The 144,179-nt window shown below is 38.6% G+C and overlaps 3 protein-coding genes across 9 annotated transcripts in view; 2 read left to right on the top strand and 1 right to left on the bottom strand.

Moving 5' to 3' along the window:
* SPRED1 (sprouty related EVH1 domain containing 1) overlaps window positions 1–56,250 on the top strand; it is a 67,523-nt gene extending 11,273 nt beyond the window's left edge. The window contains exons 2-6 of one of the 2 annotated variants that reach the window (XM_030452104.1): window positions 26,069–26,243; window positions 36,064–36,232; window positions 38,201–38,250; window positions 45,998–46,156; window positions 51,027–56,250. In XM_030452104.1, coding sequence (XP_030307964.1) covers window positions 26,069–26,243; window positions 36,064–36,232; window positions 38,201–38,250; window positions 45,998–46,156; window positions 51,027–51,686 — 1,213 coding nt within the window. In that variant the 3' untranslated portion in view covers window positions 51,687–56,250. The remainder of the gene's footprint in view (window positions 1–26,068; window positions 26,244–36,063; window positions 36,233–38,200; window positions 38,251–45,997; window positions 46,157–51,026) is intronic. The other variant, XM_030452105.1, reaches the window with a different exon arrangement.
* A 23,887-nt stretch (window positions 56,251–80,137) lies between these two features.
* Window positions 80,138–100,128, top strand: FAM98B (family with sequence similarity 98 member B). The gene is given in 11 exon segments (XM_030451609.1): window positions 80,138–80,208; window positions 81,052–81,200; window positions 84,278–84,285; window positions 84,358–84,390; window positions 84,392–84,476; window positions 85,153–85,331; window positions 91,860–91,940; window positions 92,597–92,713; window positions 95,006–95,173; window positions 96,629–96,893; window positions 97,140–100,128. Coding segments are annotated over 11 exon segments (1,299 nt in total). The 5' UTR covers window positions 80,138–80,170; the 3' UTR covers window positions 97,316–100,128.
* An 859-nt stretch (window positions 100,129–100,987) lies between these two features.
* Window positions 100,988–143,818, bottom strand: RASGRP1 (RAS guanyl releasing protein 1). 6 transcript variants are annotated; one of them, XM_030451606.1, is made up of 17 exons: window positions 143,739–143,818; window positions 140,489–140,655; window positions 124,909–125,014; window positions 123,522–123,584; window positions 122,303–122,434; window positions 121,114–121,267; window positions 116,786–116,959; window positions 115,962–116,078; window positions 113,921–114,196; window positions 112,889–112,969; window positions 112,108–112,212; window positions 110,464–110,573; window positions 109,682–109,826; window positions 108,915–108,951; window positions 107,763–107,909; window positions 105,674–106,050; window positions 100,988–104,054 (listed from the first exon to the last, which is right to left on the bottom strand). In XM_030451606.1, exons 2-17 carry the CDS (start codon window positions 140,559–140,561, stop codon window positions 103,920–103,922), a joined length of 2,232 nt encoding a protein of 743 aa, XP_030307466.1. In that variant the 5' UTR covers window positions 140,562–140,655; window positions 143,739–143,818; the 3' UTR covers window positions 100,988–103,919. The 6 variants fall into 6 exon arrangements, with proteins under 6 accessions (XP_030307466.1, XP_030307462.1, XP_030307463.1 ...); XM_030451602.1 differs by lacking the exon at window positions 143,739–143,818 and adding an exon at window positions 143,083–143,725; XM_030451607.1 differs by having other exon boundaries at window positions 103,920–104,054; window positions 140,489–140,651.
* Window positions 143,819–144,179: the final 361 nt, after the last annotated feature.

Here is a 144,179-nt window from a genome sequence, read left to right as displayed (position 1 = left end):
AATGGAGGTTTTGCAGAAATGAGTTAAGCATTTGCCTGGGGCAATGAAAATTGAGTCTGTGACCAGACCTCCACCCCTGCCTCTTGGCTACAGCCCTCTTGTTAAGGGATTAGAAGCTTCTTAGACTCTTCTCTGTTTTCAGGTTCTTTGGGGGGTGAAGAGGACTTTTTGGAAATGTTTTCAGAAGTTAAAATAGCATTGCCTTATCATATTCTTTTGAACATCTTAAGACATGTACTTAGGGTGCTCTGCACAGTGTAAAGGAGATGCTTGTGCAAGCATGTTGTATGTTTGTCACTGATATAAAGCAAGTTTAGATTTTGTTTGAACTCCCTAGGTTGACAGTGCAGCACTACCTTTCATTTCTCTGTTCTGCCTTCCTGCAAAGGGGTATGTCCACAGTCATTCCCCTGAAGCAAGGTAGAGAACATGAGCTTTTCTTCATCCATTAGTTGAATTCTCAATGAAGAGCAGGCAAGGAAGCTATTCAAGAACCAGAAAGGGATTTAGAGTGCTATAGTTTAACACAGTGTAATTTCCTGTGGGGGGCTTTTATTTTTCTTCTTCTGGAGTAGTTAACTGTAGTTAAGGAAAACTGATAAGCTTAGTTGGATAACTAAAGGAGCTTTTCAGATTCTCCCCTGACTTTGGTTTTCTGCTGTACATTTTTAAAACCATTTTCTTGTGTTCATTATTTTGTTACATTTTTTAAATTTATTTTTCTTTTTTTACTGCTAAAACTGGCATACTGTTGTGTGTTTTGAAGGGGTTTAGAGAGACCTATCCTTGTACATTTTGGTTGGGTTTTTTTAGGATTTCAGGAAGCATTTTTCTGAGCATTTCCTCTGTACTAGTGTTCTTGTACAGCTTATCCTGAAAAGATTCTCTTGAAAACAGACACTGCTCTATGTCTCTTTGAGACATTTTGACTGGCCCACTGAGCACCCTTACAGGTCTTAATACCAGGGTTTACCCTTGAGCAGTGCTAGCAAGAAACCTTGTTTTTGCCACACTGGGACAACGAAAACATAACTCAAATAAAAACATGTGTTTCGTTTTCTTTAGAAAGACAGAATGCTTCCCACAGGCTAGGAGTTCATCCTCCTTTCAGCAGTGAAAGAAAAAGACATTACAGAAGTATTGAAAATCAATGTTGAGTGACTTCTCTGTTATGGAAAATTCAACTTTTTTGATATTTGTGACAAACTTCCTGAAGTAGAACTACAATTACAGAGAGTATCTTTTTTTGATCAAAATAAAAATTTATGAATTAGACTTGTGGAATAAATGGAAATAACGTCACCAAATCTGTTACTTCAGCTGGGGTTTTCAGACCATTTTCAGACCATTTTTCAGGTACTGGGAAGGTATAGGAATGTTTTTTCTCTCTATTGGCAAATGGGTGCTGCATGAGCTTGATCCGCACAACTGAAGCTCAATGGATGAGGTAAAAGCTTTCAGTTTGCTTTAAGGTCCTTGTGCTCCTTCCAGGAGGAAGGTGCAAATGGTGATCTTTGATCAATAGATAATCACAAATCAGGAATGATGATCCCAATCTCTGCCATGTGCTTTGGGAAAAGATCATCTCGGTTCATAAGGTGCTAGAGATACCCAAATTAACTTCCACCTGTCAAAGGAAGATACAAGTGTTTCTTCTCAAGGACAAGAGTAATTTTGGCTAGCTTTTCTCAGGTTTGTTTCACAGTTTGTTGCCAAAGCAGCTGCAACAGATAGTGCATAAATCAGTGTATCCTACAGTAGAAAGGATCTGCTTTCTACATTTTTCTCCATTTTTTGGTTAGGTATTTTACAGTGGAGAAAGTATAATTGTCATTTCCCAGTTACAGCATTAATATCTGTGATCCAGGGTATATTTGGTGAGAGGGGATTGTTTGCAGTCTTGGTATACCTTGTCTGAGGCAAAGTTTTCTTTATTTTGTCTATATAATTAAATAGCATATTTGATTCCTGAGAAATGCCTTCTTAACAGCTAAGTTGAAAGATGCTATTCAAGCTTTTATCATTAACCAAGAAAATCAGTTTGACTGTATTGTCTTTTTGGTAGGATGTAAAACTTGTTGTCTTTACACTGAAAATGGTGTTCCCCAAAGGACTGTTTTTGCTTTCCTCCTCAATGAGTTCTTATTATAACTCGGCAAATAATTTTGTCACGAAGTGCTTGAGTTTGACTTTGGGATATGTCCTTTGGCAATAGCAATGCTGGTAAAAACCAGGAAGTTCTTTTGGTCTACTCGTTTCTTTGTGTATTATTCCAGTAAATCAAAAGAACCTCAGATCGATGCTTCTCAAGGTTTAAATATCTGGGTAGTATTTTTATGCTTTTAACTGTCATAGAGCACATGATCAGAAATTGCTCTAATATCTGCCACCAGAAGTTGGGAGGATTACGTATTGCTTCTGTGTATCATTTTTAAGGTTTGTTTTTTCCTAATACTAAAACTTGTGTTCATTCATAGAATTTTCATTCATCTCTTGAGCTCCATTATGTACCATTTCCTTCACAAAGGAAAATGTTCTCTGTGTGGTTTATTCATTTCAGTATGTAGCCTTGCAGCAGCAGTTGTCCAATCTGCTGGTTGAGGCTGCTACCAGGAGAGGTTCCAAGATCCACAGGAATTAAGCTGAATTTAGCGTTAATGATACTATTTGGGATTTCGTGACATTATTTGTCTGTAGCTGTGAAGGTCTGGATATTGATGCTCTTCTCTAAAACTATAGAGAAAAGGGTAATCACAAGCAAATCTTCATAATTCTGTGGGTGTTTTTATGAGATGTAAATCTGAATGTTTTTTTAGAAGCTCCTTCCTGCAAATGGTATGAAGTTTTATAGTGGTATAAATGATATATGCTATAGGTGGCTATGTTCTAATGTTTCTTGATAGCTTATTTACGTAATTTGAAATATTTAACTCTTCTGAAGGGGAGCTTGGGTGGGTTTTTTGTTTTGATTGTTATTCATTTTTGTTTTCAAACTCCTCCTGTCAACTGGTGAAGGATTTCAGAATAATCTAAAGTTGTATAAATGCACAAGTCATTTAATATAGAAATAAAAAGAATTCCATTAACACCCTGCGTTTTACTAACACTGAAAAATCCAGTTTCACTAAATAAATAGCACTGGTGCTGTCATTTTGATACATAAAATAACTTTTCCTTTGTGCAGTTAATAGCCACCTCTTAAAGCATCTAAAGCAAATTTACAGTTGAGATCAGTTAATGAAGGTGAGTGGGAGTAGATTGATTTAAAAGCCACTGAACTTAACTACTCACTTGGTTGCTCTTCAATGGTAAAACAGGTCTGTGGGTTTAGGAAGTTTTTGTGACAAGGTGAGTGATGGGTTCAGAATTACTTGAAAACAGCAAAGGGGTCGGCTACAGTTTCTGCTTTGTGGAAGATTGAGATCTCCCTTTCAGAAATGTTGAAGAAACTTGTTCACTGAGATATTGAAGATCTTCAGAGGTGCAATTAATATCTAAACAAAATGTTCCAAGGTCATCACAAATTAATAATGATTTGTGCTTTATTTTATCATCTTGAGATATTACCTTGAGATATTAATGCTTTATGTAAAAACAAGAATTGCCATAAAGGATCTGGCAGAATTTTTTGTTGATATCCCTTCTGACTTTTCTGCTTGCTGTACTTTGCTAAATTTCATAAGCATCTATTTCCTCAGCAGGAAGTTAGAGCTGAAATATGTTATTTGTTTCGTGGTTCATCAGTGGGAAGCTTTACTTTATGGTTGTTTGGTAGGATTTCCTCTTGCATTAGCTGCATTTTAGTTTTGGATAGCTTATCTTTTTTAAATATAATTGCTGTTTTCTTGGGCATCCAGAGTTTGAAGCAAACTGAAATTCTTATGTCATATTATCAAATTTATTATTTTGATATAGTTTGCTGTTCGTGTTTGCATGTTAGAACTTCAAATTAGTTTCAGTATCTAAATGGCCTATTTTGGAGCATTGTGTACTGCATGGATATTTCTTTCCTTGAAATGGTTTGTCTCAAAGAACCACACGAGTAAGGTGATGAAATTAATTGGTAAGCATGATGTTCTAGGTAAAAACGTAGAAATTCAGTTGTATTAGGAAATGCATTGAATTCATGGTCATGTCAGTGTCAGCTGCTTGCTTTCTGGTGCTAAAGCAGTGTTTTTAGGGGGAGAAAAGGGATTGGGAGTGCTGGTGCTCTTGGGCTTTGGTCTTGAACAAGAACCTGGCGAAATGAGGAGGGGATCATCTGTGTCACCTTCTTTCACTCTCCAGTCAGGACTGGCCTGTTAGTACTTGAAAACAGGTTCGGTTTGTTTTTTTAAAAGACACTTCTTTATGCTAGATACATCTGAAGTCCAAACAAAGGATTTCTGGGTTACAAGTGGGGTAAATGTTTCAAAGTTTGTCTGTGTTCCATTTATGTATAGGTCTGTCTGTCACCTTTGTATACAAAACAATGTGCTCCATACAGATCAGTCGAATGCAGTGAATTCTAAGTGGTTATTTGGGCCAAGGCAAATACAAACTGTGAATGTAGTATCATGGATTTGAGAGAGCTTCTGAGCATTTTAAGTTGCATTTTTCCCTTTGTTGCTGTTAGTGTTGTTGGACTTACCACAGGCAATTTCTTAGTAGTAAACGACACCGGAGCTGTTCTTGTTGCATGCAATGCTGTCTCAGCTGTAAAAATCTGGGAAACTTGGTTTTTTTTTTGTGGTATTAGAGAGGTGAGGGTATCAAATGGAAATAAGGGGGAGGGGCAATAAGTAGAATGGCAAAAGTAAACCTGATGTAAGAGCTACCTATGTCTACAAAGTATATTAATTCATTTCCCCTTATTAGAGCTGGGCCTTCTGCCAAGATAGATCTGCTGGTCCAGCTGGGGCTTGCAGAAGCAGTAGGGAGTGCAGGAGGTTATATGTACCATTCTTTTAATTCTCAATGGCATTGGCAGTCACCAAAGTTCCCTTTTTTCGTTCAAGTTTGTCCTTGCTAGAAGCTGAAATGAAAGGCAACAGTGAGAGTGGGCCAATGCTAAAAAGATAGACTGACCAGGAGAGAAATGGAAGGCCCAGGTTTAGGTATGCATGTAAAAGTCAATTAGGCAAGCTACTGCCATTAAGATTCTAAAAGTATTTCAGGTGCCTGGCTTGCTATTTGAAAGCTCTTTTTGTAGCAGATTTTAAAGCTTTTCTATTGAATTATAGTACAGTAAACATTAGAGTTCGTTGTTAAGACTGCTTCTCATAATGAGTTAGTGCCCTGTCACCCAGTGCATTGCATTCTGGAAAAATACCCAGTAAACTCCATAGTTTAATTGATATACTGGTTGGAAGTGTAGGAAGCTATAGGTAATTTGTTTAAGAATTGCTTCCAATCCTACCAGTGGTATACATGGCATGTGGAAAGCATTTGTAGGCAATTTTTATTGACTTCACTTGTTAGCTTTCTTGCTGTTTCTATAGAATGCCCAAACACTTTTCTGAATCTTTAAAGAAAACACAAAGAGCAGTTTAAATGTCTTGCAGGCTCTGCAGTTGCCACTCTTTATATGAAGAATGACAGGCTTCACCAGAATGCCTGGTTCTTAAGACAGGATACCATGATGCTGAAAAACATTAGAGGAATCTTATTTATATTCTGCCAAAAGCAATCATCCTGCAAGACTTATAAATATGTGTTAGCTTTTATGTGCGTGCTAAACTCCATAGACTTTCACAGAGATCTGTAGGTCTACTCAGTGATATATTTAAATTTTTGCAGGACTGAAGCCCAAGTGATTGCATAAAAAGATGCTTCTAGTTGCAGGCATATGCTGATTACTCAGTAGTGTGGCAGAAGTGTGTCTTTGGGATTGGTCTATTACCATTAGGGTTGTTGTTATGCCAAGGTAAAGAGCTTTTACATTTAATGGTATTTTATGAGAGTTGTGTTAAGAAACCTGTTTTGATCCACTGGTATTTCTTTCCAAAAACTTGCAAGCTCCCGAAGGCTCCTATCTGTCCAAGAACCCTACTTTTACCTTCTGTGAACCCTTCATTTTTCCTCCCCATGAAGATTTATTATGCTTTAAAAGTATCTTCAGTTAGCTACTTTAAGCCCTAAAAGTGGCCTTGTTCATTGCTGTCTTTTCGTCACCCGGTGACAGAAAATGAGCTCCACTGTTTGAGGGGAAAGGTCCTACTTTGGATCTTGGCTACCAAATAGAGCAGCTTTTCTGTTCACCCCACAGCTGCTGTTAATGTTTCATTCTGCAACTGCTAGAGGATGGGCAAGTAACCATCCTCATACGAGACAAAAATATAACTCCATTAGTCAGCTGGCGTGGGCTGTTGAAGCAGAAATGCAGGCAGTATTTTCTCCTGGTGGAGAAAAATCCATCACATCTTATTAAAGTTGCCATTAGCTGACTATGGGGGAATGTACATTTCCTGAATCCACGATTGCCTGGTCTCCTTACTTTGATGGCTGTCTACTTTAAAACTTGTAATTTAGTCATAACTATTATAAGATCATGTTACATCTCTGGGGTTAAATCTGTTTGACATAGAATCTGTCTGAGAAAAGCCTTTAAGAAATAATGGTGCTTGACACTAACTGAACCTTAAATTATTATGGTGTGAATTAAAGAACCATGTTCCAAAAGATTCTGTGAGCTTTCTGAAATCTGTATCATCCTGTAGGACTTGTAAGATTTAGTATTTTAACTTTAAGTCTATTTTGTATTTTTATCTCATTGCTGTTCAACATAGATTTTGAAGTTTGTGTTTTTGGGGGGTTTTTTGGGTGGTGTTTGGGGTTTTTGCTTTTTTTTAGGTTTTTTTGTTGTTTATTTTTACAGCTGTTGTTTGGAGGCTGAAAATGTGATAGGCTAGTGGTGTCTTTTGACAACCACTTGTCAATGTTCATTGTAAGGTTTAAGTGGGAAGGGAGATGTAACCTTTCAACTTTTTCATACTAACATTTGAATGCTTAAGTTTTTTGATGTTTAATGTTCATGACATGTAATTATGACATAAAGGAGAACCAAGAAAATATGAAGGTGCCATCTTTTCGTAGCTGCTTATCAATGAGAACTGGTTTTATTTGTTATTCTGGAAGGGGCAATTTGAAGCCATGTCTAGAGCAGTATTAGTAAAATACGATGTTTTGTCTCTAAGGCAAAAGCAGATGTGGTCAAGTTTCTGGCTAGTTTAGTATTTAGTTTAAGACTTCAAGATTTTGTTTAAAATCCCTTGGCCACCTCATTCCTTCTTTAATTGCATATGTGTCTTTTTTATTTTTTTATTTAATGAAGTGAGGACAGAGAGAAATGTTAAAATCTCTTAAACTGCGAAGAGGGATGGGTATTAAACCTTAACATGAGAAGTGAATGGTTCTTTAAAATAATCCTGCTAGTATCAGTGTATCAAATGTTGCTTATCTGCATGTTGCACCTTGCTGGGGCCTTAACACCCATACATCAAAGGCATGGTGTTATTCAGTCTTATGCTGTATTGCCCATCCCATGTCTGTCTCTGCATTGTGTACATTATTAGAGCTGAAGAAATGATGCAGTGTGCAAGTGTTGTTTGGTTTTGATTTTATTATAATATTGTAGGCAGATACTGGATACATCTCCAGCTATTTTCTGTTAAGTCATTTCCTTGCACATTCACATAAATTGTGTTCCCTAAAAGTTAGCATGGAATTGTATACAAAATTTTGTATTATTTTATATGAGAACTTGCGGCTGGCATAAAGCTGTTGTGAAGTGCAATGATTATTCTGTAAGATTGAAAATAAAGTCTGTAAAAATCTCTTTAAGTTTCCAGAGAAGGAAATTAACAGGATCTTATTCCACTGGATTGGATCAGACAGTCCTGGTTGTACTGATGAGCTATGCACAACTTCAAGTGTACAGAGATTTGGCCCTTATGAGAAACTTCACTGCTTTTTGCTGAGAGTGAGTTGTGGAATTTCTCCTAGAGGTGCTGTGTCTGGGTTTTTTTCCTATTGGATTTTTGCATTTTGGTGTTCAATAAAACTTTAATGTTTTTCTCTTATGAAAGGAAAATCCATCCCTACTCTATTCCTACTTGTCCTGCCACTGTCTGGCATATTCCAAGAAGCTATGGAGGTTTCTTCTCACCTTTCAGCCTTTCTCCAGTTTCACTGTTCTGCAAGCAGGCTCATCCTCTGCATGTGTTGCTCATTAAACAAGCACTGTTTTTCCTTCAATACAGTGCTTTTTCTTTATGTCAAAACCTTCCTGCATGCTGAATAATGCATCTGGGGTTTTTTTGTTTTTTCACTGGACTGCTCAGAGTTGCTTATAGGCAGCTGGCTAGTTCTGTGTATGGAGGAGAGAGAAGCTGTAGCACACTGGAAATGCTCGTGTGAGTCTGGGCAGGTCTGCTCCCACCCTTGAAGCAACATTTTCACAGAATCACACTTGTCACTGTTGGAAAAGACCTCTAAGATCACCAAGTCCAATTGTCAACCCAGAAAAAAGCACCATGCCCACTAGAGCATGGCCTAAAGTGCCACCTGCATGTTTTGTGAATACCTCTGGGTGTGGTGACTCCAACACCTCCCTGGACAACCCCTAGAACTGTTTTCTTGGTTTCTATTCATCAATCTCTATTTCTATTCACCAATTTCTATTCACCATGAACAAGGACACGTGAGCACTGTGTCTGTGAGGCTTTGCCTTATATCTGGATCTCTTTGAATTGGTTTGGTAGGGAGCTTGTTTTGCCTCTTACTGTTAAAGGAATTGAAAGAGATTGCCATATGGTCTGGTGTAGTTCACGTACACAACTGTGATCCAGTAGAGGAAAGGCAAACTCCCAACCCCCCTACTGCTGTTTCAGAAAGGAACAGACAGGAGGAAGTAGGAGTGAGAACAGATTTCTGGATAGATCGGTAGGCAGTGGGGTGAATTCTTAGCACTTCCCACCAGAAGTTTATTCTAATAGGCATCGGGTTTTAACCATCTAACTGCTGCTCAGGAAGCTGGAACATAAGGATGAAGAGCACATGCATAAATAGACTTATAGGGCTAATTTCAAATTTAAATTATTTCGTAATCTGAAACAAGGCTGTGGTGCTCTCAACCTGTAGTTTTGTTAATCTTGGCTTGATTTTTGTTTGTTTGTTTCTTGTTAATTTCTGTTTTTTTCATACTTTATATACAACTGAATGTAAGCACTACTGGCTATATCTGGAGAAGAACACTATGGCAGCAGTATTCTGACTGACTGAGATTTTAGTAACATTGACAGCTGGTAATGGAAATGTGTGTATAATAGATTTAAAGTGAATGCAATGCATCAAATGCAACAAAGACCTTCTCTTAGTTTCTGGGTCTCTTTAAAGGAGAGGGGTGATTTTGTCTTTTTGTTCCAATGCAGTATAATAGGAGCAAATGCATTTCTGTGTTGCACTGATGGCTGTGTTACTGGTCATCAGTTTCAGACTGATTTAAAACTAAGTTAAAGCAGTAAATGAAGTAAACACACCAAACCTCAAACTGTTTAGAATTAAAATTGGTGTTTGGACTAGAAAAGAACTTTATGGCTTTCCTCCGGATTGCATGTGAATTTATACAGCTGTCATCTTCACCCCACAAATTGAACAGTTCAGGTAAATTTTTAAATAATTGTGTAAATCTGCATTTGTAATGAACTCCAGCTTTGGGCTGCCACTGGAAGGGATGGTTTGCATTCACCTACACAGCCTTGGCCTTAGGTCTGAGGGGCACATGACTGCAGGTGATTTCTGGCACTGATGGTCAGAACCATCATTTTGGTGTGACTGGATTCTCTGTTTCTGTAGCACAACCAACTCACTTCAGAGTGAAGGAGGGAAGTAGCACAATTGTCCCCTGAGTCTGAAGGAAGAGAAAGGGATAGGGATTCAGGCTGGGTTTAGGTGAGTAGGTTTAGTTCCCATTATCCTGACAAGATCAAGTTCTTTTTGCTGCAGACCTACAGATGCTGAAACAGTGGTAGAACCCAACATGACTGTTTTGACATCTACGAATAAAATCTTGCAATTAATAAGGAGCTCACAAAATGAGAAATCTATGTGGTATTTCTGTGCTATGGACACTGTACTCCTATCATATCCATAGCTCAATGGACTATTGCATTTTGATTTGTCTCATGGAGATACATCATCTGACTGTGTCAAAATACTTGCATTAGTGTAATCTGGAAGCTGTTTTTCTTTTAAGTGCCAATGCACTGAGATGCAGTGTTTAAAACATGAAATTTATGGATTTTGTATTTCCTTGCATTCTCAACAAATTCTGAATAACCTTCTGTAAATAATGAACCTTATTAAACGATGAATAGCTGCAAAACTTAAAGGGTTTTAATGTATTTTTTTCATCTCCTTCTTCCTCTTTTGAAGAGGGGAGATTTGCATTTCCTCTCCCTTATGTGCTTGGCATAATAATGCAGGAGCACAAGCTAAAAAAAAAAACACCAACCAAAAACAAACAAACAAAAAACCCCAAGAAAACAAGTGGTAACAAGCAACAGTGTTCCATGATGCCAGTACTGCTGCAGTTTGGAAAATGTGCTGTACCAGGAAATTGTCTAGTCTCAATTAAAATTTAAAGACTCTACATTACAAGGAGGTAGTTAACTATGTAGTCACCTCATTGATTTTTTAATTTTATTTTTAAATTCCTTAAAATGAATATGTTTAGTAGCAGAAAGCATTCAGTGATAAATTTTTTTAGTTGTTCTTTAAGGCTACATTTCTGTTTTATAATCTTTTCTTGGGTGATATTTCCTTGAACACTAGTGACTGCATCAATGAAGATGAGCTGCTGAATCACTTCAGATAAATCAGGTTTGGAAGGTATATGTTAAACTACTTCCAAATAGAGGCTGCTGTAACTCCTTTCCATTAAAAAGATCTAGGCTGAATAGTCTTAACCCTTGCTGAATCTTATTACAATTTTTGTTCAGATGTCTGAATTCAGGCACTTGGACCCCAATCTTTAGTGTTACTTTATTGTAAAATTTTTTGCAAGTGCTCTTATCAGTGTTTTAATCTGCAGCATGATAGTGCAAATTTTGTATCTCTGTATTGAAAATACTAAGTTTTACATGAATTAATGATACCAAAATTCGAAGCTACATGTAAGTTACATGTCTTATAATTGATTCTTATATTATGATGTATTTTTGGTTGTACTTCATGAAAATTGTGGCTTCTCTGCACTTAGTTCTCACAACTTTTTACAGTGCTCAGAATCTCTATTTTCTGTTCTACCAGTGTCAATTCCCTTGCACCTTCTGAAATCAAGAGGGATTTCCCTTTGTGTGTTCAGTCATTACATAAAGGAAATTTGGTTTATTAGCATGTGAGCTGGGCTTCACTGAATACAAAGAGGACAAAAACTTCTCGCAGTAAGAATTTAGAGAAAGAAAATGTACATTTCTTGGGAGGTAGAAGACTATTCTTATCTTTGCTACATGTTTGGTGCTCATCCTTCCATGTACATGAAGCCAAAAAAAAAAAAAAAAAGGAAAAATATAGTCCTAGGTTGTTGGTACTGCAGAAGGAGGATAAGTGTGCCCAACTTTGTGTCTTAACTCTTAGGTGCTTTTATTGCTATCTGTGGCCTAATCTCAACATTTAAAATAATGTAGAGAAGAAGTCAAGCTCCAACTGAGCTGTGGTGTGGCTGACCAAAATCTATCATTTACTGATTTAGGTTAAATAATTGTGGATTGAAGTTTAACCTTTCTTCTGGATTATTCTTGATTTACAGCAGCTTCCCAGTGTTGATCACTGCAGATTTGCAGAAGTGGTGGAGAAAGTGTGTGGCAGGAATAAATGATCAGGGCAAGAGAAGGCTGGAGTGTGCTTCTGGCAACACTGCAAATCCCATTACTTAGGTTCTTACAACAATAATGGAAGTGCAGGTGTGAAAGTTGCCTTGGACTTTTTAGTCAAAGATGGTGTAGAACTGTCAGAAGTTTTGTATTCTCTTACCAATCTTCATTAAAGGACCTTCTGAAATTAGGCTGCAGAAAGTTGGTACAGGAAAGATAAAGAGAAGTGTGATCATTTGCATTTTCATGTCTCTGTTTACTCCCTGTGAAAAGTTTCTTAGAACCTTTCTTTCTGCTCCTTCATGATCCCTATCTGTAATTTTCACCTGTGTTACTTAGAACTATTAAAATTATATAGATGGTAATACAATAGCTTGTATTTGCTGGAAATTACTTAATCCATAAACAGCTAAAAATGAAAAATTTCAATGTTTTACTTTGGGATTTTTTATTGGAGTCAACATAACCAATTTTTTTACTAGTTTAGATTTAGCTACAAGACTTTGTACTTCACTTTTAATGCAGAAAAAAATAGACAGTGCTATATAATGAATGCCACAGCATAGGAATTGCATGCTGAACAGTGATACGTTTTGTGAATAAGTTTTTCTTATACAGTAAGAACCAAATCATTCATATCTGTTCTGTGCACATTGAAGAAGGGCATCCAGTTTTTCCTCTTGTGTCTGCTTCTTGTTTGGGAAAAGATGCTGGTTTTTCTCTTTCTTCTATTCTCCTCCCCCCCCTTTTTTTTTTTTATGTTGTTTATTTGGTAAAGAAGAATTTGTGCAAACCATATTCTTCTCCTCCCAATCTTTTCATGTCACTGACTTTTGAAACATCTATTACTTCATTTTTGTTGCTGGAGTCCTGGCATTTTTAGCTCCCCTTTCTTCCCCTTAAATAACTCTTAGGCAATCTTTTTCTTTTTTGTGCTTCCTAAAGAAACAACTGTGTCAGCTGTTTTTCTTTAAACATCAGCTTTTTATGTGGAATAGTCAATATCCTTTTTTTACTCAGTCTTTTGTGAAAGCGCCTCAAATAGATGGTTGTGTTGAGTAGCAGTCAACATATGGGTGAAGAAAACAGGGATTAGGGACTTCAGTCATTGGGTGGTTGCAGACTGACAGTTCTAGAATCCTTTGACTCAGTCAGTTCTCTCCTGATTTTTCTTTCAGTAAGTTTTCAAGAATAATAATAAGCATGTCCTTAATAACACTGGAAGGAATGGATAAAAACTATAGTCAAGTGAGTTCTGTCTAGGAATTACTGCATGACTAGAAAATATTCTCTTTAAACACAATGACATTTGATGTTTGAGTGACCAAATTCAAGAAGCAGAGCCCTCAAGAACTATTGTGCATCCTGTATGTAAAATTCCTATGTGATCAATGCATTCCCAGTGTTGGGTAGTGAACAAAGTCTAGAGAATTCTGTTAGAATAACTTTTATGATACAAATCAGTACTTTAGGCTTAAATTTGTAAATAGTGAAAATCCAAGGTTATTTGTTAGCATCACTAAAGAAGAGACTTATATTGTGTTGTATAATAAGATGTTGATTGTTTTTCTTCAGCTAGTGAAGCAATTAATTATTTCTTTATTGGGTTATTTGGGCAGTCTCACTGAAAATAAAAGTACTCAAAAATCAAGGTTATTTATAATAAGGGAAAACAATTTGTAATTCTTACTGTTTTAATATTCGTCCCTATTTGTCCATTCCACACACCAGACTAATTTCTCCATATATTTATTGAATATATAATGTCTTCTTCTGTCTCTTAGCAGAGATATTTAATTTTTGGTTTTTATTTCTTCAATGATGCAGTCAGAATTCATTTTTAGTGCTGTTAAATATAAGAACACATTTCTGGAAGGGTTAGTGTGTATCTCATTGGCTTGGTAAGACTTGAATTTTGTACTCTATACTAAATTCTATAAACTATTGTATTATAACGTATTTGTGTCATAAAGTGGCAAATAGCCACTTAAAACATTGTTACAGTGGATCGCAATCTGTTTTGTCTAGTAAAAGCATGCAATGGAGTTGTCAGAGCAGCCCCCCATCCCTCCCACTTCCCCCCCCCCCCAAAAAAAAAAAAATCTGGCTTTTTGTTCCTATTTGACATTTTGGTATTACAGATTGACTGGAGCAGAAAAAACTTTAACTCTTTTCTTGGATTCTGCTGTCAAAAAACTGTTTTGAGCTTGCATTGTGTCATGTTGCACTTGTATTCTTGCTGCTCTAGTACTACATTTATGTAGTTTGACTTGGCTGTCTCCAGCAACCTTTTCAGAACTTCCTCCTTATGATAAAGTCCCAGCCCAGATCCCCGTCTTCTAATGGTATTAATGGCTTTGAAAAGTCCAAAGAGGAAGCAGCAAGCATCGTAGCACTAAACATCTCATGATCTCAGTGTTGTAACCCTTTGTTTCGGGCTTGGTTGTTTCCAAAACAAAGGAAATGTAGCTGATGGATCCCTTTCCAGTAACTGAGTAGGCTGAGAGATTCAGTGGTTATTACAGGAATTCTCATGACTAACTGTTCATTTATGAAGTATGAATGTATACTTAGTTTTGTTACATATTTGGGGGGGGGGGAGGGGGCATGAATGAATATATGCTTGTTATGCTTGCTTTCTGTGCAGTTGGTTACAGCTTTTCATACTTTTCTTCTGGAGCAGCAGCAAATAGTGCAGCTTAAAGTTCCTTATGAACTGAGATGCCTTTCAGGGTGCTGTTTTGCTTTTTATGTTCATGCACGACCCATGTATTCATCACATACAGCTTTTTGTAGAAAGTTTTGAAAAGCATTGCTTTAGCAGTAGTTGAAGCAGGGAATGTAGTTACACAAGGCTTAGTTATGCTTTTTTGATCCACTGTTAACATTCATATGTTCTCTGACCTTAAGGCTTGTAAATCACTTATTTCTGTGCTTGAGACTGCTGAGTAGGATGCTAATTATTACTGAGATTAAACCTAGATCATACAGTTACATATTGGCTATGTAAGGCACATTGTTCATGCTGACGTATTGCAAATATGAAGGGCATACCATTAAACATTTTTTATGAGCTTGTTAATCTTTTGTTTCTTCTCCTTTGATAGATTATTGTAATAGAAGTCTTTGCATTTGTCTTTCACTTATCTCTCTCTGTTTATGTCTTCTATCCCAAGTACTCATGGTTAGTTAAAACTACAACAAAACTGATTAAACCCACAAAGTGTGGTGCTGCCTAGCAAGAGAATGGTAGTTTCCTTTTGGTCACTGAGCACAGACCTTTAAGATAGCTTTGCAGGTTCACAAGTTAACCTTCTTTGAGGCTCATTCAGATTTCATTTTTGATTTTGGTGCTGTTTGTTAAACATTTCATAGTTTGGCTTGTAGTTTTTTTGTTTTGTTAGTGTGAACATCTATGATTTGTCCATTTATGTGCATTTGAAACATCCTTTTGGATGTTTGTTGTTTCCTCTTTATGTAAAATAGAGCGATTCAGCGTTCAGGATTTTCCTGTAATGTAATTTACTTTATGAGCTTGCTTTCATATGGGCAGGTTAAAGTCCTTGTGAAGTCATGGCAGTGTAAATTTTGAGACAAGCTATAAAATTAACAGTGTCAACAAATAATACTAGTTTTAATTCATAAAGTTTTAATAAAATACTTTTTTATGCCACGTCCATTATCAGTCTCACAACTCAGCAAGACAGTTAAAGGAAGATGATTTTTGTAAGTGTGGATCTGCTTTATTTGGTTTAAGGTTCTGTTACTTTTTGTGCAAGCAGAGTTGGGAAAGCATGCCAGGAGTGATCTGGATCTTTTATAAATTTGTTTTTAATGTGACAGGATTAAAATTTAAATTTTGTGGTTGCCTGTTAAGTTAAAGCAAGTAAAGAAATTTGGCAGAATATAAACCCCCTTGCAATACAGTTGACCCTCAGATATTAGAGGAGCTGGGGGCAGCTGGGCTTAATTCTGTGTGGTGGCCAATTCACCTTTAGTAGGTCAGAAAACAAGGGTCTGGATGCACTACTAACACCACACTGGTGAAGAAATTACAGAAGGCATGTGCTGGATGAGGTTTCTTACCCCCAGATTAATGAACAGTGTGGTTTAGTAAAGCAATAGTAGCAAGTTCTTTTGGATTGCCAATGATAAGTTACTGTCTGCAAAAGAAGCATGTGCAAAATTCCTAGGCTATGGGTACTCCAGAGAGATTTCCTGGGGGGGCCAACCTGGCCAAAAATGATGGGTGTACAAATTTATACTATCAAAGGGACTACAGAATTAAGAAGAGAAAGGGAGGGGGCACTTGAGTGTTAGAATCTTACCCAAAGGCATCCCAGTGGGGGGAAAGAGAAGCTCAGCCCATCAACTGGTGCCAGGGGTCAGAGGTGTCCCTGCAATGGTGTTTCTTCGCTGTGATGGTATCTTTTCTCACATCCTTTCCCCAGTTGGCTATTTTTATACTATTTTACCTGACAGGTGGACCTTGACTCACTCTTGTCAATCAAATCTGTGTTATAATTGATGCAAAGCTCTCCTGTTCGGCATTTAAAGGCATAGGCTGCAGAAAATTCAGTGTGCAGCCTCAGTGAGGGGTGGTCACCCTTTGGAGGTGGGTAACTTTAGGGTTGGAGGTGTGTTTTTTATATTAAAATGAGATTATAATGCACACTTAAAGAACAGCATTTGTCAAAGGGTGGCAGGTTGTTGGCCCAGGGTATCAAAAGTGCAATCAGTTGGTATTGTTGCTCACAGAGCATGACCGCGGCACCTCCACTCTGCTCCACCCTCCATGCAATTTCTCTTGGAGTTGGCACACTGAGTAGCCCAGATAATGCCAACATGTGGGGTAGTCATGGTGCACAAGCCACCTTCCACATGCTCCAAATGCTGTACCTTTTCTTAAAAAGTACAAATGCAGTCTGGGTCATTTCTAGCAATTATTGCAATCATTCCACATTGCTTGAGGTGAAGCATTGCTTGAGGTGAAGGGGAACTGATGCTTTTTTTCTTCCATAAATGTTTTGGTAGAAGCTTGAGTATGTAGCAGCTCACCAGGAAAGATAGGTTCGTTGTATACCAACATGCACTCTTGTTTTTATTGAATTACAATCATTACTGTTGATGACCATTAGAGGATGGTCCCTGTCCCAAAGTGTGTATAGTCCAGAACAAGCAGAAAGAAATTCAGACATACTAACCATAAAATCTGAGACTGTTTTCTGGTTTGTTGGAGAAAGTTTAGCAGGGTCTACTTGGCTTGTCCTTTTTATTTTTTTGCTAAATAATTTCTTAGGTGTTGTAGGACAATAATAGCTTTTTGGACATTTGTGGGGTACTATTCTTAAGGGCAAGGAGGAGTGGAATAAAAACTACACTGGTGCTTGTTTTATAGTGTTATACTTGGTACAGCCTGTCACACCATCTTAGAGTAACTAAAACTGTTCATAAGCAATCTTACTGTGGTCTTCTTTCAGCATATTAGGTACCTTGTCTTGTTTTGGTGGTCAAGAATTGTATTATGAAATGACTTGTTGATTAATGCATTCACATCTCATGTCAAGAAGCTCTCCAGAGTCCTGGCATCCTTACTCTTGATGACTAGATGACTAATAACTTAGATTGTGAGGGTGATCTAATTGTACTTGCATACTTGAATGAAGCTCAGGGAGTTCATGAGGGAAAACAGCCCTGGGAAAACAGAGAATTCTGATCTGTTCAGATATTATTACCTGAAAAACTTCCCTTAAATTATGTATCCTGAACTGTAGTAATCATTGCTATTCCAAGGAAAATATGAGGCACAACTGAGTCTGTAAGCTTCAGTTAAAAATATAAATAAATTTCTCCTTGACTGGATGGATGTTGTCTGGCGACATTTACTGGAAGTATCAATTTGTCTTAGCTGCAGTGGAATCTGCCTTGAGCTACAAACTTGTGCTTCTCCTAAGTTTGCTGAAACACCAGAGAAAATTAAAAGCTTATTTTTCATCCTTTCTGTAGCTGCTCCTCTGGTTTTGCAAGGTTGGAAAGAAATGGTAATTTTTCTTATCCAAAATTTTAACTCTTTTCTCTTGTTTTATTTGTGGGATTTTACATCTCTACCTACATGCTTCCATGGTAAGCAAGTCACAATTAATACATGGCATCAGTACCCAATAGCTTGACTACTACTTGGTAAGAAACAAGTAGTGATTTCAGAACATTAGAGGAGGTACAGGCAATTCTGTGCTATAAATGGAGTGAAGAGATTCTTTTGCATCTTCTGAAATTCTGGGGAAAGAAGGAAGAAAATACTATGAGAATACATATATACAGGGAGGAGATGCCAGGCTGGTATGTAGAGTGGGTATTTCTGGAGTTCCTGTCTGTCTGCTTTTAAAAATGAGGCAAATTTGGTTTTCTGGAGGAAGCCCACTAAACTTGGCCTCTGAGTATTGGGATCTGACCACTCACCTTCTGTTATCCCATCTGCCTATAACTGGATGGAATTTATTCCAAGAGTTCCTGGTACCAGCAGCCTGATGTTCAGCAGGCGGTTGTGGAAGTCATTTAAAAGCATCTTCCATGTCGAGCTCATCTCACCAACCCTTAGAAAAGGGAACTACATTCTATATACTGTTATTTTAGTTCTGCTGAATGTGTCCAAACCTGTGGGCTCATCTTTAAATGTTGCTTTCGTTCTTTTTAACCTCTGTGGGGAAGGGTAGAAAGAAAGAAAGAAAGCAGTGTGCCTAGGTGGCCTGGAAGGCCAATGGCATCCTGGCCTGTATCAGGAATGGTGTGGCCAGCAGGAATAGAATAGGGATGTACTTCTCCCCCTGTACTCAGCACTGATGAGGCCTCACCCTCGAGTACTGTGTCCAGTTCTGGGCCCCTCACTTCAAGAGGAAATTAAGGTGCTGGAGCAGGTCCAAGGGGAGAGCAATGGCTGTGAAGTTGGAAAGTCATTAGGAGAGGCTGAGGGAGCTGGGGTTGTTCAACTACCCGAAGGGAGGCTGGAGTCAGGTAGGGGTTTGATGAGGGAGGAGAGGGCATGGCCTGAAGCTGTGCCAGGGGAGGTTTAGGTTGGATATCAGGAAGCTCTTCCTCACAGAGAGGGGTGATCAGGCATTGGAATGGACTGCCCAGGGAAGAGGGGGAGTCACCATCCCTGGAGGTGTTTAAGGAAAGGCTGATGTGGCTCTTAGTGCCATGGTCTACCTGGTGTGGTGGTGTTAGGTCAGAGGCTGGACTTGATCTCAGAGGTCTTTTCCAGCCACAATAACTCTGTGATTCTGTGTAAACAGCATCTGATATCAAATAAAAAAACCCCTTACATTTCTAAGTAGTATGTCTTTATCAGACAATGTTACGGAATCCATACTATTATGAAAACCTAGGCAGTTCATTTAAAAGATGCGGAAGCTGAGTATATGTCATGATCTCCTTGAATCTGCTAAAATACTACCACATTTAACAAATCTGCCTGGGTGACGTACAGAAGTAATAGAATCTATCTACAATTATTAAACAAGAGGAGGTGCTGGGGAGTAGGGCTAAAATGTTCTTCACAGAAATGTCAAATATCTACTTTGTGTGTAATTTTCATGGATTCGGAGCTTTTTAACAGCGTCTCCATTTTTCATGTGCTCTTGTGCTTCACAAATCTCTTGCAGTAGTAGACATTCTTCCTTAAAGCACTGGTGGCTTTATGTGGTCATCAATCTTAAACTGTCTGTATTGAAATAAGAATGTCATTCTAGTGCTGCTATTTTTTTACTGTTTTCCTGATGAAGTGTCCAAGAGGATACTTATAAGAGCAGGGTACTGCTCTGACAGTTTGCCATTGTGGACACTTGCTCATTTTTGTCTTGTTTTTCCTTATGAATTGTAGGTACATTGTCAAGCACCTTTTATTTTTAAAAGCCTCTCCTGCTAAATAATGATTGTGCAATCAATTTTTGGCTCTTTCAAGATGCCAGTTATCCCCTCCTTGGGTAATACAGTTTCCCACATAGCTTTTTCCTTCTGCCATTTTGGGTACAAGCGATTTTGCTTGTTAGTTCAGATTTATGTAAATAGATTTTGTTTGTTTGTTTTGTTTTTATTCCAGTGGGAATGTCCCATTCTTCTCTTTTTTTCTTCGGTCAAGTCCAAAGCTCATTCAATAAATCTGTGAGGGTACCAATATACTAAATGTAACAGCATTTTCTATAGTTCCACCTTTTGCCTTTGCCTTAAAGTGGAAAATCTGCAAAATTTTACCTTCTACCAGCAAAATAGTTGGGTGTATATTCCAGTTGACTGGCATTATTTTGAGAGAAGGGTAATAGTCATGCCATGCAAAGCCTCATACAGTAGTTGTTACTATAGCAAAAAATATATGCAGCAGTTTCCTTTTCATAAAAATTAATAGTCTATGCTGTCATGTTTTCTTCATGTAAAATGTCTCCTATAGTACTCATGCTATGCATCTGTTTTTGTTGTAGAGAAGTCATTAATGTTTGGTGCCAGTGGCAGTCATTCTCTAAACCTTTATTAACAAAGGGCTTTATATCAGCAGTGTACCAATAAATTCATGTGATACGGGTGAAATTATTTTTTTTCTAAATTGAGTCAGTACTCAACAAATATTACCTGCAGGTAAAATAGACTTTAACTCAGTGCTCTGGTATTACCTTTTGGTACTTGGAGTATGCACATACTCATGAGCACTTCTCTAGCTGCAAATTGTAAAATCTTCCACTAAGCTGCTTGGATAATCAGAATCATAGCAAAGCAAATGTGGTTCATGTATCCACTTTGGGTGAGGCTACAACACCAAAGTATATTGCACCGGAAGTTGGAGGGGTTAAAGTACCTGTGTAAAGTGTCAATTAGAGGCAAAGAGCCTTGATCCATGACCAGGTCAGATTCAGAGATCAGCCTGGAGCTGATACTTCTGTGCCAGCAGAGATAGTGTAATTTCATGGCAGAGTATGTCACAGTTTTTCAGAATGCCTTTTTTTTTTTTCTTTGCCTTTTCAGAAGTGTTTAAGCAGCAGTTGTGTGCTGTGACAACTCTTACTTCAAAGTATCATGAATTCTCCATATTAGTTATATTTATAAAATTGTATTTATAAAGGTGTATTTAATTGAAATCATTGTGCTTTGAAATATGGTATTAAAACAAAGAAAGAATCAATGAATAATTGAGGTTGGAAGGGAATCTGGAGGTTATCTTGTGCACGCCCCGTACTTAAGCAGGGCCACCTAAAGCAGATTTTCCAGGACTATGTCCAGGAGGCCTTTGAACGTCTCCAAGGATGTAGACTGCATAACTTCTTTGAGCACTGTACCAGTGCTCAGGCACCCACACTGTGAAAAAGTGATTCCTGATGTTCAAACTGTGGCTGTTGCCTCTGGTCCTGTCACTGGAAGAGCCTGGCTTCATCATCTTTGCACCCTCCCTTCAGGTGTTTATATACATTTATAAGATACCCCTGAATCATCTCCAGATTAAAGAGCCCCAACTTTCTCAGCCTTTCCTCACATGAGACATGGTCCTGTTACCATCTTGGTGGCCTTTGCTGGACTTCCTCCAATATCTCCATCTCTTCCTTGCACTGCTCTGCCCACCACTGGACCCAGCATCCCAGGTGTGCCATCACCAGTGCTGTGCAGAAGGATAAGGTCACCTCCCTCCACCTGCTGGCAATGCTTCTATTGCAGCCTGGGACATCCTTGGCCTTCCTTGTTTCAAGGGCACATTGCTGGCTTATGTTCAACTTGACCACCTGAAACCTGAGGTTCTTTTGTGCAAAAACCCACTTTCTTTTGTGCAAAAACCCACTTTCTAGCTTTGTAAGAAACCACAATGCAAAGTATTTTTTACAAAAGTTAACAGAGTTAGTGACTTGTATGGTTCAGTTTGTATTTCCACTTGAAGATGCAGGTATTTTGATGGTGATGGTAGCTTTATAGTACTGACAATTTGCAATTGCAGTTCAATTGTCTTAACAGACATTACTGAAATCACTGTTACTATTTTTAAGTCTTATATTAAAATAGAAATGTGCAAAATGGGATATGAATAAAAAAAATGGTAAGACTTAATATGAATCTAGAAGAGGGAAGATTTGCATACTATTGAAGCAGGTTTAAAATAAATGTAATACAGCAAGATAACTGCTTTTTTTTCCTCATTCAACAACTCTTCTTTTTCTCTGGGAAAAATATTTTGGCAGAAATTCTTAACTTTTCATTATTTTTTGTATTAATGGAGGAAAGGACAAATGTAATAATGTTTGGTATCTGTAATTGGCCTCATATTACACATGAGAAATATCCCAAATTATTAAAATAGCTCATTTAAATAAATAAAGTCTTAGTGATTAAAAAGGCAGGTAGTGGCAGAGGTGAAGGTGTCAGCTGAAGGACCCAGTCAAGGTCAGTGGATTGCTTCCTGGGCTTGAACAATAGTTCAGTCAACCAGGACATGTCACTTTGGGCCCAAGAGCATTACAGTGGCATAAACACACAGTTTTTGGGGGGAGGAGAGAGCCTGTAAAACCTGTGGTCAGCTCAAGGCTCTTAAGGTTGATGCTAGGCAAGGCCCATAATATTTTATTTTACTTCTCTAGCACTTTGATTTTTGGCTCCTAATGCTTTCTCAGGCTTCTCTAGTTTGCCCCCCTCCAGCTTTTGATTTGTTAGAAAAATAGGCTTCATTTGGTAGCATGGTTAGAATGAAATCTTACACAATATCCTAGGCTGTTTTAAAATTACTTCATTTCAAGTTTAATGTGTTTGCCATTCAGACACATACTGGATTCTTCTGTAGCCCTTAACCACTAGGGGAAAACAACACACTACATAACTTTTTAATTTTTTTTTCCTCAGGTTCATAATAATTTATCACTCTAATTACATAAGCATACTATACTCTCATCTCCTTACCTGAGGAACTCGGCCGTTAGAACATCTGGTTCTGGAGTTGTTAGGAACTCATCTTGGATTCTGGTGTGGTTGTCCTTGGATTCTGAATCTGACTGATTCAGTCTCAACTGGTGCTTAGCACTGACTCTTGGGACTCAGCATGCTCCAATGGACAGAATCCCATTTGACTTTTTCTGTAAACCTTGCTCTGCCCCTCCAGAGTTTCCTGTGGCCACAACCACCAGTCAGGGCGTCTGAGGAAAGATGGGATGTGATACAGTGGGTTTGGCCTGGCCATTGAAATGCTGCTCTTCATGCTACATTTCTCATGTTTGTGGTAGCTCTAGTGAAGAGTTTAGTGAGAGTAATGCTCAACTGATTGCCCTATTTGTTTGGTTATCTTTTGTTTAGTTACTCTTAATAAAGCTGCCAGACGTGCAAGAGTAGGTAAAAATGTTAGGCTGTAGGGATGGTGCCAGAAAACACTGGAGCCTTGTCTGCCCTTTTTTCCTCAGCTAAGCAATACCAGCAGTTTAGCAATTAGTTCCAAAGTTCTCCAAGTGGGTGGGACTACAATGATTAGAGATACAAGACATCGGGATGGTTTTGGTAATACCAGTAGTGTGGCAGGCAGGTACTGGTTTGTTTGTAGAGAATTCTGGAAATTGAAATAACACAAGTCCTGCTGCTGCTTTGTGGCTACTTGCAAACCATCTTGTCTCGTTAATAAAAATAGATACTCTTACTTTAGTCCCTTTGAAATACAAAAGTTTCCAAAAAACAACCAACAGCAACAACAACAACAAAAGCTAAGCAATCTTCATAGCCTTTGTTGTTGTGAGTACAGTAATGAATTTGTCTTGTTAATTTAAATTTTTGTCTGGAAAAACTGTTTTCTTTCCATCTAAGATGTTACACATTAAATATTGCCTGTTGGGGAATTTTATTTTGGCCCTTGCACTGATGTAGTGAATTTGACAGTGGTTTCTAAAATATTTGAAGGATGAATGTTGTTTAAAGCAGTAGAGAAAATAAGGAAGCAGCAGACTAGATTGTTAAATATACCAAGTGAGGTGTCTTAGTATGGTGAGGGGCTAAAAAACCCAACACTGACAGAGAACTTCTGCTAAATAGAAGTTGCTAAGCCATGTTGGATGTGTATCCTCCATCTTTGCTTCTCATGTAATTACTCTCAAGTAATTCTGGAAAAGAAAATGGATGTGGAGTGTAATTATCCATTAAAATAAAAATTGATCTGTTGAAATTTTCTCATGTAGTGTAAGTGAATTTTGGTGATATCCCTAAATGATGCTTAACTGAACTCTTGCTGCTATCTGTTGGTATACAAAAGAAAGCTCTACTATTCAGATTTACAACAAAATATTAATTCTGTTAAACTTTAAAGCTAAACTTCTGGTTCACTTGAATGGAGAACACCAAAGAGTGTGTAGGTTTAACCAGCTGGTGCATCCTATTTCTTAGTGTTTCAGAGGAAAGTCCTGGTGTTCTCAGTGCCTCTCAGAAGAGGCTCTTTTTGCTGAGAGAAATAAGACCAAAAGCTACCTGTGTCTGAGGTGTACAACTGCAATCTGAACTTATCTGTGAATAAAGTACAGTGATAGAGATTAATGAATCATTCAACTTGCAGTAATATTACATTGACTGCATCAAGATACAGCCATTTTTATTACCAGTTATTAGAATTGATAGATGTGTACAGGGAAGGATTGGATTTTTCTTGATTATATTTGTCTGCTGTGTGGGTTAGGGTGCTAAAAGATGTTGGTACAGAAGTGGTGAGAAACATTGACTGAACTGTCATTTTAGCTATGATATTTAGGGGTAGGAGGAGGCTGTTTTCTTGCTTGGAGGGGGCAAACAAAGTATCTATAAAAAATTTACTTGCCTGAAAGCTAAAATTGGATATTCTTATTTTATTTCTCATTTTGCAAACTGTTGTGTATTTATACTTCAGAGGCTTGCAGCAAAATTTATATATTTATATATATATATGAATCATATGTGTGAATCATATGTGTGTGTGAGAACGTAATGTTTTAATTATGCAAAAAAGCCTACCTCTAGTTATTTTGGGGGAAAGAAAGTGATCACTTTAAAATACAGCAGTTTGGTGAATGGTTATATCACAAGTATTTTTGTGCAGAAGGAACAATTTTGTACTTTTCTAATATTTCACATTCAGTCCTTAAATTGGATATCAGTAATGCTAACTGCCATAAGTACTTAAACCTTCAATCTTCTGTTGCAAAAGATATTGTGAAGATTATTTCTTTAAAGTGTTGGAGTGTTCCTTCATGGACTGTTACATTCATGCTGTAAACCACACTTTGAATGCAGGATCTTAAAACATCCTTGGTAAACTGGGCTTTTCCAACTGTTGTAGCAGTAATTTCACAACCAAAACTAATATGTGTCATGTAATTTAAAAGAAGTAAATAAAAGCTGAGAGACAGAGATCACAAAAAGCTCTTTTCCCAGGACGCCATAAAGGGAGTGTGACTTTTGAGTAATGAAGTGATAGCTATTTGTTTATTTTATAAAAATGCTAAATGATGGAAAAAACTGTTAAATTGTAAAATGCAAGTAATTTTCCACACATTGTGAATACAGGAGAGAACCAGCTCGTAGACACTGCAAATATTAGGTTTTAAGTAGCTGTAACTGGCTCTGGTGTCAAACCCCACAGCATGAGTGTCCTGACCTACCCTTGCAAAGAACGGGCTATGTGCGTGGGGAGGAGGAAGGGAGGGAGGGATGAAGGGGAGCAGGGTTTCTGGCTAGAAGCCTGTTCTTGTTTAGATTTCAGTGGCAGAAGGCCTGACCTCTTTCTGCTTTCTTGTTCTCTTTTCTGTGCAATTTCATGGTGGCTGACTGGCTTCATGATTAGTCTAAAATAAATCGGGAGTTGATTCTTGTTCTCTTCCAGCCCCTGGCCCTCAGGCTAGATCACTGACTGTAAAGTTTTTAGAAGAAAATCGGTTTGATTCTGAGCAACTATATTGTCTGATTAAGTTTCTATAAAAGGAATCACATGTAAGCTCCAAGAGGTCTTAATGAAGGCATAAAGTACAGAGAAACATTTTTTAGAGCATCATCCTAGACTGGTTTCTTGTAGGTGACTGTTACAGCCTGTTACCAAACCTCCACAATATAAATCATCATGATCTTGGTTGTGAGTTCATTGTTTTGTTTTGAGTTTTTGTCAGTTTGTTTGGAGTTTCTGTTTTGTTTTAAACCAGACTTAGCTGGTTTGCATTTATGGAAAACTAATTTCTTTTTTGCATCTCTTTCAGTAATAGTTATGCACGAGTGCGAGCTGTGGTGATGACCCGGGATGACTCAAGTGGTGGATGGTTACCACTTGGAGGGGGTGGACTAAGCTGTGTCACAGTCTTCAAAGTCATTCCCCAGGAAGAGAATAGCTGTGCTGATTTTCTTATCCATGGAGAACGACTCAGGGATAAAACGGTAACAATTTACATCCATTTGATTTTCCCAATAAAACTACATAGGACCTAAGAATAGATGTTTGTTTATTATTGCTTGTAGACTGGGAAGCAGATTTATTGTCTCAGTCTAATGCTGGTGCTGAGCTTTTATCCATATCAGTGATTACATACCAAAAGAGCTAATTATTTGTTTTAGGTGTAATACCATGTATTTCTGGAGTCAGGCAAGTTGGTCCTTTAGAAACTTTAAAACATATTTTTGCATTGCAGATTTTTATCCATTTGGGGAAACATTCTACTAATAATTTTTTTTGTCCAGTGAGTGTTAGCTCAATCTTATTGTTTACCTTTTCATACTCCAATGATAGGGTGTTTAATAAGAGTGTTGGAAAATGAGATAATGAGTTGAAAACACAAAATCTGAGGGAATTCCTCTGTAATGATTATATATAGATATGACCAAAAGCAGCCATTTTACATAAAAACAGCTTTTGTGCTGGAAGAAAGCATGAAGCTAACAGGTGTAAGAATCAGTCTGGTTTGATGAACATATAGACAGTGTTCATATATCAGATACATTAAATAATATACCAGTAATAAACTTGTCTTAGCATCATGAAAGGCAGCCTCACAAAAGGAAAACTGGTGTAGGATCTCAGGCATTTATGTCCTATGGAAGACAAAAATTGCTTTCTAGGGCCTACTTGGATACTTATGTGCCAAAAGAGGTTTCTGAAGCAGGGAAACAAGGAAGAGTCGGGAAAGCATAAAACCTCCAGCTTAATGACTTTTATCCAGAACTTACTCTGTTCTCCTCATAATTTATGACTCCTATATAAGCTTAAAGGTAGAATTACATCTTATACCATGCTGCTGATTCTTTCTCGAGCATGCCAGTTTATTCTTTGAGGCAGGACTGCTGAGTTTTTTGCCTTCACTGGGACTGTTGTAGGAAGAGCATATAAATAGAAATTCTGCTGACTCAGTTGTTTCAGCGAGGCATAGTGCTATTAGCAGAGTACCCTGTGTTCCTGCACAGCTATGTGCACCTGCAGTTCCTTCCTCACTATGCAGTAGTTCCCTTTAGAACTTTTTTTAGACTTATTGAGGCTGTTTTTTTAGGAGGCTAATTGCATTTAGTGATACTTGACATTTTCTTCTTTATACTTCCAAATTCACATCTTGCCTTCAGATTCTGAGTGTAATAAAATACTCAGAGCTGAAGCCTGGTTTATTGTTTCTCCCGTATACGTATGAAAATGTTGCAATCATTACTGTCCTGATCTGCTTGTGCTCTCTCTCCTACTTCCCCTGGACAAGCCTTGTTTCATTTCCACTTCTGGTAGAAGGCTTTAAATGTTTGTACTCCAATTCCTGTCTGAAACATTGCTCAGAGCTCATATGAGTATGTTTATGTTCTCCAAAACTTTATCATCCAGAACAAGTTTGGTTTGGACTGTTTTTTTCAGGTTTTTTGTGTGTGTCCCACCCTGTGTCCATCTATATGTTGTCCCCCACTGCCTCTAAATGTTATCTCCTAGTCTGTCAGGGCAGATGTTGGTCTTGCTGCAGTTTTAGGAAGTTGCTGTTGGAATGCAACCATTTGAAAACACAGGACACAAGATGGAAAAAATTAAGCTATGAAGAACATACATCCAGTGTATATTGAATAAAGGTCAGGGAATGAACAAACACAGATTCAGGCTGTGGGGAAGATGCAGGGAGACCAGTGGATATAGTTTACCTTGGCAAGGCTTTTGATACAGTCTCCTACAACATCCTCATGAGCAAGCTCAGGAAATGTGGAATAGAAGAATGAACAGTGAGATGGATTAAGAACTGGCTATACAGTAGAGCCCAAAGTGTGGTGATCAGTGGTGCAGAGTCCAGCTGGAGACCTGTGACTAGTGAAGTCCCCCAGGGATCAGTGCTGGGTACAGTCCTGTTCAACATCTTTATCAATGACCTTGATTATGGGACAGAGTGTCTACTCAGCAAGTTTGCTGATGGCAGTAAACTGGGAGGACTGGCTGACACCCCAGAAAGCTGTGTTGTCATTCAGAGGGACCTGACAGGCTTGGAGAGTTGGATAGGGAGAAATTTAATCAGTTCCAACAAGGGCAAGTGTAAAGTCTTGCATCTGGGAAAGAACAACCCCAGGTACCAGTACAGGTGGGGACTGAGCTGTTGGAGAGCAAAGAAAGGGAAAGGGACCTGGAGGTGCTGGTGAATGGGAGGATGACCATGAGCCATCAATGTGTCCTTGTGGCCAAGGAGGCCAATGGCATCCTGGGGTGCATTAGAAGGGGGGTGGTCAATAGGTTGAGAGAGGTTCTCCTCCCCCTTTACTCTGCCCTGGTGAGGCCACACCTGGAATATTGTGTCCAGTTCTGGGCCTCTCAGTTCAGAAAGGACACAGAACTGCTTGAAAGAGTCCAGTGCAGAGCCTCCAAGATGATGAAGGGAGTGGAACATCTGCCTTGTGAGGAAAGGCTGAGGGAGCTGGGTCTCTCAGCTTGGAGAAGAGGAGTCTGAGAGGTGACCTCAATAATGTTTATAAATATGTAAGGGGTGAGTGCCAGGAGGATGGAGTCAGGCTCTTTTCAGTTATGTCCAATGATAGCCAGTGATGCTTTGGTAACAGAGTAAAGGGAAGCTGTGTATGCATGAATTTCCTCAGACATCAAATAATGCATTTACACAAGCAATAGCTAATGTGCAATAAATTCACAACAGAGTTTCAGCAAGACCCCTGTTGGCATAAAAGAAGCAAGACCCTACACCAAGGTATGTGAGGATGTTGTTAGGTCATGACACTTTTTTTGAAGGATCAAGAGAAATTCTGTTGTACAGGGATCCAGTTACTGATTCGAAAACTGCTCTGATACTTACACTTTCAATATAGTTAATGGAGCCTAGCAATTGGTCTTTTAGTCTGAACAGATTTGACAGGTCACTATTACAGTTCATAATAAAAATAAAAGACCAAGAAAGAGAACACCAAGAAGTTGAAATGTAATTGTTCCAACTGAAAGAATGGAGAAGTATGTGTTCTCAAGAAGGCAACCCTAAAAAGGCTTGTGGAAGTGGCATAAAATGTTAATTACTGAATCTGCTGTTTCTGTGCTCCAGCATCACTCTAATCTCATTTTAGAATGGCCTCAGTAATAATCATAGATTTTTTTTTAGTTGGAAAAGGCATTTAAGATCATCAAGTCCAATCATTAACCTGGCATCACCAAGTCCACCGCTAAACCATGTCCCTGAACACCACATCTACAGGTCTTCTAAATCCCTCCAGGGATGGTGGCTCAACCACTTCCCTGGGCAGCCTCTTCCAGTGCCTGACAACCCTACGCTTACTTTGCTACAGCTTCCATTTAGGTAGTTGTAGAGAGCAACAGTATCTCCCCTCAGTATCTCCTTTTCTGCAGGCTAAACAACCCCAGTTCGCTCAGCTGATCCTCATAAGACTTGTTCTTTAGACCCTTCACCAGCTTTGCCTTCCTTTGGACACACTCCAGCACCTCAGTGCCTTTCTTGTAACCAGGGGCCCTAAACTGAACACAGTATTCAAGGTGCAGCCTCACCAGTCCTGAGTACAGGAGCACAATCTCTTCCCAATCCACACTAGTTCTGATAGAAGCCAGGCTGCTGTTGGTCTCCTTGTTTACCTGGGCACATTGCTGACTCATATTCAGCTGTCTCTTGATCAATGCCCCCAGGTCCTTTTCTTCTGTGCAGTTTCCCAGCCACTCTTCCGTAGGCCTGTAACATTGCTGGATGTTGTTGTGACCCAAGTGCAACAAGACTTGGGCACTTACTCTTGTTAAATCTTATGCAATTGGACTCAGCCCATCAATCCAGCTTGTCCAAATCTCTCTGCAGAGCCTTCCTACCTTCAGGCAGATCCAACACTTCTACCCAGCTTGGTGTTGTCTGCAAACTTACAGAGTGTGCACTACACCCCCTTGTACTGATCTTTGATAAAGATATTTAAGAGAACTGTCCCCAGTACTGAGGCCTGGGGAACACCACTCGTGAGCTGCCAGCTGGATTTCACTCCATTCACCACAACTCTTTGGGCCCTGCCAGCCAGCCAGTTTTTTACCCAGCTAAGTGTGCACTCATCCAAGCCATGAGCAGCCAGTTTCTCCAAGAGAATGCTGTGGGGAACTGTGTCAAAGGGTTGCTAATGTCTAGATCCACAGATGTTATACTACTAAAGACTGAGGTAAAGAAGGCATTAAGTACTTCAGCCTTTTCCTCATCCATTGTTGCAAATGTTTTCCCTCTCAGCCAATACAGGATAGAGATTCTCATTAGCTCTCCTTTTGTTTCTAATGTATTTATAGAAACATTTTTAATTGTCTTTTACAGCAGTATCCAGATTGAGTTCTAGTTGAGCCTTTGCTCATCTAATTTTCTCCCTGTGTAACCTAGTGACATCTTTGTAATGCCCTGGAGTTCCCTGCCCCATCTTCCAAAGGCCGTAAACTCTTTTTTTTCCCAAGTTCCATCCAAAATCCTCTAATCAGCCAGGACAGTCTTCTTCCCTGCCAGCTCCACTTCTGGTACATGGGGACAGCCTGCTTCTCTGCCTTAAGATTTCCTTCTTAAAGAGTGTCCAGCCTTCCTGGACTCCTTTACCCTTCAGAACTGCTTCCCAAGGGACTCAGTAAGGCTGCTAAACTGCCTAAGTGTGCTCTCTGGGTCCAAGGTAGCAGTTCTGCTGATCCTCCTTTTTACTTCTCTGGGAATGAAAAACTATAATTTTATGACTTCTGAGCCCAAGATGGTCTCCAACCACCCACTCCAAAATCACCTTCTCTGTTAGCAAGCAACAGGTTCCAGGGGGTGCCTCCCCTGGTTGGCTCCCTCCCTCCCCAGCTGTGTCAGGAAGTTATCTTCCATACTCTCCAGAAACCTAAACAGTTTCTCCTCTCCTGTGTTGTATTTCTAGCATACATCTGGGAAGTTGAGGTCCCCCATGAGAACAAGGGCTAGCAATCATAAGACTTCTGCCAGCTGCTTATAGAATATTTAATAATATTTGAAGTTAGTCATATACAGTTTAGTTAGTTGCTCCGCAGTTGTATTTTAAGGTAGCAACACAGTTTTAAAAAAAGCTTCCTAAAACATTTTGAACATTTCAGTTATTCAGACTTTGAGTATACATGTTTTCAGGAATGTTTAATGTATTGCAGTATCTAGACATCATTATGACTTGCTTAGGTGGACCACGATTTCCAGTTCACTCATTTTTTTGGAAGGTACATGGAGCCATTTCTGAAAATATTTTTGTGGATTAAAAAATGAAGTAATCTTTCAAATGGAGTCTTTCAAGTCACATTATTATTACATATTTTGATTTCCTCTGCCTAGAAAGTCTTTCTTTTGTGAACTGGCTCAGTTTCCAGAAAAGGTGGAGGAATTCCCTTGTACTGGAACAACTATAGCATGGAACATGGAGCATATTTCTGGGAAACAGGGAAGCATGGGTTTGAAATATGTCAGGTTAGAGAGCAAATGGAAGTCAGATCTATGGCTTTTTCATAAGATATATGGGAATCATAATGCCAGTATTACTGTTCAACCTGTGTGTCAGTAGAAAGGTGGAATTTATTCCAAAGCAACTTGAAATCTATAGGTGAGGCATTTGATGGCGGTATCTTCCAGATGCCTCTTAAATGCTTATACCCAAAAAGAATGAGATCTTCTGTCTCTTCTCCTATTGTTCCTTGTAAATTAGCTTTACTTGCTGCTTCTCAAAGTACTGATTCTAACACTGTATTGCAGTTCCATTCCAATATACCATATTTCTCCATTTATTTTGTAGGATATGCAGGCATTTAATTTGGACTATGAATCTCAGTCTGTAAATTAGCTGTATAAATTAAATGCTTTGGGACTCAGCATCAAAATATTGTAGTTTCTCATTGGGGGGGGTTGTAGTTTCTTTATATACCTGAGAGTTAGGTGGCTCTCAGCCCTTTTACAACAAGATCAGGCTACATGTAGAACTTCCAAAATTTTTGTGCAGTACTGAGCTATTTAAAACATCTCATGGGGTTCACAAAAAGCATCCTATTTTCCTTGAGAATAAAATCAAAGTGGGCACCATTGAATTAATTGTAGGAGAAGGAATCCTCGTGTGTAGTTTGCTCAGGTTGTTTCCCTCTGTGATGGAATGTAAGGGTATTTTGTGAAGACTTTGCCATAATTACACATTTCCTCCTTTATTATACTCACCTTCCTAATCTGGCTCCAGCCAGTCTGCTTGGAACAATTGCACTCCCTCCTAACCTGGTCAGGTCTGCTGCTCTCTTTTACTGTGTTTACAGTAGCTCTCTCCTATCTTAATAGCACTCCTGTTAAGCATACATGAGGCTCAAGCTTGTTCTTAGGCTTTGGTGAATTTTTCATTCTCGGATGAAAAGTCTAAGAGACTTCTCTGTTCTTTTTTTTTGCGCCAGTCCTTTTCCATGCAAGTTTTTACTGAAGGAGGAGAAAAAAAAAAAAAAAGTGACTAGTATCTTTTGGATCATGAGTCAGGAGTGACAAATCAAAGTTTAAAATCTTTCTATTGAAGAACAGGTAATTGTCTAAAGGGAGAGACACAAAGCTCAAATTGAATATAAATCCTGTTCTCTTCTAAAAATATGCTGTTCAAAAAGCTAATTTATCATTTAATTTTTAAAGTTTGAGAAAAGATTGATTCAGATGAGCTGTAGTACAGTCATCATCTTGCTTTTTGAACTCAAAAAAATGAAAAAGAATGCAAATAATAATAATCACGTCAGAAGGCCATGGTGGCACTGGGGCCACATGCTCTGTAGCATGAAGGTCATGCTGCTTGGTCCCAAGACTAGAGAAAAGCCTTTGATTCTGTTTAGAAGAAAAGGCATTCAAAAGTTTCATCAAAAACTATATGCTTCTGGGCTCAGATTTGGGCCGGGCATGGGAAATTGTGAAGCTATTTTTTTTACAAGTAGTCTTTTAAGCTGTTTTAAGTCAGCTAGAAACCAGTAAAATTGTATCTAGAAATGTTCAATTATGAGAGCTGTTATCAAAACAGAAATACATCAAATGCAATAGATTTCTTTCTTTTTTTTTTTTGAAACAAGCCCTAGATAATGATGTCTATGTCTTACTCATTTTTGTTTAATAATACTTCAGTTTAAGTGTTGCAGTTTAAAATATGACTTTAGCAATTAATCTTGTCTACACTAGCCATATAGTTTCTAATATCTTTAAATAATGTAGCTTGTAGAAATGCATCAAGCAAGGATTTTTATGAATAGCTACGAACTCCATAGTAATGTACGTAATGACATCTGGATATTAAAAGGAGCTTCCCATTAAATAGTAGTAAGTAGATGTACAGTCCTATCTATATTCTTGAGAATTTAGAATTCAAGCCTTGATCATGTGGGTCTGAAGCTCTTCTATCTGGACTCTGGTAACTACAAAATTTACCGTTACATGCAGAGGTGACTGCTTCATACTGGCATGGAAGTCCTATGTTAGGTATGCAAATGAAGAAAACCTTTAGAACAGTTTATTAAAAAGTACAGTTTTGTTAAACTATGTAGTCACTTAATTTAAATTTTACAGGGTTTTGTTGTGTTTACCACTGGAGATCTTAAAGAAGGTCAGCCTAAAAAGATCTGGGAAGGCATTTTTTTTGATAACCATGTGGGAGAGTATGGTGTCATCCCTACATATCATGTGGAGAGTTCTGAACCATAGCTAAATATGGTAAAAAACTATTGGTGTTTTGGAGGTTAGAAGACTCAAAAAATTATCTGTATTCCTAAAAGTTTGGTTGCTACATCCGGAATTTGGAGACAGATGTATTCTGATCCTTCCTCCCCAGTCCCAATGATAGCTCGGATGCTTCAGCATAAATAAACCTTTCTCAGCATTACATTTAACATGGGAGAAAAAAGCCTTGTTGCTGCAAAGCACAGAGGTGTTTGGAGAGGAAAAAAAATGCTTTTGAGGATGGTTGTTATGGGTTTTTTGTTGAATTTCTTTTTCTTATACAGTATTCTGAATGCAACAAAAGCTACTGAAGGCTGGATGTTTATAGACTTGTATCCCACTGCTTATTTTGACCAACATTTTTTGAGTTCTTTCTCGAGTGGTACAGCCATAAAGTCTCCCCTGTATGGATTCTCATGTCTAATAACACAATTTTTGATGCAACTTCCTTTTCCCCTTTCGATGTCCTTAGCCACTTGTATCTACTGTGCTAACTGGTCTGTTTTCATACAGCTTTATATATGAAACATCAGTTTTCTGACAAATCCATTGTCTCCTTAAATCAAGCTGAAAACAATTCTGGTGTTGGATAGGATGTTTGTTCGTTATCTTAATGATTAATTGTCTTATAAAACGTTTTGAGTGTTGGAGGTGAGGAGTGTTGCTTTTTGTGTTGAAGGGATTGGTTTGGGGTTTTCTGGGTTTGGTTTCTTTAAAATTAATAATTACTCTTTAAAATTATAACCCATTATTACCACTCCAGGGATGAATTTTCAGTATAATCTGGATTAACTCCTTTGGGAGCAGGTGTTCACTGAGGTGCTACAAAATCAGTCTTGCAGTACTTTGTGTTGGTATTTTGGGTGACATTGCACATATAATATAGTGTGAAAGGTGATTGATATAGAGAGCCCCTAAAAGTGCTCATAGAGCTAGAAAATGCAGTGATGTGAGAAACCTTCATTTTTAACTCCTCTTTTGAGGAGAAAGCAAGTTTAAAATCATCAAAAGGAACAAAGAACGATCCCCTTATACACCTTAGAACTGCAGAATACATTTGTTTTTCCTGCAGCACCTTTTCCTGCACATCTGCAACAAATACATTCCTTCATTCCTTCTTATGTTTTCTTATAAGCAGTTTTTACCTCTGTATTGTTGACCATTTAGGGAATTCAGAGTGGAATTATTTCATGAATAAAGAAGAGCAGGAGATTAGACCCTCTTTGCCTCTGTAACAATTAGAAAAGGAAGGGAGAGGAAGAATGCAAATGATATGTAAGAATAAGTTAAGCCTTTTTTTTTAATTTGGCATTTTTTTCTCTGTTTTATAATTAACTTCACTTTTCTACATGCTAAAAACTTTGTCTTTTTCAAAAAAAGAAATCTGCATATGTAAAAAAATTGAAAATTCTGAGAAGATACTAATCTTGGAGTGATAGAATATAAAAATTCTTTATTCCCTCTTGGTGTCAGTTTTCAGAATGAATTAGTACTACAGAGGTACAGGTTGTCTCACTGTGCATTTCATAAAAGCTGGCCCTACAGAAGCAGATCAGTTCATAATCCTTCCATGCTTGCTTGTTCACCTTGCTTTTTTAAATTGAGAAACATTTAGTGAACAATGTTTTTGCAGTTAAATTAAATATGCAAATATGTTTTAAAATCCAGACAATTTAAAATGGGGAAGTTAATGCAGTGAAGACTGCAGTTTTGCTTCATAGCTGAATTTGCATGTAAACCTGTAAAGGTTTTGTAGCCAAATAATTCTATTGATTGTTCCTAATTACTGTTTTCATTATAGTGGAAGATGAGCCATAAGTATATTTGTGTCTAGGTACAGGAAGTAATAAATTTAAAACTATTTTATTTTTTAATCTTTTGATTTTTAGTTCTGATTCATTTCCGTTTTTCAAACAGTTCTCCTTTATTATTTTCTCTTGTCTAGTAGCCTTTCTGGTGGAAAAATAATATGGCCTGAAAGCAGCATGAGGTAATTTGGAAACACTGCATTTTGTTCTCAAATTTGATACATTAGTCAGTGATATCTTTTCCTCCTGTCTTCTTTCTGGAAGGTGGTCTTGGAATGCACATTAAAGAAGGACCTCGTTTACAACAAAGTTACTCCTACTTTTTACCACTGGAAGATTGATGACAAAAAGTTTGGCCTCACTTTTCAAAGTCCTGCTGATGCAAGAGCATTTGACAGAGGTATTCGGAGAGCAGTAGAGGATATTTCTCAAGGTACATACATCAGGTGAAGGGGTTGGTGAGGGGGTGTGGGTGTTGAGTGTTCAGTGCATGGGATAAGTCAAAGCTTCTGGTGTAACATTAATGCTGACAGTATTTGATGATGTGCATTGATCTATAGTATATTGAGATTTGAACAGTTTTTAAATGATGCTTCTGGGATTTCTAAAGTTTCATTCATCCAGATGTCTTAAATTGTTTCTCAAACACTAATAAAGTGATTCCCTGAAACATCCCTACATGATAAAGCATTGCCTCTTTTTTTGAGAGATGAGGAAATGGAGGAAGCTAGAGTGTTCGTGTCTTAGATCTTCTCAGAAGGTTGTTACAGTTTCTGTGTTCTTATGGAATAAGCTATGAAGTTGTGAATTTGAATGATTTGAGACCCATTGAGCTCTCTTTTTTTTTTTTTTTTTTTTTTTTTTCGTAGAATTGTAGAATCATAAAATTATTTGGGTTGGAAGGGAACCTAATGATCATCTAGTTCCAACCCCCCTGCATGGGCAGGGACACCTCCCACCAGACCAGGTTGCTCAAGGCCCCATCCAGCCTGGCCTTGAACACTTCCAGGGATGGGGGCATCCACCCACAACTTCCCTGGGCAACCTGTGCCAGTGTCCCACCTTCCTCACACTAAAGAATTTCTTCTTAACATCCAACCTAAATCTACCCTCTTCCACTGTAAAGCCATTACCCCTTCTCCTGTCACTACATGCCCTTGTGGAAAGTCCCTCCAGAGTTTTCTTCTAGGCCCCCTTCAAGTACAGGAAGGCTGCTATAAGGTCTCCCTGGAGCCTGCTTTTCTCCAGGCTGAACAACCCCTACACTCTGAGCCTGTCTTTGTAGGAAAGGTCCTCCAGGCCTGTGATCTTTGTGGCTCTCCTGTGGACTCACTCTTGTGTCAGGGGCTCACAAGAGAGGAGTAGAGGGGGAGGGAAAGTCACCTCCCCAGACCTGCTGGCCACACTTCTTTTGATGCAGCCCAGGGTATAGTTGGCTTCTGGGCTGCAAGCACACACTGCTGGCTCATGGTCAGCTTCTCATCAGTCAACACCCCCAAGTCCTTTTCCTCAGGGCTGTGAGGAAATATCTGCACGTAATTTCAGTTAATACTTTTATTTTTTTACTAGCAGCTGACAGATGAGTTCTGAGGACAGGTATATATGGGACTGTATGTACTATTGCTCTAGTAATAATATGGCTAACTGGTTCCAGAGTTTCTGTGAGCATACTGGAGCAGATCATAAAGCCTCTGTTCTGAGGCAAAGGTGATAAATGAGTTGGTGAATGAGGAGAGGGAGGGAAGAAAACAGGTGTTTATTGAATTGAAAGAGTATCTCAGGTTTGAAAAACTCAAAGGGAGAAATTTGTTTAAGTATTCTGTGCTGTGCTGTGCTCTAAATTTAGGGATTTAATGTGTGTTACTGTGTTAGCAAAGGGAGAAACATTTCCAAGGGGGAATGCTTTTTGACATACTAGAATGACTTATTTTGAATTGTGCTGATACTGTCCATATCCCAGCAAGAGAAATAATTAGAGAACATATGACTCCTTTTCTCTCTTAGGGTCTCAGTTCCAATTTCTGCTGATTTATAGCAAAATATAGCACATCATGCATTCATGCAACCAAATATATCTGCCTTTAATTTTCAAAGTGCTACATTAACAAGAATATACTCCCTTGCTTCTGACTTCTGATGACACTTTGCAAATGCTTTTACAAGGAAGGTGTGAGCAAGAGAGAGAAGTGTGTTAGGACTGTTCAGTATATGAAATATAGAATGTAGAAACAAATGGTACTTACTAAAATCAACATGAAATACAGTGATCTACTGGTTAAAAAGTAAACAAGCATGTTTATATCATCACAGCTGGATATTTAAGGATGGTGTAGACTACTGGAAGCAGTAAACTGTAAATAAAAAGAAAACAAGTGCTATTTTGGGTTTATTTTTCCTGTAGGTTATCCACCCTCCCAAAATGATGTTGAAGTGGCAGAAGACTGCTTTCAAGTGAGTATTTTTATTATTAATTGCACAGGGTTTGTTTTTTGTAAATAAATTCATTGAACAATTTTTGTTTTCATTAGGGAGAATAAGCAAAATAAGAACAGTAGCAAAAATTCACTTGAATGAAGTAAGTTTCAGAACAGTTATCTAGAAGACTTACAGTGCTGTGTGTCCTAAACTAAATAGTTAATATTTAATCAACAGGATGATTAACCAACCTGAGTTTAATTTTTAAATTTACAATGTCTGTTTGAGGATATGCATCCTCTTCGAATATGGAACATCTGTGGGAACGTGGAATATTGTTTGGGGAAAAAAAATAAAATAGAGGGGTCAGGAATCCTAGTCCTTTATATGGACATCCTATTTTTTTGTCCTAGATTTCACTCTTCCAGTAATTGACTTCTAACATTGTATGGTTAGAGTTGAGAAAATGCTGAGAGAACAGTTGAAAGAATCCAGTCCAGACAAGGGTGGAAGTTCAGATAAATTTTAAAAACACACTGAAGATAAAGTAGTCACTCGTTGAGATTCAAGTTTGTACTGATCCTCATTTGCACCATTCAGTTTCTATAGGTCATAATGGTATGAGAGCTAAAAAAAACCTACTGTGTTTCAGAATGATAATGCTTTACAAAAATACCATATCAAGCACTGTAACATTGATGTGTAGCACTACCTGATGATATCCAGGCTGATCTCTAAGGTCCCTTCCAACCTAAACCATTCTATGTAATTTGAAAGTCAGTATCAACAAATCTTACAGATACATGTATACAGTAAATAGCTTTAAAATAACTTGAGTAAAACCCTATTGTGTCCGTGTGTTTGTCACCTTTTCTTTCATACTAATTTTTCAGAATGCAGATATTTAAATTTAGACAAAGCTGGTATAGAAACAAGTTGACTCAGGGGTCTTAATGACTGTTCAGAAAACTGATTGTATTCCTCAATGGTTTCTTGTTTCTTGATGGGAAGATTTTTGTCATTTATGCCGTACTAAATTCTTTATCAGGGTAGACAGATGCAGCATAGAACCTCTGCAACACAAAATCAAAAAAATTAGGAGCCTACTTTGAAGACAGGGGTAAGAATCAAATTATGAGAGGAGACTCAGTCAAATATTGAGAAAGGATACTGCAATGCAGTGGCAATGCAGAAGAGTCTCCTGATTTCTTTCCATTTTGTGGTAGAAAAACTGTGTCTCTGTGTAAGCGTGCAACCACCTGTTGTTCTTTATTTGCACTGCTTTATTTTAAGGCACTTTAAAGTCAAAATGCTATAAATATTAGGTGTTTTGGATTTAAAATAGGGATGAGATTTTGACAGGGTGGTGGAAATGTGTGCCAAAGTTAATGCAATCCTTAATCAGCTTTTAAAAGACTTGTTTAAACACACTTTGTTGCAAGGATTAATAATTGAGCAATTTCTACAGGCCTAATGAGATTAGAGGAGACTAATTACTTCTTGATTATACTGCCTAGTTATTCTGCTTCTGTATAAGGATGCCAAAAATGAAGCACATATCTTGGATTCTTCATAAAGTTTGTTACTGGTAAAGTGACAAAAAGTGTATTTACCTTGTCCTCTCTATATATTTAGATACATGAATAGATCATGTAGATTTATTTTCTATATATTAAAAAAAATTAGTCCATACACTAAAAAAAATACTCTCTATGTATTTATAGTAGATGCAAACAATCCTGTTTGGTGTAACCTGTTGGTAGAATTATCTGTTACAATCCAGACAGGAAAACATTTTCATGGCTTTACCACAACACACATTGCATAATTGCAGATTTGTGGTATGGATAGATGGCAAGAGTTACCTGTTTTCTAGAGACAAAAAAGCCAGCCAGTCTCTCTTGCCATGCCTCTGTAAACCAAAGTAAAGTACTAGATACTAAATTCATTTACTGATAACAATAACAGAAAGGAGTGGGGAGTGTAGAGGAAAGGCAAAGAAGGCTGAACCCACCCTGGGTTAGCTATACCGCATGAAAATCAGGTTTATATACCAATAATGAAGCCATAATGTCAGGGTTATGAATGTCAGTGTAGAAGGGCTACAGTGTTTTAATTAAAGGCACTAGGCTGGTCATAAAGAGTATCTTGGAAATAACCAGAAGTGTGCATTCTCCTCCAAATTATTAATTCCTTCCCTCTTTCAAGATTGATACGGCTGTTAAGTGGAACTTGAGACCCCCAGAGTTTTTTTTTTTTTACTTGAAAAACCACTAAGACCATTTTGTTTAAATATTCTATGTTATGAATTTGAAAAGTGATGTTGACTTCTCCCCCCTTCTTCCCATTCCACTATAGTCTATAAGACCTAATGAGTTTTCCCCCATTTATTTTGTAAGCTCTTTTCTCAAATCTCTCATATTAGTTTTTAGTAATTATTGGAATATATATTTGCAAGGGCATTTGAGAGTATGGCTAGAATTTTAAAGAGCAGGTTGACACTTGAATATGAAGGTATATGAGGGATGTTTGTTGCTTCATCAGAAAAACCCTTCCAGAATCATAATTTGTAACCTCTAAGGAATGAAATACAAAAGATCAAGCAGTGGAGATTTTCTGTTTAATTAAAAACATAAAGTCTAAGCAGAATATCAAAAAGGAGAGAAAGATTATTTCACAGTGTACTTTTCATAGCATGTTTGTTGATGCACTTATATTTTTGTCTATATTCTGTAGTAACTATCATGTGTTTTGGTATTCTTTGGTTTCATTTCTTTCTTCATTAGTTAGCAGGGCAGGTAAATTCCCCAGGATGTCATTAAGGTACATTCAATATACTAATTTCCATAGATCTTTGTCAGTTACATCATCTGCTGTCAAGGTGTTATGGCTGTGCTGTTGTGGTCATCTTACACAACAGGGATCCTCTATTTAGTGCATATTTGAAATATGAATATAGCATTTAGTTTGCATAGAAATTTCATTAACAGTGGTTCTTTTAAAAATTATGATGACTAGTGATGAAGGAAGCAAAACATATCTTTTAAGTTATTTTAATATTTTGTTCAGCACTACAGAGAGCAAAAAAAATTATCCAAATAAAATAGAAACACACAATCATCCAATCTAGGCAATGGCACTGCTGTTAAACCTCAGTGTCTACTCATAGTAAGTATTATCACATTTAATAGATGTAGCAAACAGAAATAGGGGTTGTCCAGAACTTCTATGTGCAACTCTTAAATGCAAATCCAAAAATTGAACTCTTGTGCTTCCTAGGCTAGCATTTTGCTTACTGTATTTTATATTGAGTTACTAAATTATCTTTTTTATTACATTCTTTAAATAAAATCTCACAGAGAAAGCATTCTTACTGAAGATCAAATTAATAATTTTGAAGAAGACACAGCTTGATAATAGCTTTTTAAGATACTCTGTTGTTCAAAAGTAGAGTTAAAATATTGGTATTTAAAAAAATACCATCTCTTAATGGTGCTCTGTCTTGCTTGTAAAGTTTGCTTAAGTGACTGCAATTACTGTTAGTTGCTGAATGAACATATATACAAATTACTTACATCATTACATAAGTTTTATCTTACTAGTTTAATTTCAAATAGAAATGCACAAATGAATTAAAAGAGGAAAAGGCCTGTAACACATGCATCTCTAGTACATACACTATTAAGTGACCATTCAATTTATTTTACCTGTAACAAAAGGTTTGTATAAATTTTATTTTACAAAAATAACTTGACATTTTGACTTGTAAGAAAGTGTGAAATAATTTGCCTTTGACACTGCATTGTTTTTATGGAGAAGAAAATAGTGTGTGATAAAATACTAAGGACTAGCAATATTTAGTGCACTTAAATATGATAGCTGTAATTTCTAGAACTCAAAGTAATCCTAATTTATATTTTCCATTTAAAAGAAATCTAATAATATATCGTGCTAAAATTATTTCAGTTTATTAAGCTTTTTTATGGACTAGTATTCAAAAATTGGCAGATTTTTTTTCCTCAGCAGTATCCCTGACAGCCTCTTTACATCTCCCACTCTGTTTTATTTCCTGCTTTAAATTTGAATTGATTAGTTTCATCCTTAGAATGCCTAAAAACCTCTATTATGCTTTAGATATTCCAGTAGAGCAGCCTTGGAAGAAAGAGTCTTGTCAGTTACCTCATTTTTTACTTTAAACCATACAAAACATTCAGAGTAACCCAGGCAGCATTTCAGCCCACGACAGAAAAATATACCTGATTCTAATAGAGTTTCTTTGCCAAATACAAAAATAGTTGCTCCATCAGTCTTAGAAATGGCCAAAGCAGAAGGAAGTTATGCAAATGTTTTTGAAACCTGTATCATCTATTCACAATTTGAAAATTAAGGAAAACCCATTTAAACGTTTCTTGCCTTGGTTAGCATCAAACACCAGATTTTCAGGCCTCATGGGAGGTAAATACAAGAACTGGGATGCAACGGAAATGTGGTCTCTCATCCATCCTTCTGTGTAATCATTAAACTTACTTAGAGCAGAACATTTTTAACAATGTTTGCAGAACAATGTTGAATTCTCTCCCAGACTTAACTCTGGCAAAGTGGGAAAAGTAAGTAGAGAAAATTTGAAGAAGAAGAAGAGAAGCTCAGTCTGGTTTTCATTTTCTCTACAGCTGTCATCTGGCTTTGAATTCTGCTGGAGAGCTACAGCTGGAGTCATTTTATTGCTTTACCCAGCATCCTTTTGCCTGTGCGCACAGAAATGTTTTAGTAGTCTTGGAAAAAAATTCAGAGTATCTCTTAGCAACCATAGGACAGTAATTATTATACCAGCAGCTGGGAGCAAACCAGATTTCCGTTGTGCATTAAAAACTGGCGTAGGTTACTTTACAGATGATACTGAATAACCTATGCCAGTACTGTACTTTGCAGGCTGTGGTTAAAGGATATTGAATGTGGGCGGTGTAATTGCTTTGAACAGTAGAAAAGGGGAATGTCTGCATCTGTGTTTGTGTGTAATATTCTGTGTATTTAATATACCAAGCTTATTTCTTGTGAAAAACTTTACTTGTTTGCTTTTTACTTAAACGCATTTTCAATACAATAGCATTTTTATCTCTAGGACCTCTCCCTCCAGGTTGTCTTCTGTTTCCATTATAAATGTAGGTTTCCAGGTGTTTATGACTTTGAAATAAAGCACCACGTTGGGGAAGGAAGTGTGGTCCAAAGAAAGCTTTTTTGGTGCTAATAAATGTGGTTTGGCTGTATCTGAATTAATCTGTAATTAAAAATGCAGAGCTCAGGATAATAATCTGCCATTTCTGTAGTTCTGCATGGTGAATAGGCTAAATAAGATCAGAAATGACCTGATGGCTTTTTCACAAATACCAGAATTTAGGCTGTGTCTGCTTACCTGTAGTGTCCAGCTTGGCTGGTAGGATGAGCAGTGGGCTTGTCAAGCAGCTCTCTCACCCATTCTTGCCTTACAGAGGTTAGACGCCTTTCTCTGTCTCCTGCCACCCACAAAAATTTGTCCTTGAAGTCAGTTAGCTTGAATTGTTGTGTTTGTGTTGGAATTTTGTAGAAGCATTCCTTTATAATTGCTGCATATAGAGCTCAAAGGCTTGCTTTTAGGTTAAGGTTTGCATTTCGTACATTAGTGTCTGGCACTGCTAGTTAGGGGTGTAATGGATGGTCAGTGCCTGGATCTTTTATTAGATGGAGCCTTCTTGACTGCCAAGGGGAAGGCGTGTGTCTGTCTGAGGATGTGTCCTTTTTGCTCTATAGTGTAGGCAGTTTCTATCTGTAGAAAAGAAGTATGAATCACCAGCAGGGACAGGAAACGATGCAGGCTGTGGCAAATCTCGCCCAGGGATAAAGACTGCCTTGTGGGTAGTACCTGTTTTTATTTTGAGAAGGAAGGAGTACAAGGTTTTGCATCCTCCCTAGTCCAGTCAAATAGCTCAGGGGAAAGGGGGGTAGGAGGGGTAGGTAGTGCTTATCGCTGTGGTTTCTGCAAAATGGCTTCTAGCTGTTGAGAGTGTTCTTAGCTTAAATTGTTTCTGCTTGTAAGCATTTCTAGCGTTGCTCAAACCACAAGCAGTTGTAGGCATGTATTCCTCATTCTGAATGCAGCTCTCATATGGTTTGAACCAGTATTTTGGAAGGTTTCTATGTCACTTTGAAATATATCTGGAGGAGGACCTCCTGTTAAAAAGATGGTTGATATGGCACTAATATTTGATGCTTTTTGCTTTTCAAATAAGTATATGTTCATGAAACTCAACTCTTGCCAGGCATTTCAACATTTTTTGTACTTCTTTTCCAACAGTTTTTAGCCAGAAAAACTAATTTTTATTGCAGTGGGGCTGATTGCTTAGTGGCATTGTCATGCTCAATGATCTGCAAAAAAATTAATTCTTTCTGGAGTTCTGCTTCTTGTCAAAAAGTTTCAGTAGAATGTTAACCAATTTTCTATTGTCTTTCATGAGGTATATGCTCTCTATAAATAATTAAAGTTAGAATTAATAAATTATTAATTTTAATGTTTTCCCACTCATAGTGCTTCTAAACAATATCTAAACTCTTAGTGATGTGGTGATTTGCTTTCTCCTAAAGATCAACTACAAAGCAGCCACTTCCCCTTTAGGTATCTTAAAACTTCATACATTGGGGTTTTATGTATGTGAGATGTTAATGTAATCCCAGAATAATTCCCTATTTTGATAAATGAAAAGTAATGACTCAGTGTCAGTTCTTAACCTGCCCAAACTTCAGGTTTCCCTCTACCTCAGTTTTCTGCAGCACTTTTATTGTTTCCCTCTTAATGTCTTCATGGTATGTACAAGTCCTTATCATGAGGCTGTAACATTCTCAGTGCTAGAATCTGGATCATGCCAGAATTTTCTTACTGCTATCAGATGATGACAGTCAGTTATATTTACAGCATTTCTCAATGCAAACAAAACACTCCATAGTACATTTTGGCACCCCTATGTGATTTGTATCAATCTGCTCTACTGTATCCTAAGTATACAGTCACTTAAGCTTAAAGAATGAGAACTATTTGTTTTTCTGTTCTTTTCAGAAATTTGATAATCTCACAAACCAATATTCCACCCAAACATACTTCCTCTTCCTTATTCTGAGTGGCACACATCCTGCAGATATCTCATTATATGTTGCCACATGGTCTCATTTTTGTATCAAATTGCCTGATAAAATCTCAGTTTCAAAACAGCAGTGGTTAATTATTTAATACACACTTGCTGTAATTAGACATTTTAATTGAGCCAGTATATGTGAAAACTGACTTTCTGTTCCTTTCCAGCTGATCTTTCTTGTAATTGATTAAAAGGTCAGGCTAGATTTTGCCTCAATAGTCTGAGATTATTTTTTTTCCTCCCACTGTATATTTGTAAATACTGGCAACCTTGTGGGGGCAGTTAGAAGAAAGCATAATCTCAGGACTAGGATAGTATCTCCTTCCTTGATGAAGTTCCTCAGTCTGATTTTGCAGCTGTGTTACAAAATCATGGATCTCTAATGCCCAAGGTGTGTGTATGCTCTGCAGTGAAGGAACTCTTTATTTTCCAAGGCTGACTCGTAATAAAGGAAATACTTGCCTACTTGTAAGTACTTTAAAAATATGTGTTTAGAAATACTTGTGTTTACAGATTCCTCTAACATGTTATGTAGAATATTAATTAATGCATTCATGTATGAACTTGGTGGGGTTTGTATAAATGCATAATCATTTCAAGGGAATTTTTTTTATCTATTCTAGACTACTCAAGAAAATACATCAGGTTCATTAATGAAAGATCACCTTTTCCAACATGAAACTGTAGTAACCAGTGAACCTTACAACAGTGCAAATTTAAGGCCTTCAACATTTGAGGATTTCAACACCAGGAGAGCCTGTTTTCCTAACCAACCTAATCAGGTAAGGCTACCAACAAAAGAAGCAGTTCTTACTTAGCTTGCTGCATTGCACAGTGTTTAGATTCTGACAGGAAAGCATTTCATTCTAGGTCTCTGTATCTAGTATTATACTCTAAACTGACTGAAATGATGAAAATTAAAAACTATTGAAATATGTTCAGAAAATGTTAATTGGCCATGAGCTCAGTCTTGCCTACATGTATACTAATATTGTTTTGATTATAAATATTGAAAATATATTTAAAGTAATTTTATACCTTGGATTCTTTACATGGTGGGGCACTTCTGCTAAATATTTTTAGTGAAACATAGTTCATGTTTTCTGCCAATTTAAACTCAAATATTCTATTTTGGCAATAAAAGAGAAATAGTGTATCAGTTGTGCATGAAAAGCAAGCTATTGGTAATCAGATTCTTGAAACAGAAGAAGCACACTGGTGTGTGTTTACATATGGAACCCTAATGTATAGACATTTTTAAAAAGAGGTCCTATACAACACTGGATTGGAAAGGCAATGTTACAGCTTTTCCTTTAACAATATACATTCTGCTTTGTTCCAGTCCTCAAAGAATTGAAAGTTTCTGTAAACTGTAAAAGTGGACTTCACAGTGAGTTGGACAGTAAAAATTTTTATGGTCTTATGCCTAGAAGCAAACACATGGGAAGTGTTTTAGAATAAGCTTAATAATAAAAGTCAAAGCAGAATGCAGGTTCAAGTAGTTGTGAACATTTCATCGGAAAATATTTCTGCTCTTTGAAATAAAGCTTTTTAATACCTTCTACCAATCTAGCAAGGAGAGATGGGATTGTATTAGTCTTGTATCAGCTGCTTTCTAACTGCTTTATTGGGCAACAGAAGCAAATAGGTGTAATCTGGAGAACTCACTAACCAGCATGAAATTATGAACTCTGATTCTTAATCATTGCTGGAGCTCCAGTTATCTTTGTGTAACTCACCTCATATTTTTCTTTGTTATGTTCATCAAGAGGTACATATATTTTCCTTCTCCCCATTTCCTTGCAAAGATAATTTTAAAATCTCATAGAATAGAATAGGAGTTAGATGGGTGATGAGGTATTGCAGCTAACACTTAACAGCTATAGTAACCAATGATGTATGTGCTGTTAATTTTCCTGAAGTTGTAAAAAAAAGTGCAGTAGTCTAAAATTACCTGTATGTTTTAATAGCTCATATGGAATTGGATAGTGAGAAAACAGTAAGTTAAGGTGTGGTATCCTGGGTAGTGTCTGTCCAATAGGAAATAAATATAATTGTCTTTGAAGTTACAGTGCTACAATTTACTTCTTCTAGACTGAAGTTATAGAAGATTCCATGGAAAATTAAGTAGATATTCTTTAAAATATTCTTCTCATATTAAAATATGCTTCTCATATTGTTAGCACCACCTGCATACAACACTTCATGCTTTTTGCATGGTCCTGTGGTGCAGACATTTAAAACACAAGCAAGTCAACAAAATCTCACATTGTTTGAGCATACAGTGCATTGTCTCTGCTGAGCTCCATGCTTATGTCCCAGGAGGTTTTCAGGTAAATACTTATTTTGTTTCAGTGATAAGTTAGAACATTCTTACTGTAGCCATAAGTTGAACAGCTCATGAAGTACATGTTCAAACCAAAGAAATGATTAATGACAGCTCAGATCTTTACCAGTAATACTTTGACTGTTACTAAAAAAATACCCAAGTCCTTCCAGAAGCTCTTCAGCTTCTGGTACACTGATGTGTGTTTAACTTAAGTTTAGTACTCTGCAATCCTGTATTCAGCCACTGGTGTCCTGATACTGGGAAGCTGCAAGCTGGGCAAAGTGAAGTGTACCTGTTTGAGGAGTGACAGTGAAGGCCATAGTACCAAGCAAGTCCCTTGTTTAAAGTTACATCCCTTCAAGTAACATTTGTCAGATGAAAGAGGGTAGATTTAGATTAGATATTAGAAATTATTTCCTGTGATGCTGGTGAGCCACTGGAACCAGCTGCCCCCTCCCTGGAAGTGTTCAAGTTGAGGCTGGATGGGGCTTTGAGCAACCTGCTCTAGTGGGAGGTGTTCCTCCTCCTCTAGTGGGAGTGGGTTGGTACTAGATGAGCTTTAGGGTCCCTTCCAACCCAAAGCATTCTATGATTTTAAGTAAGGTGTAATACTAGCAAGTTCAGTTCTGTCAACAAAAATCTTTGCCTAATTTCCAGTTGGCTAATTACGCTCATAATGACTTTCTCTAGGGAATTTTGGCCTGCTATAATAGTCTGCCTTCCTTTCTGCTTCAGCTGTTACACAGAGATGACACTTGTACTGGGTTACAGTTTTGAATGGCTGCAGAACTATGTACATATTTGTAATTTAATTTGGCTGGTATTGGCACCTAAATTTTCTTAAGGTTTCATGTACCTCATGCTTTCATATAGGTCCCATTAAACACCCAGTATGTAAGCACTTTTATTATCTTTGCTTGTTGTTCAGCATTTCCTACTTGCTTTCTTAACAGATTATTTCTTAATATCAGTTGCATAAAGAATGAAATAACTGCCCTGTTTGTAGCATGTCAGACCTTAAGCATTTTATTAGGTGTTTGGCTAGAGACTTGAAAAAAATGAGTTCTCTGTATGTAGTGTGTTCTACTCAAACAAATAAAAAGCCTTCAAAGGCTGAGAAGACGTGAGATTTACCAGTTGTTAGCATTTGTAGTGATCTTTAGTGGCTATTAGCTGCCTGGGGAATGGGAGGGTCAGAGTGGGACTTTTGGTTTGAGGTTTTGAGGATTTTTTCCTTTCAAACAATGGGTTTTATTTAATGTCTTAAGTGTATGCGTAATATTCTCTGTGGACAGTGGGGGAATAATCTTTTATGACTGTGACATATAGAATTGTAATGACATTTTTAATGTTTTTCTCCTTAAATAAATTTATGCTGGTAACTGTTCAGTAAAGACAATTATCCATAGCTGGTTACTGATGGTAAAACAATACGCTTGCTTTTTCGTTTGAAAACTATTAGGATAGAGTTGAGGAGCACTCTGCTTTTATAAGCAAAGGGGAAGCCTAGCTGCTTGCATTGGAGCCCAGGGGGGGAAGTATGGAAGAGCAGTGACGTTAGCTGAATGGGATAGAACCTTTCTTCACCCTGTGTCCTTGAGACCTTGTGGAAGTCCAACTACGTGGCTTGGAGCCAAGAAAAAAAAATTGTTCTTGTTAGCATACTCCAGTTGAAATTCCCAGGGCAAAGCAGCTCTAATTACAGGTCTGTACTTAGAATTATCTCACACAAGGATTATCAAACAGGGAAGTGATGGTTAGACCAGGCCACAGATATTCTTACATAATCAGAAGCCCAGCCTATTTTAAGCAGCTATTACTTCCTCTTTCCCAGCTGCCTTCCCTCTTCCCTCCTCCCCCAAAACTAAGGCCTGCAGACTTCAGTGTAGTAGGAGCTACTGCTACCTGCAGGTAACACACCTGGTAAGTGTGTTACCTCAAAGCATCATCTTCAGTAGTTTATAGTTGTACACTGCAGCAGCTTAGGAACATGCAGTTGAACTCTTGTCCTGGAATATGGAATGATAACACACTAATTCTCATTCATTTGATCACTACTGAGAAAGCAATTGCTCTCAAAGCAACAGTACTTATGTCAAATTTGCCAATTCCCAAATAATTCATGATTCTGGAAGACTCTGTAAGGCTAGTGGGTCAGAGTGATTTTGATTTTTATTTTTTTCAGTCTTCTCTGTGAGCCTGTGTTTGCAGGCTCTGCACTTGACAAGAGGAAAAGGCAGAATTTTACTTGAAGCTCACTTATATTCTGGCTCTGATTATAACAGCCCTACAGTGTAGGAAAATAGTTGCCTGTCTGTGAAGGCAGGAATACTGGGACATGGAAAAACTTGCTTTTTTCAGCACTGTCTGCCATTTTTGGGTGCTCCTTCCATATACATGTTCTAAATTTTATTCTGTCATTATTTGCACCTTTTCTTGAAAGTCACTTGTGAAGTGATTTCAGTAACATTTAGTGGTAGTGCACTATCTTAATCTTAGATATAAAGTCTGCAGTATTTCAGTTCAGATGATTCACATTTGCCACTTTCAACAACTTTTTCATGCCCCCATGCCCTTTCAGTGAAAGGCAGAATAAACAAGAACTCTATCTTATCTCTCTGCTGTTCATTTAGCTCGTTCCTTCTTACTTGCCTTTTGAGGGAAGAAGTCTTAAATTATGGTCAGTTCTTCAGAAGCTGAGTATAAAAACCACATTGGTGTTTGCCTGCCAGTGTCCTAAACTAATTGCTTTAAGTACTGTATGTTAGCATGAGAGATGCATTTAGAAGCCACTGTTACTGATGAGCATGCTACTTAATACTCTTATCCACATGGCAAAATAGGTATCTAGAATACAACTTTGAGAATAAGTAACCAGTACTCTTGTTGAAAAAGTGGAGGTTGTTTGAAAACTCAGGGCATTAATGCTAAAGCAATGAACCATCAGAAAATGTAAGATATTAAAATTCATGTAAGGTGTAATTGAACTGGAGGGTTAACTGCCCCTCTAAGTATAAAACCTGAATTTTGAGCATAATTCGAAGAACAGTGTCGAGCCTTACATGGATAGCAACATACTCAAAGCTCTTACGAGCTACTTACAATTCAGGAAAGAATACTGAAGCTCATGGTCCTGGTATCATGCAGAAGGCTCATTATTGTGGAAAAGTCTGTAAATCATCCTAGTGAGAGGTAAGCTAAAATTTTTGTCTTCAGCCAGCAAGGAAAAAATCCTGGTTTTCTAATACAAGTTTTGCATTGTCAGTTGATGTAAGTTTGGGACTTGACTGTAACAGTAAACTTACCTTGCTTTGTTCTTCCAGGTGCCACTGAAGTCAATCAGACATGTTAGTTTTCAGGACGAAGATGAAATTGTTAGAATAAACCCTCGTGACATTTTGATACGGCGTTATGCAGACTACAGACATCCTGACATGTGGAAGAACGACCTGGAGAGGGATGACACAGACTCAAATGTACCATTTTCTAAATCAGACAGTAAAAAATCTGACTATTTATACCCGTGTGGGGACGGAACTAAGTTGAATTCCCTGAAAGACTCCAAGAGTTCTGTGGTATTTAAAACTCAGCCTTCCACATCAAAATTTAAAAACTCAAAAAGAAGAAAAGAGGATGGTGAGCGTTCCCGCTGTATATACTGCCAGGAAAGGTTTAATCATGAAGATAATGGCAGAGGCAAATGTCAAGATGCTCCAGATCCTATTAAAAGATGTATCTACCAAGTTAGTTGCATGCTTTGTGCAGAGAGCATGCTGTATCACTGCATGTCAGACTCTGAAGGAGATTTCTCTGATCCTTGCTCGTGTGACACTAATGATGACAAGTTCTGCTTGCGCTGGTTAGCACTGGTGGCCCTCTCCTTCATTGCTCCGTGTATGTGCTGCTACCTCCCCTTGAGAGCATGCCATCACTGTGGTGAGGTATGTGGGTGCTGTGGAGGAAAGCATAAAGCTGCAGGATGAAGCAGTCTGGTGCCAAACAGAGCTGAAAAATCTTTGTTTCCAGGAAGCATCTAACTTGGATTTGTGGAAGCTTTTTGGCAAGCTGGAGGAAATCTTCTTTCATCTGCGAGATGCTTGATGTGGAGGAAGCAACAAGACTTGTCAGACCTTGGCATTTTACAAGTGCTAGCCATGCCTAACCATTTCCTTTCAGAGCGTGGCATTTGTTGCAAGTTGTGAAGGAGATTTTGCAAAGGAAAAGCCTATTCTTATTATTGGCTATAAAATGAGTATATAAACTATGATTATACTAAAAGGGATTAACTTTTGCCACTTTGTACATTCATGGTTTAGGTGAGGGGGCTCTTTTAAAAGGATTAAAACTTACCTGAGGGGAAATTTTAACTAAAAGTGCACTAGTGACAGTTGATTTAAGATTAAGAAAAGTTAATACTCGACAAATGAGAAATGAAACTGATTTTAAGTGCAACTAAATCACTTATTAATAGTTTTTTGGAAGCGACTTTATGTATAAATAACAAATGTTTATATTTAACTAAATGTGTAAGGTACGAATTATTACATGTTAAACTTTCCTTCCCTCTGGTATAGTAGGTATGGACCATATCTACTGTCACATTCCATGGTAGTATTTTAAATATTTAATTAGTTAATTTAGTCACATTTTTATTCCAGGTGAACAAATTGATATTTTCAGTCCTGTTTCCCTTCAGCTACAGTTTGTGTTGAGTTGTATCCATACATTCTGATAATCTAAAAACCTTTAAAATATTAATTATTCTAGTCTTGAGTGACCAATATTTTTTTTGTTAAGCACAGATGTAATTGTCTAAAATGTTCTTGTTAGAACATAACATTTATTTTTATATATAAATGACTTTGATTTCAACATAATAGCAAAAAGGAAGTTGTTTCTGTTGCTCAACCAGCAAGTTGTTTTCTTTTGGGGTGTCCTCCAAAAATACTTTATTGCATATTCAGATGTTCATTAAGCAAAAGGGTACATTAAGGCAGTTGTAACAAATTGTCATCAGTGTTCTTGTTTATCCTTCTGTTAAACTAGGATCCTGTTCAGCTGTTTATCAAGTACTATGATTAAAACAAAAGATTAATAACAAAAGTGAAATTGTTTTCATTATTTTAAACTACAACTTTCTCTTATTTGAATGAGCAGGAACAAAAGTACTGTGTGTTTGGTTCACAAACAGCAACAAAAGACTTAGCTTGAGAAATGACAGCGCAGGCAAAGTTGGAGTGAACTTCTTAACTGAGGAGACTTGGAGGGAGGATGGGAAGGGAGGGAGAGAGAGGGTGTATGTATGTGTATGTGTGGTGGTATATTGTGAATGATATGTGTTATGGCTTTGTGCTTGCAAAGTGTTTAACTTTCAGATAAGAATTAACTGTGATTAACCCATAGAGTTTGGGTTTTTTTAAAACATTACAAGCTTTGCTCTGCCACAAGGTAAAAAACATTTACCTCTCATTAAAAGTATGTAAAACACTAAAACCAGTCCTCATTTGTTAGTTGAAGGCACCTATTTGATATCCTGGCTGGAGTGGGACAGACTGTCCTTGGTATACCCTTGTTATTAAACAAACAGAAAACCTAAACATTACTTACTTTTCTCATCTCCTATGAATTTCTTTGATATATTTTTTGTGATTTTTCTTTCTGTGTATCGGTGCCCTTAATTTTCCTTTGTAGCCCAGGAATAACATGAGCAAATGTATATAAGATTGTCTGTAAAATACTTTTAAAAAGAAAACATTTATATTTATATTACAGCTTGAATTGACCATCTTGTGTACATAGATCATCTCAAAGTATTATTTCACATTGAAAAGAAGACAAATATATTGATAATTGTAGAAGTTACGGAAGAGCTTCTAGTTTTGTATTTAGAGTTGATTGGATTAATTAAGTCCAAGAATATGACTTTAGCAGCAGTCTTGGGTTTTACTGTTTATGTATTTGAAAACTGCTACTCTGATTGATTTTCATGCTTCACACATTTTCAGCTAAGCTTGGTTGCCTAGATTAGACTGTTAACTTTAAAACAAGTTTGATTAAAAATGGCAGTGTTTTTCTAGTGAATGAGAGAAATTTAGTATTTGTAAGTGCTAGGTTCCTAAGTCAAGGTGAAGAGAGGTATGAACAACCTAAGAAAATAACTTGCTGGCTGCTTAGGAAAAATGCTATAGAATCATACTGTAAATATACTTCAGAAAGAAATCAGTTTAACAGTTTCCTCTGAGCACTATACAACATAGTGAAACTCCTGGTCTTGTACTGTACTCCATATGAAACTCATATGCTTTAATATTTTTATTGAATGTGTGCATTAATGCTCTCACCTTGCATTTAACCACTTTGCTGCTAAGACGTTTTCACCTTCTGCTTTCCTCTTTGAAGACCTGATCCATCTATAAAGGGGTTACTGAGCTGGCTACGTTCACTTTTTCTCTGTGTGCTGGAAGTGTCAGCTGCCTGCCCAGTTCGAAAGCGACAGGAAGAGCTGCCAAGATGTGTGGTTGGTTACCTAAGGGCTGGCTTTAGTGGGATGCACACCTACTTTTTCTTCTGGTGTAAGGGATCTTACCCACTGCTCAGTTAGGAGATGAGTGGAAGGTGGACGTGCAGCAAACCCATTCCACAAGGAGCTGTTACATTTTTGGGTTTGACAGCACATAAACATTTTTTCTGTCTCTTCTGAGATACTTTCTTAAGCATTTGGGAACAGGTAAATTTCTTCCCCAATCCTTACACCTCCCCTTGCCCTTAACATCAGAACTGTTGTTTGTCAGGCATGTAGTAGCAGAACTTTGTCTTGCTTGAGACCATCATTAAATACTAAGTCCCTGTCTTGTTGAAAGACTTTGGTTACCGTGAAAATTAAGTATTCTTGAAGTGGGGGAAGTTCAATGACTGTAGCACTCGTGCACCATCTACTGGGGGAAAAACATTCAGCTGCATTCTGGCATACTTGATTGCGTACGAATTTAACAGGCTATCCGTGCACTACTTAAGCTACAAAAATATGTTAAGCTTTAGTTATGAATTTAAAAAATAGTAATTTGGACTCTTACTGTGATGCTTTATCTCATCGTGCTTCTTATGTTTCATTATTAATATTGACTGAAAGTAAAAATGCTTTAACCGTCTGGCTTGTTAGGTTTAAAATAGTTCTGATGGGTTGTTACACAAGAGCATAAATATCAGGAATGAAATAAAAATTTTATTTTTTTTTCCACTGGGGTCACAAGAAAGGTTTGTATTATTATTATTGCTTATAATTGCTTTCCCTGGAAGTTCATTCCTGCAGCAAAGTGATGGTGTTTTGCAGTTCATGCAGCGCGAATCTGGGCTTTTGGTTTGTGATAAGAACAGTCTGCAGTGTGCACAGGTGGCTCTGGGCACTTGTATATGTGATTCTGTAATTGTGAAGGGTATGTCCACAGCTGTGGGCAAGATTAAAGCAATATTCTGATAAAAATCTATGATTACTATGGTAACTGTTCAGTAAACAGCAGCAAATAATGGCATAAAGATCTGACGCTTTTCCGTAGCTTCAGTAAAGGATTTTCCAAACAGTCTTAGCCAATGCAGTTTCCTCTAAAAAAACAGGAGTATTTTGGAGATTGTCATAATTTTGCATGTTGAAATATAACGTTCCCATTTCAGATGTGTTCTCTTCAAAATAATCTGTTCATGTGTACCTGGAGGATAATGTTGGAACTCCTGTGTAAATAATGCAGAGGTTTAAATGAGACTTTAAATCTTTTCAGAGCTTATGGCACAGGATGGAGCCAGTACAGAGAAATGTTAGTACTGAGAAGATCAAGGGTACTGGCTGATAACAAAATAACTTCTAAAAGATGCCTTATGGTACTGTTAGCCCAGCAGTGGGAGGATACAACTTCCATTTCTTTTTTGGTGCACTGATAAATACAAGGAGGGGTTGGGGGTGTTGGTTTGGGTTGGGTTGGTTTTGTTGTGGGTTTGTTGTTTTGTTCTTTTGTTGGTTTGGGGTCTTTTTTTCTGAAAGCTTCTCTTTCTTAGTTGCAAAAGTTATGGTTCATTTAAGAAATCAAGCTCTTTGGTGAAGAAGAAGCCCTCATGTTCAGAGCTGCAGTATGAGCTGTACATAGTTTGCCTTCTTTCGCTTGGTGCCATTTGCTTTCCACCCTAATGACCTCAAAGTGCCTCATGTGTGTATTGTTTCCATTAAAACTCAACTGCTATTTCTTTCTACTAAATTATGTATAATTTACTTAACTCATCCCATTGGTGTTTACTTTATGAATATGAAACTTGTTACTTTGAGTATATAATGTAAATATGCCTTTAAGTTTGTAACTGGCTTGTTACATCATATCCTTGTAAGTTGACATAGCAGATAACACCATAAAAATTGTTTAAATGTTTTTTTCCTGTAATTATTGATTAAAACTCTCAAAATGCAAAACTGACATGTTTTTCCATTTTGTGTTGGGATTACTCACAAAAGAGTGTATGAAATTAAATGCTGCTGTCCAAGTAGAATAAAAGATGCAAATACAGGTAATAATTTTGACATAATATCTTGCTTACTCATTAAACAAGATGTTCATCAGATCATTTTATGATTTTAAGAGTGGTCAAACAAACATTGCATTACCTTTAAGCTCCAGCATCTTTCATTATTCATATTTAAGAGTTGCTATAATGTTTTAAACACAAATGTGCCTGTAGCAGCTTGTTTTGTATCTACAGCAATACTTGTCCTTGACATGGTGCTATGGAGGTTGAGATTCCTTCATATAAACCATGTTTATTTCCACTACCATTCAACTCCCCCATCAAAAAAAATGTATCTCTTAATATAATTCCAAGCTTTGTTCAGGTTACAGAATAAGATATACACTAGAAAAAGAAGGAAAACTAATTAGCCCATGAAGAAAAATGAGGATGAACACATAGAAGTCTGTGAAACTACAATGGTTAGGGCTCAGTGGTCAGGGTTTCATATGGATTATTTTTAACTGAATTGTGTTTGCCTTTGGTTTTTGCAAATGTTTTCTGTTGGTTATAACCAGTAAATTCTTGCTGTTCATTAGACTGAACTTCAAGAATTTACTATTGCAATCATTACAGAGACTATTAGCTTTTGTTACTTGAGGTTTTAACTGATTATTTGAAAATGCAGAAAAAGGAAACATGGAAATTAATAGACTAACAAGGTGAGAGGTTAATAGGGAATGTTATAGGACTATATGAAGACCATGTATAGGAAAGTGAGTCAGCATTAAACATGGTTTCTTAAAAATCCAGGTGGACAAATCCATCTTCATAGATAATGCACAACTTTCTAGTTTTGAACAAGAAAAAAAGGATAGGAAAGGGGCTCTTCTTTTGTGGTTTGTTTGTTGGTTGGTTGGTTTTGTTTTGTTTATTTTGTTTTGGATAGGTAAGTCAAACTCATTTGCTGGGGCTTATGATTAAAAGAAAAAACTGAAGTTAACCCATAGACTGTAGACCACAGCGCTGGTGGCCAATTTCTTAAGAGAATTCATAAAAATATCCCAATTAGTCCCTGGCACATAACAGTTAATACTCAGGACTTTGTGTCACTGTTGAACCTTTGGACCTACTGTCATGGATCACTGTGCACTTCTGCACCAGAATGGAGAAGACTTTGGTCTGTGGGGTTATAGCATCACTTCCATTACTTGGGAACACTGAGCTATGTGATGTAATTCAGTAGCTTTGAAGAAGACAACAAGTAATTGGATGAGAATAAAAAATAATCCCACATTTCATACCTTTACTTTGAGGTGATAGAGTGAGTGCTTGTACACACAGTGGGATCTGACCAAAGTCTGCATTGAGTACTGCATAATGTGAATGACCAGCAAGAGTTGTTTTCACCTAGAAGGAAAAGAAAAAAAGAGGTAAGTCACTTCTTCAGGAAGCTTGTAGCTGTAGATATCCATGCCCTGACTGGAGAAATTTGGGTATATCTGAGAAGATAACAACTTTCACTGAAAGAATGAGCCTCTCAGATGAATTATGGTTTCAGCTAAGTGGTGATTTGGCAGACCTCAGGCACATCTCAGTGCCCACCAACTTAGATCTGATGTGTTTTTAGCAATGTACTTTGATGTATGTCTGTTTGAAGTAATGCACAGGAACAATTATTTAATGTTTGGCTTTTAATGCTTGCTTTTCTTTTTAATTTTTTAACCACAAGCAAAAAACTTCTGCATTCTGATGTTTAGCAGTATGCATCAGAGTAAGGTAAGCTGACCAAAAAGCTCAGTGTTTGGTTGTAGGATGGGTGGTGAGGAAAACAAAACCGGGACCAGGAAAGCTCTGTTTAGTTCTTAACCAAGCTTACATGAAAAATACTAAAACAACAACACTATTACTGTTGTGGTATGACCTGCTCTCTAAAAATGGAGACTTACAGAAAGAGATTTAGCTGCTTTCTAATGAGCAGCAGGTAATTCCTTCCTAATAGATAGCTCTGATTTCACCATGAAAGACATTGTGCAGGTGTTAATGAGCTTGCCAACAATGGAAAACACCAGGAGGGTTGTGATGGCAGAACCATATTTAGTGGAATGAACAATGAATGTTTGAAAGAGAAGGAATTACTTTTTCAAACCTGGACCCAGTATTGATTGATCAAGCCTGTTTCTCCAGTCAATGCTAGAATCAACTGTAAGAAAGCCTGTTAGGATGATCCAAGTTCCTGTTGCAGGTAGAACTGCCCTTGAACTAGGGGCTCATCTCCCCTATTCCCATATTGCAACCTGCAAAACCATCTCTCTGCGAGCTCTTGCTTTCCACTGTATTTGTAGAATATAAATCCACTTACACGTATTAAAGTCCTCCTAGCCCACAGTGTAGGTAACTTGCCATTTTATATTCCATGTAAACAGCAAGTAGTGAACTATTTCTTTCAAACTAAGGATATGAGACTCTAGTTATTTCTGAAGTATAAGGGGGTTGTGAAAACATGACTGCTGTCAGCAGCTATCCCTCACTGTCCCTTTGCCAGAGCTGGCTGTCCATTTGCACCTGCCAATGTGCTTAGGCACTTCTCTGTTGTTGCTTTATATTATTGCCTACGAGGGAAGTGCTACAGTGACTTGATCTTTCCTCTGTTTTTCCCATTACTCATTCCTTTTTATGTTGTCTGAAGTCGTCTTCAGCTTTCCCAGCCAGCATATAGCATAGCTACAAGCTGTGTGTGCATCTGATGACTATAGCTGCTAATTGCTGAATGCCCATTACAGACACTACTTGCAGCTGTCTGTAAGGTAGGTAATCAGATTCACCCTCCTGTACATTATTGTGCAACTCTTTCCAAGGGAAGGGGGGGAATCAAACCCTGAAGCTCTAAATAATTCTTGCTTGGCTCTCTTGCCTTAACAATCCCATCAATAATACAGTTAAATAATTATTACAATCGTTGAAATGATGTTGAAACCAACATGGGGGAACAAATTATTTCAGGAGGGTTGTCACTGTTGGCCTTCAACAGTTTCAGAAATGATGTTGAGTCACCAGCTACACAGGATCCACTGTTTTCTATGACGTTACAGCCATGAGATATAAATGCTGCTTTTGAAGAAAAGAGTTATTTTTCTTTCAGGGCTATTTCTATCATAAGAATGATCAAATGACTATTCCTTTTTCCTTGGGCTTTGTTGTCTTCAGTGAGTTCTTAGAAGCCTGGAAATGCATGGAGGCATGAGGTGTGAGAATGGTGACCCCCAGCTGAAAAGCTGCAGTTGAAGCAGGTTGGTGGATGTGGAATAATGGGAATGGAGAGGGAGAGGAGCATCATCTGGGCCCTTTTCACAATATTAACCTCTTCAGGATGAGTTGACAAGTGATACAGTATTCACAAGATTTCAAACTTTCTGAGTACAGCTGTGCAGCTTCTACTTCCCCAGGGCCTTTGAGCCTCATTCTGCACCCAGATAAATCTGTAAAGTCTGTTACAGTCCAAGTCCTGGCTTGGGCACTCTCTAAAATCCACCAAGTCATAGTACAGAACACTTTGTAAATAGTGCTTGTCTGGGCCTTGCACAGATGAATACCTGGCTGACTGATACTGAAGGTTGATGCTCTCCAGACATTTCAATTAACACCCTGTTCTGAAGTGGTGGTGGTATTCAGACTTAGGAATAATTTTAGCTTGTGGCAGGCTTGCATAGACATCTCTGTGTTAGCTCTGTTAGTAAAGTAAACTTGTATTTCTAAAGTCATGGTTGTCCAGAAGGCTTCAGTGCATTTGGAGCCAGAGAGATGGACAAGCCTCCATCCCTGGAGACAGTCAGAACTCATCTAGGCATCTCCCTGAGTATCTGGCTCAAACTGGTCCTGCTGGGAGCAGGTGGGGCCTGATTAGGAGAACTCCAGCAGTGACTTACAGTATCTGTGATTCTGTGGCTTGCTTTTCTGAAAAACTGGAGAAGCAAGAGACCAGTCTCAGAAATGTGATGTGATTTTGTGCTTACTAAATCTGGTGTCTGATTTGAAGGCAAACCCTACTGTTAATGCTTGAATATTTCAAAGGATTTTCATTTTAGTCATGTCGTAATTATACCTCAATATTTTTCAGTGACAGAGTTATTAAAATAAGGATATATTTCAGGAGCAAAGTCTTCAATATAAATAGTAGGTACCAGCAGAATATTGAGGTGAGAGGAACAGCTAGTCCAGCTGTTAGTAAGCTTAAAAATATGCACAGGTGTTTGCGTAAGTACTGAACAGCTGCTTCACATACTCTTTTGGCACTGAAAGTGTTTTCCCAGAGTTGAAAACTTTAAGATAGTTTAGTAAAAAAAAAAATAAAAATTGCCAGGCTCTCAAAGCTCTCCAAACTTTTTCCAGATTACTGGTCTAGCTTAAAAACATCTCTCAAACCTGACTGGAATCTGAGGAAATTTTCCTGAGCAAAGCCAGACAAAAATGCCTGAGCAGAGTGTACCTGGAAGGCACACACAGGTGCTTGAAGAACCAGCAGCAGGGTTGGACTGGACATGGGCATCCATACACAGGGAGAGCTGGCAGCAAGCAATGCCTGGGGCTCAGGGACCCTGCGCCCACTACAAAATTTATACTGTGCTCAGTAGCCAAGGCCAAAGAATGGGTGGGAAGTTAAGAAGATTGAATCATTCCCCTTCATGTGTCTCCTAAAAAAAATCTAAGGTTACTGCATATAAGCTGTTTTTAGAGATAATTGTTTCAAGTGGTTACTAGAATGTCTATCGCTTACATAGTTAAGTGCCAATTCACACTTCTTAGTCCTGATTCTCTCTTAGAAAGTTTAGAATAAGGAACTATTCTAAAAACTTTGGTCCTTCTTGTGTTTCTGTATATTTGAAAGCACCCGAACTGCAGTGTTTGCTTGCTGGGTAGCCTGTTGTTTATGGCTGCCCATCAGCTCACCTCCAGCCAGTCCTCAAATGGTGACTCTGGCTCATCAGCTTACTCAGCACCATGCTGAGCATGACTCAGGTCTTTCCTGCACTATCTTTGATGACTTCATGCTCTTTGTAGCTTTTCTGTCCATTGATCTACCAGTCCTTCAAAAAAATACTTCATTGTTTTATTTCTTGAAGTTTCCTTTACACCTGTCACCTCTTTGCTTTCCTCTCCACCCTCCTTTATGCATCCTGATACCTCTGAGCTGGCTCAAACATTCATGACTGTGGCAGCAGATCTGACCACTGACAGTATCCCCCCTTCCCCCTTTTTTTTTTAATTGCACATGTCATTTCTTGGCAAACACTGCATTGAGACCTTACATTAATGTAAGTAAAGCAGAAGGGTTTTGCCTCAAGATCAAAAAACTCTTACCAAATATAAAGAAACTCGGTCTCTCCTTTCAGCAAGGTGTGAAGTAAGCTGGGGGAAGGTGGGACTGGGTATGTTTGTTGTACTTTTCCATGCCATCTTGCAGTAGCATACCTTTGGGCAGGAGGCAAGGTCACCCACACACCAGAATTTTCAGCCACAGGAGCTGTAAGAGTCAGAGTGACTTCACACCCTGACCCTGTGGCCCGTATGGATCTACTGAAACTCCTTCATGCCACATTTATCTCCATCCTCTCTTCAGCTTCTCTGCTTCTACCATTCAGTTTCTTTAATATATGCATTTACTTTTAGATTGAAAACTAAGTGAGAAGGCGAGCAGATCTGTACTGTAACAGCATGTTAGGAAGTTACTACTTAGAAGAATTCAGAAAAAGGGTTCAACCAATTGAACTTTCCATTTCTAGATGATTTAGACTAGTTTCACATATTCCAGACCAGCCTTTCTGATGTGCTTTGTCTAGTCCAGATACATCAGTTTGTATATTTTCAGTCTCTTAAATATCTGCACTTGAAAAGCTGCTTTTTTTGATATTTATATATATTTCAAAATACTCTGAAAATCTTTGGAGGCTCTTCTCTTAATGAAGTGGGCGATCTTTAGGTAACACCGTGGAGTTTTTTGTAGATCTGGAATAGCCTTCCTTATCAGTTTGTTGGTTAAAGACCTGTCCTCTGCAAGATATCAGAGTGATACAGATTTGTAAATGGTCATATTAGGTCCTGCTACATGTGTGGCCTTCTGGGATTATATGCCTTCTGAAAATTTTGCATGTGTGAAAAATCTCACTTAGTGTAATTAATGATTTTATTGTAGAAAAGATCTTCAAGCACGCCCAGTTCAAAACTGTGTGTGGTAACTGGATGTAAGAGCATTTCAATGAAACTGTTCCCATGTGTGCAAAGGTCGTTTAGGAAAGGTTGACATCATGAGTGATTCATGTCTGCAAAAACAGAGCAACTAACACACTATCACAACATCACTTGAGTTGAAAGTCTTGGTTGTCCGAGTATTTAGTGAACACACAGGACAGGGTGGAACTTTGACATCTGTGATGCAGTCCAAGAGGCATTTCAGTTTGCATCTTCACAGGTATCACACCCCACCAGGTGGGTGCTGCACTGTCACATCTGACAAGGTGAGCACGGCTCCCCAGATGTGGGGGCCAAACAAAGTATCACATCCCACAGAGTGGGCACGTGCCTACGTCCCATGGAGTGGGCACAGGTAGGGTTCCCCAGAGTGGGGGTCAACCCAGGGAGATTCAGACTGGACCCCCCTGGCTTTCTAAACTCTCTCAAAGAGGAGGCTAGGGGCAGCTGGACCAAATCCTTCTCCTCCTCTAATTAATCTCTTTTAACAACCCATTCAGTGAGATTAAGTGCAGGTATTCTCTGCACGGTACTCAGGAGTAAGGTTACCCAGGAAGTTTTTATACAAACACAGCTTTTCTTAAAAGTGAGTAAGATTATAAAGCATGTGAGATTACAACTAGCAGAATTATAAATGATGATACTTTCAGAGCAATGGATTGCAATTTAGCAAAACTGAGGGAAGCTGCCATAAGTACAGGTTACAACAAAACTTAAAGCAACAGGGAGTAAAACTTAACAAAGTTAGAAACTACCCTCATGTTACCCTCATGCTGAGATAAGGTTAGATGTAGTGAAATGAGGCAATGAGGCAACCAGGTGCCACTAATTGCCAGGCAGTGGGCATGAGCTTGTGTCAAGCCCACCTGTGCATGATTAGGGCAGGGCCCCCACTGCGCATGAGCAGGATTAGGGGGCCAATGAAAGGTGAAGCTTAAACTCACAGGCTCAGCTCACTCCTGAGCAAGCCAGCAGAGAGGTCAGTTGAATCTGGAGCAGTAGCACTGAGCCAGACTAACCAATCCTGAGGGCAACCAACTCAGGGCACTGTCTGTGCACTTCTGCTGGGACACCTGTTTGGACCTTGAAGCACCATGCCCTAAGAGAGGTTCGTCTTGCAACAGTTAGACACAGACACGTGGAGAGAGAGAGATAAAGATAAAGAAGGGATAGAGAGGATATCACCACCCTTAGATCCAGCAATGATCTTGGTAGGAAGTTCAGGTCCTTGGATGCTGGGCATGCATGAAAAGTTGCTTTGCAATGGGGCAGAGGAATGGCAAAATACCCACTCTCATGTTGAAAAGGTATGTGACATCTCAAGGAAAATCTCCACAGCCAGGTGATTCTGTTCCTCTCCCACCACCAAGTACATCCCAGAATTGTATTTTTTGGTTGGTTTTGGGTTTTTTTTCTTTCTTAGTGACTTGTTTCCTCACAATGTTCCCTCAGCAGCAGCTGTACGCAGTTAGACACTTCTGCTATGTATATTTTGAGTACAAGGAAATAAAGAGAAGGGGGGCTTTCAGTCTCCAAGAGGGGTGGAACACAGAGGGGTCTATTCCCTCCTACTCCCTGCCCATACTCTTTCCATATCCTGCATTCCTGCAGCCTTTCCTCTACTTCTCCTGCTCTTGGCTACGTTGCTGCTCCCCTGCACTCCCTCACCACCAGCCTGGCACCTGCTCTCCAGAATCCGCAACCATCGGGTGCTGGGCAGAGCCCTGGAGTCCTCTCCTGAGTCAGCCCTGCCACCCTAGGCCCTCAGGCACCTTCCCTGCCATCATCGAGATCAGGTTGTATCTATATTTTTATTTTTGTTCCTTATCTCATATGTTACTGCCTTCCCCCTGTTCTAGTAAATATGGGGGGTTTTTGTTGTTTTTTTTTAACTTAGAGCTTTAAGTCTGTCATTCTTATTCCCCTTTTATCTTCCCTGGGGAGGGTGGAGAGGGGGGTGATAGAGAATAATTCTGTCCTCTGGCTTTGGGCCACCCAAACTGCTGAGCCTGGACATGCTGCTTGCCACCTGTACCATTAGAAGGATATCAACTTTGGGAAGGGTTGTAGAAGTGTCTCCTATCTGTATGCTGCTTTGGACTAACTTTCAGAGGGTCATGGCCAGCTCTTCAGGAGATTTGTTATGAGCTTGAATCTGACAACAAAAATCAGACAAGCACATGAGTGACATCACTTGTAGCCTTATAGGTTCCTGTGATGGGACTTGATGTGGTTAGTCAAGTCATTACATTTGATCAGGCATCCCCATGATGAAACTGCAATCTTGCACCAGGATGGACAGACCATGACAGAGCTTTCTTCCAAGCATCCTCTAGGAACAAACAGAAAAAAGCTTACAAAGCATCTTCTAAGCAATGTTTCAGGCAAGAGAAAGCGTACATCAAGATTTACAAAAATAATATCACAAATTATTTTGTTACCAGGTTAGAGGGCGGTGTAACTTGAGCTTGAGGTCACAGCAGAGGAGAGTGTTCCATTCCTTTTAAAATTGAGGTCTGCTTAGATGGCATGCCCTGATTTTACAGTCTTTTTTCAGTAGTTGTTCTTCTTGCCTCAGAACTTATACTGTGACCCCACTTTATTGCCATTTGGTGTTCTCATCATTTAAGTACCTTATTAGAAACTGCTCACACAGCTGAAATGCTGTGAGGCTAACCCAGCCTTCCACCACTCCCCTACATGTCCTGGGAGGCCAGGGAGGAACCCCTCACCTGCTTCCCATGCCACCAGAGCTCCCAGTTACCAGTACCTAGTTTAATCTTTATAAATGGGATTACTGCATAACAACTGTCAGTGTGTGGCCCTCCTGCGTGTTGTGTTCCAATGGCTCTATTTTTAGCTCACTTTCAGACTGGTTGTCCCTATTCTACTTTCACTCTTTGGTGCATCCGTTCCAGCTGGTGACGGGCCTCTGAGTTTGTCATTGCTCAGTGAATGAACCACCTTGATAATGTTTTTGTAAGATGCACAGAGTAACCCTATTGTGCTTTCCCTCCTTTAATCCCTCTTCTCTGAGAAGCTTGCATAAATTCTAGTGTCAGTAACACATGAATAAGACTCTTTCAGCACCTTGAAAAAATATGTCACTGAAAGGTCAGTTATGAAAACAACTTTATTTTTCCTTAAACCCAATAGAAACTGTTTAAATTAATTTTATCTCTGGATCATCCCTTTAGCCAGTAGAAATCTTAATTTAGGTGCTGTTATTGTGCTGTATATTTTGAGTGAATACTTTTTTCAAGCAGAACTGCATAACTGCATGGATTTCAATGTATGGAATGTCAACAGAGAAACACACTGAACAGTTCCAAAATTGTTTTAACCCCTAAGTGGTTAATGGTAGCGTTAGTCTAGTGCCAATAAAGTTAAATTTATGTGGCATGTAATTTAGGAAATTGAGTAGGCAGAGAGCTGGTGGATGCCTTCTTAGCTAAAAAAAATGTTCACTTTCTCTTGAGCACACACATTTGTCATAGCAACCTTGAAGGTGGTCATAATGCTAAGCAAAATAAACAGTACTAGCTTAATGTTCACTGTAATAACATGTCTCATGAGCTAGTTCAGTGCTCCTTTTTATTACCTTATTTTTATTGCTCATTCACTGTGTTGGAGTTCTGTTTTGTGGTTTAATCATTATTACATCATTTTCCTTTCTTAATTTAAAGCTGCTGCCCTTTTCCTGTCACTCCATACCACCTCTTTACTGTGTGCACGTATCCCTTTCAACTTGCTTTATTTCTTAATAGTGCGTTCTCAACTCTATTAATTCCCAATAAAACTAATAGGTGCATGAATTTTGTATAAATCCAGCTAGACGTTGCTTTGTCATTAGGAAGAAAAAAACAACTGCAAACATCAAGGATTAACAGGAAAAGGGCTATACATTTAAAGTATGACAACACAGAAGACATGGAATGTTAATCCAAATCACTCAAAGTCATGTCAATGTGAAACAAAATTCTTAAGTTTATAGCCAATATTCATTGAATTTCCTAAATCAAGGTCAATTCAGTATTTTGCACAAATCCTGATCTTAAAGTAGAAAAATTGTTCTTATTCTAGTTGTCTACCATCCCCCTCTTCCCTTTGTAGAGGAAGAAACCTAGGTAAACTTTAGCATGTTGATGAAATAATGTACCAGATGGAATGTTGCCTCTCTGTGCCTTCCAAGTAATTCCCAACATACAAGTAAAATCCCTGGGAAAGGCTACCTGCCAAACCAGAACTAAAGAAAGACAAGAATTCAGGGCTGGCACCCTATTTTACTCCCTTGACCTTCTCATAAGTGGCATAATGAAGTAACTAGCATATATGTATTGTATGAAAAGAAAAAAATTTAAATAATCCATTACCATTTTCCCTATGAAACACTTCCTCATTCATCATAGTTGTAGGGATTTTAATCTGGTAATCCTCATCATATGGGAGATGATGCTGTTTACCTCAGACTAGCTAATGAAGAGAAAAAGAAATACTTTTCAAAAACCCTTTGGAGTCCCATTCACTGGGTTCTTTGTAAATTTTGGAAAGGAGAGAGTTTTTAAAGGGGTTCGTATTGTTCATATTCTGATATTCTGTCCAAGTATTTGTCTGTAAGTGGATGAAGAAATTACCCTTGTCATATCCAAAGCACATCTCCCAACATTTATCCACAGTGCTATATTCATGGAAGGGCTATCTGCAAGTGATGCAGAGCCCTCCAGGTTTTCATGAATACCTAAAGCAGAAAGGTTGCTCTCATTTAACTGTCTGCACTGAAATATGGTATCATTATTATTGCAATGGTTGTGGCCATTTCTTATTCCAAATGAAAAGGAAATCCATATTAGCAACATTCTGTAAGTGGAACAAAGTGCCTTTACTCACACTTTTTAAGCAGTACAGTGTGACAACTTCTGGATCTGGGTTTCTTTGAGTATATACATACGCCCCAATCTTTTCATGCAGTGGTATTCTGAAAAAAATAATAGATTAGCTGAGAGCTGGTGGGTGCTGTTTGGCCTTGTTTTATGATTTTAATTAGGTTTACTTGATTGTCTGCCATTTGCCTGAGACCACAGAATTAACTGAGTGTCCTTTGTATTAACCCGCTCATCAGATAATTACCATTGCTTTTTCCATGCAGTATTATTACATCCAACATTTACTTTTATTTCCTCCAAATATTGAATAAAAAGTGTATTCATTATATAATGTATTTACTCTTAGAGTCATGAAGTCATGAACTCATTTTGAGGACTGAGGCAAAGAAGCAAATACAGAATGATTATGGGCAAGACATGCTGTCTGCCTCAGCAGTCAGGTTCACGTCTATCATGGAGAAATGTATTTTCCAAAGCCAATTGTGGCACAAGTATTTTTAACTTGCCCTTGCTTACACTGGTTTGAATCTGGAATAACTCACTAAAGTTAGAGAGTAGAAGCCTGGATGAATTCCACAAAGTGAGAAAAGAATTTGGCTGCTAGCATATAAAACCAAAGCTGTTCATCTGCCTTTTGATTCTTGACTGGGTCATTTCTTCATTAAATGTTTACTAGAGTTGTATCTGGAAGAAACTTGTTTAACACTTTTGGCTGAAAATATATTTTCTCTTCCTGAAATACCTATCTCAAGAAAGTGTCTTGTCTATCAAATACATTAACCTCCTCCCCCTTTCTGTACAGCTCTGCTGCCTCTACAATTCTCAGTCTTACCGAATGGTTTTTCTTACAACACTTCAGAAGTGCCTGAGAAAGCCTCAGCCTGTTGGCTGTACAGTAGTGGTTTGAATCTGGATCTTTCACAATACACAAAATCATAGAATCATAGAATTGGCTGGGTTGGAAGGTACCTCAGAGATCACCAAGTCCAACCCTTGACCCACTACTGCTGCAGTTACTAGACCATGGCACTGAGTGCCACATCCAGTCTCTTTTTAAATATCTCTAGGGATGGAGAATCCACTACTTCCCGGGGCAACCCATTCCAATGCCTGATCACCCTCTCCGTAGAGAAATTCTTTCTAATATCCAACCTAAACCTCCCCTGGCACAACTTAAGACCATGCCCTCTTGTCTTGCTGAGAGTTGCCTGGGAAAAGAGACCAACCCCTACCTGGCTACACCCTCCTTTCAGGGAGTTGTAGAGAGTGATGAGGTCTCCTCTGAGCCTCCTCTTCTCCAGGCTGAACACCCCCAGCTCCCTCAGCCTCTCCTCATAGGACCTGTGCTCGAGTCCCTTCACCAGCCTGGTTGCTCTCCTTTGGACCCGCTCCAGGACCTCAATATCCTTCCTGAACTGAGGGCCCAGAACTGGACACAGTACTCGAGGTGTGGCCTCACCAGCTCTGAGTACAGGGGCAGAATCCCTTCCCTGGACCTGCTGGCCATGCTGTTCCTGATACAGGCCAGGATGCCATTGGCCTTCTTGGCTACCTGGGCACACTGCTGGCTCATGTTCAGCTTCCTGTCAATCCAGACTCCCAGGTCCCTTTCTGCCTGGCTGCTCTCCAACCACTCTGTTCCCAGCCTGGAGCTCCCCATGGGGTTGTTGTGGCCAAAGTGCAGGACCCGGCATTTGGCCGTGTTGAACCTCATCCCATTGGAATCAGCCCAACTCTCCAGTCTGTCCAGGTCCCTCTGCAGAGCCCTCCTGCCTTCCAGCTGATCCACACTTTCCCCCAGCTTAGTGTCATCTGCGAATTTGCTGATGGTGGACTCAATCCCCTCATCTAAATCATCAATGAAGATATTGAACAGAACAGGGCCCAGCACTGATCCCTGGGGGACACCACTAGTGACCGGCTGCCAACTGGATGCAGCCCCGTTCAGCACCACTCTCTGGGCCCGGCCCTCCAGCCAGTTCCTAACCCAGCACAGAGTGCCCCTGTCCAAGCTGTGGGCTGACAGCTTTTTCAGGAGGATGCTGTGGGAGACGGTGTCAAAGGCCTTGCTGAAGTCCAGGTAGACCACATCCACAGCCTTCCCCTCATCCACCAGGTGGGTCACCTGATCATAAAAGGAGATCAGGTTGGTCAGACAGGACCTGCCCTTTCTAACCCCGTGCTGGCTGGGTCTGATCCCTTGCCCGTCCTGCAGGTGCTGTGTGATTGCACTGAGGATGATTTGTTCCATAACCCTGCCAGGCACTGAGGTCAGGCTGACGGGCCTGTAGTTTCCTGGGTCCTCTTTCCGGCCCTTTTTGTGGATTGGTGTGACATTCGCCAACTTCCAATCATCTGGGATGTCCCCAGTGAGCCAGGACTGTTGGTAGATGATAGAAAGAGGCTTGGCGAGCTCTTCTGCCAGCTCCCTCATCACCCTTGGGTGGATCGCACTTGTGGGGATCTAAGCAGTTCAATAGATCACTGACTGTTTCCTTTTGGATTACAGGGGGGCTGTTTAGATTCTTGTCACCTTCTATAAGCTCCAGAAGCCATCTGTCCTCAGGTTAACCTATCTTACTGTTGAAAACTGAGGCAAAGAAGGTGTTAAATACCTCAGCCTATTCTTCATCTTTGACAACTATATTCCCGCCCATGTCCAGTAAAGAATGGATGTTTTCCTTGCCCCTCCTTTTGCCATTGATGTATCTGTAGAAGGACTTTTTGTTATCCTTCACAGAGGTGGCAACATTCAGTTCAAGTTGTGCCTTTTTTTTTTTTTCCATCTAAAAATACTTCTTCACTACCTTTATTTTATCTTTACTTTTGGAAAGATGTCAAGGGGCACCTGGTGTGAAAAAGCAGCGATGAAAAGATCCTGGGGTGCCCACATGGTGCCCTCAAGTTGTCTTAAAGGAGCTTTTCCACTGGCGTGTGGCACTAGAGTAGGCCATTGATAACTGTACATTCCATGATTTGTAACTGTTGCCCAAAAAAGAGTTTCTTGTCTTGCAAAGTGGTGACCTCTTCATCTTAGTAAAGCCAACAGGAAACAACATGCCTCAAGGTTTGGTCATGTCTCAACAGTGCTTATTTTTTATTCATTTTTATGATTGGAAATTTTTAAGGTAGCCTGGTGCCTGAATGGGTGTCTGTATTGTAAAAAAATAAAACAAGGTTGAGAAAAAGCTCCTACAAGAGCATCATAGAATGTCAGGCTGGAAGGGACCTGAAGGATCATCTGGTCCAACCCTTCTAATATTGCTTATGTGGCAAGCTGAGACTTAAAACTTTCCAGAGTGGGAGAATCCACTTCCCCAGGAGAACTCTTAAATAATACTAATATGTGTATAGGTGTCACCTAATGGTGGGAACAGATAAAGGGAATGGTAATTTGGGAAGATCAGCATCAAGAGCTAATTAATACTTAGTAGGTTTATTGCTTTGCTTTACTAAGTAAAGTAGTTTATTGCTAAAATGAGTGTTTTGAAAGACTGTTATGGAATATCACTCTCAGATAAGGATCTAAAAGGATCTACATATGGAGCTACATATAGCTGTGTATATGGGGCTTATAATGAAAATCAGTTCAGTTGTGAAGCAAACATTTACTAGCCTATCTTACATACTGATGTAGAAGATCTACTGAAGCAAAACCCCTCCAAGAGCACACCTGAACATAAGATGAGTTAGAAAGAAAATAAGGGAGCGTAAAAAGTGTAAGTTAAGTTAATATAACTAAAATTCTAAATAGCTTGAATTTAATATAATTTTTTTCCCAAAAGTACTTTCCACTCCACTTCGGGAAGGCCACACAATAATCATGGCCCGTAACACCATTCTGTGTATACATTGTGTGTGTGGTTAGTATAGAGAGCACCATCTGCTGACATACAAAGAGTATGAAACATTCTTCCTTCCTAAATCATCCTCACTGCAGCTCATAACTCTTTGTGATTTTAGTTTTGTTACACCCCACAGTCTTTCCTTTATTTGGCTGTGTCTTCCAGCTCTAATTCACACTATAACATGTGAAAGGATGTTGAGGCATATAAAAATATGTGGGGAAGTAGTCAGGTAGGACTTGCTCTTCCTATGTCTCCAAGCCAGCACATCCTGACTGTGGTGAATTTCTGTGAGTAATCACATCATGTATATAGTAATAAAATTGTGATTTTTTTTTTTCAGTCTTTTTTTTTTTTTTTTCCTGTTTTAAAACTTGCATTTGCAGAGGCAGTTTTCTCAGTCTGCATAACTCACAGCAAATCCCAGCTTGGATGAATTCATCTTTCACTACAGCTGTCTTAAGTTTGCTTGCTTGTGGGAAGAAACAGTAGAAAGCAATGTATTACAGGGATAACTGTATCTGCCTCTCCTGTTAAGCTGAGTTTAAAGGGTTTTGTTGACTATTTGAAAGCTGTTCATTAAGTACTGCTATCCTTACTTCCCTCAAACAAAAGGAAGTGTTGTATTTCCTAGTTCTTACTCCTCTGACTGCCACCAGGCACGCTGAAGTTGAAACTTCAACACTGATGGCAATGGTTTTACTGCTGTCACCCTCCCCATTATAAGCCTGTGTCCCTGAAGTGGTTCAGATAGCAAGTTTGCTGAAATGAGATACTGCAGCTATGTGACAGCTGTATAGAGCTCTGAAGGCTAAAAGTTTTTAATGGAGATTTCCCCCTTCCCCCCCCCCCTGCCAGTTTTATAGAAATGAAATGTGGGTCCACAGAATGAAGGTACGAATGACAAAGGTTATCCTGGAAATAAAAAGAAACCTGAGCCTTACTTCTCTATTCCATAGTATATGTATATTTTTTTCATCAATAAACAATACAGGGAGGAGGAAATCTGGATACTTTTCCTTATCTGTGTGTTTCAGACACTAGTTACTTGGTGTATGAATTGGCAATGCAAATAGTGAGAGGGAGAAGAATATTTACAGAGTAGCTGGAGGATTTGTGGAAGGCATCACACACACATGATGACAATCTTGGTTTCACCCACATTACTCCCTTTTCTCAGTTACAGAGCCCCCAACTCTTTGAGTAGGAGCCATATGGTTAGAGAGAGGAGAACTGATACTGTACAGACAGGATCTGGGATTTTTTCTGAGCTTTCAGACGGAGTTCTCCTTGGGGACAAGCTGGGCTTAGGTGATTGCATAATTTTGCTCTATTTCCTGAGCATTTTTTTTGCAAGATCCTTTTCCATGGCTTGCACAATTCTACTTTTCTTTTCTGTTATGGTTTCTGTCTTAAAAACTCACGTGAAGGTATGCTGTTGGCAAAAGTCTGTCATGTAACAAAGGCAGTCCTTCTCAGCATAGCAAATATTTTAAAGGATTATACTAATATTAAGATGATGCACAAAAGTTCTGCCAGATTCTTTCTGAGAGAACTGAAAAATTTCTGAGCTTCCTGAGTATTCCCCAAAGGCATTTTTTAAAAAAAATAAAAAGGAATTTGTGGATGACCCTTCTGATTTCATCTCAGCAACAGTATGTTGAGGTCATCTGAGATACATACAATCATTAGGGGAAAGGGGAGGAGACTTCTTAAAGAGCTTCAAGGGTGCTAACAATTATTGTCATTGTATCTTTATAGTAAGTTCAGAAACATTTTAGAAGCCTTCCAAGAGCATCAGCCATGATGTTACCATTTGGAATCAGACCCCCCAAAAGGAAAGCTTTAGGAAGAAAGACGCTGCAAAGTCAGAGGAAGAATTTGGCACTGTCAGAATGGACTGGGTCTAAGCATTTTTCCTGATGGGGAAAAATAGCCATTTACAAAAATGATTGCTGCTATTTATGAACATCAGGTTGCTAAGTGACATCATGTGATGTTGAATGCTTCACTGGCCACCCACAGTTCTCAAGGAATAGCAGCAGAGGGGGTGAAAGGGGTAAAAGAAAACCAAAAGGCTGAGTTACTATTAAAAAAATAAAGGTCTACAGTTCAAGGCAAAGCAAGATAAACTTTCTAAAAATTAACAGTAGAATTAGGTTAAGAACTTTTTACAAAAGCAGTACACTGGTGAATCATTTGAAAGAGAGAGCCTCAGAGCCAAAACCTACCCCCAGTCTCAAATGTAAGTTAGTGACCTAGTGACCTGCTTAACATCCACACACATGTAATATGTATGTGTGCATGGATGTGTATCTGTATTAAATATTCCATGAGAAGACTATTGTATGCATTAAAGGCCACACCATCCATTTTTAAATTGTTTCTTACGTTGTCAGACTTCAGTCATGTGGGCTCAAATGTTTCATGCTCTTTCCACTTACTCGTTTTTTTGTTACTTCAACCATTTGGCTCAGCTGCTTCATGTAGATCAGATATTTAAGCACCATTTCACTGAACCTTTAGCACTTCTTATGCTTTGCAGTCTCTTGAAATTCATGCAGGGAACTAGGACAAGACTGAGATGGGGAAGAGAAAGTCTGGACTAAACATCTCAGAAAAGTATGCATGAGAAACTGATGGGATTGGACGTAGGAACAGAAAAGATGGAGAAGATACAGCAGACTCAGACTGTACAATTTTTTTTTAATTTTTTTTTTTCTGTTGCCTTGTACGAAAACCTATAATGGTGTGGGTTGGAGCCCAGCATCCAGATCCTCACCACTTCTTATTTTGGATACTCCTTGCACTCAGGACTAGAGAGGTAAGAAGAGGCATAAAGCAAGCATGCTCACTCTTTCTAGCAAGTGTATCTTTTTAGCTGTTAATACTTGTAATTATTTTAATACTTTTTTTTAATACCCCTGCCACTGTGATATCTCTCTGATAGCTTTTTGAATGCTTTACTCTGGATCATAAGCATTCATCTTTATGGATGCTTTGCTTTAACCTTTAATACTCATACATAAAGTGATTTTTAAAATGTGTATTTATCTATATATAGATACACACCCTAAATGTCCCTTCTCCCACTCTCTCCCAGCCCCTCCTGTTGCTTTTCTCCTCTTTAGATTCTTTCAGACATGTTATCCACAAATTCTGGCAGTATTCCTTTTTAATGAGCATAAGTACACCAGGTTATTAATTTGATGTCTATTGTCCAGAGAAAACCATTTAGAATATTGAATTAATTTTCACTATTCTCTTACACAGTGATTAGAAAGGAGAAGCAATTTGGCAGTACTGAGGGGCTGGGATAAATATTAGTCAGTTAGTTCATTAGCTCTTCCCTCCCAAAATGATGATCAGTAAGTACCCATTATCAATATGTCATCATTAACTTTCCAACTTAGAGTTATGGAGCCTGTTTACAGTTTCAGAATCACAGGTTTATGCTGATTTACATGCAGGTCACATTTTTATTTGTGCCTTCATTTCCTACCTAGAAATTTGTATAATTGTAACCACTCCTTGGGTTCTAATCTTGCTTGTTGAAGCCTTTCCATTACCAGGTTCCCTGAAAACTGCTTGTGTAGCACTACTGAAGCTTTTAAATTAGAAGTGGGTCTTCTTTTAGAGATGGAAAAGCAAGAATTGCATGTCATGCACTCTTTTTTGTTGACATTTTCCATTGTGCTGTAAAAAAAAAACAAAAAATCCCCAAACTCCCCCAAAACAACAACAAAAAGCCCCACCAAACAAAAAACACCAAACGAAAAACACCAAACAACCCCCACACACAACAAAAAGCCAAATATTCCTTCAGTCTATTTTCTCAGGCTAACAGAGCAGCTTTTTTTTTTTCCAGTGGCAAACACACCTTCCAGACAGGGAGTTGCTTTCGGACTTCAGCGGTTCACTCCCTTCCTGTTGGAGACCAATTACATCTCATTTGCAATGCCATTAGTCAAGGAAGTGGCTATCCTGAGGTCACTTCTCAGCCCACGCTTCCTAAATGGCACCGAAGTGCCTTTCTTCCAAGGCCAGGGGCTGCCAGGTTCAGCCCTCTTTGTGGTGCAGCCTTCTCCAAACACACAAAGCTATGTAAACCTTTCAGGACTGCCCACAACTACTGCAAGTTGAAATCCTGCAAACTAATTTGAAAGCTGTGGCTTGAAAAATGATGCTGGCTATTTATTAAAACAGCAAGCATGATCAGACCAAGCCAACTTGCTGATTTAACAGATGGAGGCTTATAAAAAAAAAAAAAAACAAAAACCAACAACTTTATTCCAATATGTTAGAGAATCCAGTTTTGCTACAAATTGTGAAGTATGACTTCTGAGTCAAGCCCCAGTGGAACGGATGTCTCATACTTTGAAAGTCTCAGCTCTACATTCAAGACCCAACATTTGCCACTTTATGGTGTTTTGATTTGTGTTTTGTTTTTTTTTTTTTACAAGTAACATATTCCCATCATTTAACAGTACCACATGATTCCTGTCTTATTTTAACTAGGACAGGTATCCTGATGCTTTACTTTTTATCAGTTGAGGAGAGTATTATTGCTGTTGTTGTTATTAATAACAATTTTTATAATAATAATAATAATAGTAATTTTTCAATTATTAAGTGCTGGTCTACAGTCTTAAGTACCCAGATCACAGTTTTTACACCTGAAGTACAAAGAGCTTTAAGTGGTCTCCCAAAGTCACACAGCATACGTGACAGAAAGAGAAATCCTTTTGTCTGACTATAAGCAAAGGATCTACCTTTCTTCAATTTCTCTTCTCATCAGAAAGAAGCTAAGAGAGAAAAGCACAGGAAATTCACTTAACTGTGGCAAATTCACGGAATGAGGAAGCAAGTGATAAAAAAAAAATCAGAGTTGTGAGCTGAAAGAAGGAGCTTTTGCAAATCTATATGCCTGGTTTCCCTATGGAGACCATAGCATAATTCCTGTGGTGCCCTTGCACCTGGAGAAATACGCAGCCTCCCAGTGCTATTGCCATGGGTTGTGGGGGCTCATAGCAGGTTTCTGGCCTGAGAGAATTCCTCTCAGGAAACTCAAACACCTGGTCACATACCTTCTTCACCATTCAAATATTCAGCATATTTTAATTAAATTGCTGTATTGTATTCTTAAAATGAAAACAGAGTTCAGTGTCCAACAGGCACCTTCAGCTACATAACACGAGTATAAAAGCTTAAAATAAGTTTGTGTACATTTATGAGGAGGTTAATTTTCAACCAAAAAACCCTAGAAGTAGGAACACTTTGTGCTTGGTTTTTCACACTCATAAGTCTAGTTTTGAGCGGAGATGAATAGTTACCTTTCAGTGGAACGAGTGAAAGAGAACAGATAATGGCTGTGATGCATGGAGCTCCTCACAGCAAAGCCCCACCACTTAACTTCTAAGAAATAATGTCAGTGTAAATCATGATGTGATGAATGCTTCACTGAAATGATTCATACCATATGGTCTGAAGAGCAAAATGGGCACAGTTTATTTTTAAAAGAATGAGAAATATGAACTTGGAATATTCATTGCTTTGTTCTGCCAGGCTGAACATTTGTTGTAGCGGGGGCCAGACTTTCTGCAGGTCTGTCTTTTTGTGCTCACTTAATATGTTGCACAAGGTTGAGGCTTCGGTATCATTCATAATGTAATAATGTCCATAAAATTACAACCAGTACTCAGCAGACTCTTCTGCAAACAAATATTCACTGGACTCCTACAGACTAAATCATCATCGCACTTTCTCTTTAAAAAAATCCGTGAGAAACTCCAGAAGCAAATAATTCTCATGGTGTAATGACTATCTTGGTAGTGAGAAGACATTAAATGGAGTCCCCTGACAGAGATGAAAGGTGCAGGCAATTCCATGAGTCACTCAGCTTCCCCTTTTGTAAAGCCACTTATGGTCAACACCCTTTCTACATTTTTATGCACAAATACACTCAATGGGAGACTCCACTAAAGCAAAAAGAATTCCAGGGTCTTTCAATGGTCATAACACTTTTTCTAATGTACCACTAGGAAAAAAACCAAAACAAAAACATGTATGAGCACATCTCACTGAAATGTTTAGGCCCCCCCCACCTACTTCTTTTAAATGACAATCTCAGTAAATTCAGCCATCTGCAATTAACTCTGTAACATTGCAGAGTTAGACTGTGCCACCTTCATTTTACTGCAACTCAAGGACAATGAAGAGCTACTGTTTCCTTAGACATGTACTGGGAAAAGAGGACTAGACAGTATGTTGCAGTGACCTTGCAAGCTGTTGATGACTGCCTGGTTCTGACCTCTTCCCTACCATCTATGCAGAGACATGTGCCCTGAGAGGGTACTCAGAGAGCAGTTCATTTGCAAGAAACAGACATTTTCATTCTGCAGAATTTATAACTGTGCACATTTTCTCAGAATAATTAATTTTGGAGTGAAAACTCTGATGTCACAACTTCAGGTGGCTTGGTTTGGTCTGGGAGATGTTGGGTGATTCTAAATCAAATGTTTATGATGGGACATCACCTTCAATTTCAGTTGGGGTGCCCTAAAATTGATGGGCAGGATTCTTGTAGCTAGTACAAATCTATTCAGGTTCAGTGAAGTTAATACCATTCACACCTACTTTATTTGCAAGAATGATATCATTTATATAAAGAGCAATTTTAATTTGCAGTCCCGTTCCACAATGATGAGTAGAGTTGACACTGCCTGAGGTCGGTACTCCTCAGCCTTAAGGAGTTTATAAAAGGATTAAAAGCAAGTTAACCTTTTGTTTAAATGTCAGAAAAATGATGCCTATTTTTATTAGGTTAAAAGAATGGCTAGTACTTTTTTACAGATGGAAGCTGATCAAGTTTAACCTATATTAAACTGATAAAATCTGTGTAAAAAAGTTACTCCACTTTAACTATTAAACCTGTTAGTGATCTATTTTAAACTCAATTAATGTAAGATTCTTATATTGCACATAAAGTGCTGTTTTTTCTCAGTAATTTCTCAACTGTGAACACACAGCATATTGCACGAAGGCAAAAAGCATTTATTACGTAGCACACGGGCTCCATTCCTTTACCGCTCCTATGATCCCCTCTAGTGGTCAACAGTTGTCTTCTCACCTTTTCTTGGTAATACAAATTATTTTTACTTTTACTGCATTCAAACAGTCTGTCTCCTCCTCACTTGAGTTAATTTTTTTTATTCCTGTACTGCACATGAGAAGAACAAAGCAACTGCATATCTTGTTCTCTCACTATTAATTGGACACTTGAATAATTCAACATTAATGTTGTTTAAACAGGAGTAAGAGTTCTTATTTTCAGAATCTCTGCTCTCAGATGTATGCCCTTCATTTAGAGAAATTATTGTTAACCCATTTGAAACAAAAATCCTCTTAAAGCTCTGTCATATAGAGCGAGACATAGTTGAGAGTTGTGAAAAAGACTGCTGAGCTACTGGAACAGATGTACAACATATGATTGACATAAGCCTATCAGACTATAAAATGCTCTTCTTTTCACTGACTGGCATAATTCATGGTTTTAATTTCTAGATTTCTGTCTCTTAGTGTGAGGATGTCATGGCTGTCCTGATTTCCATTTTTTTAAAAGCTTAGTACTCAATAAAGCCACATATTCTGCTAAATGGAATACTTCAAGGCTAGTTGCTTCAAAGATTTTAGAGAGTTCACTCATTAAGAATACGTGTGTTTCAAACACTTCCATCTGATTGCATGCTTTTAGAGGTCCTCATCACTGATACAGCTGCTGGATTTTCTGAAGGTTCATATAAGAAGACAACAATGGTAAAAAACCCAAAACATACACATTTAAAGAAACCACAAAACACAAGCAGATTTTTCTTCTAGTTAATAGGAAAGACAGGAGTCTACAGTTCAGCAAGATGAAATTAATAACTCTAAGGTGCTGATGAACACAGGACATTATTCCACTTGCACATGAGGAGAAACTTCATTACTATGAGGGGGACAGAGCACTGGAACAGGCTGTCCAGAGCCTGGAGACTTTCTGGAGACTTTCAAAACCTGCCTGGATGTGTTCCTGCCCTCGGTGATGCTGCTTTGGCAGGGAACTTGGACTAAATGATCTCTAGAGGCCCCTTCCAAACCCTAACATTGTCTGATTCTATCAATGCAGCAATATCGTTTCAGAGGAAATCAGGGGGATGATGCTTCACCTGAAGTGGCTGTGAGTGAGGGATAAAACAATAGTTTGGGACCAAACAGACAAAAAAAAAAAAAAAAAGCTGGCACTAGATTACATCTCTCTCAACATTGCTGTCATTAAAAGAAAGCTTGGAATTAGAACACAGTCACCTAAAAAAACAACAACAAAAAAAGTTAAAGCCATTGTTTTGGGAGACCTTCCTTTTAGTTTTGAAATCAACGGGTCTGACAGCATTGAAATGAAATCCCCGCAGGTGCCGGGGCTGAGGAGCGGGCTGCCCGGAGGCCCAGCGGGTCCTCCCACTCCCTGCAGCCCCACACGGCTACAGAGCTGTCCCAAGCCCTTCATCCATATGGAAACCCCTATTCCTCTGGCAAGGGCGATCGTCGTGCTTATAGCTGGCACCCACAACCCGCCACCAAATCCCGATTTCCTAATTCATTAACGTGTATCACAAACGGGATGGATTTTTAAGCTGACCCAGGCTCTAGAACCTGGTCCCCTGTGCTGGCAGGGCGGCGGGAGCAGCCGCACCACGGAAGGGGGAGAGCTGAGAGGCTCCTCAGCATGTGAGGAAGGCAAGGACCGGCCTACACATAAAGCCGTCTCCTGATATGTCCTACACGGTTGGCAAACGGGCACCGGTGGCAGCCATCGGCAAGAGTGCACAGGGACAGCCCGGGGCCTCCCGCCGGACGCGGGGCCCCGTTACGGCGGAACGCAGTGGCGGGCGCAGGTTGCGGCGGGGCGGTTTGAGGAGGGCACCGCGCGGCGCGGCGGAGCGGCATGAAGGAGTGGCGGCCGGCCCGGAGATGGAGTGCGACATCTTGGACGCCTTGGAGGCTTTGGGGTAATCGGGGAGAAGCAGCGGCTCCCTCATCACAGGTCGAGGGGGAGCCCGCAGCCGCCGCCGCGTTATCCGGACGTGTGCGGAGCGGGGCTCCTTGTCTGCGGGCGGCAGGCCGGGCGGAAGGGGGAGGGGAACGGAGCGGGAGCGGCGGCAGCGGCGGGGAGGGGGGGAGGTGGGGTCTGAGCCCTCGTTTCTGGGGGTGTCGAGCGGAGGCTCGGCGGGTGTCGGGGCTGGGCCGCTTGGCTCGCCCGGGAGCGGGGTCACGGCCTCTGTCTTGGGCTTGTCCTGGGAATGGGGGGGGGGGAAGAGGGAAGGATGCGCGGCTGCGTGGGGGTTTCTCGGTGTGCAGAGGGTTCTATGGGGTACTCAGCCATTCCGGGGCGACCGCTGGGAGACCGGGCCCGGGGGGCTGGGGGGGGCTTGTGCAAGGAGGGAGTGTGGCTGGGCAGCACCTCTGCCACTGGCAGAAATTCTGTAAAATTTAGTTTAATTTTTAGTTGTCTTACTGGCCGTCCTCTAGGGCAGTGAGTTGGTAATGCTGGAAGGAAATCTGTTTGACTCGGGTTCCTTCAGCATGTATTGAAGGTGTGAGACTGTGTTCCGGTGCACATGTGGTGCCTGAAAATGCCTGCCTCCTGGTTTCTGACAAACCATTTTGTTTAAAAATTACCACACGTTTTTTGGTGTTTAAAAGAAGTCCAAAATATTTGTTGGCGAAAGTAGCTTACAAAGATTAATTTCTGTCAGTGTAGTTACTAACCAGCTTGTAGTAAAATTATTTTTAAATGTGTGTATTTTACATAAACCCTACTTCTTATCTGTAGTGTTACTCTCTCTGTGCAGGTACACGGGTCCCCTGCTGGAGGAGGAAGCTCTGAAGAAAGCAGCAGAAAATGGATTGTCTTCACCAGAATTTTTTGAGCTTTGTGTTTGGTTAGGTTCCCAAATAAAGTCACTTTCCAACATGGAAGAAAGCATCACTTTAGCAGATGGTATGTAAATGTTAATTTGTTAAAGCAGTTTAGTGTTTGTTCAGTGGATTTAGATTCATATTGTTTAATGCTTTCTTCATAGCAAAATTACTTAAATGTTAGCTTAGAAGATAGGTGAAAAGTAGCCAAATGGAGATTGTTATTTGTGTGTATGTGACTCTTTGGTTAAGGATTATCTTGTGAGGATTCTTTCAAAGAGAAAAAAAAAAGGTGGTTTGGGTTTTGTTTGGGGTTTCTTTAGAACTGTATAAATATAAAAAGTACATGAATACATTCTGTGAGTGGGTAGTTATGTGTAATCTTATTTTTATGACTTAAATTCCATGCCTGGTATTTCAGCTGGTTGGTCTAGTGCAGTGTTACATTCAGTGCTGTGTGAGCTGCTTGTTAGCACTGTCTTTCTGATTCTTTTTTGAGGAGATTTTATATTGCTTATATTTTCCCTAAACCAAAGATTCTTACACCATCTGGATGATAAATTTATGGTACAGGTGTTGAATGAACCAACCAGGAAAGGTGCCTTTCTTGGTTTGTTGCTTGTAAACAGAGGGTCTTGTGGGTAAAGTGCTGGTTGGAGGCTGCCTTGGCCACACTTGTAGCGGGAGGAGAGCGAGGTTGGCGTCGCCGGGCTGGATAGCTGAGCGATGTAGCCTAACGTAGAGTTGCTGCGAGATTAGCCTGCTGCTGAGGACGCAACCAGCCACGCTCGAAGCTAGCTCTGGAGAGAGCTCCCCGGTGGATGTGAGACTCACTATTTATTGGTCCACGGCCTCGCGCATGCTCCGTGGGGCCTGCCTCCAACTGGGCACAGGTGTAGTGGCTCACACCCACTCCTTTGGTGATTAGCAGACTTCCTTATGTTGTTCCCTACACACACTGACCACGAAACAAATCAAGTTTAACATGTGGTAGTAGGAGGAAAGCTGACAGTAAGACCTCAGCTCTGGACATAAGGAAAGCAGAGCTCAGGTTGCTCAAGGAACTGCTTGGTAAGGCCTCCTGGGGAAAAAGCTTTTCAGGGTGCTGGGCTCCAGCAGGCTGGTCACTTTTTAAGCACCACCTCCTAAGAGCACAGAACCAGGGTGATTCCAAAATGCCAGAAGTCAAGGCAGGCAAGGTAGAAAGCCACCCTGGCTGAGTGGAGGTGATCTGTCTGCTAGAACTAAGGTTGCAAAAGGAAGGTGTATGGCCAGTGGAAGAAGTTCAGACAACATGGGGCAGGCTGTAAGGATGCTGTTCACCACTGTAGGGACAGAAATCCATGCAGCTAAAGCTCAGCTAGAGTTGAAGCTGGCCTGCACTGTGAGGAATTAAAAAAAAAAGGCTTTCTTAAATTTGTTATCAGCAAAAGGCAGGCCAGAAACAACGTTGGTCCATTACTTGATGATCATGTGCACCTCATTAATAGGGATATAGACAAAGCAGGGATGTTTAATGCTTTCTTCATGTCTGTCTTCAACACTGATGATGAGCTTGAGCATCCCCAGAGCCCTGGGCTAGTGAACCATGAGTGTGCAAACAATAATATAATAATCTCCCAATCAGCCCTGAACTTGTGTGGGATTTGCTGCTCCAGATGGATCCTTATAAGTCGATAGGGCCTGATGGGCTTCATCCAGGGGTACTTAAAGAGCTAGTGAGGTCACAGTAGAACCTCTCTCAATGATTTTTCAATGCTCTTGGGAATCTGGAGAGGTACCAGTTGACTAGAAGTTGACTAATGTTGTCCTTGTCTTCAAGAAGGGCAGCAGGGATGACCCTGGTAACTACAGGCCTGTTAGTCTCACCTCAGTGCCTGGTAAGATTGTGGAGATTATTCTGGGAGTTACTGAAAAACACTTAAAAACCAGCACAGTCATTGGTCGCAGACAGCATGGGTTCATTAAGGGAAGGTCCTGCTTAATGAACTTGATCTCTTTCTATGACAAAGTAACCCACCTAATTGACCAAGGGAAGTCAGTTGATGTAATCTTTCCAGATTTCAGAAAGGCCTTTGATACTGTCTCTCACAGTACCCTTGCATCCAGCTGGACAAACACATAGTGTGATGGGTGACCAATTGGCTGATGGGTTGAGCTCAAAGGGTCATAGTAAATGGGATCACCTCAGGCTGGTGGCCAGTCATTAGCAGGGTTCCAGAGGGATCCATTTTAGGGCCAGTTCATTTTAATATATTCATAAATTACTTACATGCAGGACTTGAGGGCTTACTAATTAGGTTTGCAGATGACACACATAGAATCATCAAGTCAGGTGATTGTCCCACTTTATTCTGCACTGGTTCAGCCCCATCTTGAGTACTGTGTGCAGTTTTGGGTGGCACAGTACAAAAAGGACACAGAGCTACCGGAGAGTGTCCAGAGGGGAGGGCTACGAGGTTGGTGAAGGGTTTAGAGAAAAAGCAGTCTGAGGAGCAGCTAAAGGCACTTGGTCTGTTCAGCCTGGAGAAGAGTGAGGAGAGACCTCATGGCAGCATTTCTCTGGTGTCTGCTGATAGACCCGAGGCAATAGTAGGAATATGTGCTGGGGAACTTCAGGTTTGATATAAGGAAAAAGTTTTTCACCCAGAGGGCAGTTAAAGCCAGTGAAAAAAGCTCCCCAGGGAAGTAGTTGTGGCACCAAGCCTGCCTGAGTCAAGAAGTGTTTGGATGATGCTCTCAAGCACATGGTGTGATTCTTGGGGTGCTCCACACAGGGACAGGACTTGGACCTGATGATCCTGATGGTCCTTTCTAGCTCGGGCAGATTCTGTGATGCTATGAACCAATTTAAAATAAATGGCTCCTGACTCCTGTAACTTGTTCATCAGAAAGTGAGGTTACATTGATCTGCTGGTTTGTGACATGAGCTGTTAATTTCCTAGGGATGTTCATTTGCATTCCTGTCTTCAAAGACTGCTGTAGATCACCTCGTTCAAAGGTTTGAGTACAGTATTGCAAGTAGCTATTAGAAGGCTTGTCTGCTTGTATGTAGGACTTATTAAAATAAGAAAGAAAAAATGTTACTAGGTGTTAGGTGGTAAATCTTTGTCTGGGCTATTGAAGCCTGTGATTCCAATGTATTAGTAAAGAAAATAGATTTACAGGTTGATCGGTTTCTGTAAAAAAACCATTAGCTTTGTATTTACTTATTCCTGTAGGTGATAAAGATATATGAGAGCTTCCAGCTTGAGATCAGTGGCTTTCTGAGAAGAAATGGCTTGTCCATATTCATCACTTATATCTGGAGACATTAAGGACAGATTAAAAGAGAAAGAAGATTGTCTTAAACTCCTCTGTAAGTTCACTTTTTTCATTTAAAACACAGTATTTTACATCTATGCTTTATTGCTGTTGTACAATTTACAGTACATTTTTATTTTGTGTATTTAAATAATGTGTACTGTCATGACAACCTAGATGAGCATGCTTGAGTTCACTTGTGCAGAAAGTTGGAAAAACAGAAAGAACTATTTGAAAACCATTTGAGTAGAAACTGAATTTTTTTGGTGAAGTATGATTCAATCTGGTGAGGCCTCTTGACCCTTCTCTTGATCCAGTTCAAGTTTAGCTGCAGCTGCGACTTTGATTTCCATATTTGTGAGATATTCTGCACAGCTTACAAGAAAACACAACATGATTTGAAGATGCTAAAAGCTGCCTTGAGAGGAGCAAAATCTGGGTTTAAGCAGAGGTTGAACAAAGGAGTAGCATCAGGAACCAGTGTGATGTGAAAGTAGCCAAGGAACTGGTAATGGAAGCAGATTAAGTAGTAAGGTAAGATGTATAGACTGAAGTCAGGCAAGAGTTTAGATAAGGAATGGGAAACTGATACTGACCTGTAAAGGAGACAACTGAGAGTGAGTCTTCCTTTTGTCATGGTCTTATAAATGTAAATATTGTATTTGTATTGAGAATGTGGATGCAGAAATAACATTCAAGTGTCTCTAAATGTAATTACATTTTCTCTTTAGTATTTCTAAGTACAGAACTTCAGGCTTTAAAGATACTGCAGAGCAAGAAAGTGAAAAACTCGCATTTGGAAAAGCACAACGAAATTTATCAGGAAGTGCAAGCTATTTGTGATGCACTGGGCCTGCCAAACTCCTCATCTACTGATATTCCTTGCTTGTTAACCAGTGTGGAACAAAAGGTTTGGGCTTCTTTGTGTTCTCTCTCCTGTTTAACTGTCAGCATTATCTCTGTAAGCATTCATCTTAACTGTCTAATCCATAAGAGACCCATCTGACAAGTGCAAAGGAATTTTTATTCTGAAAGCCAGCTTAATGTTTAAGTAAAACCTTTTTAATGCTGTGGTGAAGGAATCCAGCATTTCCCTGAGAATTTGATGCATATGATGAGGCATACTTTGCCATGCAAATTTAAGGTATGAGTTGAAGTAACATAGTTTTCCTGTTATCCATTAAATGTAAGGGGAAGACTTTGGGTAATTGATGGCACCATTTCTAGGATGTATTTAAATTTAATATCCAAGACATAATTATTTTGGTTTAGTTCATGAGGTTTTTAAGTGTGAGTATTGATATATTAGTGCTTAGTTGCAGAAGAGGGTGAAAATGCCTGAATAACCAATAGCCACTTAGTAACTTAAACCTTAGTTTAAACATGATAGTTCTTCAAGTTGTGTTGCACCAGTTTCTGACTTGTTTCACTCATGTCGTCCTTAATCTGAGTTCCTCACAGCAGAATGTAAGTAGATTTTTGGGGGTGGAATTTATCTTGTCTGTCAGGCACTTAAAAGTTTTGCTCCCTATCTCTCCCTAGTACTTCAGGGAGAGAGTGGGTTACAGACCTCCTTTAAGAAATGTGATAAATACTTGGAATGAATCTCTGACTACTGTTGAGTCTTTAAAAGTTTTATATTATTATGTTTCTTTTTTTCTTCCTCCTCCTCTTATCAAACAGTGGGAAGTTGGACATTGAGATCTGCAGTATTTTCTCACATCTGTAGACCTTTAGTGTAAAAAGATGAAACCTTTAATAGATTCCTTTATAAAAAGCAGATGGTGAAAATGCTTATTCCTGCACTATTGTGTTCCATCTATTTAGTTCTAACAAAATCTTTATATTCATTTTCCCCATTAAATATTTTTTAAAAGACAAACAGTTCCAACATTGTTGTCTGAGGACTGGAATTTCAAGAGTTCAAGGAAATAACTAATTGATTGAAGCTTTTCTAGTGCTGATCTCCCACTGTGGGTATTATCTGTGTTTGCATCCATATGGTTTTGCATCCATATGGTTTTGCAGGCTGCAGCCATGGGCAGTGGCCTTTTTGAGCTTCCTTCTTTTCTTCACTGCACAGCTACAGATTTTGTTTCGTCCCATATTAAGGGGCTAGGACTCCAGTTCTAAAGTTTCAGGAGAGCAAGACCAGATCTTGTGGGCCATTTCCTTCAAGTACACAGAGATTCTAGAAAGTTATCTTTGAATTACTAGACTCCAGGTGTCTGCCACCTTTTGCAGGTCCCAAGATGTCTTTTCAGAGAGAAGCACAGGCTTGAATTGGTGTGTAGGGTGTTACTCTTACAGTATATGTAAACTGTTACAGTTTTGTAAGTAGCAAAATGAGCAGAATCTTTAAAGCCTTTGTTGGTTGGGTTATTTTGATGTTGGTTAGTTGTGGGTTTTTTTGTCAATAATGCTGCCTGGAATAATTTGCAAAGAGAGGTTTAGACTAGATCAGAGGAAGAAATCCTCTACTGAGGGAGTGCTTAGGTGTGGGAATGGCCTGTTCAGGGAGGTGATGGAGTCACTGTTGCTGGAGGTATTTAAAAACCATGTAGATGAGGCACTTCAAGACATGTTCTAGTAGGTGATACAGATACTGATATATATATATATATATATATATAACTTTTTTTATTCAAGGTGAATATTCAAGATGCAGTCATCTTGGAGCTCTTTTCCAACTGTGACAATTCTGTGATTCTGTTTGCAGGTTTGCCAGTTCCCCAGTGGTTATACCACTTCTACTCATTTGAGAGTGTGGAAAGGTGGCAAAACTTGTTCATTTATCTTCTGTGACTCCTAGTTAATAACATAATTTGTTCTCTGCACATTTCATCCCTTACAAACACAGGATTTTTTTCCTACCTCTCAGAAGACGTTGTGGAATTTCTGCTCTATGTTTCCATGTTTTTCATTCCTTACTTTACACAGGACAGGTTCAGAGTTGTTTTGATACAGTACAGCACTGGACACCTACATTTATAGGTGCTGCTACATTAGAAAAGTGGTGTCACCAATTCACATTCGTTGGCTTTGTGAACATTTTTTCAAAGTCCTGTTTTTTACTTTTTTTAGATTCTCAGAAAAATTCACTTGCAATTATCAGTTTCTTTTCCCAAATATTTTCTTACTTTTGTTCTTTCCAAACATTTTTAGTCTTATACTACACCTACACGCTGATGATTTTAGTCTTACACTATATAATTTTTAATAGAAACTTACATACTTGTCTATTATTTTTATTGAATCTGCAGATACACTGCAGCATTTCAGCAATGCCTGCTCTTTGTCTCTCTCTAGCATCTTCAGCATTGTCAGCAGCTGTCAGAGGTAGTTCTGAAGAATAGTTTGGCTGTGGCAGCAGCAGTCTACCAAGGTACAGATCACACATTGTCTTTTGGTATGGAAATTAAGAACATTGATTGTTTTTAATATTTTGTCAGTGTATTTAAAAGAATAGAATGAAATCAAGATTGCTTTTTTCATTAAAACTGTGAGTTTTGTTGTAACTCAAACTTTAAATCCGCAATTATAGGAAGTACCTTTTAAATTTGCATCTCTTAAAACAAACTGGGATAGTGGTTATGAGCACACATAAGGGAATGAGAGATAAGTTAACAGTATTACAGCCTCCTGCCACTAAATAAATGTTGTTTGATTCTATAGCACTGAAAAACTAATAATTTTTAGTTGTTTTTTTAAGATCCTGTTCCGTCAAAGTATATGTGCAAAGGGTAACTCCAGGATGCATTCTGAAATTTAGCACCAAAACCCTGGTGAGTTCTACATGAACATTGATCAAAGATTCATAAAAGTATTCATAAAAGTATTGTGCTCTATAGCTCATGTTCACATGTGGCTTTTTCCCAGTCATAGTGTAAATTTCACACCTAAATACAAAGTGACATTCTAATAGTGTTTATTTGAAAGACTTCTTAATGTGAAGACATTAATTTTAATCTAATTATTTTACCCTCATTTATTGTTTTCTAGTATTTGAAAAGTAGTCCCTTAATAGTAGAGAATGGACAGAAACTAGAGTTACTTATGGAATTAAATCAAAACTAAGCCAAATACCATTTCAGTGAAATACGAGAAGAATATCTTTAAGAATATTTGGGAATACCAACTCAAATTTATTCATACTTATTTTAGTGTGTTTCTTTTAACTGTTATTGTTTTAATAATTTTACAGACAGAATGTTGTCTGTATATGAAGTATGAATGTCACTGCAGGGAATAAGTCAATAATGAGTTTACCAGAATAAGCTTACCAGGTAAAGGTCAAACAAAAATACTGTTAAAGTTAGATGAGTACTGAGATTAAAATTGTTTGCAGGTAAATGAAGAGAGGCAGAGGATGGTTTAAAAATATTTTGTGCTTAAGATTTTAGCTGATCTTTCTGTAGTTATGCAATATACCTTATGACTAATTAAGACAATGATCATTCCTCAAAGTATTGATAGTTTAACTTAGCTAAATAAAATAACACCTCTCTCCAGGGCAGGGTTTTTTTGGGTTTGTTTTTTTTTTAAATCTTAAAAAACTTGGGGATGCATATATGATGTTTATCTGTGTAAATGGTATTACACAAAAATTATTGCTCTGTTTTGACAGAGGGCAAAGGTATTAAATATATATATGGAACGTGGTAGTAAATGTAAGCTAAATATTTTTAAAGAAATATAAAATTATAAAACAGAATATAAATATAATTTTCAATACATGAAAATATGCATTATTTGGTAACAATAGAGTAACTTTATGCTTGCATACACCAGATTTTGAAGTCTACATTTTTGTCTCAAATCCAATAACTGCTTTGGTTTTAGACGTTTTTTAGAAGGTGTCTGAACATCCAAAGCATTCCCATAAATATTTAATATTATCGAGGTCACTCATTACACAGTATGTTTAATACCCACATAACTTCTTTTCCATATATCTTTAAATTAATTGGTTTGCTTTTTACAGCCAAGTGTGTGAGAACTTATTTGGCTGTTATAATTTCTTTTACATTTCTGTGTTTTCACTGCTCTTTTCATCTGGGCACTGCTTTTGATATTATTCTCACTTCAACATACAGTATTCTTTCTTGGTTGTGGTGGTGATGATGTCGTTTTGTATTTTTTAAACTCCTTATCCTTCTGAATTCAGGGCAACTGTCATGTGTAGGAATGTGTGTTACAGTGTAGATTCTCACATCAACTGCATTCTTGTCCCCTCTCAGACAAGTGTATGGCAAAGCTCTTGTGCTCATGGCCCTGTCATCAGTCAAGGCTGGACAATGTATTCTGCAGCTGTAACGCAGCCCAGCTTATTTCACCCTTACAGTTGTGGAGCCCAGGGCCGTGTTTATCTCTCAGCTGCCCTTGCAGCTGCAAACTTGCAACAAGCCTGCTGTCTAGATAGTACTCAGCATCACTGGTCCCCAGATTTTCTTTCACTCTGTGGCTGTAAACTACACTGTAGATTTGTTTTATTTTGTTGTACTGTTTTTTTCCAGCAGGCAGTCTCTTTCTGATAGACACTCCTCCTTTCAACTCATTAGAACCTTTGAGGTATTCATGACCTTAATGGTACCTGGTCAGACACCACTCATCTTTCAGAATTTTTAATTCATCTGGTATTTATTCCTTCTTCTATACTAATTACTTATTTCTTCCTCTCTCTCTGTCACAGTGACCTTATTGTTCTGGTGATTATTAACTTTAGCATCTGAGTCTTCACACTGGTTTAAATTCAAGTGTAGTTTGTGCTTAGATACCTTCGAATTTTGAAGTAGATTGAGAGGCAGCATTTACATGTTTCACTAAAATGAAAACAAGTTGGTTACATATGGAAGATACCAGAGAACCCGGGAGGGCTTACTGTAAATAAAATGTTGCAAAGAAGCAAGAATTAGCAGAGAAGGAGGAGTCTAGGGATTAGTAGGGTATGTGGAATTGAACTTTACCTCTTATTGCAACCTCTTTTTTTGTGTGGATGGAGTATAATAGCAGGAATTATTACAGTAACTAGATGGCCAATTTTCAGGTACTACTAGGTTGTCTTTTCTCCTGGAGACAAAACACTGTTTTCCCACAATTTGCTCACTGCACATCATCTTTTACTTAAAGAGTTTTGGGGGGGTTATTGTGTTCTTAGCTTGCCACAGTGATGCCCAGAGGTGATATAAAAAGAACAAAATGCACACCTTGATTTTGACACAAAATTTGAGATCAGTTTCTTTCCTTGGTATATGCACAAAACCAAAGGAAAAATATGAGAATTGATTTATCAAGTATTCCTTTTCAAGTAGCTTTTTTAAATCAATTAACTAGCTGCTCTAGAATTTAATTTCTGTCTCCTAGATTTTTTTCACAGAGATCACTGGAGATGTTATGTCTAACATGTAGAGCTCAAAACTCTTACAAGATGAACTAAGATAATACTGGAAGAGTGAGTTTCAAAGCCTACCTTTATGATACATCTAATGTAGATGCTTGTTTGCCTACATGAAGTATTACAATCTGTGCAAATGTGTCTAATGGCTGTGCTGAGCTACAGGTTTTCCTGTAGATCATACACTACTTTAGTCCTTTCTTGTGACATGTAAAAGAATAGTTTTAGTCTTGTTTGAGGTGGTTCCCCATAGTCATTTACAAAAGCAAATGAAGATGTAGCAGACTGTACAAAACTTGCAGGAACAATAACATTTAGTCTACTCCAGCTGAAAAATCAGTGAGCTAGAAAGTTATGTATGACTGTTGTGGATATTCATGAGAAAGGAAGTTCCTTAAAGAAGAGGAGGTGGTGTTTTGTTGTAATAAAAAAGAGAATGCAGTGGAGTTTGGAAGGCAGAGAGTGTGCTTCATCCTCAACTTTTGAGGGAAAATCGAGTGGAATAAGGATAAGCAAGGCTGGTGTGAAGTGACTGCAGGAGTCTTAAGCATGAAGTTAGATGGAACCAGTTAAAGGATTAGAAGACAAGTGGTGAGAATGGCTGCCTGCCTGCCATATCTCCTGCACCCATCACCAAGATTTTTGTTTCTGAGTTTAGCATTTGGCAACAGAACTCCAAGCTTCCCATTGATACATTTCCTTAGTTGCTGCTACAAGACTTAGATAATAAGTAAAATTAGTAATTTAACTAGTCTGATTGCCTACATGTACTTGATAAACTTGCCATATTTATATTGTTCTAATGTAATTAGGAGAAGTGATGTGCCATAAAATGTTTTGATGTTGGTGATGTAGTGAAAGTGTTCAGGAAATCTTTTTGTAGTGGAGAGTAAGCTAGAAGGTGTGTATCTTTTTTTAAGACTCTGCTGAAACTGATGTGCTATATCTGATCTTGTGAGTAGCAGATTTTGATTGCAGCAACTTGTTCTGTAATAACTGTAAATATCATTTGTGTTCCTAAAAGAAGTATGTGTTTTGTTTCAGATAAAGGACATTCTCTCAAAAGTCCAAAACAACCACGTGGGGAAGTCACTGCTAACAAAACCTCTGAATTCTGACCAAGTGGTAAAAAAAAAAGTCTCTCAATTTATTTTCTGGCTTTAAGAGGATGGTCAAAATTAATGACCAGTGATAGGACAAGGGGTAATGGGTGTAAATTGGAGCATAGGAGGTTCAAGTTGAATATTCGAAAAAATTTTTTTACTGTAAGGGTGACAGAGCCCTGGAACAGGCTGCCCAGGGGGGTCGTGGAGTCTCCTTCACTGGAGACATTCAAAACCCGCCTGGACACGTTCCTATGAGAAGTGCTCTAGGTGGCCCTGCTCTGGCAGGGGGGGTTGGACTAGATGATCTTTCGAGGTCCCTTCCAACCCCTAGGATTCTATGATTCTATGATTAATGCACATGGCTTCATCTGTCTGTGTCCATTTTTCAGTCACTTTTCTATTGTTACATGTTAATGATAAAATTTACTTTCTAAATATTAATAATGTTGTTCAGATAGTTCCAGAATCAATGTTTCAAAACAGATTTTGTGTTGATTCATCTATTTATTAACTTTCAAAATATTTTGTATGTGCATACATGGATGCACCCTTAATTTTATGTAGTTTGTAGTTATATCCTGGGAATAAACGTATTTGCTGAATGGGATTAGCTTTTAAATTGAGTTCTGTAACTTGATAACTTGAGTCTTTGGATTTTTTATTTTAACACTGCAGGAAAGATTGGAAAAAATCAACGATGCTCTTCGGAGTGAGTATGAATGTCGGAGGCGTATGTTAATGAAGAGGCTGGATGTGACAGTTCAGTCTTTCTGCTGGTCTGACAGAGCAAAGGTAAACTTGCTGTATTTTTTGCTTCCTGTAGGTGGGAGTCTGCTACAATTTCCCGGGTCTTCCTGCTGAATACACACACCCCATAAATATGCTTCCATTGCTAGTGACTTCTTTCCGGCAGTTTCTCATCAGGGTGGTAACATTTAAATTCTAAATATTGAGGAAGGGGAAGGATTTGACTGGATGGCACAGTCCCTCCTTTGTGACTGTAGCTTCACAATTAAAAATTTTAGGATCCTTTGTTGGGGTTTCTCACTTTAAAAAGCTCATATCTCCCCTTTTCCTTTCGTATAGCCATCCCCCTTTGATCAAGTAAACTGAGAGGGTACCTCAGCGTTTCTCATGCAGATGCAAGAGGAAGACCAACATTGAGCCTTAATGTAGATGTAGTGCAAAGAGTGACTACCCATAAAATCAGTGAGATTACAGTGACTGCTACCTGACTTGGATTCAAAGTTACTGAAGAAATGGATGGTCAGTTGAACAGGTTATTTGAATAGCAGATAGTCTGAGAAAATGATGCACTTACTTGCAATCCCTCAGGTGGCTAAAAATCCCAAACCATTTCTGGATTTTTCTCTGCTGGTAAAAATTTAATTGTGATTATTTCATTCATGCTATTTGATAGTACTCTGTGTATTAAAAAATAGTCATGATTTAAGCAGTGCAATATGTGGTGTTTCTATCCAAGAGAGTAGGGAGATAAGATACAAAAGGTTTTAAATTAGTGAATTTACATGTGGGATGCTGGAGGCACATGTTTTTGCTTATGAGACACAAGATCAACTTCCCTTTCAAAGCTTTGTGTAGAAATCTTTAGATAAGTCTTAAAACTTCAAAATCTTACTGAAAGGAAGAATTGTTACAAGTCTGGTGTCACAGTTTTTTGTTGACTCGTGCAGACAGACTTGGTGTAATGCAGCTCACTGACCATCAGTGGAAAACACGAGTCTAGACCCTGCTGTGCTGCTTTGGAATGGCTCCCTATTTAATTTCTGCAGGGTTTATGAATGTTGCTATGCTGCAAGAAGGGAAAAGGAGGACATCTAGCTAACAGAAACCAGATGCCCCTTCATGTATAACTTCTTTATAGCTGTACCTATACAAATATGTTTGCAAATTCAAATATCTTCTAAAATGTAGTTGAACTGATGACTAACTTAGACTAAAGTTTTTAGTCACTTGATGTTATATCATTCAAACACTGTGAAAAACAGTGAATATACTTTCAAAATAGAACAGTAGTTTAAAGAGATTTTTAATGATGATAGATGATTCATTTTCCTGCGTTATAAAGGTTGTTGGTGTGAAATAGTATGAGATAACAGACATAACCAGGTTCTGTGCTATTTCAAAATTACATATGATTTTTAATTTCACACACACACACACCTATTTCTTTTGTAGAAATATTTGTTTATAAATTCTCTTAGAATTTCTTGGGGATTGAAGTTTTGCTGGCATAATTTAGCCATCATTTTTTCATTTGAGAGGCTTGCTATCTTGCCTTTTTTAGGCACCCTTAAATGGGTATTGATGCTTTTCTTTGCTTTTGATGGGTTTGGTTTTTTATAAATTAGTTCAGTTCCCAGGAGGGATAAGTTTGCATACTGGTATGGATCCATAAATGGTGTAGTAATTGCCTGGCAAAACATTCATGTCAAAGAACAGCATCTGTTGTCTGGTCCATCCAAAGTCAATTTTTTTTTTCTCTGAAGATCATTCTAGATGTTCCCAGACACTGCATATATTTTGCTTTTTTTGTGTGTTTGGGAAAAAAAATCTTACTTTCTTCCCTTTTCATTCCCTTCCCTTTCTTCCCCTTTCATTCACATTTTAATGCACAAGTGTTTTGCTGCTTTGATACATTTTACATTTTTTTCCACAAATTGACCTTACTTTGAACCCCACTACTCTGTTTTCATCACATTTAGCAGTATCTGTGAAACACGGCTATGTAAAGCCTTGAGAGAGCAGTTTGGACTCTTTAAAATTTAGCCTTTAGATATGCTGGAAAGAATCTGTTTGATGCCAGTTGATAGGAGAGTTTCTTTTTTAATGATGCTAAGCTTCAACATCAAACAATCAGCTGCATTTTTTGTACAATAGCTTCATCAATATGAAGAGAACTGGTGAAAACCAGCACTATATTTTTAAAGATAAACTAGATTTTCAGACATTACACCCTTGTGTTGAGACTGAAACTTCCTGAGACCAGGACATACTTTACAGTAAGTGTGTTTGTGTGTTTCATGCCTAGCAATTAAGTTGTGTTTGCTATTACATTTTTAGGTAAAAACAGATGACATAGCACGAATCTATCAGCCCAAGCGCTATGCACTGTCTCCAAAGTCAACTGTCACATTAGCTCACCTTCTGGCTGCTCGAGAAGATTTATCCAAGATCATAAGAACAAGCAGTGGATCAACCCGGGAAAATACAGTCTGTGCAATCAACAAGGTACCCTTTTATTTCTGGCACGGGATAAAAAGACATGAGAGTTTACAGACCTATCAAAAGTAACTCTGGAGTTAGACTCTGCTTAATATATTTAATTTCCTTTTGCAAGATACCTGGTGCTTTAGGGAAGGAAGGTTTGCAGCATTCTGGTAAACATTGCAGCAACTTTCCTATCTTATTACACAGTTGCTCTTGCAACAGGATGAAACAGTAGTTGAGATGAGAAGGAACAAGGGTGGGGGTCTGTGTGAGCATGTGCACTGGTGTGTTTGTGTGTCTGTGTAAATGACCTCTTGAGTGCAGTGGAACTTCACACCTCAGGTTAAGGATACATGTTAGTCTTTCTGGTATCAGTTCCTGAGCTACCTGTTGCCAGCATTGTGTTGTTCAGTTCATAAACTAGCATCCTGCATTTATCAGTATATTAAAGATTACAGAGGCTTTTAGTGGAAGTGTTACTGTGCTACAAAGTAAAATAATTTGGTCTGGCTGCAGTAATAAATAAACATAGTACTGCTTTCTTGTGTACAGTAAAAGCTGGAGCTTGCAAGTAATGACATTGATTTCACCATTCAACTCATGGCAAAGCCTGTTTTTATTAATCCTTTATTTACAGATATTTCTAAAGGCTATGTCTCATTTAGATATTCTTTAATATGTTTTGATCTCAAAGATTCTGAAATTTCTTACTTACTGTAGGATCTCAGAGAATTTTTCTTGAGAGGTCAGTGGCTGGGACTGACCAGAGTATGTAAACATTCACCACACAGAGAATTTAGGAAATCAAAAAAAACCAAAAGAACTTGCTTGGATACCTCTTCTTGAACTTAATGTTTTGTTTAACTTTGTCCAGTACAGTCTCCCTTCTAGTACACTAGTAGCCACCAAAGTGAAGATCCCCTTTCTTTCCCCCTTTTCTTGCAAGTGCTGCTGCAGCCTGTTACATATACTGTCTATTTCAGTTGTCTAGTGAGCTCCAGGAGTTTCTTAATATAAGGCAAACTTGTTCCTTTTAGAGTTGCACATTGGTTTGCCAGTTTTTTTTTCCAAGTTGATTAGGTTTGAAATTGAACTTTGAAATTTAAGTAGAAGAGCCACATCAGACGAGTTTTTTCTATCTGAATATAAACCTGTATTAATATGTAATGTATTAATATATATTACATGTAAGTAGTTTTCTTCCAAAAGATTTCACAAAAGTAATATGACCTAGCTCGCTGCAGTTACTTCAATTTTTACAGGTGACAAACTGGGGTGATTTTCAGAGTTCTGTTGTGTTGTGGCAAGTTATGAAGACTGGAAATAGGAATTCTGCTGTCAGACTGTCAAACTGTCACTGAGGGGACTATATTTTCTGTAAAGAGACTACATGGCAGCATGTATTAGGCAGCATGTCCATAGGAGAAGAACCCTGGGTCCTTTGAATTACTAAAACCAACCCATTTTTCCATATAGGTTCTGATGGGGAGAGTACCTGACCGTGGGGGCAGACCAACTGAGATTGAACCACCTCCTCCCGAAATGCCTCCTTGGCAAAAAAGACAAGAAGGTGGTGGAAGAGGTGGCCGGGGAGGTGGGGGTGGGGGAAGAGGCAACTGGGCAGGTGGAGGAGGAGGAGGAACAGGAGCAGGTAGAGGAGGAGGTGCTAGGCCTGGAGGTGGGGGTTTCAGAGCTGGTGGAAGAGGTGGAGGTGGCTTCCAAGGTGGCAGGGGAGATTATAGTGGCAGGGCAGATTATGGTAGTAGGGGAGATTATGGTGGGAGGGAAGATTATGGTGGGAGGGGAGATTATGGTAGGAGAGCAGATTATGGTGGCAGAGAAGATTATAGTGGCAGGGGAGATTATGGTGGCAGAGGAGATTATGGTGGGAGGGAAGATTATGGTAGTTGGGGAGATTATGGTGGGAGGGGAGATTATGGTGGCAGGGAAGATTATGGTAGCAGAGGAGATTATGGTGGCAGGGAAGATTATGGTAGGGGAGATTATGGTGGCAGGGAAGATTATGGTAGCAGGGGAGATTATGGTGGAAGGGGAAATTATGGGGGCAGGGGAGATTATGGTAGCAGGGGAAGTTATGGTGGCAGGGGAGGCTATGGTGATCCATATGGTGGAAGAGGTGGGGGAGGATACCGAAGATACTGAAATACTGTAAATATTAACAAAGTAGCTGATAAAATACAGTGGTGGTGTTTACTGGTATCTGGAATTTAGATATGTTAATTTGAGTTTAGGTAAGAATTAAATATGACCATATGAATCACTGCATTAGACCAACCATTGTCACTGAATTCTTTTAGTTAACTGAACAGAATTTTTATACTAAAATATAATTACTAAAGTCCTTGTTTTTCGTACTGCTTGTTTTTTTAATATGTTGTTTTATTTAAAATGAGCCTAAGAAAACTGAATAAAACCCTTTCTAAACAAACAAAAAATACATTATTTAATATTCAGGTCTCTCTAATTATTGCATGTTGCATAGCCACTGCTTGCTCTCAAATGCAGAGTAGAAAAAACAGAATAGGCCTAAGAATTGGACAGAAACACTTTGAAAAGACTTGAATACTGTCAGCAGGATTTTTATCTTTACCTGGTTTTCATGTGGGGCATATAAATTAATTTTAATGTGAAAATGGTAAAATCCATTGAGGCTTTTGTCAAAATTAGTCAGTTAAATTTTTTATTCTACAAATTCACATGAAAGTAGCATTCTGAATTAATACTCTACAGAAACTAATTAAGTCAGATTGTTTATTGTGTTCATTAATAAATCAGAGACTATTTGAAGATCAGAGTGTGTACTGTAACGGTGTGTTTTGGTAATGTCAATTTTCATTTTACCTATTTTCCATTTTATTGCTGTTTTATATTTTAAGATCAGATTGGTCAGGATACTTCTGAAACCATCATGTCTGGTGAGAGTTCTTTCAATATATAAAGGTTGAATAAGATGACCTTATTGAGAGAGAACTTAAGATTTTTCTTATTATTCTTTTTTTCCTCCTCTACTTGCATTGTGTTTGGGATGCTTGGGAATAACCAACGGTGCAGCAAGTGAGACATCTCATAGAGCAGATACCCTTCCTCAGTTATTTATCTCTGTCATACTTTGCCAACCAGTTGGCCTGATAAGATAAAAGAAACTGTCTTGATATGGTATGGGTGGCTTCTGCTTCATGACAGGGTTACTCTAGGACTAAGCTTTCATAGACTTATGGTTGTAAGTAGATGTAGACAAGAATTATATTTAGAGCTGTCAGTTGCAGAAGATGGTTTCTCTTGTCCAGCATCCTTTAAATCTATCTGTAAGGCTACTCCTGAGTACAGAGGCAGAACAGAGAGATGTATACACTCAGTGTCAGCATTTATCATGGTTAGGTTATTAGAGAGATTGCGAAGGCATCTGATGAACCTGGGGGGTGTCTGTTGATTGCATAGCACAGAGCCCTTGAAGCACTATAATTGAGTGTGTAGCTACAGGCTTGACTGCAGATCGAACTTCAGGATTTGGCTTTATTTTCCACAGTTTTGAGTTCTTTCTGCATGATTGTCCTATTGCTGCCATATTTGTTTTAAAGATTTTATTTTACATTCAAAATCAAATTATTATCTCTTGCTTGTGTCAGAATTGGCAATTACCAACCTTCTCATTTGAAATTTTAATCGAGATAACTACTGAAAGTTTCTCTCTTACTTGTTATTTCCTCTCTCATCAGTCTGCTTGAGAATGGTACTTGTGATATGCTAGATACCCCCTTACCATCAGTGGCCTAACAAAAAGGAGCAGGAGTTTTCCTTGTTTAAACAGCTTGGCTTGGATGTGAACTCCTGAAATAATGGCTTCACTTCACCCAACTGCTACCAGTATAGTTCCTTTTCTGATTTTTTTCTACACTCTTTTCTGGCCTGAGCTGTTGTGTACCTCTGCAGTCATTATGGAGAGACCCTCGTGGGTCACATGGGACCATAGTACTGGTTTTCTTGCTTTTCAGCTTGTTTTTTTGTTTTTTGGGGTTTTTTTGCTAATGCTCTGGGATAGCTCACAAATTGATGACAGAACAAGTGAGACTGCTGGCCATGGAGGTGAAGTGTTGGTCAGCAAAGGAATGGAGTTTTTATTAACCAGAGCCTTAATCTAAAATTGTGTTTTCTCATGCCAGTGTTATTTTTTTCTACAAGTAATTTCCAAATCACAGTGAAGCATTTACTTTTACCAAGGAACTAAGCTAGGAAAATCAAACAGCTTATATTTGCACAAAGATTTTGCCAGTCTGAAGATGTGAAGCTGCACTGGTTTAGTTGAACTGTTTTAATTGTGGTTGTGCCTTGGTGCTTTTACCATCGGCTTGTAGCAAACAGGACAGTTCTGAACAAAGTAAACCATCAAGGGAACCAGCTATGTGCCCACCCATGTGTAATTCTAACAGCTGAATTATTTCAAAATTTTATTTCAACTTTATTTATGTAGAACATCCAAAAGATGGAAGTTCAGATAGGTTGGAGATTTCATTTTTTTGATCTGACTATTTTATGTTTTCTTACTTCTAAAATGTGAAGCCAGTAGTTGAACACTCACTTAAGCAGCACCACAATTCATAGAGGTATTCTTCTCTGTCCTCTGTACCAGAATGTTTGCTTTTAATTTGTCAAAAGATGCAATAATACTGTGAAGGTCATTGATTTAAACCTCTTAAATTTTGTATGTTTTTCTTGGAAAAAAGTATTTTCAAAAATTCTGTTGTAAGTAGAAGATTTTCATACAGATGTTTGTGAGCATTTTTCTGTTTATTCACATTTAGTGAATATCTACTTGAATATTGTTTTGTTCAAGCAAGTGTTTAAAAATAGGTTGGGGATTGTTTTCAGGATTTGAGAGAGATGTTTGTGTTAACAGCTTGTAAACACTGAGGAATAAAGTACTGTATTTGAAGTTACTTGCATCAATTGTGCAGTGTGATTTACAATAGTGATGACACTAACTCTTTTTGTTATCATGAAAAATAGCAGAGATATTTTGGCCAAAATGGAGAATGCTTGACATCACAATGTAGGAAAATTTCAACAGACAGGGCACATCACAAATAAATCCCTATTACATTGCCTGGGATTACTAAGGAATCATGGTGAAATGTTATCATAATTAAAAAATTACATCGGTCTATCTGATTTTTACTTTTGTCTTTAGGTAAACTAAGGAAATATCCTCCAATTACTGCTGTGTGATTTATTTTTTTTTTTAATTTCTGTAATTATGCATTAAAACACAACTTTTTTATAGGTGTGAGACTTTTTCCCCTATATTTTTTCCCCTATTTTCCCCTATAAAATGGGAATTTTGTTTGCAGTGGCTAGTCTGCACTCCTTCCCATCTTCCCTCACCTCCGCCAGATGTTTTAAGGCAATGGAGTGAATGTTCATTACCCCATATGGAAACATATTTGAGATAAGGTACTTTTATACATTTACTAAAAGCTGAAGAATAGGAAGTTTTTAGGGGGTTACAACAATGCCTGCACTAGCAGACACAACAGAAGCCTTCTTTCAACTTGAATGTCATGCTGTAAAATCTTCTCAGAATTAGCATTCTTAACAAATGTGATATTTGGAGTACTGAGTACAGTGTCTCTACTATCAGCCACCAAAACCACACAAATACCCAGCTTCCAAATTTTCTGGGGCAATGTTCCAAAGCTCAGAGGTGAATCTAGGCTTGACACTTAGGTTCTAGGTTAATCCTGCAGCAGTGTCTCATCTGACAGTCACGTTAGGTGAATGGGGCTTGGTTAGAGTTCTTCTTTTGAGATTCAAACTCAGAGGCATGAAGTGTGATTTTAATTTTTTTTCTAATATAAATATTAAACCAAAATCTTACAATTTATATAAAATCTTTACAATCTGTACACTTTTTCAAGCTTTTCAAATAGCATTAAACCAAAAAAATTTCAAGTTGCCATAGAGATCAGTTTCAGCAATAGAAGATTGCTACTGTACCAAAGAACTATTTCCAAAAACATAGATAAGCTACATTAAAGGCAGTTATATTTAATCTGAATATCAACAGTAGGCCTGCTTAGTTAATTGTGGTATTACTCACACTTAAAAAATAAACAGTAGTTGGGGTGAGGGACCACTTGTTTTTTTCTCCTTCCTATAGGTACAGGAAACACAGTTGAAGGAGGAAAAAGAATAAATCAGCCATGACAAGTTAAATTTCTGTATCAGTTTGCTAACGTGACTTTTAAACAGCTCTGACTCCTTTATTTGTATCTTTTTTTCCCTAGCATAAAGCAGGTTGACGATTAAGACAGATGAGAGTAATTTTTGTTCAGTAGCTTTGTCAGTTTTAGCAGTATCCCTGTATTCAGTTTCTGCTATCAGTCTTCCATGCAGCAAAAACGAAGTCACAAAAGAATACCACCATCAAAAAACAAACACAAAAACCCCCAAATTGAAAGCTGTACAGGCTTTTGGGCAAACAGAGAACCTGAAGGTACTCTGAGAGCTCTGAAATTCTCTAGGTATCAACTGACTTAAAAGCAGGAAGTTTTCAGCACACATGAAGCACCACGTACTTAATAGAGAAGATGTTCCTGCAAACAGATCCCTTTTAAGTCATTCAGGCTGTTTGTAGGAACAAGAAAACACAGAGAAACATTAAGTTAGCATTTTAAGACTGTACAAATCTATAGTCAATTTTGAGTGTTAAGTTCTCAACCTAGTAACACGGTAGCACTTGTGCCAGCTGCTGATGTTAGAGAATTTTCTTTTTAAAGCAGAGTTTGTTCATGATTCCCACCCCTCAGTGTAGGCAAAGTACATGCCTACATACAAGTTCTATTAGAATCCAGAGTTTAGCCACAAGTGAGCAGTTACCTTAGCTGCACGTTTATGACTCTTAGCTGCTCTTGGGGGGTATTTTCAGAATATGTGAAAATTTATCCAACTTCTATCTTTTTATTTTAGTTGTTGCAGAAACAGGCATTTATTTGCTAAATGCCTATTAGAAATATGCCCCGCTGTAGTTCCCTGAATGAAGGACAAAAATAAAGAAGCTTACAGAAAAGAGCAAATCAAGTTTGCAGACATGACCTGAAAGCTCTGCTTCATTGAACAAAGTGCAATTCCATGTTAATTGTTAATGACTGAGGCTTAGTGTACAAGGAAAAAACGTTGCAGTCTTCACAGCTGCTGGATGTTGTCCTATGCTTTTCACTTATTTACAGTAAGGTAAACGAAAATCTAATACTACTGTTTCTCTCCATTTGTTTTTATCCATACGTAGATATGCAAGCACAATCCTAGGTCAAAACAAGGATTTAGAATTGCTGAACTAGCAAATAGTTTCTTTAATCAAGCATGTAAATGCTTTATTTATAATGACTGCAATTTGTGGATGGAATGTACATGTAGACCATTCTGAACAGAGCACATATGCTATTGTAGTAAGTTCACTATTTCAATCTAAACCTGTATAAGTCCATTTTTCAGAGCATTAAGTAGGCTTTGTAAATAAATACATCAAAGTCCTAAATTTCTGGTGTTTAAATGTGTGATGAGGAATCCAGTAGATAATGCAAGCAAGTTTTATATAACTAGGAGTACAGACTCTCTTGAAATGGAACTATGATTTTAAAATTGGCTATTCTGACAAGTAGTTTTTCAGTAACTTGAAAACCTGTTTTGTTGTCTCAAAAATACATGCACAGTCTAGCTCTATGAAAACTAAGTTACCTCCCTAGCACCTTTACTATACAAAATTTACACACAGAAGAGCACACTCATCTTGACTCATTGCCTTAAAGTGCATGTGAAATCTTGGAGACAGAAAATTGAGAAACCTTGTTCAAACCAGATATTAGGAGCTCTGGAATAAAGTATTTGTTGCATTGAAATTACTGAACAGTTTCTAATTCTCATAATATGGGCCCTCAAGTTCTACTTGACAATGATATCCACTTTGACATGAGACAAAAATAATTACCCTTGTTCCATATCTACTGTCTGTGGACAGGTTATCCTTTAAACTAAATAAGGGCTGTGTTCCAAGCTGTAGCATAGAACACAAAAATGTTCATTGTAAATTTTCTGTAGTCTCATCTTTCACCTTAACAAAGGGAAACATTCAAACAGTAGGACCTCTAAAGCTCTGAAAGAGCTCTGAAAGTGTCAGTTTATTCTAACAATGTCTTAAGAATCAAATATCATCAGCTCTGCTAGTTATCTTAATAATCATGTTAAACTTTGGAAATAAAGATGGCAGTTCACATCATGATTTTGTTTCGGCCACAGTGAGAAGGAACTGCTTGTCTTCATGGAATATTTCTACAGGGTTCCTTAAATACTCAGCTTTATAGAACACTTGTGACTACAAACCTGAACTTAGACCAAGTCTGGGATGACACAGCCTTATGAATAGCTACTTTCTCAGAACACTTACAGAGTAAGGTGTGCTGGTGCTAGTCAGGTCACTGGGGAATCTGCACTTGAACAACAATGTCACTCCTTTTAAAGCAAGCCCAGAAGATAATACTATTTCCATTGCACAGATAATGCTAAATTACTTCTGAAAAGTCAAAGGAATGGATTTATACATTTGGGAGTGCATGTTCAGTATGGAAATGTGTTGAGTATAGAGAATAGTTCTGTTTAAGATGCTTCAGTCTCTCCAGTTCAGTAGGTAAAGCAGCTTTATCACAACCTCTCCTCAATCTTACATTCTTACATTGGAGATTTCCGTTCTTGTCTGCTAGGAGCAGTCTCTGTGCTGTAGGTTGTCGACTACATGGTTCCTTCCCTGGATGGTGAGAGATTCGATTGTTTTATGTGCCTGTTCCAGCTGGATTTTTAAACCTTCATTATCTGCCTTCAGAATATTCCGTTCCTAAACAAAAAACAATGGTATTTTAGTTTGAACTTGTTTCAGGCTGTCTGGTTGTATGTTTAGTTTGACACGTATAAACATAGGTTGCTGTAGCTCTTGTCATTGGAATAAAACAATAACTTATTTGAATGTTTCAGTAGTAACTACTCTACCCTTTGTGTATACTCTTAAAACTTTACAACAGCTGGTAACTGGTAATCATACCAACAACCTCCATTTATCCACCCTCCACTGCTCTGCTTGTAATTGCAGCAATTTAGGGCAAACAGGAACACAGTGCACATTTTATCACACTACTAATGTAAAACTTGATGTACAACAATTCAAGACATTAATTTATGATATCATCTGCTATTCAGTAATTGAGGTCAGTGTAGTGAAATAAGGCAACCAGGTGCCACTAATTGCCAGGCAGTGGGCATGAGCTTGTGTTAAGCCCACCTGTGCCTGATTAGGGCAGGGCCCCCACTGCGCATGAGCAGGATTAGCGGGCCAATAAAAGGTAAGGCTCAAACTCACAAACTCAGCTCACACTGGAACTTACAATCTCGGCATGCTTGGCTTTAGCTGCTGCTTTCAGCACCGTTATTGCTCCTCTAGAGCTCATCGCCGTCAGGGGGAGGCTTTTGAGGAGTCTCGAACCCGCGGCCTACAGCATTGCTCGGGTTGTGTTACTGCGTGCTAGCCAGCTGTGCCCCTCAAGCCTCACCCTGTACTGTTGACTGAAAGGTAAGTGGTCTGTAATGGAAGATTCTTGCTAACTGTCTTAATCTGTGTCTTAAGAAACCAGTCATCTTTGATAAAACATGAGCTCACTTTATCAACAGAAAAAGATACTTTGAAAGGTATCCTAATCATTCGAAGATCATGCTATGGTCCTGTTGTTTTACTGTTTCCATGATTGTCCATCTCTGAATAGTGATAGTAATCAGTGAAGTATGAAAACAAATCTGCCTTTGTTCTTCACAGTCCCATCTGGATTCATCTGTCACTCAACTGATACTTGGTAGTTTCTGCAATTTGTCTGGAAAGGTGGTGTTTCTACAGATCTGAGTTGTTACAGTCTTACAAATAGCTACTTTGTCAGAAAAGTTGTAGAGTAAGGTGAGCCCCAACTGGGCTTGTGGAGGTGAAATCTAGCAAGAGGCATGATGCCTGTTCACACAGCAAAATTTCTCTATGACTTAAAAAAAGAGATGATTCACTGTCAGTTGAACAAAAGCAGAACTCCCTGTCCTCCTTGGCCTGTATGTTCTGTCACCTAGTGTAGCAGAGACCACCAAAAGCAGGAAGAAGTTACTAATTTTATGGAGTAATACTCTGTCCTAAAGTATGGGATTATGTTCATGTTCTTGCCTCTAAGTTTTAAAATTAGTATGGATCAGTGTAACCATAATCAGGGCTTCAAAACTTACTCCCTAAGCCCTATACTAGTACTAAGATTTATGCCTGAAGTGCAGCACTGCTGGAGTTGAAGTGGCTAAGAATTTATGATGCCACTTATGGACTGTTCTGGCTGGAGTAGGGTGACACCTTCCCACCCAGCAACTTCCCTACACCCTCCAACCAACTTTACAGAACTGCTGTATAAAACAAAATTTGTTTCATCATGTATGTACCTGCTCAAGTTCCTGGTATGATGGTTTATAGCTGTGATGCTCCTCCTTCATCTTCTGGCTGGAGTCCTTGTTTTCCCATTTAACATAGGCCTTCTTGCGGGCTAGAAGTGGGCTTGGCCATGGGGATGATGGAACTGCCTGGAGATAAGGATTTTCTGGCATCCTATGTTCTTTCTTCTCTCTCTGCCTACGAGATGGTAGCTCACCAGGCAGCAGAAGGGGATCAGTCTGGGTACCTTTATGAACCACAGCTGGTTTCAGTCTCACTGAGATTTTCTGAGCTGAGGAACCCATGAGCATAATTGTTCGGTCCTTGCTGTCTTCATTGTGTACCACTACTTCTCCATTAGGAATTGTGAACACTCCTTCTTCATGTCCTAGAGAATATATATGGTAAATTGTGTCAAGATCTTACCCCAGGAAAGGAGAAAGAGGAGGCACAGTAATTGAGATTTTAGTTAAGTAGAACAATATTTACTCTTCATTGATTTTACATTAATTCCTTTCCAAATTAGCTGCCACTGGAAGTTTCTCAATGTATCTGTTGGCACTACTCTTTGCCCTGTCTCAGTAACATAAATACAGATCAGTAGGAGGAAAAGAAGTGTACCAGCAAGGTCAGATGGAGGAAAAAACCTCCAGATGGCCAGGAGGTTTTATATAGACCATTTATATTGGTGACTGGGCTGGAAAATTAAACCTTGGTACTAGTTCAGCATTATTGCAGCTTTCACCTGTAAAATACAACTTACCCACTTTATAAAGTGAGATAATGATATTTTTAATTTTACACTGCTTTTGTATAAGTGGTCCTAAAATACTTCTGCAGTTAAATGAAAACAGGAAAGGGGGGGCAGGGAGAAGAAAAAACCCACAATGTTGGAAACAGTGGGCAAAAGATGCAGTTAAAGGATTTAGTATTAATAATAATAATAATTTCAAAAATTAATAAAAAAGATAAAGTAATTTCTGGTTCTGGGAAGAGAACAAAAGGAGGCTACATGTTCAAACACATGAGGGGAAAGAACAAAGTCAGTCCAGTAGGTACTGAAGGATGTGGAGTAGATGAGGCCCCTCCAACCTGGACCTGAATTACCATTTTTCAACAAGGTGTAGTGCTGGGAGGTGCCACATTCTGGCACTGGGTGAATGTAGGGCAGTGCAGATCAGTGTCTATAAATGTGAAATCCCATCAGGTCCCATGCAGCAGTGCTGCAGCTATTGCAGGTGCAATGATACAGATGCACATAGTTCTAAAGATAAATTGGCCACATTGTGAGAGTGCTAATAGGAAGCCTAAGATGGGATCCAGACATGTGAATCTTAAATACAACACAAAAAGATTCATATCAAACTGGCAAGAAGTAGGTTTGAAGAATATTAGATACAGGAAAAGAGTGGGAGATAAATTCAAAGGAAATGAGCATGGAGAGATTTGAAACATCAAAATTAAACCAAAATGAAAGTAGCTTTAGGTCTTATGCAAGGACACCACTTCCTTCTTTGGTAGCCTACGTAGTAACACACAATATAAAAAGGAGAACAGGAAGGTTTAAATTTTTCATTTCTGATTAAATAAAAGATGGAGAGACAAAAAGGAGTTGTAGATGAAGCTACTAAATTTGAAAAAATAAACAGAATTACTTCTTGGTTTTCCTAGCACACGTAAGTAAACTCAGAATTGAAATCTGAATCAGAATAGTAACAGTTCAGTGGTTGCTTAATGTGACAACAGTGGTGAAGACTGAAGCATATAAAACCTGCTTAGAGTGTCAAGGGAACCTGTCAGCTGAGCAGTAATGGCATCCCTTTCTCATTAGAGTCTGGCAGAAGATGTACTCAGTTTCTGTGGATGGTGTGTACACCACATCATGTAGTGTAACCAATATCCCAGAAAGGGAGTCCTTATTTAATCAGATGAGAATGGTGTTACTTGGTACAGGCTCATTTATCTCTGGTTCTAGTTTCTATGTTAATAAAACATTGCAGTTAGCTAGAAACGATGCTATACAGCTCAGTTTAAAAAGAACAAGGAGCAGAGGAAGGATTATCTAGATCCTTTGATCCTTTTAATGTAATCTTTTCTCACCATGGAATTGCTCTTTTACTCCTACTGGGCAGAGGCTTGAAGCAAGAGCAGCTGTTGGGCTGCTGTCTGCAACTGAAAGTTTGGGTCCTCTCTTGCATTCTAACACCACCATGTCTTTGCATTGCTTGTGACAGTTCATTCCACAGTCTGTGAACAAAACAAAGTTGACACGAGTCAGTGGCTCTGTTGTAACATCTCAGATCAGCTCACGCAGTGTGCCCTCTGCCCAGGAAACAAGCAAACTTCCCTGGTGTTCTCTACATGCATTACCTGGAACAACACTCGAGCACAGATCCTATGAGGAGAGGCTGAGGGAGCTGGGGCTGTTCAGCCTGGAGAAGAGGAGGTTCAGGGGAGACCTCATCACTCTCTACAACTCCCTGAAAGGAGGGTGTAGCTGGGGGGGGGGTCGGTCTCTTTTCCCAGGCAACTTTCAGCAAGACAAGAGGGCACGGTCTCAAGTTGTGCCAGGGGAGGTTTAGGTTGGACATTAGAAAGAATTTCTTTACCGAGAGGGTGATCAAGCATTGGAATGGGCTGCCCAGGGAAGTAGTGGATTCTCCATCCCTGGAGATACTTAAAAAGAGACTGGATGTGGCACTCAGTGCCATGATCTAGTAACTGCAGCGGTAGTGGTTCAAGGGTTGGACTTGGTGATCTCTGAGGTCCCTTCCAACCCAGCCAATTCTATGATTCTATGATTGCCAGACCAAAGCCACCCCTTTGCTATATGCACCTGGCAGTAATTTTCATAGTGAAAATACAAAAAGATAGCTACATTCAGTCACAACAGTGTTCTGAGTGGAGGAGTTGCAGAGGAAGCAGATACTTGGATGAGGAAGAAAACTACAAAATTGTGAATTTGCTTCAGTTTTCACATTGGTGCTGTTTGTGCCCATTGGAACAGAAGGGTCTGTTCCCAAACTCTCTGAATTCAGTGATATTTTGCAAAGGGCTAGAGCCATCAGTAACAAGCTGCTTCATTTCTGCATCTCTTCTACACCCTCTGCTAGTCATATTCTTGAATCACTCTACTCCTCCCCGAGAGGTCAGATTAAATAGGTCCATTAACACACCAATGGATCTTGGGATGATCAGGTTTTTAGTCATTCACTATCAGCTATAGATTAAAATTAGCATGGAGTACCTTACCTTTGCATCTGTATCCTTGTTTAATGACTCCCCATAGCTGAAGTCCAAACAAACAGAAAGACTGTGTATTAATAGATTTATCTGTGCATTTGATACCTTGAGATACAAAAATCCACTAAAATCTCCACTCATATCTAAGATCTCAGTACCTGCAGAATATCTTGGTTTTGTACCTTTTTAACAGAAATGTCCAAATATGAATTATTTACCACTTTAGCACAAGGTAAACAGAATATTTTATGAGTTTTTCTCAATCACAAACAAAATACACTGAGCTAATCTCTAATGAATACATCAGCAGATCTGACAGCCTTTGGAGAAGTTGTGGAGCTGGAACAGATGGAGAAATCTGCCTCAGCACCCTTGTTTGAGCCCAACTAAGCTGAGAATTTGTAGGACAGTCAGTTTTACTAAATTTTTCTGTGCCATAGGTAGGGAGCATGTCATGTTGGTACCAGGACATGAGTTCTAACAGCTCCACTCCATGGAAAGCTCTGGATATGGAAGTCTTGCCTGAGACTGTGTTTTGTGACACAAACATACACCATAAAGTAGGAGCAATTTAACCAGATAATATTATGGCCAAGAGGGTGTAAAGGGCACCTTAAGTAGCTACACAGGCAGAAACTTGGTGTTCTGTATAGCTTCACTGGTGGTGTATATAGATCCGTGGGTTTGTTTTTTTTTTATGACACGTGGTGATCACAAGATTAAAAAAGGCATTATTCCAGACAATACTAACATAATTTACTAAAAAGTAAGCTTACAAATCCAGCACAGTTGTCGCAGAAAGTAGGTCTTAAGTAAGTGGTCTCTTGAAAGTTGTGAGCAAAGCCAAGTCCTAATTTGGAATAGATTGAGCTAGCCCTCATAAAGTAAGCTGTTATTTCATCCCTGCTAATCAGACCTTCCCTGAAAATAAATGAAAAAATTGCTTGTGAGACATACATTTTTGTAAAAGTACAAGGAGAATTAAACATATCTTTCTTCACAATTTATAATAGCAATAGTTTAATGGGCCAAAAATTACAGTGACCTCAGTAATCTTGTTAATCACTCCCAAAGCCTCCAGAAGCTTATCTACACATTTAAAATGCAGCCTGTAAAAATAAACAAAATACCTGCATATGTGATGCAACCACAGAACTGCTTCACAGAAAGCCTCTGAATAATCACTGCTGTGTTTTTCCATGCTTAAATATGTAAGTAAAAGTGTTCTTAATTCAACCAAAATATACATTTGCCAGTTGTCTATTTTTGAGGGACAGTTTTATCTTAGGAAACTTCTTTAATAGTACATACTGATTAGAATTTAAAAAAATATTTCTTTTTCCATCATCGGTTCTTCCTTCTCCATCAGTCTGTTTACCACTGCTAAAAGCTCACGATGATCTAATTCACAACACACTTTTGTGTCATTCACTTCCCTTTGTTGGTGAAAAGGATAATTTTAGCAACCTAATGATAGAAATAAAATTTAAAAACAAAACCCCAAAATCACCTCCCAGAATAGATGCTAAAAATTTGATAAGCAGAACGAGGTACTCACCAGTCTTTAGCCATTACACAAAATGAAAATGGAAAACTGGCAGCTATCTTTTCAAATTCTTCTTGGGAAATGTATCCATCCTGATCATGGTCATAGTTTTTGAAGACAGACTGTGCAAGAAAACAGCAGCATAGTTTATCATGGGCACAACTGCTGTAGGGGGTTTACCACTTTAGAATCTCTCCACAATATTTATGGATTTCCTCTCCCACTTTCTGCCCTATATATTAGTGCAGCAGTCTGACTGCTTGTTTTGCTTGAGACTAAAGAAGCATTGTGATTTGATTTGTATCAAGATGTAGATAAACAGACATGGGCTGGGGCAGGTGGGGTGGACTAGATGACCTTTAGAGGTCTCTTCCAACCCAGATTATTCTAGGATTCTATGAAATGGCTGGCCAGGCCTGAAAAGTTGTGGTTAAAAGCTGGCAGCCAGTTACAACTGGTGTTCTCTAGGGCTTAGTACTGGGGCTAATTCAGTTTAATATTTTTATCAATGATCTGAATGAGGGCATCAAGTGCACCCACAGTAAGTTTGCAGGTGATACTAAAACGGGACAGAGTGCTGAGCTGCTTGAGGTCAGGAAGTGTCTACACAGAGACCTGGACATGCTGGATCAATGGGCTGAGGTCAGAGGTTTAACAAGGCTTAGTGTTGGGTCCTGCACTTGGGTCCCAACAACCCCAGACAATGCTAGAGGCTTGGGGAAGAGTTTCTGGAAAGCTGCCCAGAGGAGAAGGACCTGGAGGCGGTGGTCAACAGCCAGCTGAATATGGGCCAGCAGCGTGCCCAGGTGGCTAAGAAGGCCAATGGCATCCTGGCCTGTATCAGGGCCATCAGGAGAAGGGAAGGGATTGTCCCTCTGCACTCAGCACAGGTGAGGCCACACCTCAAATACTCAAATTCAGTTCTGGGCCCCCTTAGTACAAGAAAGACAGTGCTGGAGCATCTCCAAAGAAGGGCAATAGAGCTGGGGCAGTGCTTGGAGAAAAAGGTCTTAGGAGAAGCAGCTGTTGTATGACAGAATTATCCTGTAGACACCTATTTCCATGTGAAACAACATAACTGTTTGTCTCTGGCCCTAAGGCAAGGAGCACACCTAGACCAACTTTAGAAATATATTCCAAAACAGCATATATCAAAGCAAAATATCCTAGCTATACTGGAGTCGTTTAGAAGAGAAAAGAGATGAAGCAGGAATGCAGACTCTGTACCTATCTCTTTGTCAGTTTTGAAATCAGCCACCTGAGCTTACTTGGGTGGTTTCCAGTAAAGCAGGTGACCCAAAAGAGAGAGAAAGCTTTTGAGAGGGCCACTTTCACACTCCACCAATAATATGATGTTTGAATCTCTGGTGGAAATGGACTCCCTGGCTCCCTGGAAGGCTGACTCTGGCAGTATACAAACCAGCATTTGCACTCCTACTGACTCCTTAGCCATTTAGAGACATTTCCTGCCACACCTCACAGGCCACTGCTGCTTTTTACAGCCAGACAGAAACACCTGTTTGTGAAGACAGAAGTGCTTACAAACTCAGCACAGCTTTGAATGTGTTCAGTATTTTCTCCCTTGTTTATATCCTCTCATACCTCGAGATGAAGGCTATGACTGCTAAGTAAGGTAACTGGGCCAACCATACTTACATCCACCATTCTCTGAACATGCTTGCTGATGGTTTTTGGATCAGGTTTTGGGGCTACTCCTGAGGCCCAGTCTGCAACTACGGGTGGTCTGGAAGGTGTCAAAGGCTAGAATAAATCAAATGGAACTTCATTAGTACCACACACACAGATTCTCAGTACTGCACATCTTTCATTTGTGACAATGGAGTAAGTGACACAGCACTGCCTGTAGGACTCCAGCATCACACTTCTGGTAATGATGTGGTACTTCAGAGACAGCTCTTCCCTGGACTGGCCAGAACAGGGGTTGTTACTTAAACTGTCACTTAACAGCCATGTAAATTCATCATCTTTTACATATTTATGAAAAAGGAAAAAAACTACAAAACACTCAGGGGTTTCATCTTCTAAATTATGTAAGAATTCTTCATTTAAAAGAATCAGAAGTATCTGCCAAGACTGATCCTGGTGTCATGTTTCTACACAGGTAGCTTCATCTGTGTTAAGTGTTCATATCACAAAACCCAATATGGTGTTAACTGTCCCATATATACCAGGTTAGACTTCAGCATCAACCAGTTTATGTTTTAACAGATTTTTGCTCAGTCTTTAGATCTAAAATGTTTTCAATTTAAAGTAAAATAAAATAAAATAATTTTTAAAATAGCAAAATTTTAAAAAAATTTAAAGAGTAAATAAAATAAAAAATAAAATATAAAAATAGGAAAAATGTAAAAAAGGTATAAAAGTTATGTTACTTATAAATAAACCCTTTTTGTTAGGAACCTGGAAAATCCCTTACAGCAGCTCGGTGACTTCGTGGCTCTCGTGCATATGAAAGTTCATAAATTTCATCTTCTGTGTAATAAAGATCAAGGGACAGCTAAAAACAAACAGAACATTAGTTTAATCCCAAAGCAGTCATTACGACCTGATAGACTTGTTCCTGGCATGCGTTACATATTTTTTGTTGATTAATTTTTCATTTAGGTTGCACCAAGAAAAAATGCACTTGAGCTGCACAGGTAATCACAGGTACTTGAAGTGAGTAAATTTCTGAATTCCAGACTGTTATTGCCATTATCTGGAAATCTGAGACATTACACAGCTACAGTCATTAGAACAGCAAGTGCCTGTAGGCATAATTAGCAGTCAGTTAATAAATAACCTGAAAAAAAAACCTGTCACACCCATAATAATCAATGCAACTCAAATTCTCAGAAAACTCTTCTATCAACATCTCATGTTTATCCAACCCAGCTGTGACCATGCTGAATTAAGCAGTATATGATGTGGATAAAAGATGTGCTAAGTTGTATGATAGACCACTTGAATATTATGAATAACATAAACAAATGAATATTGGTGTGCTCAACACAGGAAGCTTTGTAAACAATCTTCTGACTCCAAGATGCAGAAGCTTTTTGCTTTTTGCTTTTTTCACTAAGAGAAAATCAAAATATATATAAATATATAGATAAAAAAATTACTGCTTAAACAACAGAGGATTCAGGGTGCTTTCTAAAAGAAAGTACAGAGAGATTGCTTACTACTATAGTGAAGCAAAAATAGTAATTTCCTACTCTTATAGAAATAATTGGAAGCATGCTGCTGAACTGGTACCTCTAATCTTACTGCCACATAAATCAGTATTACTAACTTTCTCTTCTATTACTGTAAGCTTCCCAAAGGAAAAAATATTCATATTGAAATGTTATCTACTTATAATTAATAGAACTGTCTAGTTAGTTGTTTGAGAGGTATATGAAATTATGAAATGAAAATATGAAATTATTTTTGAAATGGGGTTATTTATCTCATCTGTCAGACTTACCGTAAGCAAATGAACAAGGTCCATATTAGCCTCCAGAGGAAGTGGCATTTCCTGGAGTTGTATCAGCTCATTTATGTGGTTATACAGAGAGTAGAGTTTATATATGTTAACTTTTTTGTCATCTAAATAGTCTGGCATGCCTTCATGAAGAGATATCAAGTCTTTCAGGTGGACCCCAAGGATTGGAATTTTAAAGTTACTGCACTCATTATAGGCACGCCGGTAACTGTCATAATTTCTGTAAGATGAAAGTAGTTCTGTCATTTCATTAAACACCTAAAAATCAAAAGGAAACAAAAAAAAAATCAAAATTGGTAACTGTCTTTGTTCTGATCACACAGCACAAAAATTTCCTGTTATTGTTAAGAAGTTTACTCACAATGATTCTTGAAACAGATTTTAAAACGTCAGCCTTCAAATGAAATCTAGGTATTCACATCATCTCATTTAACTATGTATAGGATGTAATAACTACTACTTAATCTATAGCCTAATCTATGATGCTGACCTTGCTATGTTCCCTATTTAGTCATTGAAAACAAATAGGATGCTCCCAAATCAAGGGGAGTGTGTATGCAGTTAATGCACAAGCACAGCACAAGCTCTCTGACCTTCATAAAAGGAATCATCTTCATTTTCAAATGTGGAATGCACAACTCTGGCTTCCAGGTCACCATCCAGAATTGCTGGAATTAGGAAGTCCCACCTGAGAAACCCTACACTCTGCTATGGTCCCATCACAGAATCGTAACACAGAGTAACAAGAACTACTCTAAAGCAGCAGGTCTCTGCTTTAAGAAAGCTTCTGTACTGATGGAAATGAAGCAGAAACAGTATCTCTGGCTTCTTGTAAAGGCCGAATGAATCCTAAGGCTGGCAGTATAAATATTTCCCTTGTTTAAAACTATACAGGTACAAAGCTGACTCTCAGCATTGCAGAATCAATGGTGGAAGTTCCTGTCTAACCTCTTGGTTTTTAACTTTCACTGTTTGTCATAATTAAACTTTAAAGTGTGTTCTCATGTCACTTTCCCTGCTTTCTATTAGTGCTTGTATACAATGTATTGATGCAAAAAGTTATTCAAATGATGGACCCACATCCAGTCCACTTCTCATAATGACATAACTTGTGAGCCAATATGTTTCTAAAATAAGGCTGCTAACAGTTTTTATAAATCTTGAGAGCTGTGACCATTATCAGTCAGAGGTCATCCTCTGGTCAGTGCTCCAGGTATACACTGTTCATTCAAGCTTATTATACTGTGATCAAAACAGGTAACTTAGATAACTATATGGAATCTTTCAGACCCCAACCAAGAGAAAATAATAAAGCATATTCGTCTCTTAAGAAGTAATCTCTTAAGAAGCTGTTAAGAGGTTTTCCTTCACAGTTTTAGCAGATTGAATCTTGGCAGAAAAAAATCTATCCATCTGCATGTCACAAGAATTTAACTGGAAATTAAAATTATCCTTAATAGTCCACTGTATTACACTGTGTGTGTATTAGGGCTAAGTTTGTTCAAATCTGAACTAGATAAAATCTGTCATTGGGAAAGATCAGATGAACAAACCCAGTCATTTCAGTTTTAAACTGAAAGTGCTGAGCTCTGTGCAACTCATAAACTGAGGATAGTCAGTGTTCCTGTGGATGACCAGTTTTGTTTTCAAATGTTTTAGGATTCGATTCTTGGCTTTTATGTTTGAATACCAGTCTTTTTATTTATTTATTTATTTATTTATTTTCTATTCTGTACTACTGCATAGAAATGAAAATGCAGCTTGTCACATCTGAGTATTAAAAGAGAAGTATTAAAAGAGAAACTAAAGATATACAAATATTGGAGAAAGGTGAGGTTGGAAGTATTGGAGTTACTTGTGACATAGAGATGAAATGATAAAAAACTTTTAAAACCGAAGTATTCCCTTTTTTTTTTTTTTCTCTCCATCTTCTCCAACAAAATAATGGTGGGCTTTGTTAGTGAAATAACAAAAAAGGCTAAGAGTTATTTTATCTGTAAAACTTAAGAGGACCAATACCAACCTTAATTACATCATGAGGAACACATGAGCTGGTTTCCTTCAGCCTGGAAATAGAACTGTGACAGAGACCTCCTATCACTGCCATTAATGTATTGAAATTCTGCAGCTGGTGGAGCTTCTGTTTTGACATATAAAAATCAGCATTTATTATTTAAAGGTTCAAGTTGTTCAGTATGCACATACAAATTCTACATTCCTCTCTTGTCTTCCTCTAAAGTCTTCATTTTGGTAGGGAGTTGTGATTTTTCACAACATGTAACATGTACTTTTGGGTGCATGTTGGGTGCAACATGTACTTTTTCCACTGTTATTTAATAAGATACTTATTCTGCAGATACAGGAAGTCTTTCAAGTACTTATCAGTACTTCTCCCACTTCTCACAGTCTACCACAACTAGGAAGCACTGCCTATTATCTTGGTTATGACTGCAGATGAATTAGCATGCAAAGAACATCAATAAGGCCATAGCTCTGCTTCTATCCAGTATGATATATCTGGTAGAAATGCTTCTACATACAGCCAAAGGTATGACAGTGGCTCATGCTCTGGCAAGGTTCACAGTCACAGACTGGAACCTCACCAGCTGATTTAACAGTTTCTTCAGAATGGATATGAGAAAGTCAGAATGGATATGAGAAAGTCATGGTGTCATGACACTGCAATATCTGAATATATGGGATGAATCCCCAGCATAGAAAAATATGCAAGCTACATGTCTAAACCAGGAGATCAGAGACAGCACTCCCAGGTGGCCCTACAGTAGTATGTGGAAAGAGCAACTAAAGGAAGAAAAACTAAAGAGCACGTATCAAAATTGAACTGACCTGTGCAACGTGAATGAATTTGATGAACACTTCAGCCCGAAGCTGTGGTGTTGGTCTGCTGAGAACCATCAGCTGCACCCACTGAGAGATTCCATTGCAAAGAGCAATTGATCTTTCCATTGTTGGATTCTCCTTCACACAACTGTTCACAATGTAGTTTTGATAATCTGAGAACTTAAAAATCAAACAAAAAAAAAAAGGTGTAAATGAAAACTCATCTAGTTTCATATACCCCATGATCTGTGTGCAGATACAGGTATGCTTTTGAAATAAAACATACAAGGTATATTTTTTACACCCTAAATATCCGTAAGACCAAAATTTCTTCCTTATCAGAGTTTTGTTCTGTTCCAAGCAGAAGGCTTAAACTAACTGAATTAACTGAAAGCATCTTGTTGCCATAATTTGTATCACATCACTTGCATCAAGTATGTTTAGGAGTCTTGGCTCTTACAAACCCTGCTATGAGTATACCTGGGGCTTTCCTCCCAGCCTCAGTGTCACCAGAGATTGATTGAATATGGGCTTCTACAAGGAAGGGTAAACTGAATTTAAAGTGTAATCTAGGAACTCAATGATAGTTTAAGGAAGTGTTCAGGTTCTGTAGCTAGGGTGTCTGAATTAAGCTACACTGATACAAAAAAAAAGTTTAATTAGATTAATATAAAACTGAGATAAGACCACAAAGAATGATGCCTTAATACTTTTCAATACAGCTTGTGAGATTCTCTTATTGAATCAAAACTATCCAAAATTGTTCAGTAGATACTTGTATGTGACAAATAGCCTTTCTTACCATAAAGATCAAAGAGAAGCAATAATTTGTTTTTATTGCTGTAATGTTTGTCTATTCTCTCAATTTATCCATAAAGAAGAATACACAAGAATTTGAATCATCAGAAAATAGGACAGAGTATATATACTTCCATTCTTTACATGCTGCACATTCTTTACACCTACATGACAGCTGACACTAACATCTTACCAAAAACATTCATTGCTGCAATCTATGCAATGCCTCTGTTACTGCAACAGTAGAATGCTGAATGGCATTGATCTTCCAAAGAGGGTCAGAAAATGTCAGGCTGCTGTTTGTTTCTTGCTCTCCCTCTTTCAATTTGTCTCCACTTTTTAACTTTTTTTCCATCCACTTATTAAGAATATTAACACTTTAAAAAGCAGATATGACAACTGGTATCTCCCCCTTTGTCCTCTTATTAAATTAAAAATGGAAGAAACATTAACAGTAATAAGTAGAGCTGTCTCTGTGATTACACAGTACTTACCTACAATTACTGTTTGAATTTTGAATCCCAGCCAAATTTGGCTGGATCTTGAAATTTTAGCAACTACACTACACAGATAGATAATTTTTCAGTATCTGACTACATAATTACTGACTTCATAGCAGCCTCAGTACAATTATGAATTACTTTGGTTAGTTTATATTTTGTTCTCAGCAATTCACTCCTTCAGAAAAGGATTTTTTTCAAATGCTGAACAAATTTGTACCTAACATCCTACCAAAACTGTTGAAATAATTTTGGTGCAAGAAATTATTAACAGCATCATCTGTAACAAGGTTTTTAGAGGCAGATATGGTAAAGTAGTTCAGGTACTTAAATAATGCAAGGGCCTGGTACTGCAACAACGAACTTGCGAGCCTCAACAAGAAAACAAAATCCAGATCCTTTCAGAAGTGTTGCCTCCCTGGAAATCAAAATATTTTCCAAATACCAGCATGCCTGCAGTCATTATTCTGTGAACACCATTCCCTGTATTTTAATTTGCTGCAAGATGCATGTTGTCTTGTGGAAGATCTTGCTGTGTGTTCAGGTGAATCAAGTATTCCTTCCTGACTCTCAAATGACAAAACCTACAAGTAGTTACTCCAGTGACTGATAACACAACACATCATTCACAGCCTTTCTACCAGCATATGCTGCCATGTTAAAATAATAAAATAATTCTGTTCATATCATGAAAACATTCTGCAAAGAGTTGATGAATATAGCTCTTTATTAACGGCACATTATTTTCTGATCTGAGGTCTCCAGAAACTCAGTTTATACCAAAAAATATGCAGAAACCCTACCTATAAAACATATGTAAGTATTTAACTGGTGGAACTCTATGACACATCTGACACTCTGACTGCAGTCATGCTTGTTATGCTCATTTATCCTTAATTACTTTATCAGCCCAGAGCTTAAAAATGTTAAGTTATATAAGCTTTGCATATTGTTACAGGCAGTAATCTGTGCATGACTTGGGTTCTATGGCTTTTTGAATTTAACACAAAACATGAAGATCCATGTACTGTCAGCTCAAAATAAATTTCACTAAAATACGACTGAAATTTTCCACAATCTATTGAGAGCCCCTTTTCTTGCAAAACTTAACCTTCAAATTGCAGTGTTCAAAATAACAAAATAACAAAACCAAATTAAAAACCCTTTCACTGTTATCATCACTGTTATCATCACTCTGACTTTGCAGCCATCTTAGATTTTGGTCTCTACTAGTCACTTTTCCTTGCCATATGTGAACTGTATCAGGTTTGATTAGAAGCAATGTTGTAGCATACAAGAATGCAGGTGTAGCCAGGGTGCCTTGGGAAGTTAGCATCTTATCAGCTACCAACACAGCTGAGAAAAAAAATCAAATGAAAGAAAACATGAATTATATAAATCCTTAAGAACTGTTTGTATACTTGAAAGCTTGTCTCATAAAATATTTAAACACACACCCACTTTACATTTAAAAATGGCATTTTCTCAAGTGCTCTCTTATGCCTTGTGACTAGTGGAGTCCCTCAGGGGTCGGTACTGGGACCGGTGTTGTTCAATATCTTCATCAACGACTTGGATGAAGGTATAGAATGTACCCTCAGCAAGTTTGCTGATGACACTAAGCTGGGAGGAGTGGCTGACACACCAGAAGGCTGTGCTGCCATTCAGAGAGACTTAGACAGGCTGGAGAGTTGGGCAGAGAGAAACATGATGAAATTCAACAAGGGGAAGTGTAGAGTTTTGCATTTGGGGAAGAACAACACGATGGCCCAGTATAGGTTGGGGGCTGACCTGCTGGAGAGCAGTGTAGGTGAAAGAGACCTGGGGGTCCTGGTAGACAAGAGGATGACCATGAGCCAGCAATGTGCCCTTGTGGCCAAGAAGGCCAATGGCATCCTGGGGTGCATTAGAAAGGGTGTGGTTAGTAGGTCAAGAGAGGTTCTCCTCCCCCTCTATTCTGCATTGGTGAGGCCGCACCTGGAGTATTGTGTCCAGTTCTGGGCCCCTCAGTTCAAGAAGGACAGGGAAGTGCTTGAAGTGCTTAATATAAAGCAGGGAAGTGCTTGAAAGAGTCCAGCGCAGAGCTACTAAGATGATTAAGGGAGTGGAACATCTCCCTTATGAGGAAAGGCTGAGGGAGCTGGGTCTCTTTAGTCTGGAGAAAAGGAGACTGAGGGGTGACCTCATCAATGTTTTCAAATATGTAAGGGGTGAGTGTCAGGGAGATGGAGTTAGGCTCTTCTCAGTGGTGACCAGTGATAGGACAAGGGGTAATGGGTGTAAATTGGAGCACAGGAGGTTCAAGTTGAATATTCGAAAAAATTTTTTTACTGTAAGGGTGACAGAGCCCTGGAACAGGCTGCCCAGGGGGGTCGTGGAGTCTCCTTCACTGGAGACATTCAAAACCCGCCTGGACACGTTCCTATGCGAGGTACTCTAGGTGGCCCTGCTCTGGCAGGGGGGTTGGACTAGATGATCTTTCGAGGTCCCTTCCAGCCCCTAGGATTCTATGATTCTATGATTCTATGATTGTCATGCACTATCAAAAATGGCAAGCAGAGTCCAGAGGACATCTATACTGACAGTCCTTTAGTCACTGCCCAGGAATGCTGCATTGTTTCCGACAGCCACAGGAAGTTAGCATTCCAGGAAGATATTCCAAGCTTCCTTTATCCCATTTCAGCCTGATTACCGATTTGGATCAAAGAAGACTGCTTTGTTCTAAAAGAAATATTATTTGGAAGAAGATCAAATGGTTTACTCCTCTTCCTTCCAACTGACCTTGCCCCAGCTCTGCTCCGCAGTTCCTTTATAGGTTCACTCTTCCTCTCTCAAACAACTGTAGCAAGAGGGTATGGACTGAGAATAAGTCCCACTGCCCACCTCCAACACCAGTAAAACAGTCAGGACGCACATTCAGCTTGTCCAACAGCTTGAACTGCAGAGTTAATCCTGAAGAACTACCCCTCTACCATCTTTTCTACATCCTTCCAATCTTTGCTTAAATAAATAAATAAATAGTTGTAAATCACTTACTGATATCCTTCTGAAAGACTTGAATTCAAGATAGGTGAGGTGGTCTGAAAGCTCCTCTGGCTCAAGGTGATCGAAAAGCAGAGAGACTTTCCGTTTCTTACTGGTGTTGGCCTTGACACGCTGTGTCAGCTTTCTAGACCAATCCCTAGAATTTCTTTTAGACAAATTTTAGAACAGAATTACTCGAAAGTTATTTTCTGAAGACCAAATCTTTCTCTCTCCCTAATACAAAAGTAGCACTGTTTTCATGCCTTACTGCAAAAAAAAAGGGAATTATTTTAATTTCTAAACAGCAAGCTCGTTTCATTCATTACAGATCACATGACAAAAAATTGTTAGTTTTAGTTACATTGCACTTACTGCATCAATATTATATTACTAAACTTCATGAGATTATATATTGCACTTCCAGAATTGGTGTCCATAACTTTGTCTTCAATGAACACATCCAGTGCTCCCTCATTTAGTGATTCTTACACATTTCCTTGACCAGTCTAGAAGTATGCTGTGCTGTTCATCCATCCATTGGATTTGAAAAGCTAAATATCCTCTTTCATTACCAGATGTAAAATATTGCTCTACTGTTGCTAGTGCATTTCAAACCAAAGTATGAACTGACACTGTTACACAGTTCCACACAACCAAATATAACAAGTGAGGCTCTCTTCACAACAAAGAGCTATGTAATGGAAAGCTGTAGGATTTATTCTTCACAGAATAAGTCATTTTATAACTAAAATTTCATAAAATAGTATCAAGAGTTTGGCACTGTAATTAACAAATCTTCTCAGTTACCTTTGGTGTTAAAAATATAAGCGCTTTTTAAACTCATGTTACCCAATCAAAATGTATTCTCCTTGACTTCAAGTGTTTTTTCAAAATCTTTAGGCCTCTAAATATTTTCTAAGTTCCCTTGAGAGAGTAAAATTTATCTACAATAGAGAATCAGCACAAAGTCTACACAGCAGTGAAACACAACCTAAGCCACTCCTGAAAGTCTTCCTCTATGTAAGAAATATTTCATCCATAATCATGTGTAAGCTCTTCTAATGATGATTAGCATATGACTTACTAAAATTAACCCACTAAAGAACCATTATCCTGATCCACTGGAGAGACAATACATATGGATAAAGGAAATTAAGAGCAAAAGTTTCTTTTCTGAGCACATTGAGACTTTGGCACTCACATTTGAGTCGTGTCAATCAGACGGCAGTGTAACTCCTCACCATTAGCTTTAACCAGTTCTTGAAACTCCTCCATAGTGGTGGACAGTTTAGAGTCCATTTTGAACATAACCCAGAACTCTGTAATCCAATACCTGTTCCACATTGAAAATACAGAAACACAAAAATAAAGGGTTTTCTCTAACATCCATAAGGTTGAAATTTAGATAGTCTCTTCTGGATTGGAATTGTATTTATTCTCCACTAACTATAGGGGATACATTTGGTTTTTTGATGCTTTTGCTAGGCTACCTTGATTCTTATCAAAAATCAAAATTTCAAGATTAAAAATCAATTATAAACTACTTGGCTTAATTATATACAGAAACAAGCTACATATACATTTGGAAAAAATTCAATTTAAAAATTTCAAGTTTCATATTAAATTTAGATAATATAGATGCTGATTTTTTATTAATGAAATGTTAAATATTCTTGTATTGTAGTGAAATGAGGCAACCAGGTGCCACTAATTGCCAGGCAGTGGGCATGAGCTTGTGTTAAGCCCACCTGTGCCTGATTAGGGCAGGGCCCCCACTGCGCATGAGCAGGATTAGGGGGCCAATAAAAGGTGAGGCTCAAACTCACAGGCTCAGCTCAGTCCTGGGCAAGCCAGCAGAGAGATTGGCTGCTCTTAGAGCAATAGCACTGATCCAGGCTGGTCAACCCTGAGGGCTATCTATAGGCTCAGAGCATTACTCCTGAGTTTCTGCTGGAACACCTGGTTGGACCTTGAAGTGCCCTTCCCTAAAACAGGTTTGTCTTGCTACATTGTATCTTCACTTGAAACTTTAAGTTATTTGGTCTGAACATAAGAAATGCACTGTGCTAGCCAGAACTTTATCTATTAACTGAAGAAAACTTTACTAATTAAATATATTTAACAGTTTGCAGGTGATTCAATCTCACATACATAAAATATTTTCAGAGAACTGCAATTTTCTGTGCTGGGCAGTCAAATTGTTTCAATTGTATATTTTATACTTCAGTTCCTATATGTGACTTGTAACCCATTGTGGTTACACAGATCTGCTCAAAGCCAGTTGAGTTTTTTATGCCAAGCTGCTAAAGCAAACCTTGAAAAGCTGAAGCATCTGTTTCTCTTTTTAATGTCAACTTAAGATATGCAAAAGCATTCTTATGTGCAGCACACAGACAGATGCTGAGCAAGACTACACTTACCTCACAAAATAGCATATCTTCACACACATTGTGGAAGATTTATTTTCTAAAGCATTGAGATAGGTAGAAAATGGTTAAGGAAAACCACATCCATTCACATGTAATATGAAATGTAACATGCTCCATTCTTGCCTACCTTTAAGCACTAGGAATAATCCTACTTATTAAGGTGTAATATGTTAGGTGTAAGGTGGTTAAGGTGTTTTTTATATATTTATATTTATATATTTATATTTATACAGCACCTATCACCATATTGATAAACATTCTTTGGATCCACTCTGACAGATATAATAATATCAGATATAATAATATCAGATATAATAATATCAGATATAATAATATCAGATATAATAATATCAGATATAATATCACATTAGAGTTTTACACAAGAGTATGCAAAAAAACACATCCTGAGATCATCAGCAAGTTTACTGTAAATATGACTACTAAGACTGATACCGATATAGCTGCTCAAATAATGAGTAGTGTTAAGTAGCACTTAAGTAGTGTAATGATTCTACTTTCTACCTGTTTCTTTGCAACATCTCACATTTCTTTTATTAAAACTCATGCACTTGCACATCTCGCTAAAATTTGAAATAGTAATAAAGCCTGTGAGATACATAGTTTGGGGTAAGAAAGGATTATCTAAATTAAATTGTACCAAAACTGGTCGAAAATCCTTTGAACGTTCGATCTGCTTCCTGTGCTGTGCTCATCTAATAGTTAGTAAACTTTTTGTAAAGCTAAAAAGTCAGGTAATATATTCCTGAAATAAAATTCTTAAGAAAAGCTAGTAGTGGCGATATGATCTAGTGGTTTCATTGTGAAAAAACACTAGTGAGCCAGAGACACATGTATGAGTCCAGGCAGTCACCTCAAAATGGGAGCTAATAGGAAGGAAAAGCTTATGATTTACTTTGGTACATTGTAATTTTGAGTGAGAAATAGTGCTTGTTGAAAATTTTCAACTCCAGATGATACAATCAGAATATTTTCTAAAATTACACTTTTATCCTTTGCTCTTCTATAGATAGTGGACAGAGAGAGCAAGAGATCAGAAATTTAAGTTCAGGTTCACAGTAACTAACTGAGGTACCTACACAACGTTCCCAGCCAATGGAGGGTGATTTATCCTACTTAAAGTCTGAACTGAAGTTTCATCATCTTCTCTGTGGTTGATAAGAAACAAACCAAAGAAACAAACAAAACTCCTCAACCCTAAACTAAACAAAATCCCACTATGCAACCAAAATCTGTGAAGAACGAGTATATGGTTTAATTAGTAATACAGCCATAGATTAAATATCCTCTACTTACCCATTTCAAAGGTATCAAGTTGTCTAATATTACCTTAGCAGTGGGTGAATATTACAAAGGATATAGATCAATGAGTTTCCGGAGCATATCTGCAGAGGAGATGATAAACTGATGCATAGCCAGAATTATCTTTAGCAGCTGTTTGTTTCGATATGCATTTCCTTCTAAATCTGAAAAAAAAAAGAGGCTTATTTATACAGAAATCTTGGTATACCTTGGTAAACAATTTACAAAATGTTTTCTCTGAATACCAATTCTAATCAGGCCTGTTCACCTATGCTATTTCAAGGGTAGCAGTAACTTGCTAACTTAGGAAGTTAATGATTTTGTGGTGAGATCTATATAACAACTATATTTCACTACCAGGATTTGGAAGACTCTGGGCAAACCAAAAAATTAGAGGAGTAAGAAAGCAGGGTGTTTCAAAATTATACCTAATGATCTCAGCCCAGCAATGCACTTAAATGCAGATTAAGAAACTGTAGAGCAAAAGAATTCAGTTTCTGATCCATACAAGCCAGCCAGCAGCATGACTGAATTTACCAAATAGAATGGAGATATTCCTAGGTGTTTGTGAGGTTTTTTTGTACAGTTGACATCCATAACACTAAAGAACATGCATAAGTTAGGTGTTAACCTAGATGTACATGTAACAAAATAAAATGTATGAAGAAGCTCAGAGGTTAACCTATTCCTACTGCTGGTGGAGGACCTAAATGTCCTAACACACTGACTTAGACTATGTGTAACAAGGATTTTACTTGAAGTTTTTAGACATCCCCAATCTTCTGGGCCCTGTGTTGTTTTGTTAGGTTTTTTTCCCCCCTGCATATTCAAAAAAGATCAAAGGCATCAAATGCAGCTGAACATTTTCAAAAATTTCCATTTCTGTAATATTTACAAACACGCTCACTATTGTGTTTGTTAACAGATTATGTCTTTCTATGGCCTGTCATGAGAGAACCTAAGTAGCTTGAATTGAAAATCCCTTCAAAAGCAACAGAAAATCTACCTTTTTGAATAATTTTAAATACATTGCCTATAAGGATAAACTTCTAGCTGTTATCACTTCAAATAACAATAACACAAAGCATATACAGAAGCAATTAAGACTAAGGCAAAACAGAAGAGGCAGGTGAAACAGCACATTTGCAGCATATGAAGTGACATCTATTACTACAGGGGGAAAGATCCACAACATTTTCAAACACACTACACCAAAAATAAACGTTAAACTTATCCCACTTATTTCCACAAACTATTATTTAAGATTCCATCAGATTTAGTTTAAGCTGGCAGACAGGCTGACTCTATTTCACCCAGAGTAGATGTAGTTTAAGGAAGGTGACCCAGAATGGCCCAGATCCATATTTCACCAGTGAAGTTACTGTTTTATCTGACTGACACTCTGAAAGCAGAGGACATGCTGGGTATCATACAGCTGGTGTGGGCAACTTCATTCCTCAAGCAAAAACATTATCAGTTTGGAGGAAACTCAATAGAATAAACAGTCTTGAAAAATCTTACCACAGCCAGCCTCTCAGGCAAGGCATGAAGAAAAATCCTGATTAGTAAATTTTGGCAGAGCCTATGTGAACATGCATCAGCTCACTCAGCTCTATTAAGCCCAGAATAAGAATCTTAAGTATCAGGTGATCTTCAACTCTGAATGTGAGATACCATTTTCTGAACCTATCTTCTGATTGTAAGGATTGTATCACTTGGATTGTAAGGAGCAATTCTATCTACATCAGTATGGGTGAGGGGAAAGCCTTCCTGCCCTGCAGCCCCATAAATGAGAGCAGTATCAATCCCAAGTCACTAAAAGTTCTTGAGCAGCCTTCTGACTTAGACTACAAATTTTCAGTTGTATAGTATAAACCAAAGTTTATGCATTCCTTGGTTATGTTCTCAGATAACTTCATTCATTAATTAAAGAATCTTCTGCGATATAAACTGTTAGGTATTACAGCAGGTGCAGTGAGGGCAAAGCAGAAAAGTATTCAGCCAGAGAAGTGGGAAATTTGCAGAGAACAGCTAGGACTCAATATTCAGGAATCTAATACTTATTCAGGCTTCTAGTATTTGGCATTTTGTACCCTTCCAGTGTCTTCAGGGAGAGTAAAATTATTTTAGGGTTTGCACACTTTGTTTAGCCCATATCCAGGGCTAAACTGAAGCACTTTTCTCTTTAACCCAGTGACCTCCCCCCATCCAAGATGAGAAGAGAAGCCTTGTGGGTTGAAATTTAAGCATATTTATTGAAATAACACCACCATAAAATATATACACTTATACTGAGCTTAGTCCTCAGGAATAGCAGAGGGAGCAGCAGACCAAGAGGCAGGATCTCCAGGGAACAGAACTCCCTCTCCTCAGCACAGCTCCCCCTTTATAACGATCCTGAGAGCAGTGGTGTGGGTTAACCCTCTGAATCACCCTGGGGCAGTGCCCTGACTTTAGCTCCCAGCTGACTTGGGGCTCCTAATGGCCTGCCCTCCATGGCTGGCCTCCAATTCTGCCCCAGGGGAACCAGGACACCCACAGAGCCCTCTATCAATTTTCATTCATCTTTAAAAAAAAATTGGTGTTCTGGCAGAGGCTCTATCCAGCAGCTCTTGTTTAATCAGAAAAGCAGTTCAGGGGATGCTTAACTTGAAAGCCAAATGATTACATGAACACATACTATTATGTATATACAGCTGTAATTAAATGACCAGCTTCTCAGAAGTGCTCGATATAGGTCATCTCCAGCTGACAGACAGCAAGTAACTCTCTCTCCTAGCAGCTCTCCTCAGTGGGTACTCCAAAATCCTCTGCCATGAAACAACACAACACAGGTAGCACTTGGCACCAGGTTCCACACTGAATTTCTGTCCTCTAGGAGATGTCTTTTCCATTTGACCTTCTACATTTTACAAAGATGCAGAGAAAAACACTATGTTCTGCCTACTATTAGTGACGAGGTCATTTTCTTGCATGACACAAGTATGTGTTTAAATATTTTCTTGCATAATAAAAGTGCACTTAAGCTTCACAACATCCAGACCTAATTATCTCACAAGACAGGCTTCATTATGACAACATACAATTATCTTGCATATATTAAAGCAGTAGTAAATTTTTTGTCCTCCATTCTCTCACCCCACTAAAAGGCTCATCTCCACAAAGAAAAACAGTATTTTAGTGATGGTTTCAAAAAAACAAAGTGAAAGCACTGCAGCAAAATTTTGTCAAGTTCCTGGCACAGTTCTGCACCAAACAGGAAACCTGCATGGAATTGTAGCAACATGTGATTTTACAAACACATGCAGTATCAAATAATTATTGTCAACCTCCTGCTTATTTAAATAGGAAGCACTTGTCAAGTGATACAGACAATATTATTTAAAAAAAAGAAAATGGAGTCTGATTCCTCTTCCATTTGTATTTCAGAAATTCATGTGTCAAAAAAATCCATGGAGTTAAAACTGGTAAAAATGGGCTGTAGTTGATAAAGATTCCAGCTCAGTTTGGGTTTCTTAATTATCATTGGGTTTTACCCTCCTCTGAACACTAGGTCACTTTCAGAGAGCTAACCTGCTAACCAGACCTGTGTGTAAGGAAGTAACACAAGTCATGGTAAAGCAGCTTTGTGCAAATGCAACAGCCAGTCAGAGGGCTTTCCTGAGTGTGTAGCAGGAGTGTATCTGAATGCCTCAGCAGCATTCTCTTAAACCTCCAGCAGTTTGGTTTAAAACTCTGAGACTCATTTTCATTTCCGTTTGCATACCTGTTTCTAACCACACGCCCTGCTGAGCAAAAACCACTAAGTGAATACTAAATAAAGTGGAATGGGTGCATTTCAGTTAGTTAATTCACCTTAAAGCAAGCTGGAAAATACTGTGGAAGCCTTAGCTTTGTTTCATGGCAGCAAATACAATTAACCCATTGGTTAACATTCTTTTCCTGATGCAAATATCCTTATTGTGCTAAGAGGTTTTAATAAATATTCTCTGAACCAAATGAGGAGGCAGGAGTTGAATAGACTTTTTCATGTAGTATTTAACTACATGAGTGAAAGCACAAAAATTTGAAATATTATCTATGTAGTAACACAAAGCCATTAAAAATTACAATTACATGTGTGAGACTCAGAAGACACAGGGGTAGAACATCCTAATCTAGGCCCATCAGCCACTCTACTGCACTCCCCTCATGCAGCAGGGAGCAGGTTTTGACTCCCTGTAATCCATGATTTAGAAATAACTGAAGTATCACTTTCCTAAAACAGCTGAAAGAATCAAAGTATTCAAAAGCCAGTATGCAAGGCTTTAGAAGCAAACTGCCAGGTCTTGATGACCACCACGCCTGTGGTAAATATGCTCAATAGACAAGATAATTGTAATAAGACCTCACTCATGACTGCAATGATAATGCAACAGGAAGAATGCCAAGGACATCTTAACTGAACTGAATTTTGCAAGAAAGGAAAATTAGCTTTTTAATGTCTAACAGGCCTTTATTTCATAAGTATTGTCTTTATTCCATAAGCAGGTTCCAACTCTATCACCTACTGTACAATTTGAAATGAATCAGAAGTGAATCACAGAGCACTGACATCATATGATCAGTGATTAAGCTACTAAGAACAGGAATAACTTCATGTAAACTCCCTTAAGTCTTCCAGTGGTTATCAAAATGCAGCATGAAAACAAGGCAGTGCATCAAGCAATTGCCAGGCAGTCTTACTAAGCACAGAGCTGGAAGTTGCAGGTTGCTTTTCTGATGGGCTACAAAGAATTCTTGAAGATTCCTGCAAATTTTTTTTTCTGGTGTGTTAAAGAGAATGGTGTAGGGATGGTGTTATGAATGTCTGCAAAGATTATTGAAGCAGCATGGGGTTTGAAAACTGGGGAAACTGATGTTCTTAAGGTCTTAAGTTCTCAAAGACCTTGATGTATGAAACAGGCACATATGAAACATTTGAGAGCATGTACTAATGTTTAGAGACTGAAATGAAACAGCCATAAATCAACATCTCTGCCCCTGGTGCAAGGTGCAGTATTACAAGATACCCTGAAAATGGCAAGAAGCAAACAAAATTAAACTAAATGTTTCATGGATAATTCCAGGAACTTCCCTTCACAAATAGGAAACTCTTTTCCCCTTCAGCTTAAAACTTATGCATGTATGCATAAGACTATGTAGTCTTCTTACTACAAGTTTACTACTGCCATGACAGTCGTGGTACTGTGTAATAGAGGTAATCACTTTATTAAATTGATCACATTTGGTCAGAATCAGATTCCTAAGAACCCACTATCCTGCTCATCAGTTATGACACCACCACTGGGGGTCAGCAAGCAGATCCAACTTAAATAGTGTTTACTTTTTGAGTTGGAAATAGCCTTTATTTTGTAATGACAGCTGAAAGCTCAGTTTATGGCAGAAATTGTATTCTACCCTCCTGCTCCAACTCAGAATCAGCTTCATCAAAAGCTCAGTAAGCTTTAGAACCAGTTTAATTTCTTGCTGAAATTCTATAGTGATGAGAATTTCACAGCCTCTGTAGGTGACTTATTCCAGCATTTGAGCATCACTATCATGAGAGTTCTCCTTAGTGTGTAATCAAAGACATCAGGCAACTTTGGCAGCCTAAGTCCATTACACCTGACCCCCAGCAGGCAGAAAAAAAAAATGGCAAAACATACATTTTCCCTTAAATATTTTCTCTTTTTAATGCTTCCTTCATCTCTTTTCTGAGCCAAGAAACACAAAATGTGTTAATCTTTTTCTTCAAAAGATGGGTTTTCTAGATCTCTGGTCAACTCTGATATCCTTTCCTGAATCCCTCACAGCTTGCAACTTCATGAAGCAAATCCTGATATAACACTCCAGACAAGATCTTAGCATCAGAGTAATATTTTTATTCTTCTCTACATAATAACTTTATATACACATATATTTTTACACCTAAGTATACATATAAAATGTATGTATGTATATAAAAAACCATACACGTTCCTTCTCTACATGCACTTCTCCTTAGATTTTCTGCAATGGTACAGTATCATTAAACCATTTTCAGTTTTCAGTTTCATCTTCACATTGAGATCCTTTTCTGCAGAAATGCTGTATATCAGGGACTTTATTATTTTTACAACTGATCACCCCAAGCCTAGAACTTCACACTTGTCCTTCGTGAATTTTTCTTTGTGATTCTTTCAGATCCTCATTTTAAAAGTGCATAATATATTCTAGAAATAACTACGATGTCCTTAAAAATGTGATGCACTAATTTGGTAAAAGAATGATTGTTTTAATCTTAGTGGCAGCAGAAAGCAAGTGGACTCTTGTGCTTACACTTAACTCTTTACAGAATGGTCATGTTCCCCCTCACACAAGACTGCTGTAATGTTTAGCAGACAGAACAAAAATACTCTTGGAATTGTGTTAGTTGTTTTTTGTTTTGTTTTAAGTTGGCTTATGGGCCATACATGCTTGTAACTATTGAGCTATACATAAATTTATTTGCATAACTAATTGGTCTCAGGGCAAAACCACCAAAATTAAAATTGAAACAAATCAGTATTTTTCAGAGAGGAAAGAATGATGCTACTTTGTGATCAATCCTGAAGCAACAGGGCCTTAAAGAAGCCAAGTAAACACAGATCTTGTCAGACATTTTTGAAGCTTGCTGATCCTCCAAATCTACTTGGCTGCCTTCAAACTTCCTACAGAATGGGAGGGTACCTGACCCACTGCTGCTCCTCCAAACACTCCTTAACAATGCAGATATATCCAAGGCACAAGTGAGAATAATAAGCATCCAAAAAGGATAATGAGACTGTTCTGTGTCAGGGTAGGGAACATCAGGGGAGAAAAATCTCAAGGGAAAGCCATCACCCTCTCTCAGAAACAGCTTTTGGAAAGCTACATCTTGCAGAAAGAGCTCTGGGTGGGTAATTTTTTGAAATGAAAACAAGAAGATAAAAGCTCTTGTCAAGGGGAAACGGGATGATTTTGAGAAATTAAAATGTACTTCGAGAGAAACCAAATGAAATGTGGGTGGAAAGCATTCCATTAGCCTTGGAAATTCATATCAAGTACACAGAACAAGATTAAATGTTAACACCTCCCCCCATACATTGTTCTAAAGCATGTTTAAAATATTGGTTTTAGCAAATTTAGAGGAGAACTTTTTTTTATTAAGAAGTCTTTTTCTCCAAAGCCTACAAAACATTTTTTTTCCCAAAACTTTAAATCATCATACTGGAGCCACATGCACCTTTTGAGCTGCAGGCAACTCTTGAATAATTCAAGTGTGATGCCTGGCAACACTGTTGTGCTGGCATAACACAGGTGGATAAGACAAAGGAGACTCCTACAAGAGAATCAGAAACTTCTAAGGAAGGTTTCACTGTCTGACCAATGAACCCAGATGCATGCTTAGCACTTACAAAAACACTGCAGTTGTGGGATAAGCTTCTAACTGTATGATTGATTCTGGGGCAGCAGGCGAGATCCAAGGAAACACAAAGTAACCTCAAATTGTAATGAACTAGCAAACACCAAGCTTCTTTTCCTCTCAGGGACTTGGAGATGTTGCACATTGCTTGGATTAAAGTTCCTGGCCATGCTTTTTATTACTGATGCATGTTCCAACTCTACTGCTGTAATATGTTTAACTTGCAGTTTCAGGCATCTTCCCCTTAGATATCTCATTTTCATGGTCTGTTCTGTTAGATATATTTCTGCAATTAGTGTTTACATATTCTCTAGCTTCTAACTCAGCAGCTGAGCTATGCCTTCTCACACTGCCCCCCTCCAGGGAGGAAAATGATGATCACAAGAAAGTTGGGGGTGGCAAGAGGCTGGGAAGGGCCAGAGCTGGGACAACTAATCCCAGCTGACCAAAGGGATGCTCCATCCTATATCATGTTGTGCTCAGCAATAAGAGCTGGGAGGAAAGTTGTCACGGCTGTCATTGCCTATAGCTGGTGATGAACAATTAGGGCTTTTCACATCACCTGTCTTTCTTGGGTTTGTTTGGGTTTTTTCGCTGTTGGTTTTGTTCTGTTTTTTAACTTAAACTGTCTTTATCTCAGTCCACCAGTTTCCTCACTTTTGCCCTTCCAATTCTTGCTACCAGCCCACTGGGGTGGGAGGTAAGTGAGCAGCTGTATGGTAGCTGGCTGATGGCTGGGCTTAAACTGCAACAGTTCATCCTTAGACTGAAAAAATCCCTTGCTCACCATGGACTGAAAGAGTGAAAGTTTCAGGAAAACACAGCAGCTTCACATAAAAACATACCCAATCACCACACAGCACTATCAAATACCCACATACAGAAGATGCTCCCCAACTGCTGATTCAAGTGTGCCAAATTTTCAGAGAAACATTCCCACATATAGATAAATTTCATTGGTCCCAGTGGTCTACCTCAAAGCAAGACCCCTATACCTCCAAGTATTGCAGGGCATTTCTTAATATTGCTAATAATGGTATCTGATAACATTCTGTGTTACTCAATGTAAAAAAGTACTTGTTTTATTTTTAATGTACTCTTTTAAAAGCAGAGTAACATTGAACAATAGAGACTGACATTAAACATAACTGGTTCTCCTGAAGGAAGGGGAAGATGAGCTCACCTGCACCCAAAGTGAACATTTTCAAGGTGAATCTTTTTCCCCAAAAATGCATAGGTTAAAATAGAAAAGAAGCTCTTGACATCTCACACTACTGTTCTATGCCAGAGGAGTTTAGTACTTCAAAATAAAGGTATTATCTCATAACTCTAAATGATCTTTCATCATCATATAGGTGGCCCAAGGCACTGATTTTTTTCTTAATATAACCCCTACATAGATCTGAGCATTAAAACTGGCAAAGTTTGGGGATTCCTAGAGTAATCTTCAATGCAAGTATAATCTTAATAAGGATAAGAGAGTACCTGTTGGAAGCTATTTTTTTTTTCCTGAAGTTTTATCCTGAGTTATGAAGATATCCCTGTCGTAAATGTAAGTAAATGAGAAACTCCTTTATAAAGCAAGAAGTATGTTTTCTTAATTTTTAATCTATTTCTTGACTTTGGAAAATTATGTTGAAAAAAACCAACCTAAAATTAGCGAAACAGAACTTTAAAATGCTGATAAAGAAATCTAAAGTTTCTTTTCCTTGGGAAAAAATTTTCCATAGACATCAGGTTAAAAGGAAATCTATTTTCGTTTTGGTACAATCCCAATTAACTTTAATAGTTAGCTAAATAGCACTTAGTATTCTCCAGAGCAGTAACTGCTCTTCTGTTCCCACAATGTCATGCATTCTACAAAGCAGTAATGACTCTTCTGTTCCCACAATGTCATTAATTGATCATTAACATAGCTTCTGTCACTAAGTAATAATAAAGTTTCTGCACTGCATTTGATCAAATTTTGCCCACATTACTTAACATGCAACGATCAACAACATTTTAATGCCAAAAAACAAAGAATAAAATTTTAGTTCTCTTGGGGAGACTGGAGACCTCAACATTCAGCCTAGGCTTTGGGGTGAGGGGTAGAAGCCTGCAAGTTTGTGAATCATGAGATAAACACAGATGACTGTTCAGGCAAACTAGAAGAAGAAAGTAAATGACCAAATTTGCCTTTTGTGGGTGTGCTTATGCCTTGACAGAAGTAACTGCTTTCAAGTCAGAGTTCTTTGTTACAATTCAGTATATGGTAAATTTAGAAAAAGGATAAGCTCGGTACTTGAACTGTGCCCATTTTACTAGTGTTAGTGTACATTTTAACTAGACTGGAAGTCTGTACTTTTGATAAGATTAAAGTGTGTTTTTCTAGATAACTGAAAGGGGAAAAAATGGATAAAACTCAATTTTTTTGTATTTTAGAGGATAAGACAGCCACAGTTCTCCTAGTATGTGATACCAAAGTGAGTTATAAAAAGTTTGCTCATTCACAAAACTAGACAGCTCTGCTAACATAATTATCCTTTATTCTAGAAAATGGTAACTATGATTAACTTGCAGAGTTTTAGGCAGCTAAGAGGCAACCAGCCCCAGCACCCTTGCCAGGTTGCTGATTTCTATGAAAACAATTCCATGGCATCGTTCATCCAGATCAGTCTGGAAATGGCTTCCATATTTTTTAAGGTTTGTTTCCAAGCACCTCGCCTTACCACACAACGAGGCAACAAGCTAGTTTAGCACTGACCAGACACTGCAGAACAATTTACATCACAACCTACTCTTTAGACATCCCCAAGAGTAACATGACCACTAGAAGTTGTAAATTGCACTAGATTCACATAATTATATTAACATAGTTAATCCTTGAGCTTAAAACTTTCAACTCCTTTGAGAAGTGGTAGCAATGTATTTAAATCTTATTTTAACTATATTTTTTTTTCATATTGAAGATTAATGTAGCAGTATAAGAGACTAACCCCACTGCAAAATATTTATAATGGCTGAGCTTTTGTATAGAATTACATGCTCTGGGAAATATTTCATTTGCTTTCCATTTATTTACATCTCTTTTAAGAAACCAGACTCAGGGACATGTCACGGTGACATGCATTTAAAGATGATGTTTCATGATTTCTTTTTCCTGCTTTCTTTGAGCACACTCTTTCTCCAGCAGTAACTGAAATGTCTGAATTGTAGAATAAGCACAGGTCTTTTGTGTGCTACACCATCAGCACTCAAGTGACCCTCAGATGTTTTTAGGAAGACATAAGTGTTTGTATGAATGATGACTTTCAAGTGTACTCTTGGAGTTGTTTGATAGGTAGACCTAAGTAAAGTTTCAGAGCTTTTCTGCAGACATAGCAGGGAGATATCAAATTGACACTGTGTAAAGGTATGTTTTTATCCTCATTGCAAAGTTTTTAAAGATTTGTAAAAACAATTTAACCAAATGCTTTGTGTGGGCAAGGAAATGGCCCTCTGACCCTACATGCTCTACAAGCTTCAATTCATGTTAAAGTAGTTCATTGAATCTTTGAATGTATTGGTTTAAATGGTTTAAATTGTTTAAATTGGTTTAAAAATCAGCACACTTAAACCTTACTCAAGATTTGAAAAGGTACATTTAAAGATAAAGAGAGACACTTAGAGTAAAATAGACAGAAACAGGGACCTCTTACCATCATGCACATATAGTGAAAGTACAAATAGAAAAAAAAATTATCTGCTAAAATAGAGACTGCCTCACTAATAAAAAGTCAGAAAATCAAGCTCTTAGTAGCATAAGGATAGCCTTAAGGTAAAAGATGTTCTGAACAACTCCAATTTAATTCCAATAGGTAGCAGATATACAGTTAGCAAGATATCCAGTGAAGTGAACACTGTTGATGTATATATCCTCTCTATCTGTAACACTTTCTGGACCAAATACATGTGCATTTATGCTATCTGACAAAGATTACTGCATGAAGATCTAGAAAAGGTAGGGCTGTGCTACTAAGCATTTGCTTCCTGTCTTCTACTAAACTGTCAGCATTCAGTCAATATGGCCATGGACCAGCAAACTAAACCCTACTTTGTAGGTTTCAACAACAAAGCTGATGGAATAAGTGTCTTTACAACTAGGAACACAATAGGAGAGAAAGTCACATCGACTTTCAGAGAACTGTCTGCCAGTCAAAAGTACATTTTTTTCCAGGCATTTTATACACTACATAATGGAAAAATAGAGATGCAGGAGGTTAAAGTCACTCTTCTACTTACAATTCCACTCCAGAATTGCAGTCATTAATGAAGTTTGCCTCCAGATTATTCCCCTCCTGAAGCTGTCATATTCCAAGCCAAGATCTATAAATTAATTCTTTGCTTCCCTGAGCTCACATCTTGTTACCAACTGAACATCTACCATTATTTTTTCTTTGTGACCTTTCTGTTCAGAATTAACCTCTCTGATGGTGAGGTGCTTCACTGAAACTAACTTTTGTAGTCTACAGAGTTCATATTTTCCAGTCTTTTCAGTCATATTAGCCTACATTCTGCTCTTCTCTATTCACTCTCCTTCCTTCTTTGATTTCTCTTTTCCTTCAGTTCCCTATTATGAATTTTTTTTTCCCCCACACGATCTCTTTTTCATCTTGAAAAGTTACAGGCTGCTCTGCTCGTATCCTACACTTGCCCTTTTTTTTCCAAGGCAATCATATGTGATGCATTTACTTGAACTTGAGCTCTTGTCAGTCCAGGTCAAAGCAGTAAAGCATTCTGTAGGTACTTATGATGTTGAGAGATCCTGCCAGTCACGCAGAACATATTTTGAATCAGTGTCCTATATAGCAAAATGGATGAGAGTGCTTTCAAGTCTCTACAAATCTCATTCAAGACTGATATTCTCTTCTGAGACAGTGCCCTCAGTCTCTCATCATGCTCTGTTTTTTTCTGAAATCTTGCCCTAGGTTACATCCTGGCTTTTATGTTGCTTTTACTTTTGGCAATCCATTTTGATGGTGATTCATCTTACTTGACCTGATGCAACACTTCATAGGACTTGAAGAAATCTCTACTTTCAGCATCCCCTTCTCATTGTGTTATCAAATAAACACTGGTGATCTCTCAGATGCAGTGAACAGCTACGTGAGACTTCATACTACCTCATATGACCCTCACTGCTTCCGTCTCTAATGCACATGCTTATCTCATTCTTCAGTTCAAGATAAAGATGAGCCATTTCAGAGCTGAGAGACGTTTCATTTAATTACCCTGGATAAGTTTAAATAAATAAAAAAGCCTCCTAAATCTACTTTTGGAGTTAGCAGGTACAACACCACCACTGTAATTCATGCTTCTCTGTCTTCATCTTCTATCCAGAACTGTTGTGGACCCACAGACAATATCACTGACTCCAAGATTCAGCCTCTGTTCCTCACCTCTTTAACAAGGGTTTTGGATTAACTTGGCTCTCTGGACAAAATCTCTCTTTCTACAAAACATCCTGGCACACATTTGCAACACTATGGCAAAGGTTGCCCTTCTCACTCTTAATTTCAATTTAGCATTATGCCCCTTTCTTGTTTTTTTCTCTATACAAATTATTTTTTATCTTTATCCAAATTATTAGATAAAGAACTGTTCTTCACAGCTGTAAATTCTTAATACCTTTCTGGTACCTTCTTGTGATATTCTCTAGAAACATTCTCTACAAAAGGCTGCCAACTTCCCCTTACACACAATTGTTGACAGTCATACTTACACATTATTTGCTTTTTCCAAACTCATATAACTGAGTCCAGGAACATAAATTTCATCTGCATACTTTCTATAGGAATTATATTTGTAATTGTACACATAATATTAGCAAGTACAGGATAGCACTGACATGATGCACTTTGTATTTTCAAATGTGACACATCACCTCTACTGGCTATTGCTTTCTAAGACTGACGAGAACAAGTGAACCAAGGGCTTTTTCCAGAAAGTAAACTTAAAACATAAAAAACTGTGCTGACATTTTGGGGGGTTCTGTACTTTTAACCTTGAAATAAAATTTGCACAGATCACAATAATAAATTTCTAGAATAATGTACAAACTATTATAGGTCAGCATCCCTAAGACTGAAGACACAACCTCAGTCTGAATAGAATTCTTAGAATGTAGGGTAATAGCTTTACTTCAGTACTATGCATGGGAATATACTTGCTTACTCACTTGTATGCTTGGAATCACTGAGCAACTAGGAATTGTTTCCACTATTTTTCTCCTCACCCCCATCCCTAGTCAAACTCCCAGATTGAAGTATTTTTCCACATCTTGCTTTATTGGCATAATTTTTCAGTGCTTTTGATAGTAACTACAAGAACTTTCTTGATGAAACTTCATAATGTAGGTTACCTGTGGTTGTAACAGTTTCACTTTACAGTTTATTTAAATACCCTAGTGGGAAATTTTGAACATAGCTTAAGAGCATGCATATCATAGAAGATGCACAAATACACAGCTATGAACTGCCCAACTAAGGGTCTCAACTTCTGCACACAAATCATAATTCTAGCAGTCCTTAGTGAATTAAAGAATATGTTTCACTACAATTCACATAGCTGGACCTATATACCACTTCACTTGTCAAGATACAAAAAAGCCCTATTTAGGGGACTACAGTAAATTTTCTAACTGTAGTATAAAACATTTAGAAAGATTCACATGCATATATAGCTGAAGTGGACAGGTACCTTTGCTTTTCTTTGTCACTTTAGTCCTTATAATACAGGATGCACAGAAATCTGAGTACACAAACACTGTGCATACTGATATATACAGAGTATCAAAAACATTCAAATAACTAACCAAACAATAATCTCTCATTCAGTTTCATTTACACTACTTGAAACTGTAATTATTTCCCCAGAGTGTTATCATTTTATATTTTTAATACCTTTTGTTCATAAAAATGTGGGCATGTTAATATTGGTCAAGCAACCATAATGTTAAAAGTGCATGAAGGTCTTAGATGTGCTGTAAATGTCTTATCCCAGTCAAATAAAGCCTATAAAAATATGAATCAATACTTGTTCAGGAATTAAGGGTTTAGAGGAGTTCAGTGGACATACTTTTTAAAGTAATTAAATGGAGGAGATATTAAGTCAAAAAACCTCAAGATATTACAACTATACGTTTCATCAGCTTTTCTTCAGACATGCATTTCTCTGCACATGTTCATTAAAAGGCTTTAAAGGTTAAAAAAAACCCAATAAAACACAAACAAAAATTGATGTCCAATGAATGTGAAAGATTTGTCATTGTTCATACAGTACTTCTGTGCTGTATCACTAGATCAGCACTATGAGTTAATACTTAACTCCATAGGTTAATTATTTTAGAGCTTAGTGGGTGTTCAAGTACATTTATTTTCTAAGAACTACTTTGCAAGTTGACTTTGACACATGCTTTGGAACTATCTCATAGTACTGAAAGACAGCATTAAATGAACAAATGCACTACTTACAAGAAAATTATCAAGAATAATTTTTAGAGCCTTCAGAACTAGCATATTTTAATAATAGAAAAAATAAACACATTTACCAATGAAAAAGCTTGAAAAGGAAACTAGGGATAAAGGGCTCAGGCAATAGACATGCTTGTCCATATATTACAATTTTTATTGTAAAAAGACCAATGGATAACTTAAAAAGTTACAGGCTCAGGATTGGCTAAAAAAAGTATACTTTTGTGGTTTTTATTTAGATTTACTCTCTTTTGTAGAGTAGCAACTTAAAATCTATACCTAAAGCAAGAAACAATTTGAAGCTATTTCATCTAGCTTCAGAAATAGCCTTGGTCATTTACAAATACCCAACATGCACGTCTTGTTCACAAACATTATGAGAACATTACTGCAAGATGCAAAATACGATTAGTGGCTAAAGTTTACCAGATTGGTGCTTGAAGGAACAAACAAAAGCCATACAGAAGTATGGTCTTATTCTCTCAAGAAAAAAGCAGTACTCATGCTAATCTCTTAGCAAATACCAAACACATGCATAAACAGATCCACGAGACGTGCAGTCACCAACAGTATAGAAAATTCTCAATCACATATCTCTAGTCTGCTAATAAACAAATGTAATTCACTAGTAAGTGACCTAAATGTAGCCATGTTGACAAAACCAAATTAATATTATTCTAAAAAAACCTCCAGATACTCACCAAAAGACTGAATGCAGGTTTCAAGTAGATCTTCCAAAGTGGCCCCTTTGGCTAAATGCCCCAATGGCACCATCGTGACCTGGGTGGTATTTGAAAGGCTGTGACAGTGACCAATGTGCTTCAGCTCAAGTGCTTCAGGGGCAGTGCCACATGCTTGGGCAGGCTGCCTAAAAGAAAGCACAACAGTGAAGTAAATATAAGAAGATTGAGTGGTAAATTTTACACTGCATGGGAGAGGTGAAGATATTTGAAAGAGAATTAACTCCCTGTAGCTGGGGTGCTGAAAGACATAACCCTCCCACTTAATACATACACCAGAGACTGTTCAGTGACTTTTTTTTTCTTTCTTTTTTTTTTCCTACAAAGTGTGGATTGCAGAGCACACTGCTATAGAGCTCATTGAATGATGTCAAGATTACCACATCTTGTTACTTTGTTGGGAATTATGTTTATGATGAGACTTCAGCATAAGCAAAAAAAAAACAAAAAACAACCCTCAAACTATGTAAGGGGAATATTGTTACACAGTAACAATATCATATATCAGTAGCAATATATATATCATATATCATAATCTACCGTTCATATTTGTACATTCACCAGAAGTAATTATAATTTTAAAAGAGGAAAAAATTCTAATTATAATAAAATAATACACACATTTGAAAACACCAGGCTAGCTTTATTGATTTCATTTGGAAACTGCTGTTAAATAAAAAAAATATCAATGCAACTTTGGAGTTTGAGTATTTCACAATGTAAACAAAAAACAGATTCGTTTGCACCCATTATTTCATACTGCAAAGTTTTAAAATTGCATCACTGACTGAAGTAATGTTTTTAATAATGAAGGTAAATGAGGCCAAAATAAAGCACATATTTCGTTTTAGGCTTGTATCATATAATGACTTATTTCAATAATGTGTATGCTTACAGATAATATTAAAGGTTGTTCATTAATTCTGTATAAATAGTAAGTGGGCACATCATTATATAAATGAAAAGTGCCGAAACATTTTTGCCTAAAAATAACAGCAATCACTTCAAAATTTGACTTGCCAGTAAATGGCAACAACCTCTGCTGTTTTAATAAAACATAGGTTTATTTCAGGGATAATTTGCACTCCACAGACTTCCTGAACAAATAACTCCAGCATATTTAAGCTGCTATCTAAAAGCTATCAGACAATTTTTCTTGAACACCATGCAATATTTTTATTAACAAACTGACAGTGCTGAGAAGAAAAGGCACAGAAGTTTATTACAGACAGCTAGGAAAGGTAAAGACACAAGCATCCCTGTAGAGGGACTCCTAGATTTAGTTGGAACCATACACTCTGGAGAAGACAGACTGGACCCTAACTCATTCCAGTGAATTTCAAGCCTTCTCTTAAATTTCTCTCTCATTTGAATGTCAGGAAAGCTATGAAACTGTGGATGATGTCACTTGCAACCCAACACTAACCTCAGGCCTCCACAGTTTTACTACCAGGAAAACACAAGTCTGACACTTCAGAAGTAGTGACCATCACTCAGCTGCTCCAGACCTGAGCTGACAGTGGGTATGCAAAGAATGCTCGCTTCCCTTCCCCCTTTCTCTAAATTTCCCTCTCAGCTTGGTGATCTGACTTCCTGTTCTTATACAAACACAGCAAGGGCCTGATCAGCTTTCAAGGTTTTCTTTTTACCAGCTTAAACCCTTTTCCTAACTTTGTTCCAGTGCTTCAACACAAGACAGAGTTACGGCAGGAAGATATTTTAGGTCTTGGCAACTCCGAGTGTCAAAAAAAGTGTCCACACCCCCACAAAAGTTTATAACACTGTGGCCGACTTGGCAACACCGGACAAGCAAAATGCAGCCGGTGACACGTCGGAAACCAGCCATTCATTAGAACAGATCCCCTTGCAGCAGTTACTTGACACTAAAAATACATGAAAGCCGTGCTGTAAGGCGGCGGGAGGGGCAGGTGGGGTGGCGCGGGGAGGGATGGGGACAGGAGTATTTCCACTACAGGCTATTTGGCGGCGGGGAGGAAACCACACACAAAGGACCATCAGCCCGTGAACTGACACCCGAGACAGGAGGCTCTTCGGCGGCGAGGAGGGGACATCCCGCTACCGGCCCCCCCGCGGACCGCCGGCACTGCCGCAGGTAACCGGAGCCCGGGCGACCGCCGAGCCGCCCCTCTCGCCCGGCGGCCACGCTGGGCCCGTAACGTGAGGTTTTTCCCAGCCCCAGCCGACCGACCTGCCTGAGGCACGCTTACACCCGAAAGATGAAACAACATCCTACTCCTATACACCCCCTCCCGAGCTTTTCTCCTTTCTTTCCCGTCCGAGAGGACGTCGGTCGGCCCCTGCGGAGCCCCGCCTGCCCCGACTACGACCCCCGCGCCCCGCGGAAGCCCACGGCAGCCCCACCGCGACGGCAGCACCTCACACCCGTTCCCCACGCGTGTGGCCCCTAGACCTCCCGCCGACGAACGCCGAACCGCCGCAGGACCGCAGCCTGCCCCGCGGTGGGGCACCGCCGTCCCGTCCCGTCCCGTCCCGCGGCGGTCAGCGGGAGAACAAAACAGTGGCGGCAAACTCACTGGTTTTCTCTTCTTTTCCCTAAGGTTCCCATGTCGGTGCCAGCCGCGGCTCCGCCGCCCGGCCGGCTCTGCCAGCAACGCAGGCAGCGGGGATATGCGGGGCGGTGGAGGCCGTGGGGAGCAGGGCGTCCCCGCACATCGCCTCCTTCCTCCTCCCGCCTCGCCGCTCTCCCGCTCCCCGTCTCGCAGCGGGAGGAGTCTGAAACCAATTCAAGTGGGGCAGCGGCGGCAGCCGCCACCCGTGACGAGCGCAGGCGAAGATCTTATCGGGAGAAGGAAGTGCTGAGCTACGGGGCTGCTCTTCTCTGAAGCCAGCGGATTTACCAGGTACCGCAACGCTCTCTTCTGCTCACACCGCCTGGCTCTAAAACAGCCGCAACTTTTTCCACGGCACAATTTCGACCCGGTCAGGGGGGGCCGGGCCTCCCTCCCCTTTATGCAAACCCCCTCCTCACGCGTGTCTCACGGCAGTAAGCATGCCACCGGAGCGCTCCCGCCCGCGGCCCCGGCTGCGTGATGAGAGCCGCTACCGGGGTACCGGGCCAGGCTGTGCCGGGGCCGAGGGACAGGGACAGCCGAGTTCTAGACCGAAGCCCTGCCCGTTCCCCGCGGCAGCATCCCGACCGCACCGACACCGAATCCCGGCCAGGGGATACCTGTCCGTCGCTGGGGTGGCCCCACGCGTGCCCTGATCCCGCACGCAGATTGGCTGTCTGGCCAGCAGTCGGCGGAGGGGCGGGGTGTCAGCTGCGGATCTTCCGCGCCCCACCTGCTGCCCACCGCAGCGGCGGAGCGGGCGCCTTCCCATGGAGAGCCAGGGCGGGGCGGTGCGGGCCTTGGGAGGAGGCCGGGCTGGTGGGGTTGGGGACAGAGCGTTCAGCTCCTGATCGCAGGGACGCGTAACCTGCTCCCGCTTGGGTACGCAGGGCTGAAGGAAAGCGTCTGTGTGATGCTGGGGTGGGGGGCACAAAACCGAGTTACGCACATTAATGATGATTTAAAAGCCTCTGTGCTTATTTGGCACCATATGCTCTCCTTCCAGTTTCATCTCAGAACAAGGAAAAGGTACCCTCTAGTTTTCATTGTCTTTATATCAT

Source organism: Calypte anna, chromosome 5A (assembly GCF_003957555.1).
Source record: "Calypte anna isolate BGI_N300 chromosome 5A, bCalAnn1_v1.p, whole genome shotgun sequence".
In the NCBI taxonomy this organism is placed as follows: Eukaryota; Metazoa; Chordata; class Aves; order Apodiformes; family Trochilidae; genus Calypte; species Calypte anna.
The sequence above is the reverse complement of the archived record's forward strand: the minus strand, read 5'-3'. Positions and strand labels throughout refer to the sequence as shown.

Coding starts and splice junctions, on each gene's coding strand:
- RASGRP1 (XM_030451602.1), bottom strand. CDS start 143,114: ATGGGAACCTTAGGGAAAAGAAGAGAAAACCA. Junction 125,015..140,488: donor AACCTGCATTCAGTCTTTTG/GTGAGTATCTGG, acceptor TTTTTTTTTCAG/ATTTAGAAGGAAATGCATAT. Junction 104,055..105,673: donor CATACCAGGAACTTGAGCAG/GTACATACATGA, acceptor TTTTTTGTTTAG/GAACGGAATATTCTGAAGGC.